We start from the raw sequence: 137,910 nt of genomic DNA on the forward strand, positions 1-137,910 counted from the left end.
ATACTCCCTTACCTTACTATTACTATGCCTTAATAACTTAGGGTATAATAGTACTACTTATAGTAATCCTTACTATTAAGTAAAGTATATATTTATAAGGTTAACGGTACTATAAGTATCTAAGTATATAGGGACTTTAGTAAGGTTTCGCCTTTATATTATTATAAGAGTTTTAAGTAACTATCTTATAAGTATTAAGTTTACTAAAGGAGAAGTATTTACCTTAATATTATACCTTTTCCTTATTTTATAGTATTAAGTTTAAGAGTCTTTACTAAGGTTTTTACTTTTAAAGAATTAGTATATTCTATAAATAGGTATCCTAGCTAATTATATTAGAAATATATAATTCTTAATTAAGTAAAAGATCCTTTTCCTTAATAACGTCCTTTAGTTTAGCCTTTAATAAGTATATTACTAGCTTATTAGTTATCGGTTAAATTAATAGTATTTTCTTAATAATTTAGCTTAGCCTATTAGCCTCTTTAATTCCTCCCCTTATATATACTACCTTAGGGTATAGTACTATTTCTATTCTTAGTTCTTTTAAAAGTAAAAGTAGTATTAGTACGTTGCTTCTTATAAATAATAGTATCTTAATATTATTAAGTAACTTATATAAGCTCTTCCTATTAATAGGTATAAATAAGTATTAAATAAAGGTTAATTTAGTCTTAAAGTTATAGCTCTAGCTTAGTAAAAAATATAAGAGTATATGCCTTTTTTAATAAGCGTTTAAAATACCTCTTTAAGGAGTTAAGGTATAAGCTAAACTCTAAGGGGGACTAGCCTTCTCGTTAGTAAGCCTCCTTTAATTATATCGCTAATAGTATCTCCTTATTTATAGTATTCTTAATTAAGATAAATATTTATTCTTTAAAATATACTTAATCTATATTATACTTAGTTTAGTTAATTAGCGTTTATTCTTTAAGGTATTAGCGCTATCTTACTTTATAGTTACTATATATATAATTTACTATATAAAGGATCTTTATTTTATTATAATAAAAACGTTTAAGCGCTACCTTAAAGGTATCCTTTAAATCGTAAGTTTAGTTTAGACGTTTCTATATATTAATAGGTTAAGATAATTAAGCGATATTTTTAATCTTAACCTTACTACTATAACTACTATCCGATTTAAGGGAGTAAGACTATTAATACTTTCTTAATTAGATAGCGATAATACTAGCGCGTTTAGTAATTTCCTCCTTTAATTATATAACGCGATTATATAGGCATTTTATCTCCTTTAGCTCTTTAATATACGCTTATAAAGCTAAGCGTTTCCTTATAAGACGGTTCTCTTTTACTTATAAGTAGCAATATCTTTAATATAGTTATAACACTATCTATAGTAAGGGTTTATTTTAAGGATATATCTTCCTATTCTTTATCTCTTAAGTAGATACTTAATATATATAATAAAGAGGCCTTAACTAGTTAACTACTATATCTCGCTATAAAAGCGTTATATAGTCTTCTTTAAGTAGCTATTTTTACTAGGTAATTAAAAAGAAAAGCTTTAGAAATTATAAGGGAATATATATTATAGTACGATTAGTTAAGTAGTAAAGATAGCTAGAGGTACTACGCTATATATATTATATTCTTCTTATTATAAGACTAAAGCTTATAAGAAGAGGGATTTCTCTTTTTTAATTAAAGTAGTAAGTAGTTTATAATATATAAGTAAGGTAAGTATAATTCCTTACTAATACCCTATTAATATATTAGTACTATATACCTAAGTACTTTATTAGCCTATACCTCTTAGTAACGCTCTTATATATCCTTTTTATTAACTTTCTTAAGCTTACTAAGAAGCTTAGGGTTATAACTTATAAGAGGAAGGAAGCTTAAATAAAAGCTAGCTTTAGCTTTAACTTCTTTTACGATCTTAATATATAGGCTATAAAAGTAAAAGGTATTAAACTATTTACTTTTATTAACTTATATAACGAAAAAGAGGTTAAAGGGGCCTTAGCTAGCTAAGGCTAGTAAGAGCCGCTTATAATAGAAAGGCTACTATTAATAGCCTAACTCTTATAGTAGCTCTTCTTTTTAATAAGGGACTTTAACTTATATTACCTTTATTAAAACCCTTTTATAAAACCCTTTAAGGCCTATAAAGTAAAAGCTCTTATTAGCTAGCTTAACCGCTATAAAGCTTCCTTACTAATAGACCTTAAAGTAGTTATAAAAGGTACTTATTAAAAGAAAGGCTTAAAAGGGGCCTTAGTTATAGACCTTACTTTTTATAGCCCTTTTAAATAGCTAACCTAAGCTAACTTTTACTTCTTAGATGCTATAGGCTTAGATTATAAGCTTATAGCCTTTAAAGCTAGCTTAAGCGGCCTTAATAAGCCCTTACTAGCTAAGCTTATATAAGAGCGCTACTAAGAAGTATAGGCTAATAAAGCACTTAGGTATATAGTACTAATATATTAGTAGGGTATTAGTAAGGTATTATACTTACCCTACTTATATATTATAGACTACTCGCTACTTTAATAAAAGAGAAGAAATTCCTCTTCTTATAAGCTTTAGTCTTATAATAAAGAGAATATAATATATATAGTATAGTACTTCTAGCTATCTCTACTACCTAACTAATCGTACCGTAATATATATTCCTTTATAGCTTACTACTTATAATTATAGTAAAGTAAACTAAAAAGTATCTTTAAAATACTTAGCTAAGAAGGAATAAAACCTCCTTATAGCTATAAAGAAGGCTATAAAAAGAGATAACTTAAAAGGGATAGCTTTTCTTTTAATAAGAACCTTTATAAAGGCCGCGAATATAGCGATACTAAAAAAGAGGCCTTATAAAAGATCTAAGCCTTAGTAGACTAACGAGCTAACCCGCTTTTAAAAAGCCCTAAGCTTAGCTTAATAGGTATATAAGCTAGCCTAGGATAAAAAGAGCTAAAAGAGCTTTATAAAGGCCTAAAATAGCTTAAGTATACTATTAAGGCTATTAAAAAGTAATACTAAGAGAGTTTCTTTATAAAAGTAATAAGAAAGAATATCTTTATAGCCTTTTCTTATACTAAGGCTAAAGCTAACCTTACCCTTCTTAGTATCTTATATATAAAAGAAAGGATAGAGGTAAAAGCTAATACCTTTATAGAAAAATATAAGGCCTTTATAATAACCCTTTTTTTAACTTTAGACCCTAGCCCTAGCCCTTCTTTTAGCCCCCCTTAGAGCTTAGAAAAAGAAGAGCCCCTAGGCTATATAAGTAGTAAAAGCATAGTTAAGTAAGACTAGCTAGAGCTAAAGAACCCTAAGATTAAAAGGGCTATTTTTAGCTTTTTTAATAAAAAAGCTCTTATCCTTAACTTCCTTAGCTTCCTCTTTATTTAATATATATATAAAGCTATCCTTATAGTTTTTAATAGGGCCTATAAAGCTTTATTTAACTAAGGATACTACCTTAAGGTAAAAAAGAAAGTTATAAGAATTATACTTCTTAAGTAAAATAAGCTAGACTATACTATCTTTAAGGCTTATAAGGTTATAAGTTTACTTAACTACTTAAAAAAGGTCCTTAAAAAGCTATATACTACCTAGCTAAGCTATTTAGCTAATATAGCTAGGCTTTTAAACCTTATATAGCTAAGTAAATAAAAATAATAGTTAGCTATAAATATAGCCTCCCTCCTTTTATACTATATCTAAAAAAAGTAGGAGTTTAATAAGAAGGCTATTACTAGTACCCTCTTATTAAATATAAAGGGTACCTTTAATTTTATATTAAAAGAATAGCTTTTTTTAATATTATTACTTATATATAGCTTTTAGGGCTATAGTAAGGCTAGTAAGGGCCTAGGCCCCTATTAGTAGTCCTATCTAGCTATAGAGCTTAGGGGCTTATAACTAATTAAGGAAAGGGTAGCTATAAAGGTAATAATAAAGGAAAGGTAAGTTTAGTTCCTTTTATATAGTAATTTTCCCTTTTAAGAGCCCTAGGGCCCTTAGGTTACTCCTTTTTAAGCTACTTAGCTATCCCTATCTTTATTTTAGCTAAGAAGGTTAAAAGGGCTTCCCTTTCTTCTTTAAAGCTATAGAGAATAAGTAAGTTAAGGGCCCTCTTCTATCTCTTAAAGGTCTAGTAAAGGACTTCTCTTTCCCTCTTATAGTTTAGGTACCTTAGGATAAGGTGCTTAGCTATATACCTTCCTTAGCTATAGCGGTAGTTATCTTAGTCTACCTTATTAGTCTTTTTTAAGAAGGAAAATAAGAAGCTAGCCTTAAAAAGGAGCTAGTAAAAGGCTAAGAGGGTCGGCTTAGGCCTCCTTATAAGGTCCTTTTTTAAGCTAAAGGCTAGGCGAGGGGTCTTTTAAATAAATATATAGTACTTACCTAAGCCCTTAGCCTTAAGGCCTTTAGCCGCCTTAGTAGCTTAAAGTCCCTTTTAATAGTCCTTAGTAGCTTACTAAACCTTTCTTTATAAATAGCTAATAAAAACTAAGAGGGTCCCTTAGGTAAGGGCCCTTAAGCCTTTTTTAGCTAGCTAGTTAGCTAGCTCGTTACTAAGGATCCTTAGGTAGTTAAGGTACTAGTATAGCTATATATTATAAAAGGCTTCTAAGCTAGATAGGAGCCTTTTAATATATATAGCTAGTTTAATAGGGGTATTTATACCCTTAGGAATATATAGCCCGCGTAGTAAAGTCTTTAGTAGGGTCCTTAGTAAGGTCCTTAGTAGGATCCTTAGTAGGATCCTTAGTAGAGTCTTTAGCTAGCCCTCTTTTTAATTAGATAATCCCTTAGCCCTTATTTATCTAGGAAAGAAGGAGGGAAAATTTAGTCTATAAAAAAGGTCTCTTTTCCTCCTTAGCTAATAGATAGTATTAGTATTATTATCTTCTTCTTTTATTATTAGCATCGATATCTTCTTCTATATCTTTTCTTTACTAATATACCTTTTTAGCCCTCTTTGCCTTTACCTTACCCTACCTAGTACTTTCTCGTTTTCCTTTATTCCCTTTAGACCCCCTCGTCCTTTAGTATCTAGCTACTACTATTACCGTTAGTATAGGTATATCTTTAGGTATATACTATAGCTACCGTTAAACTAGGTCTAAGAAACCTATAATTTTCCTTATAATAGCTTAGCTATTTATAAAGATATAGCTATTTGTAAGGGGGTTAAGGGGGCTATACTTTAAGGGCTAAGGCTTCTTAGCTAAGTACTTTAAGACCCTGAGTATTACGAATAGCTTTACGTTAGCTACTTTAATTAAGGGCCCTAGGTTCTTATAGTATACTTTAATAGGCCTATTTTATAAGCTTATTTTATAAAAGGAGTAAGCGTTAGTCTTTATAAGGGAGCCCTTAAGGCACCCTTTAAAGCTATTAGTATAAATAGCTAAGGGCTATAACCTAAAGTCTTTTAAGCTAGCTAAGCTAGCTAAGAAGCGTTAGTATTACTTCTTAGCTAAGGGCTTAAGGGCCTTTATTATTATAATAAAGGCCTTAAGCTTTAGGGCCTATAAGGGCTCTTAGCTAGCTTTTTTTCTTTTTAAGTTATAATTAGGTCTTATAAGAGCTACTAAGCCTTTAAGGAGGTAAAAGAGCTACTTATATAGCTTAATATAGCTTAAGGCCCTTAGGTTAAAGCTTAAGTTAGCGAGGTTATCTTATATAGCTAGGTTATAGGCTTACTTTATAAGGTAACTAAGTAAGAAGTATAGGGTTTAAAGGGTATAAGAAAAGCATACCCTTTTAAATTATACCTTTATTAGTAGTAGGGCTACTTTAGCTTTTAAAGCCTTAATAAAGTATCCTTTAAAGGCCCTTAAGACCTTTAAAAGAGCTTAGTTTTAAAGCCTTTAAAAAAGCTTTATAAGGCTCTTAAAGGTCTTAGGCCCTTTATACTAAAGCTAGGCCCTATAGTTTACTATAAAAGTTATATAAGCTTAGTAGAGCTATTTAAAGGCTTTAAATAATAAGCCTTTTTATATAAAGGTTAGGCGGGATAGTAGTTTAAAGGTAGCTTATATAAAAGCTACCTTCTTCTTAATATATTATTTAAATAAGAGCTTAAAATTAAAGAAGACCCTTAGCTACTATAATAAGGGCTTTACCTTAAATAATAAGCCTCCTATTATTATACCCTTTAAAATAGGCTGCTTTTACTTACTAAAGTAAATAAGTTCTATCTTTAAGGGGTTAAAGTAGACCCCTTAGTCCTTAGCTTATTTAAATAGGTTAATAGCTATTACTTTTAGCTACTAAACATTCTTCTTAGCTAAGGTTAACGTTATAAAGATACTAAAGTTATTTATATAAGATAGCTAGTATCTTTTAGCTATTAGTACCCCCCTTATATATAATAGGAATAAAATAAGGCTAATAAGGGACCTTTAAAGCACCCTTATTACTAAGTCTATAAGGGGCTAGACTTACCCCTTAAAAGCTAGCTAGATCTTTCTTTTAGTAAGGTAGTAATCTACTTAGCTTATAAGAGCCTTAGGGAGGTTTAATTCCCTTAGGACCTTTATAAGCTATTCTTTTAATATAAAATTAAAGGCGCTCTTTATATTTAATAAGAAGGTACTAGTAATAGCTTTCTTATTAAACTCCTACCTCTTTTAGATATAGTATAAAAGGAGGAAGGCTATATTTATAGCTAACTACTATTTTTATCCCCTTAGCTATATAAGGTTTAAAAGCTTAGCTATACTAGCTAAATAGCTTAGCTAGGTAGCGTATAGCTTTTTAAGGACCTTTTTTAAGTAGTTAAGTAGACTTATAACCTTATAGGCCTTAGGGCTAGTATAGTCTAGCTTATTTTACTTAGGAAGTATAATTCTTATAGCTTTTTTTATACCTTAAGGTAGTATCCTTAGTTAAATAAAGCTTTATAGGCCTTATTAAAGACTATAAAGATAGCTTTATATATATATTAGATAGGGAGGAAGCTAAGGGAGTCTAAGATAAGGGCTTTCTTATTAAAAGAGCTAAAAATAGCCCTCTTAATCTTAAGGTCCTTTAGCTTTAGCTAGTCCTACTTAACTATACTCTTACTACCTATATAGCCTAGAGGCTATTTCTTTTCTAGGCTTTAAGGGGGGGCTAAGGGGGGGCTAGGGCTAGGGTATAAGGTTAGAGAAAAGGTTATTAAGAAGGCCTATATTTTTCTATAAAGGTATTTATTAGAAGACGCGGTTATTAATTATATATATTAATTATAGCGTACCTATAGGAGCGGGTTTTACTTTTGCTTACGTAGCGAAATAGTCTTCGCGATAGTTATAAGCCTAGGAGGGGATAGTATACTACCCCTATAACTTCCGGTAACTACGCGCGGTGCGGGGTTTAATCCCTCGTAGACGACTACCTCTCTTAGATTTCCTTAGGTTATTAGCGTGGCGCTTAGTATTCGACTCCCGCGTCTTAGGCTATAAGGTCTAGGGCTCCCGGCGGAGCCGCGATCCCTAAGGGGGTATATCGGAAGACGCGGTTATTAGTTATATATATTAATTGCAGCGCACTTATAGGAGCGCGTTCTACTTTTACCTACGTAGCGAAATAGTCTTCGCGATAGTATTAGCTTTTACCTTTATCCCTTCTTTTATATATAAGATACTAAGAAGGGTAGGGTTAGCTCTAGCCTTAGTATAAAAAAAGGCTATAAAGATATCCTTTCTTATTACTTTTATTAAGAAACTCTCTTAGTATTACTTTTTAATAGCTTTAATAGTATACTTAAAGCTATTTTAGGCCTTTATAAAGCTCTTTTAGCTCTTTTTATCCTAGGCTAGCTTATAAGCCTATTAAGCTAAGCTTAAGGCTTTTTAAAAGTAGGTTAGCTTAGATCCCTTATAAGGCTTTTTTTTTAGTATTACTATATTTAAGGCCTTTATAAAGGTTCTTATTAAAAGGAAAGCTATCTCTTTTAAGTTATCTCTTTTTATAGCCCTCTTTATAGCTATAAAGAGGTCTTATTCTTTTTTAGCTAAGTATTCTAAAAATACTTTTTAGTTTACTTTCTTATAATTATAGCTAGTAAGCTTAGCTAGTAAGGGCCTATTAGCGCCCTTTAAGCTAGCTTTAAAGGCTATAAGCTTATAATCTAAGCCTATAGCTTTTATAAAGTAAAGGTTAGCTTAGGTTAGCTATTTAAAAAGGCTATAAAAAGTAAGGTCTATAACTAAAGCCCCTTTTAAGCCTTTCTTTTAATAGGTACTTTTTATAGCTACCTTAAGGTCTATTAGTAAGGAAGCCTTATAGCGGTTAAGCTAGCTAATAAAGGCTTCTACCTTATAGGCTTTAAAGGGTTTTATAAAAGGGTTTTAATAAAGATAGTATAATTTAAAGTCCCTTATTAATAAGAAGGGCTATTATAAGAATTAAGCTATTAATAGTAGCTTTTTTACTTTATAAGGCCCTTACTAGCCTTAGCTAGCTAAGGCCCCTTTAACCTCTTTTTTATTATATAAGTTAATAATAGTAAACGGTTTAATACTTTTTACCTTTATAGCTTATATATTAAGATTATAAAAGAGGTTAAAGCTAAGGCTAGCTTTTATTTAAGCTTCCTTCTTCTTATAAACTATAACCCTAGGCCTCTTAGTAAGCTTAAGAAAGTTAGTAAAAGGGATAAGGGTTATAATATTATAGGCCGGATACTATATAAGGATATAGCTATTATTAATCTTATAAAGGTAGGGCTCTTATAATAAAATAAGGTCCGCTTTTATTTTTAGGGCCTACTTTAAGATTAATAGGTTAGCTATTTCCTACCTATTAGTATTATACTATATAATATTAATAAGGTTATAGTTAAGCTTAAGGGGCCTAAAGGGCTTTAAGGGCCCTATAAGTATAAGGGGGCTAAGGCTATTAAGTATTAGTTATTCCCTTATAAACTCTATATTATACTTTATTAGTAGTAAGGTGCTCTCCCTTATAGTTATAGTATTAAACTTTAAAGTAAGAGTAGCCTTAGCTAGCTTTATAGCTAAAGTAGTTATAGTTCTTAGTTAGGTACTTTTAAAGATATAGCTTATAAGGGTCCTAAGGGACTTAAATCTCCCTAAGGCCCTTATAAGCTAGGTAAACTACTTTCTTACTAAAAGGAAGATCTAGTTAGCCTTTAAGGGGTAAGTCTAGCGCTTTATAAACCTAGTAATAGGGGTGCTTTAAGGGTCCTTTATTAGCTTTATTTTATTCCTCTTATATATAAGGGGGATACTAGCGGCTAAGGGATACTAGCTATTTTATATAAATAACTTTAGTATCTTTATAACGTTAACCTTAGTTAAGAAGAATATTTAATAGCTAGAAGTAATAGCTATTAAACTATTTAAATAAGCTAAGGACTAAGGGGTTTACTTTAACCCCTTAAAGATAGAACTTATTTACTTTAATAGGTAAAGGTAGCTTATTTTAAAGGGTATAATAGTAAGAGGCTTATTATTTAAAGTAAAGCCTTTAATATAATAGCTAAGGGTCTTCTTTAATTCTAGGCTCTTATTTAAATAATATATTAAAAAGAAGGTAGCCTTTATATAAGCTACTTTTAAAAGACTATCCCGCCTAACCTCTATATAAATAAGCTTATTATTTAAAGCCTTTAAATAGCTCTACTAAGCTTATATAATCTTTATAGTAAACTATAGGGCCTAGCTTTAATATAAAGGGCCTAAGACCCTTAAGACCCTTATAAAGCCTTTTTAAAGGCTCTAAAACTAAGCTCTTTTAAAGGTCTTAAGAGCCTTTAAAGGATCCCTTATTAAGGCTTTAAAAGCTAAAGCGGCCCTACTACTATTAAAGGTACGATTTAAAAAGGCATGCCTTTCTTATTATAAGGGCTTTTACCCTATATAGGCCTAGACTAAGGTCTAGGCTAAGTCTATATATAAGCGGCCTTAACGCTTATATAGGCTAGGCCTATACTTCTCTTTCCTTTCCCTTTTATAGATTATTAACCTTCTTTTAATAGACTATACCTAAGCTTATACCTTTACCTACTCTATAATAGTATAATCTACCCTTTATTTTACCTTCTTTATATCCCTATATATAAAATAGCTATTTTTAGCTACTTTTAAAGCTAATATTTAATTACTTAGTTTAGTTAAACCGCCCGCGCTAGTATATATATATATATAATATCTATACTTTTATAGTCGTAAAATTAAAGCGAATATAATACTTAGTTTACCTAGGTAATTAAGAGCCTCTTATAATAGTAGGGCTCTATACGACTAAGAGCGGTACTACTATACCTTAGTAAGTTTAATAGCTCCTTTATAGAGCTCGAGCTATAGCTACTTTATATAAAAGTAAAGCTCTATACTAATTATAGTAAACTTAATATAGCTAAGTTAGTAAGCTAAGAGCTTATAACGCTCTATTAAAAGTAAAGTAAAGCTATTCTAGCCTACCTTATATAGTTTAAAGAGGTACTTTATTAAGTAAATATATATAGCTAGCTTAATATAGTAAAGTATAATTACTTTATTATAAGCTTAAATATATATTAGTATACTTATTTAAGTAAAAGGTCTATACTACTAAATATATATATTAATCTAATCTACTTTCTTCGTAAGCTTAGTAGTAATAAGTTTCTTTTTTTATCTTATTTTATAATATAAGAAGAGGATAATACTAATAATACTATAAATATCTCTATCTCTACCTTAAGGACCGAGGATAGAAAGAGGTAGTAATAGGAGGGTCGCTATATAAGCTATAGTAGTAAATCCTATTAGTTTTTAAAGTGCCCGCGCTAAGAGGCGCGGGTAAACGTACTCTAAGTAATAGAAGGGCGTATACGCTAGGACGGAAAAGAGGTTAGGTTCGACGATAGCAACTCTAATAATAAGTAATCTTAGTAACGCCTCTATAGGCTTTAACGGCGTTCCCTCTTATATAGTAGTAGCTACTATATAGATAGGATATATACTTATAGCAACCGAAAGGGCGGCTAAGATATAAGAAGGCCGCTAATATAATATAACTATAGTAAAAGGTAGTACTTATATAGCCTTATATAAGAGGGAGCGGAGCCTTATATACTAAAGTACTATCCTTTATATTATAGTACTAAGAGTACTATTATACGCCGATATAAGGGGGGGGGGATACTATACGCTTACTAAAGCTAGCTATATACTATTTTATATACCTTTACTCCCTAGCTATAAGTACTAAAGCCTAAATCTTAGGGCGCGGCCCCTACTAATAATATAGTCTATCTAAGAAGCTTACTTAAGAGGGTATTATATATATATATTTTTTTTCTATAACTAAGTATATATAGTCTATATAAGGGTTCCGTCCCCTTAAGCGTAGTATTAGGTATTATTTAAAAACGCGCTTTTTTAAAAGCTAGGTAGGGGTATAATATAAGGGCTTTTACCCTATATAAGCTTAGACTAAGGTCTAGGCTAAGTCTATATATAAGCGGCCTCTACGCTTATATAGGCTAAGCTTATACTTTTCTTTTTTTTCCCTTTTATAGATTATTAACCTTCTTTTAACGGACTATACTTAAGCCTATACCTTTACCTACTTTATAATACTTATACTTTTTAGACCCTATACTTCTTACTTAGTTACTATAAGAGTCTTTAACTATTATAGGTTATAGGCTTAGGCTATAGCCTAAGCTATATAGTTATATATAGAAGGCTAGATCCTATATATATATATATAGGCTAGCCGCGTATAGGAGAGCTCTATATAGCTTATTAATATTATTCTACGGACGGTACCTACGCGTACGCCTCTACCTACTCCGTAATAGTATAAGCTATTAACTAATAGATCTAATAGATATCTCTCTAGAGAAGGCGCCTCCCCCTCGAGGAAGTACTCCGCCCCTCCCTAGATAGATAGGAAGTATCGTAGCTATCCTAGAAGCGATTAAAAGCGCGACGGCTAGCGAGAAGGACAAGGTTCTCGCTATACTAAGGGAGCCGTCTACGAGACTAGCTTTAACCCCTATAGCCTCTATAACGCCGGTTACGGCGGCGATACTACCGATAAGGAAGCCGCTCCCTTAGCCGACTTAGGATAGTAAGCTAGAGTCCTTTTACTTCTTCCTTAGCCGGCTATAGATAAAGTTTATAACCGATAAGAAATAGGGCCTAAATAGCTATCGCGATATAGCGTAGTATTCGCTCCTTTATATACTACCGGAGCCCTAGATACGGCGGATCTCTAGATTCTAGGATAAGGGCGGCCCTAGGGGCAGACGCGACCTATAAGACTTCTTCTAATACCTTATATATACGTTCGGCAACGTATAGGAGCGGGAGAAGGTATAAGATAAGCTACGGACCCTTAAGTAAAGAGACGGATAAACCTTTAGCGAATTCCTTCCCGATTTTAAAGAGACGCTCTTATAAGTAGCGGGGACTATAGTATAGGAAGATAGCGCGAAGCTTATATAGCTATAGAATTCGATTACGCCGGCCCTATAAGAGCTACTTATCCCTATAATTATACCTACTAACTATAGCGAGTATATAAGCTAGTTAATAAAGGTAGCTTAGGGCTATAAGTAGACGCTGCGTTTCTAGAAGCTCTATAAGCGCACGCCGTATAGCGGCGATAAGATTACCGCCCCTTTATAAGATAAATAACCGGCTATCGATATAGACGGGGATACCTTAATATCGGCTACCTATATAGACTAGGCTAGACGCGGTAAGAAGACGCCGTCGACTACCCCCTATACCGCCCCGTACTTTAAGTAGCGGGCGAAGTAGGTAACGAGCGAGGAAATCGGGAAGAGGAAGGCTAACGGCCGCTACCTATATTATAGAGTATCTATATACTTTATATTAAATTACCCCTTCCTTTTAGCTAAGTAGCCTATAGCGGTTTAAGTAGCGAAGATAGAACCGCTCCTCGCTTTAAACGATAAGGAGGACTCCGCCCCCCTAGGCCTAGAAGAAAAAGAGTAGCTCCGGAGTAAAAATAGGCTCTAGAGCCCTAATTACTAGTACTAGTAAAGGAGAAAGAAGAATTATCCGCCTATATAGAAAAAGAGCTTACTTTAATATAGGTTATAATTAATAACTCCTTGCCTATTACCGCCCTTATAAACGAGGGCTACTAGTACTACGCCGTAGTTAACGAGGCGCTTATATAAGAGATATAAGTACTAGTAGAAAAGATCGCCTTAAGGCGAGTAAAGGGCGCCTTAAGCGCAATAAAGGGTACGGTAATTAAGGGTATTACGTAGCTAGCTATAGAGGTCGATAGTTACTATAAGCTTATCATAGCCTATATAATCCCTTAACTAGAGTTTCCCTTAATCCTTAGGAAACCCTAGTTATTATATATAGAGTTATACTTAGTTCTATACTAAAGGAAGCTATAGTTTAAGCCTATATAACGGTAGGTCCGCTATAACGATAGTTCTATAAGCGTAGGACTAGGCGTACGAGCTTTATACTCGGTATAAGAAGTCCTTGCCTCTATCTTTATAGGAACTATATAATAAGTAGAGCGGGGGCAAGGCTAGGCAGCGGCTAACGTAGCGGTCTATATAGTTAGCTTAGCGGATATCGATAAGGCCCTCTAAATAAAAAAGCTAAAGTCGCCCTCTAAGCTATAATAATAGATACCGGAGCGTTTTTATAACCTCCTACCGCTATTTAAGGCCTAGGAAGCGGATAAGCTTAACCTATATAAGCCGGGGGTAGACTATAGGATCGTACTCTATACTAATAAGAAGGGGCAGGAACTACCTATACTATTTAGACCGCTATATAGTATATTATACGCGGAGCTACTAGTGCTAAAAAAGACGCTAAGGGACCTCTTAGATAAGGGTTTTATTTAAGTAAGTAGCTCTAAAGTAAGAGCGCCGGTCCTATTTATACGTAAACTAAGGGGCGGGATACGGTTCTATTATTACTATAGGGCTTTAAATATAATTATAAGGCTAGACCGCTACCCCTTACCCTTAATCTTAGATACGCTCTATAACCTTTTAAAGGCGAAGTAGTTTATAAAGCTAGATATAAAATAGGCGTTCTATAAGGTATAGATCTTAAAGGGTAATAAGTAGAAAACGGCGTTCTATATACGCTATAGCTTATTTAAGTAGCTTATAACGCCCTTTAGCCTTTTAAGAGCGCCCGCTACCTTTTAGCGTTATATTAATAATATACTTTAGGACTTCCTCGATAAGTTCGCCTCTATATATATAGATAATATCCTTATTTATATAAGCGGCTCTTATAAGGACTATATATAGAAAGTATAGAGGGTCCTAGAGCGCCTCTAACTTTATAGGCTCTACCTCGACCTAGATAAGTACGAATTTAAGGTTAAGAGGGTTAAGTACCTAGGCTTTATTATCTATATAGGCGTAGGTATATAGGCGGACCCTATAAAGATCTAGGCGATTTAAGACTAAGCTACCCTAACTATATAGATAGGCGTATAGAGCTTCCTTAGGTTCGCGAACTATTATAGGATATTTATTAGGGGCTTCTCCTATATTATAATGCCCCTAAATAAGATTACTAGGAAGTAGACCGCCTTTCGCTAGGGGCCCGTATAAGAAGGAGCGTTCCGTACGCTTAAGGACCTATTCTCTTAAGCCCTAGTACTACTTTAATAGGACTTCGACCGGTCTACGTTAGTTAAAGCGGACTATAGCGGCTAGGCACTTAAAAGAACGCTCTCTTAGGAGGTAAACGGGTAGAAGTAACTAGTAGCGTTCTACTCCTATAAGCTAACCCTAGTAGAGCGGAATTACGCTATTTATAATAAGGAGATACTAGTAATTATTAGCTACCTTAAGTAATAGTAAGCGGAGCTCTAGAGCTATAAGAGCTTTAAGGTCCTTATAGACTATAGGAACCTCGAGTACTTTATAACTCGCTAGCACCTCTTAGAGCGGTAAGCCCGCTAGGCGGAGTATCTTTTATACTTTAACTTCTCGATTAAGTACCGCCTTAGGCGGGACTCTATAGTCCTAGACGCGCTTTCCTAGAAGGATTAAGACCGGCTAATAAGAGCGGATATTAAGGCCTAGGATCTATAGCTTATCTTATAGGAAGTACTACGGACTTATATAAGAGCTTCCCTAGTAAAGGAAGACGCGGTGCTAGTAAATAAGCTTCCCCCCGCGCCCTTACCTCGGTCTAGTAAAGAGGGATAGACCGGCCTAGGGGCGCGCGCGGCGAGAGTATTTTAAGATAAGGCCCTTTAACGCTTATAGGATAGGATAGCAGCTCTAGACTATACCTACGAGGGCGTACGCCGCGCCGTTAAGTCCGGCGCTTAACGCTTAGATCTAAAGCTAAAGCTAAAGGTATAGGTAGCCGACTATTATATCGACCTATAAGGGCATCTACGCTAGCGGGGGAGACTATAGGTACCGGGCGCACTATATACTACGGAAGCTAAGGAGAAGGAGGGACCGCCGGAGCTAGACGAATAGAACGAGCTCTAAAGGAGGCTAGTCTAACTTATCTATAACTCTAGTATCGTAGGTTACCTAGGCAGATAGGGCATAGTAGTAGGCCTTATAAGGGACTTTTACTAGCCCCTCTTATAGTACTACGTTTATTGCTTCCTCTATAACTATAATATCTATAGCCGTATAAAGATCTAGAAAGCGTAGCTTAAGGGGCTGCTTAAGTAGCTTCCGGTACCCGACCGGTTTTATATATATATATAGATAGACTTTATAATAGACCTCCTACTTATAAAGGGCGGCAACCGCTATATATAAGTAATTAAGGACCGACTTAGTAAGTTTATAGTATTAAAGCTAATACTATTTATAGATATAAAGTCCTATATAAAGCGCTTCCTATAGTACTAGGCCTACTTATATAGCTAGCTAGCCTCTATTATAAGCGATAAGGGATCGAATTAAACTAGCTACTTTTAGTAGTACCTATACTAGCTACTTTAGATTATATAGCTACTTAGTATAGTATATTACTTATAGACTAATAGAGGGCCTAAGAGGGTTAACTAAGAGGTATAGGCTTACCTATAGGCTATTATAGCCTATAACTAAGTAGACTAAGACTAGTAGCTCCCCGCGGCCTAACTTACATTAAATAGTAAACTATATACCTTTATTAAGATAGCCCCTTTCTTTATAATATATAGCTTCGAACTACCCTTACTAGTTCCCTTTACTATAGATATAGTAGTAAAGTAGTATAGTAATTTATTACTAAAGGGCCGCGCCTCTATATTTATATAAAAGCTATAGGAGACTATAGATTATTACTAATCCGCGATAGCCGCTATAGCGTAAGATTAAGAGCGGCACGCTAATAAGACTAGGGCCCTATCTTAAGGTATATGAGCAAAAGCGGAATTTTGGGAAATCAAGGAATCACGTAAGACTACGTGATAGAGGGGAAGAAGGAGTATAAGGTAGGGTTTTCAACGGAATTTATTGGTAGTGTATTGGTGTGTGGAAGAGGTGTTGAAGTTAATGATTCTCTATCTATCTACCAGCGGACATGCTGTCTTATATAGACAATTGTAGCTGAACGGAAGAACCTTTCTGGACCAGATTTAGGCTGCCGTATAGCCCTGAGACTGAGGAATTCCGTGATACCTCGAGTGAATCTGGAAGTGTCTTGGTTCCACTGATATTCGTGTTTAAAGGAGGTTGGTCGTGCCGGTGTTCTTGAGAGGTCTTAGCTAGCATTCTAAGCTAGCTCTGTTCCTTCGATTCCCGATTGTACGATAACCGGCAACCCGTTTAATGCATAATGACATGCAAAATGACGAGCGATTCTTGCTCTATAAGATGAGATTTTGTCTATAATTAATATACTACTTATTGGCTTATATAATCGGGAGAGTATATTATAGCTGCTTTATTTATAGTAGGAACACCGTTCCTTACAGCCTCCCTTAAAGAGTAGATTTATATACTCTTTACTGATTTATTTATAGTAGTATATATATAGGTAAAACCTAATTTAGGAAAACCATTCTTATACCTTAATAGGATATATAAAACCTATTCTTTCTTAGGAAAAAATCCTTAGGTATATACTAATAGAAAACCTATAGTAGGAAAAATCTATAGTTATAATAATTATTTATAGGATAACCTTATATAAGGTAAAACCTATTATTGCTAGGAAAATCTTAATAGATAAAAACCTAGTAAATATTTCTCTAGGAAACCTAAAAGGAAAGACCTAGTAGGGAAAGATATAGAAAGCATAAGAAATATCTAAAACCCCTTTAATTGCTTAGGAACTTATATTAAGGATAGACCGTCTCTAAATTTATAGAGTAATTTAGGTCTTAATTCCTTCGTAAAAATATCAGCTATATTATCTTCTGATTTAATATAAAAAACTCTAATTTCCCCTTCTCTTATACTAGTTCTAGTATAGTAATAGGCTAATCTTATATACTTAGACCTTTTATGAAATTCCGGATTTTCTGCTAATTTAATAGCAGCAGTATTATCCGTTAAAATAGGAGGTATAGTATTAGGAATCTTAATAGATAGATCCTTAGTAATATTTTTAAAAAGCATATTTAAATAAACAGCTTCTTTATTTGCCTCCCTAAGGCCAATATACTCTGCTTCGTAGGTAGAAAGAAAGTTCCTAAACCTTCTTTATTAAATTCCCTTAATTTATTTAAGGTATAATTTTCTTGGGATATATATAGCTCTTTATTTTCTCGGTTTATTGTAATATTTAGACCTAAGAAGTCTTTTATATCTCCTAAGATAGTAAAATCTAGGAATTTAGATAATTCTTTAAATAATCTTTCTTCTATTATAGATTTAGAGGGCCCTACTATAAGAAAGTCGTCAACGTGAATTGCTAAGGCTATACTATAGTCCTTATTTATAAATACTCCTTCGTCTATTAAAAGAGGAAGAAATCCGAGATTATTTAGTATAATTTTTAAATGATTATACTAGAGCTTAGGACTTTGTTTTAGGCCATATAATGCTTTCTTTAGCTTTGCTTTAATTTGACCGGTTTTATATAGGTCTAGGAATTTAGTTAATTTAATTCCTTTAGCTCTATAAGCTGATCTATATTTTAAATAATATTCTTTAAGAGCGTATTCTTCGTAGCCTATAGGAAGATCGATATATACTTCGCTATCTATATCGGCATGTACGAATGCATTTGTTATATCTATTTGCAAAGCTTCGAATTCGTAGATAATAGCTAAAATAAGCAGAATTCTAATAGATTCGGGTCTAGCCGTAGTCGAGAAGGTATCTAGGAAATCTAAGCCATAGATCTGCTTAAATCCCTATATTACGAAACGGGCTTTATATTTTATTATATTATTTTGACTATCCTTCTTAATAGTATAGACCTAGCGGCCTCCTATAGCCTCCCTATCCCTAGGGAGGTAGGAAAATTCCCAAGTTTTATATTTAATTAGCTGGATAATCTCCTTAATCATAGCATCTTTCTAAAATGCTATTTCAGGGCTATTTATTGCCTGTTTATAGGTCTTTGGAATTTTTAGATCCTGATTTTCTATACTAACTAGAATTAACTCTATAAAATCGCAGTTTAGAAATAAATTAACGTTAGGGTATTCGATATAGTTAGAATCGAACCCTTCCGGCTTCTTAGGTAATTCTACTACTATTTTACTAGTAGTAGGAATAGGATCGTTATTTAGAGACTCTTCTTCTATAGAGGGCGAGGGACTTTTATCTCTAGGTTCTCTAGATCTTCCTCTATAGGGATATAGCTTTCTAGCTTATCTTTATTCGGAATAGAATTAAAATCAAAGGTATTATTACTACTAGAGATTTCTAGATTTTTATAAATTTATTTTCTAGTATAGTAATATCTCTAGAGATAGTAATCTTTCTCTTAGAAATTCCTAGATTTTATATGCATTTTCTAAATAGCCTACTATTATTCCCTTAAAAGCTCTATTATCTAGCTTATCTTTAGGGTCTTTATTCTTATAATATATAAGGCTTCCGAAGGTCTTAAATTTATTTAAGGTCTCGAAGGGTAGTATTATATTATCCCTCTTTTCTATAGGACTTTTAATCCTATCGCAGAATGCGGTGATCTATTATATAAATAGGTAGCTGTTAAAACAGCTTCTCCCATAGATATTTAGGAAGCCTAGCAGTAAATAAAAGAGCTCGTACTTTTCTTCTATAGTACGATTTATTCTTTCTATTCTACTGTAGATTCCATGTCCTAGGAGGACTAGAATTAAAGGTAATTCCTTCTTTTCGCAATAGAGCTTTATTTTATATATAAATTCTTTAGCATTATTAGAAAATGCTTCTCTAATCCTAGTATTTTTAGGGTTATTTTCACCCTATTTTTAAATTCTAGGAACCTATCTAGAGCTTCTCCCTTTTTTCGAAGAAGGTATATTTCTAGATATCGGGTTCCTACGTCTAGGAAAGAAATATAATAGTGATATTTATTATAAGTAGGCACTTTAATTGGCCCCTAAATATCTAATACTATTTTTTCTAAATAGGAATAAGACTTATACGAGGGTTGTTTATTAACCCTATTCGTTGCTTTAGCTCTAATATATATTTCGCACTGCCTTATTTTATTTTCCTCTTCTAGAGGCATTTTATATCCTTATTATATCTTTTAATATTTCTAAAATAGCCCTACTATTTATATGCCCTAAGCGTAAGTGCCAAGTATAAAAATCTATATCCTTTGCTTTTAAAGACGTAATAAGGATCGATTGGCTTTCTAATAAAGGTTCTATAGGAATATAATATAATTTATTTCTAAGAAATCCTTTAGTAAGGACCTTAGCCTTATTATCTAATAAAAGGACTTTATTTCCTCCTATTAAGGCATAGGTATTATTAAAATAAGATTGGGATAGTATATTTACCCCTAATTCGGGTATATAAAAGCAGTCTCGAAGGATATACCTTTTTCTACTATGCGGGAACTTAAATACTAAGTCCCCTTTTCTTTACTAATATAAAGGAAGCTTTTCCTAGCAAACTTTAGACTTAATTTCTTTATAGTTAATAAGGAAATTCTTATTAGATACTATATGCCTAGTAGCTCCGGTATTATATATAAAATCAAAGATCCTTTTATTCTTATAACTAGGAAATCCTCCTTCTCTTGCCTTTAAGACTAATTCCTTTATTCTAGGAATCGAGGCTTTTAGAGGTCCTAAAAGAGAGTCTTTATTAGCTTCTGCTATAGGGGTAATTATAGAGGTTAAAATTACCTCTAAATCCTTAGACGTATATATAGGGTCAGGGCCCTAGAGAGGTCTATAAGGTCGATATCTAGGTCTATATTTTCTTCTTGCGAAGCTATATTTAAGACCTTATTACTATCTTCCGAATCGGACTCTAGCTCGGTAATTCGAGCCTTCCTTCTTTTATTAGTAGTAGACATGCTACTAGAAGGGGATTTCTTCCTAGAAGAAGAAGAAGAAGAAGATTTTCTCTTCTTAGAAATTCGAGTCCTATCGTCCTTTTTTCCTTTATTTAATACCTAATAAGCGGGAGCCTTATTCGGGTGTAATTTATAGCAATTTGCTATAAAATGCCCTGGTTTTTTGCATTCCTTATAATAAGGAGTATCCGTAGAATTTCTATAGGATTTCCAAGGCTTCCTTCGTATTAGGAAGGCTTTCTCCGAAGATTCGTCTATATCCTCTATTCTTCTAGCTTCGTCTAAAAGACTAGCTGTAAGGGTTTCGAGGGTAAACGCCGCAGAATTATGCCTAAGGCTCTGCGTAATATTTGTAATATAGCTTCTAAATTCCTTATTAAGGCAATTAAGAATCCATGCTATTAGAACAACTTCTAGAATTTCTATATTACGGGATTTTAAATCCTCGTAGATTTCCTTTACCTTATAAAGGTATTTCTAAATTAGAGTCCGAGGGACTAAGATTAAAGAGCTGCTTAATAAGCAGATAATTCGACGAAAAGTTCGACGGATTATATAGCTTTTTAAGCTTATCCCACGCTTCTTTAGCATTTTTAGATGCCGAATTTACATTAAGGACCATCTTCGACTCGAAGGAATATTATAGATAAAGCCTCCGTAGTCTATATATGATTTGCTTGCTCTAGAGCAGCAATAAGCTTTTCTTTTATAAGGATAGCTTCCATCCTCGTAGTCTATAAGGTATAATTTGAATTTCCCTTAAGTCTAGTAAATTCGTATTCTTTCTGTCCACCTATTTTATATAAATTCGGTATTAGGCTTAAAAGGAGCAAGCCGGGCTCATAACCTCTTAAGGTATATGAGCAAAAGCGGAATTTTGGGAAATCAAGGAATCACGTAAGACTACGTGATAGAGGGGAAGAAGGAGTATAAGGTAGGGTTTTCAACGGAATTTATTGGTAGTGTATTAGTGTGTGGAAGAGGTGTTGAAGTTAATGATTCTCTATCTATCTACCAGCGGACATGCTGTCTTATATAGACAATTGTAGCTGAACGGAAGAACCTTTCGGGACCAGATTTAGGCTGCCGTATAGCCCTGAGACTAAGGAATTCCGTGATACCTCGAGTGAATCTGGAAGTGTCTTGGTTCCACTGATATTCGTGTTTAAAGGAGGTTGGTCGTGCCGGTGTTCTTGAGAGGTCTTAGCTAGCATTCCAAGCTAGCTCTGTTCCTTCGATTCCCGATTGTACGATAACCGGCAACCCGTTTAATGCATAATGACATGCAAAATGACGAGCGATTCTTGCTCTATAAGATGAGATTTTGTCTATAATTAATATACTACTTATTGGCTTATATAATCGGGAGAGTATATTATAGCTGCTTTATTTATAGTAGGAACACCGTTCCTTACACCCTAGTAAATAGATTTATAGTAAGAGATAAAGTATAGCTAGACCTCCGTAACTATAGGTCGGTATAACTAAAGAAGAAGCTTAACTAGCTATATATAAAGTTTATAGTATAAAGGGTTATTAGCCTATAGGTTATAGAGCTTAATAGTCTCTTAATAGGGGTCTATAATAAGATTAATATAGACCTCCTTTATAGAGCCTCCTTTAACCCGCTACTTAAATAAGAAGTAGCGGACGCTTAACCGCCTATAATTAAGGTAGAGGAAGAGGACGAGTTTAAGGTTAAAGAGATATAGGCCGCGCGCTAGAAAAAGGTCGGTAAGGGGAAACGCTAGAAGGTCCTTATTAAGTAGCGCGGGTATCTTAACCTTACGTAGGAACCTATACGTAAGTTTATAAGAACTATAGCCATCGATAAGTTTAAAGCTTTATTTAGAATAGTAAATAAGAACAATAGACTAATAAACTATTAATAGTAGCCCGGGCTAGGACTATAAAGTAAGTAAAGCGGAGTAGGTAGTTATAATAACGTAAGCGTAATTATATAAGTAAAGATAAAAATAGCGTTTATTTTAAGGCAGAGCCCTTAGACTACTTAGACCTACTCCTTATCCTTATTATCGTCCTTATCCTTATCCTTATCGTCCTCCTTTACCTTATTAGCGGCGGCGGCGCTCTCTAGGGCGCTTAGGCGGCCCTCTAGGCCCGCGAGCTAGTCGGCGGTAGCGGCGGCTCCGGGGGCTCCGGGGGCAAGGGGGGCCCGGCCGGTAGCAGCGGCAAGGGCGGCGGCGGGCACGGCTAAGGGGACCGCCGATAAGGCGACGGAGGTAGTATCCCTAGTGCCGGGAGAGTTAGTAGCGGAAGTAAAAGAGCTAGATAAGAGGAACTTACTTAGGGACGAGGCCCTAGCGCTCGAGGGCGCGGAGATTATAGTAGGCGGCGGCGGCGGCGGTAAGGCGCTTCTTAGTAGCCCCCTATACCTACCCGTACGCGCCGGCCTTCTAAGCCGACGCCGTAGCGAGTAGGACGGGAGGCGCCGCCTTATAAGCGCGGCCGGCACGCGCGTATTAGTAATAACTGCCGCTATAGCGGCGCCCGACTTAGTCGGCGTAGGGGAGCTCCTACGACGCGTACCGTATATAGGGGGCCACGTAGGCGGCTCCGGCCTATACTTAGCGTTTATACTTTAAGAAGTTAGCGGAAAATAGCTACTATGCTCGCTAGGTAGCGGACTTACGGGGGTAGTAGTAGCGGAGGCGGGGGTAGAGGGGCCGGGCGTTACGGCCGGCGGTAGGGACGGCGTCGTTACCCGGAAGGGCGACGTAAGGGCGGCTAGCGTAGTAGAGGTAGAGGCGGCGGCGGTAGGCGCGGTCGTAGGGGCGCGGGTAAGAGCAGCGGTAGCGGCGGAGCCGTCGTCGGCCGTGCTTAGTATAGCGTCGACGAACGACTCTATATACTCTAAGAAGGAGGAAGTAGGGGAGGGGGAGGTAGATATATCTATCGCGGAAGTTAGTATTATAGATTATAGCCTCCTACTCTATAGGGCGGAAAACTTATTAGTTAAAGTTATTATTATTAGGGCTATTATTACTACTATAGCTATTACTATAAGTATACGTTAATAAGGCGGCCTATATAGCTAGGAACGAACTAACGCCTTAGGTAGAGCGGAACTTACTTATTACTACTATTACTATAGTTAAAGAAGGAGGAGAAGGAAAGGAAGAAAGAAAAAGGGGATGCCGCCTTATATACCCTTAAGTAAAGGAGGCTGCCTAAGGCTAAGGGGATAGGCAACCTAAGGCTTACGTAGGTCTAGGCTAGCCGCCGGCTACCTAGGGGCGTATATAATAGGTTACGCCCCTATTTAAACGGCTAGCTAGCCGATAAGTATAGAGCCCGGTTCCGGCTACCTAGGCTAATAAGCGCGGGGATAATAGGGCTAGTAGGGCTAGTACGATTAACGGAAAAGGGTAGGGTAGAGCTAGCGGCACGGGCCCTATAGTATAGAAGCTATTAATAGGGCAACGCCGCGCCGCGCTTAAGGGAGGGCATTATATAAGAGTCTTTAACTATTATAGGTTATAGGCTTAGGCTATAGCCTAAGCCGTATAGTTATATATAGAGGGCTAGATCCTATATATATATATATAGGCTAGCCGCGTATAAGAGAGCTTTATATAGCTTATTAATATTATTCTATAGATAGTACCTATATATACGCCTCTACCTACTCTATAATAGTTACCTTATAAAGTAAGCCTATAACCTAGCTATATAGGATAACCTTACTAACTTAGGCTCTAACTTAAGGGCCTTAAGCTATATAAGGCTATATATATAGCTCTTCCGCTTTCTTAAAGGCTTAGTAGCTTTTATAAGACCTTATTATAACTTAGAATAAAGGAAAGCTAGCTAAGAGCCCTTATAGGCCTTAGAGCTAAAGGCCTCTATTATAATAATAAAGGTCCTTAAGCCCTTAGCTAAGAAGTAGTACTAATGCTTCTTAGCTAGCCTAGCTAGCCTAGAAGACTTTAAGTTACGGCCCTTAGCTTTTTATACTAATAGCTCTAAGGGGTGCTTTAAGGGGTCCCTTATAAAGACTAATGCTTACTCTTCTATAAAATAGGCCTAGAAAATAGGCCTATTAAGGTATACTATAAGAACCTAGGGCCCTTAATTAAAGTAGCTAATATAGAGCTATTCGCGATACTAAGGGTCCTAGAAGACCTAGCTAGGAGGCCTCGGCCCTTAAGGCTTAGCCCCCTTAACCCCTTTATAAATACCTATATCTTTATAGATAGCTAAGCCGTTATAAGGAAGGTTATAGGTTTCTTAGACCTAGCTATATATATTAAAAGGCTCTTATTTAGCTTAGAAGCCTTTTATAACGTATAGCTATACTAGTGCCCTAGCTACCTAAGGATCTTTAGTAATAAGCTAGCTAACTAGCTAGCTAAAAAAAGCTTAGGGGCCCCTACCTAAGGGACCCCCTTAGTCTTTATTAGCTACTTATAAAGAAAGGTCTAGTAAGCTACTAAGGATTATTAAAAGGGACTCTAGGCTACTAAGGCAGCTAAAGGCCCTAGGGCTAAGGGCCTAGGTAAGCACTATATATCTATTTAAAAGACCCCCCGCCTAGCCCTTAGCTTAGAAAAGGACCTTATAGGGAGGCATTAGCTAACCCTCTCGGCCTTTTACTAGCTCCTTTTTAGGGCTAGCCTCCTATTTTCCTTCTTAAAAAAGACTAATAAGGTAGACCGAGATAACTACCGCTACGGCTAAGGAAGGTATACGGCTAGGCACCTTATCCTAAGGTGCCCGAACTATAGGAGGGAAAGAGAGGTCTTTTACCGGACCTTTAAGAGATAGAAGGGGGCCCTTAGCCTACTTATTCTCTATAGCTCTAAGGAAGGAAGGGAAGCCCTTTTAACCTTCTTAGCTAAAATAGAGATATAGATAGCTACGTAGCTTAAAAAGGAATAACCTAGGGGCCCTAGGGCCCTTAAGGGAGAAATTTACCGCGTAGGAGGAACTAAACTAACCTTTCCTTTATTATTACCTTTATAGCTACCCTTTCCCTAATTAGTTATAAGCCTCTAGGCTCTATAGCTAGCTAGGACTACTAATAAGGGCCTAGGCCCTTACTAGCCTCGCTATAGCGCTAGAGGCTATATACGAGTAATAATATTAAAAAAAAGACTTAAGGGGAGAGGAAATAAAAAGCTTCTCTTTATATCTTCTCCCTTAGGCCCTAGCTTTTACCTTTTTATATACTATTCTTTTTACCTAGCCCTATAATAGCTATATCCCTAATAAGAGGGGTTAATAATAATAGCCTTTAACTACTAAGTTAAGCGGTAAGAGTAGGTTATATAACCTTAATTAACTAATATTTAAACCCTCCTAAGATAAGAGGGGGCGGCTAGTATAACGTACCTATATAATATAAAGTACTAGCCGCTAAATAAACTTCCCTTCTACTATATTTACCTTCCCTTTCTATAGGATATAATTAAGATCCTCCCTTATTTTAAGATATCCTCCTTAAATAAATAATAAAGCAGCTAAATTTAATATTAAAATAGCCTTATATTTATTAAACTAAACGCTCCTCTACCTATTACCCTACTATCTAAAAGCTAAGGTAGTAAGGGGGTATATTAAGGAGAGTAGGTATAAGAGGCTATAGTTATACTTAGTAGACCTAATAGTTATATATAAGGAAGCCTACCTAACTAATATAACTCCCTTAGCCTAAGGATATTATATAGGCTTAACTTAGGTATAGGAATATCTTAATGCCCTCTTTTAGCTAGCTATATATAGTCACTATACCTATATAAGCCCCTCCCTTATCCTAATAGATAGACTAAGATATATATTACTAAATTCACCTTTCTATGCCCCTATTTCTTCCACTATGCTCTCAAGCCCCTGCTTGAGAGTATCTGTCCTTGTTGCACCAACATGAACACTTTAGAGACCCCAGTCCATCGCGCTCGGTCCGTACGACTCCATGTCATAAAGATAGTAGATTTCATGCTTTGTTCTTAGATATAACAGTATTGAGCGTGGGCAAGCACGGCGATACAATTCACCAGAAAGGCAAATGCCGGCCAGACACAATATGAACATGCCCCACGCCGTAGAACACAAGGGCGGCGAATAACAACGCGAAGCTGATCGTACTAAAGCCCCATGCGAATGTCCTCGTCGCCCTTCTCCGGACCGTCAACTTCTTTGACCGACTCTTGGTTCAACGCGCCGTCAGGATCAGCATCATTTCCGACACTCGGCGGCAGGTCCTCCTGCGCAGTGCCCCAGATACTCTCCTTCCGGCCGAGGGTGAGCACAAGCTCCTTGCCTTCGGTGAAGAACGAGTGGTCAATCCAGTTCTTGGTATACAGCTTGCCGTTGAGTGTGGCGCTTTGAATGTAAATATTTTTGTACGTGGGATCAAAGTTCGCATTGCGTATTGTCGCCGTCTTGCCCGTCACAGGGCTGGTGATGCGGATGCTTTGAAAGAACGGCGGAGTGATAAGGTAGACATTCTGCCCGGGATTGGGGAACAATCCCAGCATAGAAAAGGCCAAAAAAGATCCCATGGCTCCGCTGTCATCGTTTCCGGGTAACCCAGGCGGCGTCGGGGCGAAGAACTTTGGGATGTAGAAATGGCTGCGCAGTGCTGAGAGTGCCGGGCGGCCAGCGTAGTGGTATTGGAAGACGGTAAGAAACGCAGGTTCGTTGCCTATATATGTAATTCCATTGTCGTGAATATAATTCAGTCGGCGGACGAATGCATCCGCTCCTCCGTAGAGACTGATCAACTCGGCTTGAGCGTGCGGTACGAAACTGTAGTCCAGCGGGGACGTGTCAGCCTGGCCAGATCGTCGGAAGGACCTCGACCCTCGTTCCCCATGCCAGCATAAATTCTGTACTCACAAGCCATACTCCCAGATGCTGCTTTCAAACGTCTCCCCCGCGGTCGCCTGTAGCGAACAAGCCTCGCCTTGCTCAATGTTGGAGCAAAGGAGGGGCCTCTGCGAGGCCCAAGTCTGATTGAGGTATTTTGGTTGGAAATATCCCGTGAAGCCAGTATCCGTACCGTTAAGGAAATAAGAAGGCTGGTCATTCTTGTACAGGTTTCTCCATTTGCCGCTGGAGGAGACGAATTTCTCATGGTCTCCCTGGTGGCCCAGGCCGGCAGCAAGCCGCGAGACGCAGAAATCGTTGTACGCGTACTCCAGTGTGCGACTGACACTTCGTGTCATGGTTCCGAAGCCCTTGTAGTCGAAGTCCTCGACGGGAATGTAGCCCAGCTCGTTCCAGGAGTCGAGTCCTCCGCGACCCTGGCAGCACCAGTCGTAGGGCTCGACCTCGGCGTCCTTCTTGACCGCCTCGTAGCCCTTTTTCCAGTCAACTTTTTCCTTGATACCCTTTTGATACACGTCTGCCAGAACGTTATCGGCATTCGACCCTCCCTGGGTGTATCCCTTGTTCAGACTCATGCGGCAGTCTGGCAGCCAGCCCTCATGCTCGTACGTCGAGATCAGCGAGCGCACCATTTGCGCCACGGCGTCGGGATCAATCACTGTCAGGAAAGGAATTGCGGACCTGAATAAGTCCCACATGCAGTAAAACGAGTCAAAGTACGGCTCGCCGTCGTGCCACAGGGGATTCTCGCCAGTGTAGTTTTGCGGGCTGATCATTGTCCGGTAAATGCCCGAGTAAAGGCTTCTCAGAAACGACTCGTCAACCCCTTTGGCGTCGACGACAACGGGCGAGAGCTTGTGGCGCCATGAATCTGTTGCAGCCTGGGTGTATCTGTCAAAATCGGCAAGGCCCGGCATCTCCGTTTCGGCGCTGGAGCAGGCCTGCTCACTGCTGATGAAGCTAACGCCGACTCTTGCATAAATGGGCTGCTCTCCGCTGGCAAACCGAACAAAGACGCCGCCGGGTAGGGGGTATCCGTTGATGGACCGCGAGATCTTGAGCTCTTTGACCTTTGAGCTTGCCCGGCTGTTGACAAAGATGCCGCTGTCGGCAACATCAGCGCCGGCAAAGTCTGTGCAAAAGTACAGCTGGTATTTTCCCTGCCCAAAGCTGGGAACAAACACAGAGTCACCTGTTATGCGACTGCCATCGACACGGATGGTGGCGTTGTCCTGGCGTGAGTCGGACAAGTCTGTCAAATCTTGGAGTATGAGCGGCTTGTCTTCGGGTGAAGTGTTCTGGAACGTGAAGCGGAACAAGGCAGCATGCGCCGACGTCGTCATCTCGACTCTCACCCCGCCGTCCAAGGTGATGTCGAAATATCCTGGTCGCGCGTGGACGCTGTCAGGGGCATACGATCCGAAGCGCGCGCGAGCCTTCTTGGGGAATACACATCGGTTGACATCATCCCCTGGGCACGAGTTGTACGCAAACAGGGGGAAGTTCCCCAGAGAAGGTGAACCTCCGGTGCCCGAATCGTGCATGACACTGAAGCCCGTCACTGGAGCGCCGTCGAGGGTAAAGCCACCCTGGTTACTGCCGCTGTTGGTGTCGGCCACGGCCTTGGCCATGCCGTAGGGTAGAGTTGCCCCAGCGAAGACATTGCCCCCATTTGCGGCGCCCACAAGAGGGTCAACATATTTCAGCGGATCAAACGCAGAGGGATCGCTTCCATTGTTATCGTCCTCCGCGGCAACGATGAACTTGACAAGGAGAAGCACTGGCAACCACCAGAAGGCCTTTGGCGATGGCGCCATGAAGGGTGAGGCAACTCCGCCAATTCCCGCGCAAAGCTGACCAGACTTGGAGAAGGCGCTCCGAAGCCAAAGGTACTGTACAAATCGCTCAAGAATGACGACTTTAGTATGGGGACGGGGCGTATCGAAGACTGTTGCTTGAATGGCCTCACGCGTTCAAGCGACTCATGCGACGAGTCGTTTTCTCATCTAGTATCATATAAATGAAGTGTCTGTCCATTATAAGGCCTACTGCACTTCTGTGGACTGGCCATATAGTAGTCCGGCCGCGGAGTCCAGCAGCTACACGCCAGCAGAAACGCTGCTTTTTTTTAATACTGCCGAGGTAGGGTGGCATACTACGGGACACCAGCTCGTTCCCGTGACGGCTGCTGTCCAATAGAGGAGGCCCATCAGTCCATCTGACATGTCTCACGAGTGGCAGTAACTGCCACCCAGCTAACCCAAAGGCGCAGGCAAGGCCTCGTGTGGCGAGCCACAAACATGGAGCGAGGACCAAAGTGTCCCCGCATGACCTCTCACTGCGGGCACCAAGGGCGAATCGCAGGGGCAACTAGACTTGAACTTCTCCTCGCGGGCAGTCGGATTTTGTCCTCGTCCATTGCAATGTCTGAGAACATTAGGCCGCGAATGAGCAGGCTTGATCACTATCTCTCTAGCCCCAAGGACTGGAGGTCGGTATCTGCAAACAAGTCATTTGTCCCGGAGATCAGCCCTTTCTTCATCCACGAACCGCTAGAGCAAGAGACAAGTGCACCAGGGCAGCTGGGCGGCAACCAGGATGGATGACCTTCGGGAAATCTCTGCCGATGGGTGCCAGCGACCTGGTCCACGCTAGGCACGAGCGGCAAGCCCAGTGCCACAAGAGCAATGTCCACGGAGTACAGCTGCCCATCGTTCATGAGACCCAGTTTTCGAGTTTGCCGTGCCAGGTGCTCTTGCGGATCTCTGGAACACGCAATCTGCGTGTCTGGGCCGGGTAGCGGAGTAATTGTCTCGGCCTGTGAAATGAGGCAGGAGAGTATCGTTCGATTCATGAAGGCATTTTGTTCACAGCTAGTCTCTTTTGAATGGATAAATATATTAATATGCGTTTCCATTCATCAGCACATTAAAATCCGGGCATGATCATAAAGTGAGCGTAACTATAAGCCTTTTTCTTCCTAAGCTTGACAGTCGGTCTCCAAGAATTCAATCTTTCATACCATGCACGTAAATATACGCACTTTTTATCTTCAGCGTTGTTCATATATTTAATATTCTCAATCTGGTGCCATTAATGGATATCCTTGCGAGTGGGTCATTTTTCTTCAGCTCATAACCATTATATCTATATAACTCCCCGTGAGCTCACGCCTTAATCTCTATTAATACCTCGATATCACACAGAAGCTTTCCAGCATTCATCTTCACTTCAATTTCTTGTCCTTCTCAACTGTATTTCGACGTTCAGAAACCTCAAGCTACACTGAGTTTCCCTCCTTCAACTACATGCGTCTGCTCTTCACCGCCGCCCTTCTATCTTCATCTCTAACACTGAAATATTATTCTTCGTCCTACAAAAACAACTAATTCATATATTTATTACATCTAACATAAACAAGAAGAAATCTAAATAACACGCACCGCCTTCCGAGGGCCAGCAGGAGGAGCTAGGCAGGCAGTACACTAATAAAATGAAAGACTGGAAGAGCCTGAAAGACTTTCCAATGCTTGGTGTCCTGCTAAAACCATTTAAATGGTAAAGGGGTGGCCCGTTGCAATAGAACAGCTTTCGGGTAAGAGAAAACTGACTGAAATGGGAAGACAGTACTATAGTAATGGTTTGGGCAAGTACTGCGCCAGAGCCTCGCGGCTCCGTGCCCACCTTCATTTGCCATAGGCCTGCGAGCAGCTTCAAGTCCCTACTTCATATTCGTTAAAGGGTGGGACAGCACTCCGACTCTCAAGCGCCTAAGCGACATTTCGTTTTAGAATATCGACAATCCGTTGAAAGCGGGAGGTAATCAATAAACTAAAGAGCATGATTCTGAGCGCTTCTTAAGTGACGCCCGTCTATAGTACCTGTATTGGTCCATTCAATTTCACGGGAAATCACGGCATCGTAACATACCCAACGATAGGAACGGCTAAGTGGCTCGAGAAGGAGTAACCTAGGGGCCCCTACCCAAGGGACCCCTTTAGTCTCTATTGGCTACTTATAAAGAAAGGTCCGGCAGGCTACTAAAGACTATTAGAAGGGCCTCTAGGCTACCGAGGCAGCTAAGGGCCCTAGGGCTAAGGGCCTAGGCAAGCACTATACGTCTATTCGAAAGACACCCCGCCTAGCCCTTAGCCCGGAAAAGGACCTTATAGGGAGGCCTAGGCCGACCCTCTCGGCCTTCTACTAGCTTCTCTTCGGGGCCGGCTTCCTATTTTCCTTCCTAAAAAGGACTAATAAGGTAGACCGAGACGACTGCCGCTGCGGCCAAGGAAGGCATACGGCTAGGCACCTTATCCTAAGGTGCCCGAACTATAGGAGGGAAAGAGAGGTCCTTTACCGGACCTCTAAGAGACGGAAGGGGGCCCTTAGCCTACCTCTTCTAAGGAAAGAAGGGGAGCCCTTCTAACCTTCTTAGCTAAGACAGAGATAGGGACAGCTAAGTAGCTCGAAAAGGAGTAACCTAAGGGCCCTAGGGCCCTTAGGCAGGGGAAACACCGCGCGGGAGGAACCAGACTAATCTTTCCTTTATCTTTGCCATTATAGCTACCCTTTCCCTAATTGGTTATAAGCCCCCGGGCTCTACAGCTAGCTAGGACTGCTAATAGGGGCCTAGGCCCCTATTAGCCTCGCCATGGCCCTAGAGGCTGCATGCGAGTAATGATATAAAAAAAAACATACCCAACAGATCATCGAGCCCTGTGACACCCAAAATGTTCACGTCGGTTCAACCAGCAACATCGCCCAACAGATATATCATCAGCCGTCTTCAATGTTTACTCGTCGAATTCGACGCATAGGTCAAGAGTGAGTGTCTTGGCTAAGGTAGAGCTAAGCTTCTGAGCTCCGCCTCTTAACGGGCATCTACGGGGTCAAGTCAGCACATCAAATTTCATGTTTCTATAGGGTGTTCGACCCTTCGGCAACAGTGACCCTCCTCAGCGACACGGGGCACGGGGGTAAAGGTTAAAACGGGCGGTTTACCTCAAGAACATCATACTTTCCATCACGGATCGATAAAACAAGCATCACATAGTTTGACAGGGCTAGGGCACAAACACAAGGCACACGCAGCACGCGGCCAGGAGCAAGAAAGTTCGTTATCCTCACGGCGGATGTTAATACCATATGATCAACGAGAAACCAAAATACCGGTATAAGTCTTGCGTCTCTCCGATGCCAGTGAAAATGGCGGTCTCGGTAGCCGCCGCTGACATGAAGTGAGTGATGCCCGGTATTCAGTGTTGCTCCGAATCGTATGACAAGACTGTTCGAGCCCGAGGCAATCCTGCTCTCGAGTTACGTACAACTTTCTGTATGCAACTACTTTTCGCGACTGCCCCCCGCGTGAGTTGGCGCCTGCAAATGCGTAAGGGAAACGCCACTCCCCGGCCTCGGCCTCGGCCCAGTCTCACCAATGAAGGGTGATGAGCCTGCAGACATTCTCCGGCGAGACACTAAATACTCACTTCGTAAGCCCTGCCATGATAAACTAGGGCTGCCCCTCCTTGCACGAGGGATGCTCGCTTCGGCACGTCGGCTCCGTCCGAGTCGCGATCCGCCGGCCCCGGAGGATGACAGCCATCTCCGCAACCACTCAAGGCCGAGTCAGGTGCCCGTATTTATAGCATCCAAAACATCCAATGGTGAGAAAGCAGCAACAGCCAAGGCCCCGGAAAACTGCGCGGGGGAGCCATAGTGGAGGGTCGGCATTTCGAGTGTGCGACATGCCGAGGGTCCTATCCCCTGCAAAGCCGGACCGCACCTCTCGCGGCTCCGACCGCCCTGCCGCCCCATCACGCTGATGGCCTCGAGACCATGTCGTCATATGCAAGCGACCCCGTCCCCCTAGCCCCGCCTTAGTGTTTCGTTGAGCCGGCCGTCATCGGTGCCGGTGCGCCGAATGCGCGGGACTTGCCCATCTAAATGCCACGGACTTAGCCCGCCTTCCTGTAAGCCAACGTCACATTGGAGTCACGGCTCACCACCATTTGCAGGTGAGATTCCGGGCATCCACGCTGTCTTTCCGCGGACTCGAACGTGCGTAGAGGGCTGTGCCGCGGACGTTTGGTGTTTATAAAGAGGTCCAAGGCTCTACGGGAGAGCCGAGGCCACCCCGTCTCATTCAAGCGTGATTCGTAAAGCCGTCTCAGCATCAGAATGAGCTTCTATCCCAGCGAGCATTCAACACACATGTACGGGTCCGTCATCGGCATCGCCCTCGGGCTGGTGTTCCTTCGGGTAAGGCATCCCCTCTGTCGGCACTCTGTAATCAAGGAGTAACCGCAGGCGGCAGACCGTGGCCAAGGTCCTCCGAGCGCCCACGTCGCGCGTCCCAGGGCCCTGGTATTCGAAATGGACAAGCCTCGTCCTCGACTTTTACTTCCTCACGGGCAAGCGAAGCTTCTACGTGCACGCGCTCCATCAGCAGTACGGTACGGTTCATCCCGGGTGCATATATCCAACATGGAGCTGTGGAATGGCAAATCTGACTCTTCGCAGGGCCCGTCGTCCGCATCGCGCCAAATGAGATAGACATCACCGACCTCGAGGCCGTCAAAACAATATACAGCACCAAGGAGACATTCCGCAAGTCCAACTTTTACCGCCGCATCGTCGCGCAGGACCAGCAGTCCATGTTCTCGACCGTCGACATCGACTTCCACCGCCGGCACCGCAGGCTCCTCGCCAGCCCCATGTCGGAATCGTCGTTGAAATCCATGACGGCGCGGGTCGACGCTCGAGCGCAGCTGGCCGTGGAGAAGATGGGCCAAGAAATGAAGTCCCGAGGCGCGACTGATGTCTTCAAATTCTGGTTGTTCATGGCCACCGATGTCATCGGCGAACTCACGTTTGGCGACTCCTTTCGCATGTTAGAGCTCGGCCACGCAAGTCTCCCTATACACACGTACTAGGAGCTCCTTTCCAGGCGTAGCGCGCTAATATCCGGCCAGAAGAATGAATACGTTGGTGAGCTGGAGCGAGTCGGCCGAATGGGCGCCCTCCGCGCCACTTTTCCCTCGCTGGTGGGTTTTAGCAGAATAATTCCGTTGCCTATTTTCAGACAAGCACAAGAGGCCAGTCAAAACCTGAGGCGCTACGCGAGCGAATCCCTAGACCGGTATCGAAGGCTTGTCGTGGCCAGCCCCGACCTAGTGCAGCAGACACTCTTCACCAAGCTCTTCAAGGCGGAAAAGGAGGACACGATGCCATTTAACGAGATACGAGACGAGGCGCTCTCATACCTGGTGGCAGGAAGCGACACGACGAGCAATACCTTGACGTTTCTGACCTGGTCTGTCTGTCGCAATCCTCGGCTTCGCGCTTCGTTGGTTGAGGAGTTGCAAAAGCTGCCCGCCGACTTCACCGAAGCGCAACTGCGAGACCTCCCACTCCTTAACCACATCATCGACGAGACGTTACGCCTATATTCGGCCGCTCCATCGGGCCTACCGCGTGTTGTGCCGCCAGGAGGAATAGAGCTGGCGGGATATTGGTTCGACGAGGGCACCGTCGTCTGCGCCCAGGCCTACAGCATGCATCGTGAGAGCACCATCTATCCCAACCCAGATGCATTTGTCCCCTCGCGATGGGCAGAGCCCACAAAGGCCATGAAGGAGGCATACATGCCATTTGGTCGTGGTCCTCGAGGTAAGGGCGTGATCTACGCGAGCGTCTTTGAAACCCCTGGCTCTCTGCCTGCACCAGAAACTCGCTGACGCCCCCTTTTTGCAGTCTGTATTGGCCAGCATCTCGCGCAAATCGAGCTCCGCCTGGCCACGGCTCGATTCTTCCTTGCTTTTCCCGAGGCTAAAATGTCGTCGCTGGAGGGTATGTCGGACCTCGACATGGAGCCCCGAATTCACTTTTTGCTGGCTCCATCTGGCAGCCGCTGCCTCGTGCAAGCCCAAGCCAGATAAAATTGGCGCGAATTGGAGGCGATGCGTTGCGACCTACAACAACGACTCAGTTATTATTACTTAATACTGTACTCTCGGAGGCGGCGCGCTCCTTCGCCGTATGACATCTCTTGTCCACCTGAAATCAAGGATGCAGACCCAACTTCACCACGCTGCTGCAACGCAGGAGCAGTCACGCGACACAAACTCAATCAGAAGCCGCCATCGCGCCCCACGTAATAGCTCTGTTCAGGTCGCGAGGGCCTCGTCGCTTTGTTCATGTAATTCTTGAATTAGTCTACCTGGTATAATGTCATGACGCTTCAATAAATCCGGATATCTATTGACAATGATGGTACAGAAAATGTGACGGGCTTGTTAGAGTAGTATGCTTCGGAACCAAAACTGAAATAGCCCAGGTAGTCTGCCTTTTTGGGGTAGTTTGGCTCGTTGGACTGGAGAATCTCCTCGATGAGGGGCGAAATATCACCGTGAAAGTCGTGGGCAGTCTCGGTTGCCTTCCAGGTCAGAACGTGCTGTTCCCGGCCGTTACGGCCATAGTACAGGTTGCTGGAAACGGAGGTCAGCTGGTGAACGGAACAGGCAGATGGGGGAAGCGTACAATTTCGTCCCGTCCAAAGTCTTTGTCGTGACGGTGCCGTTGCCCTGGCCAATGGCAAACGTGGCGGGGCCAATAGCGGCAAACCACACCATGACTTCGTACTTTGCCTTTTCGCTGTCTGCGGCCCTTGACTTGTCGCTGTCTAGGAACATGTCGATGGCGACGTTGGAGTTTACGTTGGCGGCCGTGAGCTCGTCGACGCTCGTCGACGCGCCCGTCTTGTTGTCCAGTCGCATGGTCCACGCCATGTCGATGCCAATACTACTGACACTTTGGAGCTTGGCGGGGAGCACGTCGCCGTCGACCTTGATGTTGGGGAAGGCATGGACGGGTTGGTCGGTCGCCTTTGCTTGGGGATACTCCCAGACGACATTAAACTGAGGCGCCGTGGTCCCGGTCGCATAAGTCTGGTTGTTATAGGTCGTGACCTGGACAGGAGTCAGCGCGAGCGTGACGGGGAGCCGGCAAGGGCTTGTACTCACGTTCATGCACAAGAAGCCTGGATCTCCCTTGTTCCACGCCCACTGGTTGGGATTGACTGCAGGACTGGCGGTTAGCAAGGACAAGGCGACGAAAGGCGAACCGGCTGAGAAGACTCACGGGTGTATTCTTGACCCTTTGTTTCCGGATGGATACCAGTCGACTTTTGGCAGTACGTCTTCTCAACCCACTTGTTGTCGAGGGGTGGGACGAACAAGGGCGTCTGTCCCGAAGCCTGTCGATGGGCCTGGAGGCCGAGCAGGATGCCCAGCGTGGCGGCTATGGGCAGAGCCAGGAAGGCGACATTGACAAGCCAGCGGAACATGGCTGGTGCCGGGCGGCGCGAGGGTGCGTGGCCGCGTTGGCGAAAGAGGGTGCAGCAGAATGGACGTGGCAAGCAGCAAAGACGGTCTCTGGTTGATGGACGGATCGAGGAGCAATGAGTGAGTGTTGGCGGCCGTGTGTTGCGTTACGTGTTGCGTGTCGAGCTGAAGCGCGCAGAGGAAAAGCGAGTGAGTGGGCGCGAGCATCGACGGTTGGCAATTGTTGTTCGGGGCGGTCGTGTAAAGTCGCGATGGGCTCTGCCAAGGGGGGAAGATTGGGAGGCAGGTACTGTCAGGAGGAAAGATGCTTACTTAGTACAAGGGACTGGGGTGGGAAACCTAACGCGGGAGCTGAGCAGAAGTTGAGCCGAGCCTGTAGGCGCCCGGTATCTACTTACAGGCACTACCCGGGAGTTCAGGGGGGCCGGGGGGGTAACTGAAGGCGCTAGTACCCTTGGAGTGACTGTAGTATAATTAACTGATGGATTCAACCATACCAGGTACCTATGTAAGTACGTATGGCTGAAAGCAGTCGTAGACGTAATACAGGACGTGGACGATGAAGTGTCCACCGAGAAAAACAACCATCTACGGATCTGCAAATGTCAAGAGGCCACTACCTTATCAAGCCTCTAGTCGCTCTCCTCTCGTAGTGGGTAGCGCTTGACGCGGTGTGCATTCTTCCGTCGTTGCAGCGCGATGGAGAAATCATTTCCGTGTTTGTTTTGTGCGGTTTTAGGGGACATGGGTGGTGGCGTGGAATCAGAAGCTTCTCATCCTCGGCAGCCGTCAGTTCGAAGTACGTGGTCTCCGTGTTATTGACTGTGACTTCGTACTGTGCACCCACGCCAAGATGCACCGAGGATCCCCCCCCGAAAACATTCCACCCCTCCCCCACGTGCCACTGCCAAGGGGCGGGAGTCTCTGTTCTGTAGTTCTGTAAATAGTGTACTGTATGTACTCTGTACACGTTGCCTCATCCGCACGAGTCGTGCTCCTCTGGGCCTGGGCATTACCAGCTGCCTCGATAGACCAGGGGGAAAGGTGGCGATTGCGCTGCTCGTTTTCGACGCACATCTTCAAAGTGCTGGGCAGAGACTGAAATGTACTTGTAGGCAGAGAGAACCCTCAATGGCGGCCGGCCCGAGAGAGGGGCGTAAACGCACTCCACACGTAATCCACCCTGTCAGGGCGGGGGCAGAAGCCTTGGAGCACACGTGCACGGGTCGCTCCGTGGGCTGGCATACTTTGAGTAATCGTCCAACCAATGGCGATGAAGGCTCCCCAAGGAAGTGATGGGCATCTGGCATCCGCAAACATTGACCTTGTGCATGCGATATCGACTGCGCCTCACCCGTCACCAGCACCACCAGGGACTGCTGGCTGGGCTGGTCGGCCATCTCTGCGGTACCACTCCATGCCGCAACGTTGCCAAAAAGCACCTTACCTACAGCCTCCTACAACAACCCAAGAAGCGTCCACCGCGTGCTGACTAGTAGTAGTGGTTTGTACAGTTGTGGTCGCTAAAAAGGGAGGCTGTTGGCATTTGGAGGCAATTTTGGCCCGAGCGGAGCCCCGGGGCGTAGTCGGGCGCTAAAACAGCCCGCAAGAAACAGTGGGGGACGAACGGTACAGAGTGCTTTGTACCCACGATCATTGTTGCCGAGGTCACTTACTCTAAGGTAGAGTACCGATGTACTGTACACACTGCCTCGCAAAGACCAACAACAGTCAATGATGGTTGCCTCATCGGCAATCGGAATTGCTCCAACCAACTGTAGGGCTAGTGGCTGCCGCGTTTGTAGTCGCCACTCTGCCGAGACACAATATGGTCTTTGTTGCTGTTTAAGTGCTTGGTGGCCAGATGGACGGGCAAAAACGGCTGGGCCGAGACAGGCTGCCTTATCACTCCTCTGTTAAACGAGCCGGCGACGGCATGACATGTGAATGTAGGCCATTTGTGCGTACACATGTGTGTTGTGCTTGAACCCGTAGCACAAACGCTGCACTGTCCGTTTTTGGCTCGTGCTTCGGCCTCCGGCTCCCTTTGCCGAAAAAGACTAGATTATGCAAGGCATTAACTGCAGGGATGGATAACGGGCGGCCCAAGGCAGTGGAGTTGCACGAACCAACGGGCCTCGTCCCGGGCAGGCGTGGATAACAGGTTGACGCTTCACCGAGCGCGTCTCAGACGTTAGCAGGAAAGGAACAGCTTAATTAGTACCGGCACTGTTTTCAGAGCCGGGGCTTACAGAGGTCGTCTGGTGGAGCGGTCGACAAGCAGCAGACGAGATGTGCAAAACCGCTCGCTTGCATTGCGTTGCTCCGTTGCGGGTAGTTTGAGGCAATGCTGCGACGGTTGCCCAGTCTTGACGTCTTGCAATAGTCCATGGGCAGGTGCGACTGGAGGAGAAAGGGAGGCAGCAGCATGCGCCCGGGCGCTTGCGGCGAGAGGAGCCAGGCCGATTACCCACCGTCAGCCTAGTGGCTCCTGGTTGGTGGGTCGGTCCGGCGAGCCAGCCAAGAGACAGGTTTATGGCTGGCGGGGCCCGGGGAATAAACTAAAAACAGACAGCGAGACCCACCGAATAAGGGGCCGAGTCGTCGCATCGTGGCTTTGCATTTTTCACAGTGCAAGATACAAGATGCCATCGACGTCAACACAAGCAAAAGGGGGGCAGAGCCAAGCCTCTCCGCCAAGAGCGGCAGCGGCCAACGGACCAGACCAACGTACCAGACCAACGTCTTTGCGGCGTGACGGTTTATCAGCAGTGGTTGATGGCTCTGGCTACAGCATTTTGCTTCCACGGCGTGTTTAGCGCCCGACATCAAGGGGTCCGGTTGCACAAATCTCTATTTTATGCGTCCATGACGGAAGGGGAGTACGACTCTCAGCTGCCTGGGGCACACCTTGTCTGGCGCACGGTGGCCAATCAAGACAAAATAAACAATCGCGCTCATGATAGCTCGCATGCACCCTCTGCCGAGTCACAGCACGGCCGTCTGTACAGTGCAATCTGTCTGGTCGCCGACAATCTCGAGGGTTCTTCGTATAAGCACAAGGGTCCAAGTCAGCAGCGGGTCGCTGGTCGGGCTGCGTTGTGCCTGCCAGTACCGCGGTCACAGCACTGGGCAGTTCTGCCTGTTTGACGAGATGCCACGACCACAGCGCCACGGCTCTTTACAGAAACAATCTCGCAAGCATGCCGAAAAGAAACACAATCGGCGCTGTTTGTGGGCGGTTTACTCAGGAATGCCGACTCCAGTGCTCCACCACGAGGTTTTTGGCAAGGGGGGCGTGGCTTTGGCTCGTGCGCAATGGGAGACCCTCTGATCTACACGCCTACCAGGGGGGTCCTTGTGCCTCCCGCCCCACCCTGGGGCCCGCCTAGCACAAACGCGCGCTACCGTGCGGGAGACCAGACGACCGTGGCTCTTGCCAGCGCCTAGGCTCGGCAGGCCTTGGAAGCACCTGGACGCTCAGGGGAACTCGAAGCTTGCTCCACGGGGCACTGCTCGCGTCGGATGCCTCGCCGCAAGCATGAGCCTTGCAAACCATCGCAAACACAGAGTCGTCCATGTAGGGCTGCCCGCTGATGGGCGTCGGATGCGGTCGGTAGCCGGACGCACGCAGCGAGCTGCCCGCCACCTCTGTTCGTGTTCGTCAGGTGACCTCGAGGCATGCAGGCTCGGGGGAGACTAGAGAGATACCTGCATTGGCCATGGCATGGCGCCGTAGTAATTGGTGTGCTGGGGTTCATTCTGCCATCAAAATAATGGCACGCGTGCCTGGAATTGCTCCCGACAAGGTACTCCGTACAGTACCTCCAGTATTGCATGACCGTCCCTATTGTTCCATGTATAGTACACCGCCCAATAATTACCCTTTTGCTTCTGTTGTCCCAGCTGCCTCTTTTCCTCTCCCCCCTGCCTCGGCCTGTGTGCCTCGATTTCTTTCTCTCTCCCCCAAATTCTCTCGCTTCCAACTCTACCTGCTGTGCTTCTCTCCTTGACATCCGTCCTCCCACACCGAGGCTACCCACGCCTGCACATCCAGCCCTAACCACCTTCACTCGTTTATCCGCCCTCGGCCAAACGCCTTGAATGACTGCACCTTCGGCTCGGCAGGTTCCCAGTCGTCCTTGCTCTCGACCCGTGCCGCTCGCTCACCACCCTTCGGACGACCGTCTCAACTCTCGGTGACCAAGGCTGAACAAGACGCTCGACAGTCCGCCCTTCCACCATGAAGAGCCATCCAGCAGAGGAGATGCTGGAGATCGGCACCTTCCAGCGCCGGAACCAATCCTCTCCGTCTCCAGACTATCACCAGTTCTCGCGACCGTTCCCCGCCAACCCGAGGCCCGTTTCTTTCCAGGCCTCCGACGACAACTCGTCGCCCGACTGGCCTCCCTCAGCCACGGCAAAGTCAGACTCCCAGACGCTGGTCGACAGCCCCCAAGAGTCCCGCGCCAGCTTCCGATCATGGAAAACGGGCCAGCAGACGCCCGTCGATATGAACGGCTCGACCAGGTTCCTGCCCTTTGCTGACTCGGGCCCGTCAACTCCCATGGTAAGCATGGCCAGCCCTGTGCTGCGTTGGAGCCCTACAACCGAGCTACCTCCTCCTGGATGAATTTGTCGACTGACCCGGCTCTCGCCTCAGAACCAAAGCAGCATCAGTCTCGCCGGCCTCCTTCAAAATGCCGCCTCGCAGCCTGGAAGCAAATCTTGGGCAGAGAGTGACGAGTCCATAGCCGTTCTGCATAAGCGCGATGACGCTGACATCTGGCGTGGCTGGAAGCGGCACCTATTTCGCTTCGTGCCCGTCCTCACCTTTCTCAACACCGGAATCTACCTGGCCTACCTCGCCCTGCGCATCCTGTGCGTCATCTGGGCCCAGCGAGTAAACCACACCGTCTACGCAGCCGCCTGGGTCTTCATCGGCGTCGAAATCGCCGTCGCCGTCCCCTCCCTTATGCACAACTCGTGGACCATGTGGTCTATGAAGAAGCGCACCCGCCAAAAGCTCAGGCTAAAGGGCTACGATGTCCCGACCGTCGACGTCTTTGTCACATGCTGCGGCGAGGACGACGAACTTGTCATGGACACGGTCCGCGCCGCCTGTGACCTCGACTACCCCTATGACCGATTCAGGGTCGTGGTGCTCGATGACGGGAAATCGGCCAGCCTCGAGACCGCCATCGCCCGGCTGGCCATGAGCTATCCCAACGTCTACTACATGGCTCGCGAGAAGATTCCCGGCAAGCCGCACCACTTCAAGGCCGGCAACCTTAACTACGGCCTCGAGCAGGTCAGCCTGCTACCTGGCGGAGCTGGCCAATTCATGGCCGCGCTGGATGCCGACATGGTTTGTCTCGCGCACCTTCTCGTCTGAGACCGCATCCATGCTAATCACTGGCATCACGCTAGATTCCTGAACGCGACTGGCTCCGAGCCGTCCTCCCTCATCTCTTGGCCGATCCCAAGATGGCGCTCGCTTGCCCGCCGCAACTGTTTTACAACACGCCACCTGCTGACCCACTCGCCCAAAGCCTCGACTTCTTCGTCCACGTGATTGAGCCCATCAAGGATGCGCTCGGCGTCGCCTGGTGCACCGGCTCTGGCTACGTCGTGCGTCGTGATGCGCTCGACGACATTGGCAACTTTCCCCTGGGCTCCCTGGCCGAGGATGTCGCGACGTCGACGCTCATGCTGGGCAAGGGCTGGAAGACGGCCTACGTCCACGAGCCTCTGCAGTTTGGCACTGTCCCTGAAGACTACGGCAGCCATCTCAAGCAGCGAACGCGCTGGGCCATCGGGACTGTCGACACGTCGTTCAAGCTCAACTTTTGCCTATGGGGAGACAAAGTTCGCCAGATGGGGTTTGCCCAGCGCTTCTCGGGCTGCCTCTACGCCACGCTCAGCTTGTATACCATTCTTCTCACGGTTTCGCTCTTTGCCATTCCCATCATCCTCGTCATGGGCAAGACGCTGGTTGCCTACGCCACCAACGACCAGCTCCGGTGGCTGATTCGACTCTGTTTCGCGGCCACCATTTCTAACCGTCTTTGCGAGTGGGTATTGTCCGTTCCCGCTGGCTACCACACGGGGCAGAGGAGTGCCCGGTACCAGTTGTGGATGTCGCCCTACATTGCTCTCTGCATCATCCGCTCCTTCATCCTCCCTCGCTGGCTCGGCGGCCAGGTCCAGGCCTTCAAGCCAACCGGGTCTCTGGCCTCGGCGCTGAACGAGCGCGACCCCCTGAGGAAGAAGAACATGATCCGCCGGTTGTGGGCCATTCTCATCAACTACATGGGCATTTTCCACCTTGCCTTTGTCTACCTCACCCTGGTTGGCGTGGTCATGACTTCTTTCCGCTGCTTCGTCGTCCAAAAGACGACCAAGGAAATCCTGCTCTGTTTGGTGACGCACGCCTTTTGGCCGCCGCTGACCTTTTTGTTCATCTGCAACTCTCTCTGGGTCCCCGTGGCCTACGCCATCGACCCACCGATGATGCCGGATCGAGAGCAGCTGCTGGATCGTGACCCCAAGACAGCCGTCGCCCATCCTACGGCGAAGAGCAAGAAGATTGCGTTTGGCGGCCAGGCGGCTTGGTTCGAGCTCGAGCTTACCACATCGACGCTGTACACAGCATTCATCTTCGTTCTCTCGTTCATCTTCTGAGGCGGCTCGTCTTGGGCACTCGACGCAGCACTCGCTGCTTGATTAACTTGAATACAACACAATGGAATCGACGCCAGCGAGTACGTAAAGTGGCCTCGATGCACCCTCGCACCTCGTCCTTGGTCATCTCGGATCATGCTCGCTGAGTTGGGTGACTGCACGGCCCAACGGCAACGGCTAGCTGCCATGGCGAGGGCGCGATGATGAACAGGCGCGCGTCACCACTCGTCTCGACCTGGTATCACGATGGCGATGAATGCGGGCCCCCTTAGGCGGGTCATGTTGAGGCTTCAAGAGCGGGCGTACACGGATCATCTTATTTGGACATGTGGGCAACATGCAAATGGGAGAGTCACGGGCGGTCAGAGACTCGGAGTATTGACGCATCGATAAACTAATCGGCCACGGGGGTTAGTTGCTGGTATTTCTCGGCTTGCATTTACGCCACGGAATTGGCCTGTAGCATTACTGTTAGATAATGACTGCGCTCATGTGTATAGACTTTTTCTTTATGTAAATAGTCTTATTCTTGAGTTGTGATGGATGCCTGTGTCTGGCAGGGTAATTGCGTATGCGTGCTTCATAGGGTTCGATGTCTTTGATTACAGTAACGTGAGCCAGAACGACCGTGAAGGGAGGTGACAATGGCTTGAAGAAGTTGATGCGATGCTGGATAAGGGCCGTGCGGGAATTGCTGTTCATGTCGAAACAGCACTACAACATACGGAGTACGTGTATGAGTAAGTCACGGTTGATATTTGGCGCCTGGTACTGGGCGACGAAAGGGAACGCGACTCCTTGGATATTTCTCGTAATAACTTAGCGGGGCAGTGGGATGGGCATTGAGGGCCAGCTGCCGTTGAGAAGGTATCACCTTTTCGTCTTACGTTTGTTTCGATACACTTTCCGTAAGTAGCCGTGGACAAATGCTTCCGAGGGGTTATAGACAGGTGAGTTGCTCTAAGCTCTCTCGAAAAGACCGGAAGAAATCGCAAGTATTTAAAGCTATATATGCATGGACATGCTTATTATTATTATTATTATTATTATTGTATTTTCCGTCCAGCGACCTTTAGGTCGCTCAGGTCCCCGAGACGGGGCACAGGACGTGCTGAGCTGCTGGAAGTCTACTATCGCGGAGTAGGCCCACAATACGCGAAACGAAACGAGTACCAATCCGCGTCTTCTGCCCCTTCCACAGAACGTAAACAATCCACCATTCAGCATTTCATCGGCTCAAAGGCGCTTCTTTGCTCAGCCTGCTGCCCGTCAGCGGGACGTTCAGGCGCGACAGCCATGTCTTTCGTTTTGGCCTCACAGGGCCGGTTCCGGAGCACCCTCCGCCCGGCCGAGTCGGGTAAGAGAAAATGGGTGTGTGTGCAAACAAAGGGAAGGAAGGAGGAAAGCGGTTGCTGCCGCCTAGTGGCGAGGGCAGATCGTTCCAAAGAACGAGCTTGCCTTCGCCACCTTGACGAACTGGTCGAAGTCTCTGCCTATTGCTCGGTTGACCGCCGCGCTCGGTGAGGTGCCAACCTCATCCGATGTCGCGGCGCGATCTTCCGGCAATAGAAGAGATGCTTTGGTTCTTTTCGTCGACCACATGAGCACGTCAGTCGCGCATCGTCGTGGTTCAACCTTTCGTGGTAATCAGCGAAGTCCCCGTGGTGGGTTCTTGCTGCGAGCAGATGGTGGAGCAGAGGTCGTGGAATGGTAAGTTCTGGCGGGCAGCCAGTCGTGGCATCGAGGTCGAGGACCCTGTACTGTTGGGGTGCAGAAACTTCCCACCAGGCTTTGAATGCGTCTTTTGGTCGCTGCCTAGCGACCTTGCGCAGATATGCCAGCGTCGGGAGAGCGTCTGCAGGCTCGGGTTGAGAGGTTCCTGCCTTTGCTAAGGCGTCTGCCTGCTCGTTACCTGGGATGTTGGTGTGGCCGGGGATCCAGCGGATCTCAGTGGCACCATGTTCTGCGGCCAAGGCCTGGAATTCCAGGAACTCCTTCTGGGAGAATCTGACGGCATGCCTTGAAGACACGTCGCGACCGCGAGGTTATCGAGGCATACGACAATCTGGTCTGCAGCCGGGAGGCTCAACGCAGCACGCAGACCCTCTAGGAGCCTCTCGCCTCGGCATCAAAGACCTCAGCAAGCCCAAGACGGCCGTTACCGCTGAGGACGGTGAGTCCATCCTGATGTACCGCATAGCCGTACCCGCGGCTCCTCCGGGAGAGGATCCGTCCGAGTAGACGATTGCTGTCCGTGGAGCAACTGATTGGAGCCACTCGCCGAAGTTTGCCGCCGATTCTTCTTTCGGCGCAGTTTGCAAGGTCCACGCTGGTCGCTGGCGAACCTACGTGCGAGAAGGTCTGGCCTGGCGCACCTTGGGAGCAGCTCGTCAGTGCGACGCAGTCTGGTCCGGAAGGTTGTCGTGGACGCTGGTATTTTAACTTAATGGCCCTGTTGATGACAGGGGCCCGGATCGCTTCGTTCGCACCGCAAGCGGTGCGCGCTTCGTCGAGGACTTGAGACGGGCTGCGAAGCGCGTTCGACACGCCTGGAGCAGGTGCGAAACTGGCGGTATGCCCGCCTCCCGGTGCCTGGCGCTGAGCGGCGTCGTCTTCAGACCGGGAGGATGGCTCGCATGGCCGTGTTGAGCGACTTGTCCATCCGCCGGATGAGGTGCCGTATTCTTGATGGCCCTTCCTTTGCCGGCTTATTCCATCGCGGGCAGGTCATGCCCGGGTACCACGCCTCTGCCCCAAAGAACAATTGCGGCTCGATGCAGGCGCGGACGGCTCTCCGGACCGCACCTGGTAGGGGGCTGCATGGACATGCGCCTCCAACTGGCCAGTCCTACAGGGTAGCGGCTCCAACGTCGAGCTGCTTCCGGCACCAAAAGATGATGCAGTCCGCAAACAGCGGCCGTCGCCGCACCGCGCAGTCATGCCAAACCTCCCACTATCTGTTGTCTTATTCGGATCGCGGCAAGGGCATCAGAATGTCTTGGGTTCCGTGCTCGAGGGCAGCGCGGCTGGCGGTCGCGCGTTGGCCACTCCTCCGATGGCCGAGTACTTTTTCCCATCACTCTTCGCGAGTGAGTGTCTGCTTGGGAGGAGCTGCTGCTGCTGCTGCCGCCCTGCGGTGATGCTGCTTGCCCTCTCCTGCGGCCGTCCACCGCCAAGAAGGGTTTCATTGGAATCCAAGACCTCTGGCCGTGGCTGCCGGCATTCACAACTGGTCGGGAGACGGCAGAATCACGCTTGCCATGATACACTTCGCTTCCTGGTATCAAAATCGATTTAAGGTCGAGCTCGGCGACATCAGGACGGAGCGAGGCATGAAATGGCGCTGGGGAGCTATCTCGATGGCGGATTTGGAAAACAGTCAGGATTTCGACTAGGACGCGTAAATGCAGCTTCAAGCTGGGCCTGGCCTTGCGGGCTTGTGTAAGTGTCTTTGTCTTGCAGGGTGCAGACAAGAGGGACTGTCGTCGCTAGCTCAGCATAACATGCCAGAGCCAGAGACCCAGAGCTCATGCAATCCAGAACCAGATCCTCTCGAGCACGTTTCTTGGTTTGATGACCCTCCAAGTCGGCTCGAGGCGGTCAATCTCGGCCTTGCCTGACCAAATGTCCATATTGGAGAGGCGCACAAACCTGGTTCCCTTGGCCAACTTGTAACCGAGGAAGAGGGAGAGGAAGATGAGAATGTTGACGTAGGGGGGCAGAAACGTCTTGGCGCCGAATTTGCCGGGGAAGAAGGCGTCGAAGCCGTTGAAGAGGGCAGCGGTGAGGCAGAAGACGAGAGAAAACCATGCCAAGAAGGGCTGCAGGGGCGCCGTGTAGGGAAGAGTGTCGCGCTGCACGCCGTGGTGGCGCAGGCCGCAGTAAAATTGCAGGTACGTCCAGCTAACACTCGCCCAGACGACGAGGATGCTGACGGCGCTAATTTGGCTGAACCAGAAGAAGACGTCGGCGGAGCGGTTGCTGAAACTGAGGTAGGCGAGGCAGCTGACAGCCGAGGTGGCGAGGACGCAGGCATAGGGCACCCCGAAGCGCTCCCGGCAGAGAACGGAGGGTGTCTTGCCGTCGAGGGCGGCCGAGTAGAGGATGCGCGTCGAGGCGTAGAAGAAGGAGTTGCCGGCGGACCAAGCCGAGGAGAGGATGACGGCGTTGATGACGGACGGGAGAGTGGCGATGCCGGCGGTGTTGATGGCAATGGCAAAGGGGCTCTGGGCGGCGCCGGAGGCAGAGCTGCTGATGGCATTGAGCAGATTGGGGTCGCGCGACGAGACGCACAGGCCGACGAGAAAGATGGACTGGACGTAAAAGACGGCGATGCGCCAGAAGACGCGGCGGACGGCCTTGGGGATGTTGCGGCGCGGGTTCTCGGTCTCGCCGGCAGCCACGACGACCATTTCGCTGCCGCCGTACGAGAAGGTGACCTGCGTAAAGACCTTTACAAAGGCGAGGAAGCGGCCGAGGGCGCCGGGGCGCAGATACTCGTTCATGGGGCCGGGTCTGCGCCGGGAGGCGATGCGCCGACGGCGATGAGGAGCATGAGGACGATGAGGCCGACGATGGTGGTGATTTTGACGGCGCCAAAGATGAACTCGGCCTCGCCGTAGAAGCGCACGGGCAGACAGTTGACGGCGACGACGGACGCGAGACCGATGGAGACAATGGCGGCGGGCGGCAGCCGGGCAGCCGGGTGCCAATAGTCGACGACGACGGCGCAGGCTGTCGGCTCGACCGAGACGCCCATGGCGAGCCGGTACCAGTAGTTCCAGGCGAGGGCGAATCCCAGGGCCGGGTCGACGTAGCGGGCGGCGAAGACGGGGACGGCGCCGGGCACGGGCAGCCACGCGGCCATCTCGCCGAGGCTGCCCATGACGCAGTACAGGTTGGAGCCCGTGACGGCGTAGGCGACCAAGGCCGACAGCGAGCCGGCCAGGGACAGCACCTGGTCGCTGCCGACGAACAGGCCAGTGCCTATGGCGCCCGAGAGTGCGATCAGCTGCACTTGGCGCGACTTGAGGCGCCGCTGGAGGGTGCCGAGGTGGTCCGGGGCCGGCGACTCGCCCGCTGCCTCGACCTTGTCTATGCCGTCGGCGCCCGCTCCGGGTCCGGATCCGGGTCCGGGGGGGCCCACCGACGCCTGGTCGTCATGACGGACCACGCCGTCGTTTCGGCCCCGTGCCCTTGTTGCCGAGCTGCGCCGCGCCTTGTGCCATGGCGGCGGCCGCGGGGTCGCCGATGTTGATTTGCGCGGAGAATGTCGGCGCTCTTCTCTTGGCTCCTTTTATTTGAGACGTGGTGTCGGTCTGCTGATGACGGCAGAGCATCTCGAAAAGGCCTCGACCCCGCCCCTGGAGGCATCCAAACACAACCATGGCCCAATGGAGGCTGTGGAATTATCGTCTTGGCGTCCGCCATGTCCCAGGTGCGTAACGTAGCACTCGACATGCTGCAGGCGCTCCCTCTCGCCGCTGCCCGGGACTCGGCAAGCGAACTTGGCGGATGATGCGGTGCTGGTTACACGCGACGACAACAGGTAACAGGCCTCGGTGCCATGTCAGTGTGTCCATCTCTGGGCGAGACTGCCATCAACCGACCCCCGTGTGCTCGTCTCGCCAAGACAAGGGGGCAGATCAGCCTTGGCCATGACATTTAAAGTACTTGTTGCAGGTAGAAACGAACTCCGGTACGTGCGGTGTTGACGTGGCGAAGCAGCCCAGCCTGCAAGAGACGACAGTTGTGTCTGGTCGGCCTTGGCTCTGTAATGTATTGGACAAGACATGAGATTGGTCTCGGCCATCGGTGTTGTATGCGCAAGAGGGCAAAATCTCCCCCCCTTTTCCATCGGCCCACGGAGATGCTGTAAACGCAGCGCGGTGCTTGAAACGCGAATCCAATCAATCCGTGACTTGGAATCGGGGCTTTTCTATGCGGATGATCTGGACGGTGAAGAGGCATTAAGCGGGAGATGCCGGGTGCGGAGCAAGCCGGAACGAGGGCTTGGGTGACTGCCGGATAAGCTCGAAACGGCGGGGCCGAGTGGGCTCTGAGCCTGGGGTGAGTCGGCCGGCCGCCAAGAGTCAGGGCGGTAAAAGGCAAGAGTCGGCATGAGAAATGGAGCCGATGTCGTTGCTTCTACGAAGTAGGTCTTGCAGATGATTGCTGGCTGGAGAGACTTGAGGCGGTGCAACGGGAGTAAAACCCGCATCTGATAAACCGAGAAACAAAGTCAAATTCTTGCCATCGTCTTGGCCACGTCACTTTGCGGGATGCCGCCGAGGGAGGCATCGTCAGGTCACAGGTGGTCCAAACGGGTGGGGGGGGCGGTTGGCTCCGGCCGGGACAGCCAGCAGCCTGAGGAAGATGAATGGATTTGTATTTGCACTATTCAGTGCCCAATGAGGCGCAACACTTCTGATTCAGGACACTCGGATTGGTGCGCTCCTGACGGACAATCCTTGCTTAATAGCCCAGTAGCCCAATCAGAGCGCTGGCAGATGAGCCCTTCCCTTCCCCTCGTCTGTCCTGGTGTCACGTCTTGGCGGCATGGAGAAGGAACAAGCACAAGACGGGTCACGTCCGGAAAGTTGTCCGGCTGCAGAGGCTCATGCACGCATGACGGACCCAAAAGCCTTCGGCAGGTGGGTTTATGCTTAAAGCAAACGAGGGCTGTCTGTGAGGCCAATTACTGATGACACGACCACACACGCTTACTTTGGACCTTGGATGGCAAACTCTCAGCCCTTGCCTGGCTTTGGCCCAAAGACACCAAGTCCATAACTCGAAGCTCAGCAGCCTCTGAGGGACCACTGGAGGACGTAGGGAGCGAGGAAGAGGGCCGAGGAAAAAGAAGGGGCCGTGGGCACTGCGATCCGGTTCTTCCCTTGCAAAGCCGCATGACACGAGCCCACTCGCCGCCCGCTTTTTGCCCTCGCTCGACTCTGTAAGAGCCCCGAGGAAATGCAGGTGCCAGAAATCGACTCAGCACGCCGTAATCGACAACGGAGAAGCGGCCGTTTCAAAACGCTGAGGCCTGCATCTCCGCTTCTCCGGATGGCGTCGCGTGGCACCATGAGTGGGTGCTGCACGACGCGTTTCTGTAACATGCTTTTACTCTGTCCTTGGACACAAGTATATAATACAAATACGTACGCCGGCCAAGGTCCGGTGGCTTGTCGGGTATGAATGCATGCGTCCTCGTGTAACCCTTTTGGCATCCTTCTTCGTTCACTCCTGTCGCGAGTGGCCGTGGCGATATAGTATTATTACGAGCCGTCGTCAGGCAGACCACTCCTTCACCCCCGTGTCCAGAGCCGTCACCATCGCCTTCCTGCCTTGTTGCCAATAAAAGAAAGCCGAACAAGAGTCCGGGAGGAAAAGAAAAGAAAAAGAAGAAGAAGGCGACGAGAAAACAGTCCACCAAAATGGCCCTGACCGCCGACCAAATCGCCCTTGTCAAGTCGACAGCCCCCGTCATCAAGGAGCACGGCAAGACAATCACCACCACCTTCTACCAGCGGCTGCTGAGCGCGCACCCGGAGCTCAAAAACTACTTTTCGCTGCGCAACCAGCAGTCGGGCGCGCAGCAGGCGGCCCTGGCCGACGCCGTCTTCGCCTACGCCGCCTTCATCGACGACCTGCCGCGGCTGGCCGGCGCCGTCGACCGCATCGCCCACAAGCACGCCTCGCTGTTTGTGCGGCCCGAGCACTACCCCGTGGTCGGCGAGTTCCTCGTCGCCGCCTTTGCCGAGGTGCTGGGCGACGCCCTGACGAGCGACGTGGCCGAGGCCTGGGTCGCCGCCTACGCGCAGCTGGCCGACGTCTTTGTCCGGCGCGAGAGGCAGCTCTACGACGAGACGGCCGAGTGGCAGGACTGGCGAGCCTTTGCCATTGTGCGCAAGGAGCACGAGGCCGACGACATCCTCAGCCTGTACCTGGAGCCCCGGGACGGCCGCCCGCTGCGGCGCTACCTGCCGGGCCAGTACGTGTCGGTGCGGATCCCCATCCCCGAGCTGGGCGGCCTGTTCCAGTGCCGGCAGTTTAGCCTCAGCACGGCGCCCGACGAGGGCATGCGGCAGTACCGCGTCTCGGTCAAGCGCGAGCAGACGGTCGACAACGCCTCGGTCCAGGACCTGGCCGACGGCAAGGTGCCCGGGCTCATCTCCAACAAGCTGCACCGCGAGTACGCCGAGGGCGCCGAGGTGGAGCTGAGCCCGCCCCGGGGCGAGTTCTTCTTCGACGTCGCCGCCGCCGGCCCCGCCGCCCCCGTCGTGCTGCTGTCCGTCGGCGTCGGCGCCACGCCGCTGCTGTCCATCCTCGAGTCCATCGTCGGCTCCGCCACCCAGGCCTTGCGCCCCGTCAGCTGGGTCCACGCCGCCCGCCGCCCGGGCGCCGTGTGCTTCGCCAAGCCCGTCGGCGAGATTGCGTCGCGGCACGCCAACGTCCGGTCCCTCGTCTTTGTCAAGCACGCCGACAAGCAGGCCCACCGGCCGGGGCGCGACTACGACTTGGAGGGCCGGCTGAGCATGGAAAAGGCCGAGGCCGAGGGCCTGCTGCACCTGCAAGACAGGTCGGCCGGCTACTACATCTGCGGGCCCGAGGAGTGGATGGTGCAGGCGAGGAAGTGGCTCCAGGACCGGGGGGTCGCCCGGGAGCGCGTCTTTGTCGAGCTGTTTAGCACCGGCGAGGTGCATTAGGCGGGATGATGGAAAGAAGCAAGGACGGACACATGTGTCCAGAGCAATGGGTAAAGAAGACAGGGGGCCATGGGAGGAACGGCCAAGAGACGTTGACCATGACGAGACTGGGTAGGTAGGTAGGTAGGTAGGTGGATTTTGACCCTGGCTGCTTCTTTGCGAGGTCCCTATGCGCCCTCATTATAAAATAACATGCTCTCTGCTTCGGCCTGGGGCGCTGAAAATTCAATTGCCAATCCCGCATAGAGCATGCTATCGTGCTGGACTTTGGTAGAGGGGGTCAATAGGGAGTCAGGCAGGTTTAGTCCTGCTGAGGACAGCCGAGCCCAGTGGGCCCAAGAGCCGGAAAAGGGGTCTGCCGGGCCAAGAGGACACTCCTAGCAGGGACGAGCGGGGGGCGTGACTTGTGTACGGGAACGTCTCAAATATCTTCTTTTGCCTAGTCATTTGAGGTATCTGTATCTCTGCAAGGCGCCTCCTCTTCCCGATAGATAGACCAAGACATGCACCACTAAATTATTTCCGACTCGGAGTGATGGCATCCTCAGCTAGAGGATCCTCAACTTCCATCCCCGTTGCTCCAGGCGCTTTTCCAGTTTCATCGCTTGTAGCCGTTGATTCGGAAAGCTGTGGCCCATTGAGCTCGGAGTTGAAAGTCGCATCAGCGGCAGGGCCCGGAGAATTTGTTCGCGCCGCTCCATCCGCCTTTCCAGCTTCCTCGCCTCCAGCCGATGCCTTGGCAGGCGTGGCAGCGTCCTCGTTGCTCGGAGCTGGTCTTCCTGCAAGCTGTGGCCCCCCGGGTTGGGTGTTGGTGCCGATGGTGCCTCCGACGCTGGTGCCGAGGGGTTTGCTGGTGCCGAGGGTTTTGCTGTTGCCGAAGACATCGGCGAGGACTTCTGCACTGGACATGTCTGCTCCCGTCGCTCCAGGCGCCTGTCCAGCTTCCTTGCTTGCTGCCGGTGCTTGAGCAGACTTAGCAGCGTCGCACTGTCCACCCTTCTTGACAGCACCAGCTTTGGCTGTGCCACTAGCCGTCTTCGGGTCCCCGGAGTTCAAAGGAAGAGGTCCTTGGGGGGAAGGAGAGACGCCGGCAAGGGATGCGCCGGCTTGCTCTGCCTTTCTATCCGTCGCCGTTGCAGCCATATCTTTTTTAGCTTCCTTACTTCCGTCCAATATCTTGTTAGCAATAGTAGGCTTGGCACCGCCACAGCTTCGATTCTTCTTGACAGTACCAGCCTTGGCTGTGCCATCAGCCGTCTTTTGGTCCCCGGCGGCATCAGAAAGGCCGGCGACGGCAGGAGAGCCCATTAATTCCTTGTTGCCACCCTGGCTAATAGGCATGAGATTGTGTTTGCCGTTGCCTGGAGAGGCGGCGGCAGGAGAGGCAGCGGCAGGAGAGCCCATAATACCGTCAGTGCCAACTGGGCTAAACTGAGGGTTGTGGACAGCAGAGGCGACGACAGGAGAGGCGGCGACAGGAGAGGCGGCGACAGGAGTGGAGGCGGCAGGAGAGGAGGCGGCAGGAGTTCCGGCGTCTTGCTCTGACGCTGCAGCCCCAATTACCGACATATTTTCCTCTCCCTCTGCATCCTCATTCACTCCAGAGTCGAGCTGTTCATCACTCTGCGCAGTTTCCGACACAGCTTCCACTCCCTGGACCTTGCCGCTGGCGCGCTCTGTTCCCATCGGGGGGGTCGAGGACACCTCAGCAGCCGGGTCTGCATCCTGCCGCTTATCAAAGCGCTCAAAGCCTGGGGGGGCCTGAGCCTGCTTGCTAGCTAGACCAGTTCGGGCCCGCAGGCCGAGCTCATCCCTGTGAATGGTCGGGGCGGCCTGGAGACCTTGAGCAGCCAAGGCGGCTAATAATTCTGGTTAGCGAGGGGGTAGCAACACAGATTTCAATACGACTTACCGGCCACGAGAGAGGCGAAGCGAACCATGTTGATTGAATGTATGAAAGGAGAATGCTTTGGTAGAGAGGAAAGTCGGTAGATGGACGTGGAAGTAAAATCCGAGTAGAGGAGGAATGACAGGAGTTAATAGCCTAGAAGACTGGTGTCTGGATACCGTAGAAGCTGGTGTTGGATGCTGAGCTTTCTGAGTTGATGCCAAAGACCGCTCGGGCCCCCTCTCTTATAGTTTTGGGCTAATCACATTTCATGGCCATCTTTCACGCTCTCTTGCAATATACGAGTCAATGACGAGCAGGCATCACAATGTAATCAGTCACTAATTACTACTTGCATGCGTTCCCGAACACTATAACACTCGCCTGTGTCTGAAACGCGCCGACGTTGGTAAGGCAGCCCTCTCTCCACTGCCCTGTGCCATCCGTATGTAAATCAGATGAAATAAGGACGGGATACTAGCCATGCACCGTACGCGTCATGCAATGCCAAGTGTTGAGCGATAGGGGCATCCTCCTTGTTGTTCTTGGGCCTCTCCTACCTCATGTTAATTCTGGGGCACTCTACCAATCAACAGCCACCAGGAATACGTTTGTGAAGAAGTTGGACGTAGCAAACTTTACCATCGCTGGAGAGAACATAGATTATGTCCTCGTAGCCTCTGCCTGGTTGTCCATCATCTTGTCCTGTTTTCTGAAATATAGTCGAGCTCGGGCTACGAGCTCGGAAAGGTAATAGACGAGACACGTGTGCGAATATCATCCATCGTTCGAGTAAATATCTTAGTTCTAGACTACAATAGGCAAAGCTTACAGATGGAGTAGTCGCCCTCGATGCTTGATTGTGGGGCTAGATCCGAATTGTATGCTTGAGTCTCCATAATCCGTCAAGTCAGTCGTGTATATTCATTATGTATTCCCATTTTCTATCGCACGCCTTCTACCAGGCTACAACTACTTCGCTCGATCCTAACATCCTAACATGCATATCACCTGTATCTCAGGTTGCCCAAGCAGCGCCTAAGCTGGCCAAGTCACTATAGTGCAAGGAGGTGGCTCAGTTCTATATTACAACATACCAATCCTTCTTGTACGTAACTACATTGACCACAGAAGCCTCACTCGGCATAATCTGCTCCCCTGATGCCAAGCGACGACGGTTTTATGGCCGCCTCTTTGAATAGCCACGTTTGAAATTACATGTTTTACTGGTCTCAGAATTCGCGTCACGTCCTGCTAATTTACAGACAGGTCCGCCCGATTTTGCGGGACCCTAATGGCACCTCGAACACATGTCCCCAACGGCTGGAAATGGCGAACATAAGCTCGAAAGCTCGGATAGATACGATATTGGGGAAGCCCGCGTTGATTGCGAAGCACGATTGCGGCGTATAAGCGAACCATGCCCTTTGAGTGGAATGGAATGCGCTGGACAGCTTGGAACGGTATACTCGATCTGCCAGGGGTTCGCTACTCGGCTTACTATTTCACCAGCTGCACTCGTCGTATAATCTCTCTGCTCTCTCGAGTTGTCGCGCATTGAAGCAGTTGAATTGGGCCCCCTCGGAATGGGCCAGTTCCACGCACGGGATCCATAGGAAAATCAAGGCGCATGGCGAGGATACGCTGGAGTCGTGACCACATGCTTTCGACCAATGGGAACGCAGACAAGGGATCCCGCAAGCCAGCCCGTGGGATAGATGGTGTTGCGCCCTCGACATGCCCCAAAAGGTGTGCCTGGTTCCCAGAAGAGCATAGGAAGTTCATTTCTTGCATGACAATCACGACGTTGCTTGCATGGCAATGTGCATCTCCGTAATGCTTCTCACGAATATCATTGAGACGTGTCATGTGCTGTACCAGGCGCTACTCATGACAGCTGTTGTGCTGACTGACGATCGCTAGGGTCTGCCTATCCTGACAGCCGTCCCGCCAAAGGCCTTTGTCCATCCGGTTCATCCGTGTGATCGTTGATGATCCGACCATCCTGATTCCACCCTGGGTTCTGTTTCAGCCAGAAGTTTAGAACTCCGAGAATCCGCCGCCAGAATGCGCCATCCTTGGTGCGGCATTATACGACTGCGGATGCGCAAGTTGCAGAGTGCCTATGCCCAAGGCTGTAGTTGGACCAAACTCGTGTGCGTGCAGACTCTGCCAAGTAATGACCCTGCAAGCGTCTACGCTCTCCTAGTAGTTTCGGTTAACAGGGACTTGTCCTGGTTCAACCGGCAAGCTTCAAGCATTGGATGCTTTGCTTATGGATCGTGAGGGAAGCGCAGCCCGCCAGTCGGCTGCTGCATAGTGGACTCTTACTAGTTCCCTCCTATTAGTCATGACGAATTGAAGACATAGTTTTGGACATGTCCCCATCTAGGACAGCATCATACGCGCCGCGTGCCGCGGAACCGGCCCGGGGCACCATGGTGGTCTATCGGACTTCACCCGCGGCCATTTATGGTGGAATGACAATGGGGCCGAACCCATGTCGCCAAGATGCAAATGCAAAGACATATTCCATCTGTAAGTTATTGCCCGACTCCTGGTCCATTGAGTCATGTCGTACAGCATGGCTCGAATCAGCGCCAAGGTATCTCACAGCAAGCGATAGTAGGAAAGATTGGCGCCAAGTCGTGGACAGTAAACATCACTATAATAGAAGTCCTAGCAAGTTGGGCCTATACAAATAGCTACGAGGCTGTCGCAACTGCTTATTGCAGACGTGGTCCGTACCTACGTTGTAGCAACGTACTATGGGGCCCGTGACTAGAGACCGGCGTTACGACAGCCAAAGGGCTAGAGTCCTGTGTCCATGAGGCCAGGTGGCCATTCGTCTACAAGGCACCCTGAGCAGACGCATCTCTGTAAAGAGAGGCAGGAGGATTCAGCCCCCAAAACGATTACTATGCAACTACAGCGCCCCTGAGCATGAAACCGTTGGATCCCTGTGGTAAAGGGATGGAGACGATTCGTGACAGTGGATTTCTAAAAAAAAAAAACTCCATCTAATCGGGGTCCCCTTTTCCGGGAAGGACAGCTTCGAGAATAGGGATGGATGTAGAGTAAGCTGGGCTCCCATCCTCGAGTCTGGCCTTAGCCAGCGCTCGTGATTATCCTGCTCGTAATAGGGCGTGCAACATTTTCAAGCTGGCGAAATTCATACAATTCAGTACACGTATTCTTGCTGCTCTGACTCTCTGAGACTGACCACACGGGCCAAACCATGCAGCTCATCGAAGACGCACGGCACACGTTTCATACCGAGAACTCGAAAAGCAACTTGCTCTGTGGCTGATGCTTTCTGAACGACATATACTCTGGGAATGAACGCACGCCATCCTCTGAATTGTGACGTGGATTCCTCCAACAACCGCGGCTTAATTATTTCGTCCTCCCGATTTTAACCAAAAGCTGTTCTGAGACTGATATGCGCCCGCACTACAGTTATACAGTACGTAATTATACGATTAATAATTAAACTCCCTCTCCAAGTAAGTAGCCAGCGGCAAAAACAAACTCCGTCGCCGCCAAAAAGAGGCTTGTTTGGTGCATTTCGGCCCGCCATGATGACGTCGTCGATGCATGCCAGCGCGTCTATTGTGCCGTGGCGCGGGTGCTCAGGGGACACGCCACGTCCCCCTCCCAGCCTGTGCTCCGTGCTTCTCGCCAGCCGAATAGACCGAACGGATTGCTGCCGAAAAGAGAGCGGGCAGATTGGTCGGGCTGGTTGCTGCGGGCCGTCACTGCAGGCCGTCACCAATCCAAGGGAGGGGGAAAAAGAAAATACGAACCTCGGAGTTTGCCGCCAGCCGAAAACCTCCATCAACGTCTGGTCATCCGTCATCCCGCCATTGTCACACGCTCGCCGACGCTCGAAGTATGCCGCGGCCGCCTCGGCGCGTCAACCTCTGCCGCTCCGCTCGCTGCCCGTCGTTGCTGCTGAAGTGCTGAAGGAGGACAAAGGCGCGCTCTGACGGCCGACACCGCAACTCAAACGACGACAAGAACCAGAAGCGCGAGTCACCGAGGGCACGAGGACCCAATGGCCCGGGCCAAGACGACGCCCGCCGAGGCCGAGGGCTCCGGCCGCCCGCCGCCCCGGGCCGCCGACCGCACCCTCTCCTCCGGTTCCTTCCACGCCGGCGCCCCGATCCCGACCCTCGCTTCGGCCCTGCGCCGCGCCCCGACACACCGCTACCAGACCTTCCCCACCAAGCCGCCCAAGGCGCCCGTCGACCGCCGCCGCCGCCGGTCCTCGGCCTCGACCTCGTCCGACTCCACCTCGTCGTCGTCGTCTTCGTCGGCATCTCCAGCCTCGCGTCACTCGTCCTCGGCCTCCTCGTCGACAGACTCGTCAGACTCGGCCTCGCAGCACGACCAGACGCCTCTCCCCGTGCGCCAGCTCCTCCTCCTCGCCCTCCTCTCCCTCTCGGAGCAAACCGCCCTCAACTCCATCTCCCCTTACCTCCCCGGGATGGTGTCGTCGATGCCCGGCGTGCCCCCGGGCCAGGGCGGCCTATACGTCGGCATCCTCGCCAGCGCCTTTGCCCTCGCCCAGCTCTCCACCAACCTGCTCTGGGGCTGGGCCTCGGACCTCGTCGGCCGCAAGCCCGTCCTGCTCGCCGGCACCGCCTCCCTCGCCGCCTGCTTCGCCGCCTTTGGCCTGTGCCGCCGCTACTGGCACGTCGTCGTCGTCCACGTCGCCATGGGCCTGCTCAACGGCAACGCCGCCTGCGTTCCTACGGTCCTTGGCGAGGTCACCGATCGCTCAAACCAGAGCAAGGCCTTCACCTATCTGCCCGTCATCTACTCCCTTGGCGGCATCACCGGCCCTGCTCTCGGCGGCCTCCTCGTCGGGCGCATCTTCGGACCCCAGTACCCATATCTCGCCCCCAATCTCTTCGCCGCCACCTTGCTGGCCCTCAGCGTCGTCGTCGTCGGCATCTGGTTCCGCGAGACCCTCGACCAGAGCGGCGTCGGGCCCTGGAAGCCCCTCTGGATCCGCCGACTCTCCTCCTGGCTCCGCCGCCCGGGCCGCCCCAAGCTCAACAGGAACTCGTGGAGTACGCGCTGGCCGCAGGGCCATGCGGACCACCGACGGCCCCTGCTCTCGCCTCCGTCCCCCTCCTCGTCTGCTGACAACGACGACGACGACGATCAAAACGACGTCGCCGCCGCCATCAATGTTGACGACGACGACGAGCTCGACAAATCCGGCTCCGGCGGCCACAAGCCCGTCTGGAGAGACCTCCTCAACCACACCACCATCACCTTGCTCGCCACCTACCTCGTCTTCCAGCTCTCCAACATCAGCTTCAACAGCTTGTACCCCATCTTCGCCGCCGCCCGGCCCCCCACGGGCCGCCAGCTCGGCCCCGGCAACATCGGCGTCAGCCTCAGCCTCGCCGGCCTCGCCACCATCATCTTCCAGGCCTTTCTGTACCAGCCCCTCCAGGCCAAGATGGGCAACCTTGGCACGTACCGGTTCGCGCTGCTCGGCATCGCCGTCAGCATGGTTCTGATGCCCTGGGTCGGCTATCTCGACGACGACCCGCCCCTCGGCATCGGGACTGGCCGGCTGTGGCTGTACGTGGAGCTTGGACTTGTCCTCATCCTCAAGAACATTTGCGCCGTTGGCGGCTTGTCGAGCGTGATGCTACTGGTAGGCCCCCCTCCACTCTCGCTACTAATGACACGGCCAGCTCCAACGCACTGCTGACATGCACCGGACAGATCACAAACTCAGCCCCCTCCCACGCCAGCCTCGGTACTCTCAACGGCGTGGCTCAGACCCTTTCCGCCCTGGGCCGTAGCTTTGGGCCCTTTGTCTCGGGCGGCCTCTTTACTCTGTCCATCAACGTCCGCCCCAAGGGTGAGGCCCTCGCCTGGAGCGTCTTTGGCGGCCTGGCCCTCGCCGGCTGGGTTGGCTCCATGTTCATCCGCGGCGTCGGCCTCGAGAGTGAGGACTGGGAGGGCGGCGACGAGGACTACGACCAGCCAGACCGCCGTAGTGGTTCCGTATAGGCAGCCGTTCTCCCGATCCCATGCCCGTCGTCTTTTGGGCATCGGGGAGCTTGTAATGCACGTAGACGAGGGAATGAGTCTAGATTTCAAAAAAAAAAAAGAAGGCGTGTTTAACGGGACATACATAGCAGACAGCCGGCGGTGAAAAGGGGGGGAGCTTTTTGCCTTGGTCAACTCCTCAGAGCTTGACCATTACTGGACTGGAGGTTCCAACACCAGTGGCAGCTTCGACATTCAAATAGTCAAAATGATTGCTACCAGAACCCTGACATCCCCTCGCGCAGAGCCAACTTGGCCAAGTACACGGCGAGGTGATACGACTCACTCCATTGCGGCCTGTAACCCGTCCAGTCCATCCACCATCAGTACCAAGTCGGCGCTCGCTGCCAATGCCGCAGCATCGTGTCAACGGCTGTATTCCACTCCTGCTCAAAGCAGGCCGCCAGCTTGGCCACATCGTCGACGCTCGGCCGCATAGGGCCCCACATCTCGGGCCGCGCCGCCTCTGCCGCCGCAAACGCGGTAATCAGCCCGTCGTCCTTGATCGTTCGGAGGCAGAGCCAGGCCAAATTCCAGCTGCGATTGCTGTTGGGGTCGCTTCTGACCCGACGGTAAGCCTCCCGTACGACGTCGCCGGAGAATGGGTAGCTCCTCGTGAGACCGCGCAACTCCGTCAGGAGCTGGTTGCTGTTGACGTAGTGAACCCAGGCTGCCGTCATGGGCTTCTGGAAGGCCTTTGCGTCGGCTTCATCCTCGCACGACGCGGCTATACGCTCGATGCGGCAGAGCTCTGTGAGCGTGTTCACTCGGTGTGTCGTGAGACAGTCGACCAGCTGCAGGATTGACGACTGGCGGGGAGAAGCCAGACAAAAGGATTAAACTCAGCATCGGGGTGAGAAGGGGGACGGTGGATATCAGATGACATTGCACTCACCTTGGGCCTGTTGGATTTGCTGCTGCCCTTGGAGCTGACACTGCCGCTGCGACTCGACGACATTGTAGTGGTGAGGTGTTATGGGCAGATATGGAATGAGGAGAAAGAGGGCTGCCGTGACTCGTCCTGGCAAGAAGACAAGATGGATGCGTTTGGAGTCGCTGGTTTCCAAGTGTCGAGAAGCTTTGAGTCGCCAAGTTGCAGCGGCTGGACGCTAGAGAGCTGCTGGGTTCCGAGGTTTAGAAGCCTCCTCCCTCTTATAGCGAGGAGTGTCTCGAGCACTTCTGGGCCTCTGCCAGCCCTGTGTTTTCAACTGTTATCAACCGTCCACGGGACTCGTGATGTGTCGGCTGAATGGGGAGTAACAACGAGACTCTGAGGCCGCACTGCATCAGCGGGCGAAAGGGAAGGCTGAAGGGGAGGGGTTCAGTTTGATACGCCACCATCATGAGGCTCTCCCCTTGCTCTTGCACGCAAAGCCGTGCCCGCCAGAAGTCCGCTCCCTTTTTACCGGCTAACTGCCTAGGGGGGCTGGGAGTGTGCTACATGACAGAAGGGGAACAAAGCGGCTTCGGCTTGTATTAAGTGCCGGCAGCCCCCCAGCAAGCCGGTCATGCTATGCGTTTTGGATCTGCTCGACGCTTTTCTCGGTGATCGGCTGCGTCAGCCGCGGCCCCAGAGTGACCAGCAGGACTCAAAGACCAGGCATGCCGGGCACCAGCCCCGTTGCGGGTGCGACAAGGAAGAGGGAAAGGAGGGGGTCCGGCTGAGAAGAAGATGACTGCCGCTGGTTGGGGGCGTTGACACACGTCGAGATGTCGCGCTTGCCGGGCTCGGCGCAGCAAAACGGGTCTTCAGAAACATCCTAAAAGGGGTAAGGGGACCGACGAGGTGGCGTCCCGAGCGAGGCAGGCCTGGGGTGCAGAGAGGACCAGACAGCCGTGGGGATGTCTAGTACGGTCTCCATGAGTGCCGGAGCAAGCGGCTGGTGCATCCTGACGTCCATGGGTTGGGTTCCGCAGTCCGTGCCCACGACATAGTTGAATTCCGCGGGGGAACGAGTCCCTGTCAACGGGTAGGAGGAGCAACAAGTTGACTGGTCAGCTTCAGCTAGGCTTCCCAGAAGAGGGGTGGGTGCATCGATGGCTGATTGAGCACCTTGACGCGCAAAGGATGAGGTTCCCTGCGAGCGTCCGATAGGCGCTGAGATGCGGTGCAGGTGAAGCCTTCTGTCGAGGCTTGTACCCTCATACGCCAGGCCCACGTGGGACGGGCAGATTCCGCCCAAGGCCGTCGTCAGCAGGCGCGGAAGCTTTGCTGATCACAGTCTGCGAAGCAACGGGGGGCGCGCTTCGCTTGCGCCGATGGCGCCGCCCGCGCTTGTGAGCGGTGCTGACGAGAGCGGGCCGACGCTGTGACAGCCACGCCAGGGGACCACCGGTGAGGTGAGACGAGCTGTCTTGTCCCCCTCTGGGATGCCTCCTGGACGTTGGTTGCTATTCTCAGCTCAGCCCTATGCTGCCCTGGCTGGCCTTGACGACGCTCGAGGAACAAGGACAGAGTTCGGCGGTCCGTCGTTTCAACAGGAGTGGCTTGGCGTCCAATATCCGTGCCGTCTGTCAGTTGGCAGTTGGCAAAAGCATGCCGCCATTGCCGCGTCTCTACGGAGTAGTGCGGCCCAAGCAAGAAGGGCCCGGGGGCTGTCGATCCTCGTCTGGCTTGGCGTGCTGAAACAATAGACAGGTTCCTGGGTCATTTCGGGTTTTGACGTGCTCCAGAAGAGTGTCGGCGACGAAGAGGAGGAAGAAGAAAGGAAAGACCAGGTCCTACCGTATTCCGTGGTGTGCAGCGAGCAAAGGTAGCCAGTACAGGCACTAGCCGCTCCAGCCTGGCACGGCAACTCCCGCTCGGCCGCGAATTCCGTGCTCCGCTCATGTACCGTGTACTCGACGCCCGCGGCGTGGCCGGATAAACACCGGTAATACTAGATCCTCCCCGATCCGAGGCTGCAATGCCAGCTCGTCGAATCCAACCAGGCCATTGACCACGACGTCGCCCAGCATGTCTATGTTTCGCGCCAAGAAGCTCGATCTGGGCTGCTTCATCAAGCCGCGGACGATCCGCGACCACACCAAGCGCAAGGTCTTTGAGGACTTCGAGACGCAAAGGTCCCCCCTCTCCTTGGTCCACGACAAGACACCCGTACTGACAGAGGCAAACGATCAGACAAGCGCTTCGCTACATTATCCGAAACACCACTCTTCCGCCCCGGGTGCGCGCCGAGGCTCAGCTGCAGCTTACCCAGACGCACGCCTACACGCGCCCGACGCAGATCCGGAATCGGTGCATCATGGGCGGCAAGGGTCGCGGCATCCTCAGCGACTTCAAGATGTCGAGGGTTAGTGCTGATGCCGGCTTGGGCTTGCCATGCACGACATCTAACCACGCGCAGTTCAACTTTCGACTAGAGGCTATGGCCGGCAATCTGCCCGGTGTCAAGAGGGCAAGCTGGTAAGGTGACACCGGCTCTATATTGAGAGGGGGATGGACGAGTCTGGACATGCCGTAGGATCGCAATGGCAGCGTTATACAATTGAACATGACGAAAACTACCGTGAGGACGGGATGCTTGTCAATGGCTTTCTGTGTTCCAGGCATCACAGACAGACACTTGATGTGTCGTTGTATGATTTGGCAAGGGTTCCGGATGCATGACAATTACCTTGTAAACCAAATATTTTCCATGACACGCCAGATTCACAGGCAAAAGGAAGAAAATAAAGTCTCGTCTACCGGGGGCAAGCATTGGCGACAAGTATTAATGGCTTTTTGCTGCCTAAAAGCGTGAGGTCATATGAGGCAAAAAGTGCACCAATGACTCTACTCTACGGTGCGATATTCACAGTGCGGACGCGGCAAACTCTCAACGCACTAGGTACCTCCATTCATTGTAGTCCCCCAGCCTCGCCACGCTCGCTCCGCAACTTCCTTCAACTTCGTCGCACACAAACGCACCAAGCTCCAACACTGCCATTTCCTCTTGCTCACGCAGCCTCGCCTCTATCCCTCTCCGACTTGAGACAAACTACAGACCACTTCCGCACATTGCACCACTGCCCTTTCCCCGAATAAAACCACACAACCGCCACCATGGGAGGCGGCGATCTCAATCTCAAAAAGTCGTTCCACCCGACGCTGAGACGTAACCAGGCGGCCGTCTACGATGAGGAACAAAAAGCCCTCGCCGAGCGCAAGCGAACCCAGCAGCGCATCAATGAGATCAAAGAGGAGCGAGCAAAGGAAGAGCTCCAGCGGCAACTCGAGGCTGCGGGCGGCAGGAAACGAGTCGACCGCGTCGACTGGATGTACCAGGGCCCAACCGATGGCCAGGCCGGCACCACCGAAGAGCAGGAGGCGTACCTGCTGGGGAGGCGCAGGATCGATACCCTGATCAAGGGCACAGAACACAAGAACCTGGAAAAAGCGGCCGGCCAAGAGAGCTTCATGGCCCTCCAAAACGCCAACAGTGCCCGCGACACGGCCGCCAAGATCCGAGACGACCCTCTGCTGGCCATCAAGCGTCAGGAGCAAGCAGCCTACGACGCCATGATGAACGACCCAACCAAGCGGCAACAGCTGCTCTCCTCGATGGGTATCGGAGGTCAAGAAAAGAGCCACAGGCCAAAGGAAAAAGATGGCAAGCACAGACGGAAACATGACGGGCATCGGAGTCGTGATGCGGACGAAGACGCTCATCGGTCCCGTCGCCGCCATCGCTCAATCTCACGCTCCCGCAGTCCCCGGCGCCACCGCGACGACTCTGAAAAGCACGAGCGCCACCGCAGGCACAGGCGGTCGCGGGATGGACCGGGGGGTTGCCAACTCGGAACTGGCCGTCGCAGAGATTGTGACGAGCACCCACCTGACTCTAGATCTGACCAAGAGCGCTCGCGCCTACGCAGCGCGTCTCCCAGTGGACGTTACGGACGCTGGAGTGACGACTCACGCGAACAAGCTCCAGAGCGTCAAAGACGGCGAGACCAAAGCCACCGGGGGAGCCACAGAGACGCTCCCAGGTACAGCAACGCTGGACCACGAGCCAGAAGGGAAGAAAAAGACGAACGTGACGTGGACTCTGAACGCGCGCGCAAGCTGGAAGCCATGCAATCGGCGGCATCGCAGCTGGACCAAGACCGCTCGGCCCGGCTCGCAGCACTAGAGGATCGCGAGCGTGCTGCACGAGAGGCCGACAACAAAGCACGGGAGCGTGCAGGGGAGCGGGGCTTCGTCAATGGGCTGCACAAACAGGCAGAGAAGCTCGATCTTGCGGAGAGGATGGGAAGGGGCCGGCAGGGCTACCAGAGAGACGACGACTGAGCAGCTGGCAGTGACATTTGCCTGAAGGCACTGGGTGCCTATTTCTTTCATGGATGGGACGCGGCATGGAAGCGATTTATTGCAGTTTGGGAATAGATTTTGCACTCGAACGGAAGCGATGTTGCATCCTTGTAAATAGCAATCAACATGACAGCTGCACAAACACATGTTGAAGATGATTTCCTTGTGCCAGCGCTGGAAACTGACCTCACGAGCAGCCAAAATGAACAGTAGCCAGTCGGAGGCCTCGGAGGCCACAGAGGCCACAATAGCTTAGACTTGAAAGAGTGCAAAGGTTGAGTAGCCATTTCCGGGCTTCATGTGCAGGCACAGAGAGGCAAGTATAGAAGAGAGATCGGGGGGTTAACAGATGGGCACCGAGATTTGTGAGTGCTTTGCTAGCGACAAAGATATAGTAGATCACGTGCGCAGGTCGAACAAGTGTCCCCTCTTTTGCTGTGCTTGTTGATGGCGAAGGATGTAATTTTCATGCATGCTTGGGATCGCAAATAGGCATAGGCAATCAACCTTGGCTGTCTGGTCAACAAGGCATTGATGAGGCTTGTTTTGTTGCCGCGGTCAACATCCACCTGGTCCTTGCTCCATCACTGCCGTCACCTGCTTGCAGCTTTACACTCAGGCTGCCTGTCAAACCCTCTCCACTCGCCGGTAACCTTGTTAAGTTTTTGCTTGCTTTTCTTGTCATGGGCACGACGAGGCGCCACCTTGGCTTCCAATCCCGCTGGTGGTGGACGGCCAAAGTGGTGACCTCGGCGGTACATGCGTCGAGGCTAATGGCTTGGCTTCGGCCCGCCCCTTGACGTCTCTTTTGAGGACGCAACTTCAAGTGTCAAGTAGCTGCCAAGTACCCGGTAGAGGGTACAACGGGGCCCATTCCCATATTACATGAGCTGGGTCCCTTTTCCCACTTCCTGACCTCATCATCCATCCATCCTCCATCTTCGCCTCCGTATCATCTTGTCTGCCTCTTGCGCTGCCACGCCTCCCTCTACGCCGAACCGATCCTCATCGCTTGCGCCCGCCTCGACGATTTCTGCTTGTCGCCCTCGATACTTTTGCATTCCGCGCCTCAACACGAATCCCCAACCTGGGCCAAACAATCAACGATTCTCGACGACTCTCGACGACTCCGATCCCATTCTGCCGACAAGAAAGAAGCACTTTTTGCCCCTGGCACTCGGCCAACCCAGTCTCCGTTGCCACCACATCGCCGAGTCGAGATGCCTGTTCTCTGCGGTGGATCCAAGACGGTCCAGCGCAAGCTGGTGCTGCTGTAGGTGCCGCCGGTTCCATGGGGGACTGCACGGGTGCTGATGCGATGAAAACAGGGGCGACGGTGCCTGCGGCAAGACTTCGCTGCTCAACGTCTTCACCAGAGGGTATGCTGTCCCACACCCGCGACCAGCATCAATCACCCCCCGCTGACGATCCGCCGCAGTTATTTCCCGACCGTATACGAGCCCACAGTGTTTGAAAACTACGTTCACGGTGCGAGACGATGCAAGAGACGACTGGTGACATGGACGCTAACCACAGCAACAGACATTTTCGTCGACAATGTACACATAGAGCTGTCTCTCTGGGACACGGCCGGCCAAGAAGAGTTTGATCGCCTGCGGTCTCTGTCGTACGGTATGGCACCTCCGCCCGCCCCCTCCCCGAGACTCGCCTGCTGACAGTGGTTGCCCCTCCCCAGACGATACCGACCTCATCATGCTATGCTACTCGGTCGACAGTAAAGATTCCCTCGAAAACGTCGAGTCCAAGTGGGTTGGGGAAATCGCAGACAACTGTCCGGGCGTCAAGCTGGTCCTGGTCGCGCTCAAGTGCGACCTCCGCGAACAGGGCGACGAGGAAGAGGCCGGCGGCGGTGGCGAGCAACGCGAAAAAGGTCCCCTCATCAACTACGACCACGGCCTCGAGGTGGCCCGGCGGATAGGGGCCACGCGATATCTCGAGTGCTCGGCCATGAGGAATCGAGGCGTCAACGAAGCCTTTACCGAAGCCGCCCGCGTGGCCCTGAGCGTCAAGAAGGAGCGCGACGAGAACAAGTGCACCGTCATGTGAAGGAGCGATTGCTTGATGCCCTCGCACAAACCACGCCCGTCCTCGCACGGGCTCGGCCTGTCGCATCCTGCCCGACTCACCTGATGTGCTCGCTTCTTCTTTTCTCTTGGCTTTCAGACGGGTGTATATATACGCGGCGGCGCATTTTCTGCTGGGCTTGTATGGCTTTCTAATGTTGCGGTTATTTATTCCTGGGTTTTGCTTGTTTGTCATCTTGGCGAGTGGGAGCCGAGGTCTGGCTGGGGAGCGGGTGCCATGAGGGGTTTTCATGTCTCGAGCCGGCTCGTTGGTTGTTTCCCTTTGCTTGTTTTGCTTGAAGGATTCATGGGTTTGGCTCAACCGTTGCCTGCGATTACCATTTTACTCCATAGCTGAAATGTTCAGTCACTATGACGGATCGTTGATGTCTATGAAGGTGCTTGGTGCCTGTCCGACTCGAGGCGGCTACGTGCAAGGCCAACCCACACTGGCGTAGGCGCGCCCTCTGACGGCGCATCCCAAGCCCTGACCCTGTTTCCTAGAAGAGCTCAACTGGGCTGTCGGCCTCGTGGTAATGCCGGGACGATAGACGTAGACGTGAGCTCTTCTATTCGAGTCGGTCCCCGCCCGCCGCCAGCATGTGCCTGGCCTTTCCGTCGATCTCTGGGTCTGGTTGGAGGATGCGAGGCTCCGTCCCGCGCTCAGCTCTGTTTGTACATTGGAGATATTTTCTCTTGACATGATATGCCTGCGGACAAGACCTAGAGATATGGTGACATGGCCACGTTCGGGGACGTGGTGCTGTGCCGTGGAAACAGATGCTGGTGGGCCGGAGGCTTGTTGTACGGCGGAACAGGCTTCGTACTGCAAAAAGCGAGGAGAGATGGATGGCTGCCATTATTTACTTTTCCAAGCTCATGTCGATACCCTCGACAGGTCCTGACGCTCCAAGCCAACGGTAATTTAGTAGGCAGCCATGCCTCTTGACTGTATCGAACCCAGCCTTGACTGACCGGACAGTCAACAACTCAACATACGGCTACCTGCCGTTCTCGTCATCTTCTCCACATCCACGGCAGTTTTGTTGTGGAGAAGGGTGACGAGTACAGTATCCAGCATGTGAAGACGGCGGCGCCCGTCTGTCCGCACCCGAGAGTCCGGGGCCGGGCCGGGCCAGGGCTCCACCTCCCGGTCGGCGCACGGATGCAGCGCTCTCTGCCTGCGTCGAGTTCTGTCGAGCGAGTTATGTAGTCTTTTGCGAAGCTGGCTAACCTAGGGATTGATGGGAATGCGTGGGAGACTGGTGCAAGGCGATGGATGCAAGCTGTTTGTCATGTGCTACGGAAGGGCTGGGCCGTGACCAAGTACGGCGGCGGGTTGCTGCAGGCTGCATGCAAGATGAAGTGCGGAGTTGGACGTATCAAGCCTCGTTCTCCATGACACCGTCGACCGTGGCATTTGCCTCGGGCCGTACGTGCAAGGGCTGCTGCTGCCTTGGACCATGCAGCTGATCTGCATGATACTCTGTGCTGTAGACAAATGCCTCGGAGCACGGAGACAGGGCCGGGGATAAGACCGACCAGCCGGCATCCAATACTTGCCTGCACAAATACGGCAGAGGGTCCCGCTGCTAATGCAATGCCGGCAGCAGGCGAGAGTAGAGAGCGGGCAATGTTGGTTCGCCCGTGGGGACTGAACCCAGCAGCAACAAAGCAATAATACCGCAGAACCGTTCCTACAGTGCGAGCACATCGCAGCTATCGTTCATCAGTCACCGGCAAAGGATGTACTGTCCTGTAGATGACGATGACGAGCGAGAAGGCGGGCAAACTACAAGAGTGCTGGCTCCAGCAATAGGCCGCGGGCCATCGTGCTATAACGCCTTTCCTCATCGCCACTCCTCGGACGCCCCCCCCTTTTGGCTGGCGCCGACAAGGGGCACGGCGCGGCAGCCCGTTGAGGCATTGAGCCAGTATTGCCCCGAGCGGGCCCCCTTGTTGGCCAAGCCTCATCCAGCATCTGGGTCCAATTTGCAAAGCAAATGAAAGCGACTCTGCTCGTCGTCGTCGTCCCCTTCGTCTTGGCAGCCTGGCTAATGCAGTGGCGGAGTAACGAATACGGCTTCCTTGTTTTACTTTGCCCACGGAACCAAATATAGGCACCAGCTCGTTGGAGCGTGGAGAAGAGGCGTTCGTCCTCCCATGCCCCCCCCCACCGACAGATACGTCGATCTGCTGTCCCATTATGTACGGAGCACGAGGAAGAGTTCCTTTTTTTTTTTTGGCTCCGACGCGTTGGTTGGCGAATGCCTGGATGTGGCTCCCCGGGGCCTCTTACAGTACCGTCCACGGCACACCGGATTATTATATGTTGGAGACAACCCGGTACGAAAAGGGACGCGCAAGCTTGGAGCCTTCCTTTTTACCAATGGCTCCGTTCTTGGCAGCAGGAGGCAAACATGCGCGCTCCCTCGCTCTCCTGATCACGTAGGTAGGTGGCGGGACTGGGACTCAAGGGACTCAAGGGAGGCAGGCCAGGGAGAGTAAGAGAGTGAGAGAGTGAGAGAGAGATCAGAGATCGGCTCTCTGCATGCTGCAGGTCCCGGCCCGCCGTGATTGCATCGGCATCGTGCACAAGATGCGAGCCCCTGCATACTCTGCGGCAAACCGTGCATATATGCCTGCATCTCCCTCCCCCCTGTCGACAAATCCCCGCATGCCATCATCCCATCCCCATTACAAACACACGCATTCTCCCCTGAAATTTGCCATGAAGCAACAGTGCGCACGCAGCCAACTCTCATGGCGAGGCGACGACAGCTACCCGCCGACTCATGGGGGCCTCGGACTCAGACTCCTTCGCGCCAGCTGCAGAACCCTCCCTGGCCCGGGGGCTGCAGACTCCCAAACAGACATGTCCCCCCCCCTAGACAAGGGTTCGCCGCTCAGAAGCAAAACAAAGAAGAATCCGCATGTAGGTCGTCGACCGGTACAGGGGGGGGTGGAGGGGAGGAGGAGGAGGAGACAATGTCCGGGGGTGAGCTCGCCGCGGCTTCACATCCGAGAGACACCGACTGGCCGTGGTAGTTGGTCGGTGCTGTATCCGTAGGACGTCAGGTATTAGAACGCAGTACTCGCGAGACCCTGGCGGTATGCACCAGGGGATATCTGCCATCTACTGCCTCCGTTAGTGCTTCGGACATATCTCGTCCGTCTCCCTCTCTCGTTCTCCCCCCTCCTTTCTTCCGCTCGCCCCCTTGTCGCGCAACGCGTTTGCGTCCTTTTCTATCCCGTCGCTCGCCCATTCACCCGTCGCTCTTTTGCCTGACGGCTTGGTTCCAACTTCCTTTCCGTCTTCCTCGCTTGTCCGACCAGAGTCACTCCTTGGCCTCCGAAGGGCCGAGTCCACCGCCGGGGCACGCTTTTGACCTCGCCTCGCGCGTCAGGCTTCCGTCTCGTGTGTACGCCTCTCGACCGAGGGGATCCATTCACGCACCGCATCTCTCTCGTCGACCATCGCTCGGCTGCCGCGCCCCCGACCTGAACTCGCTGCTCCAGTTCCCCACCCTGCACGACAGCTCTACCGAGTGTCATTGCTTGCAAACAGTGTCTTTGCCTTTCGCAAGGCTTGCTCGACTCGTCCTCCCCCCATCCTCGCCCCTGCTGGTAGGAGGACAGGCAGACGGGAGCTCCGTCTGTCACACAGAGGCCCCTTGTGCTCACACGCTTGATTGCTCCCCAAGGGATATCCAACGCCGCTCCCATCCCGGGCCATTGTTCTCTTCCCCGGAGCCGACAGGATCCATAACGGCCTCACTCACTCACACCAGCACCGCCCATAATGCTGCTGAGACAACTCCTGGCCTCGGCCCTGCCCCTCGGGCTGGCCGCCGCCCAGGTCCAGACCAAGTGCAACCCGCTCGAGCGCGACGGCTGCCCAGCCGACCCGGCCTTGGGCGCCGACCACCTCTGGACCTTTGACCACGCGCCGCCGAGCGAGCTGTGGGAGACGACGGCGGGCGTCGTCAAGTACGACGCCCAGGACGGCGCCGCCTTCACCATCCGCAAGCAGGGCGACTCGCCCACGCTCCGCACAAAATTCTACTTCTTCTTCGGCCGCACCGAGATCTGGCTCCGCGCCGCCTCGGGCCGCGGTATCGTCAGCTCCATGATGTGGCTCAGCGACGACCTCGACGAGGTCGACTGGGAGTTCCTCGGCTCCAACACGACGCACGCGACGACAAACTTCTTCGGCAAGGGCCGCCAGGACTTCCACAACGGCGGCGCCCACCCGATGACGGGCATCCAGGACGACTACCACAACTACACGACCGTCTGGACGCGGGAGCAGATCGACTGGTACATCGACGGCGGCCACGTCCGCACCCTCAGGGCCGTCGACGCCAACAACACGGCCAACTACCCCCAGACGCCCATGCGCATGAGCATCGGCATCTGGGCCGGCGGCGATCCGTCGCTCCCCGAGGGCACTCGCGTCTGGGCCGGCGGCGACACCGACTACGCCGGCGGGCCGTACACCATGTATCTGAAAAAGGCAAAGGTCACCGATTTCAGCACCGGAAGCGAGTACACGTACGGAGACCGGTCCGGCAGCTGGCAGAGCGTCAAGATCGAAGGGTGAGTTGAGCTCTCTTCCCCCCTCGCTCTTGTCTCCCTTTCCCCATGTCGAAGACGGCGTGGAGAGGCATGTGTGAAAGGTCGACAAGAAGAAGAAGGCAAACGAGCCCGTCACTAACAATCCTAGCGGCAACTCGACCGCCGCCACGTTCCTCAACGAGGAGCCCGAGAAATCCACCCGCGAAAGGTGGCACGGCCTGTCGCGCACCACCAAGATCGCCGTCGGCACGGCCGTCGGCACAGTCGGCGCCCTCGCCATCGCCGGCCTGCTCCTGTACTTCCTGCGCCAGCGCCGCATCGGCGCCAAGGAGTCGCGCCTCGCCGACCAGCGCGCAGAGGCCGAGCGCGTCGAGATGGAGCAGTTTGAGCACAAGGGCTTCGACCCGGATGGCTACTCTGCGCACCGCGGCGGCGGGATGCAGCAGCAGCAGCAGCAGCAGCAGCAGCAGTATAGTGACGACGATGGCGACAATGACCGTGGCTCGCATAGGGGCGGCGGCGCCGACCACAGCAACGACGCAGACTCGTACCACGTCCCCGAGACGACGACCGCCAGCCCCCTCGGAGCCGGCTCCTGGAGCGGCTCCGTCGCCGGCAGCGCCGCGTCGAGGACCTCGGGCGCTACCCTCCAGAGCCCGCGCGTCGGCAGCCCAGCCCCGTCGTCCCACTACCGCGACAGCAACAACGCGCTGGGCTTCGACTTTGGCGTCCCGCCCCTGAGCCCCGTCCAGCAGCAGCCGTCGCGCTCCGGCAGCCCCATGGCCGGCGCCGGCGGCGTCACCCGCGCCTCCACCCCGCTGTCCCGCTCCCAGAGCCCCGGCCTGCCGCCCCCGGGCCCCTTACCGTCGCCGCGGAGCCAGATGCGCATGGATCCGGTATCGCGAATGGGCTCGCCGGCGCTCGGGATGCATAGTCCCCCGGGCCCCGCCAGTCCCGGGCGGAGCATCTCGGAGGGCCGGCAAGGACCCCAGGGCGGGCACCAATGAACAAATCGTCAGAGAATGAGACAAATAAAACCAGAATGATGACAGAAGAAAAAAACAGGAAGCGTTCTGCAGAGAAGCTGTCATGCACGGTCTGGCGTGGCAAAGCGTGTGCTTTTGATACCAAAGCTGCTGGCGTCGAGAGGGAGGGAGGGAGGAGGCAAGTTTGTGCAGTACCGTGACGGCCTCGGCTTCTATTTTTTTTTTAATCTCGGCCCCCATCTCGGGCTCAGCAGGGGACGGCGCTCGTTGTCATAACGCCACGAGGTGCCGTCTTTTTTTTCTCTTAGCCGTATTAGAAAATTATAAGGATATCTGGCTAGTGGCAAACCTGGTCTTGACGTGAATGCTGTCTGGCATGGGGCACGTGGGCAGACACGGCGTCGGAGAGGAGAAGCAAGTCTATTCCCAAGCCGCTAACAAAGGTATTACATACAAGCAAGGTTGAACCACGCTTACCCTACACCGCAGAGTAAGACACAGCTTACCGGCCCTCGACCTGCTTGAGGAGGCCGGCGAGGTTGATGCTCTTGGGCCGCTCAATGGGCAGGCCTAGGGCGCGGTCCCAGACGAGCTGAGCGAGTGGCCCGAGGCCGCGCGAAACTCCAAAGGTGGCCGTGTAGTAGAGGGTCTCAGTAAAGCCGTAGTGGTGGAAGAGAACGCCCGATGAGGAGTCGACGTTGGGGTAGGGGTTCTTTGTCTTGCCGTGCTTCTTGAGCACCTCGGGCGCGATGCGGCTGTTCTTCTCGACGAGCTGGAAGACGGGGTCGTTGGCAATCTCGGGCCGGGCGGCGGCGTAGTCCATGAGGGCCTCGAAGCGCGGGTCGGGCTTGCGCAGGACGGCGTGGCCGTAGCCGGGGACGACGCGGCCCGAGTTGAGCGTCGACCACAGGTAGTCGTGGATGTCCTGCTCGGTGTACTTGTCGGGGATATTTTCCTTCATCTGGATGATCCAGCGGAGGACCTCTTGGGCGGCGAGGCTGCGAGGGGAGGGGCCGGGTCAGTCAAGGACGCCTCTTGGTCAGGGATGGTGTTCACAAGGGGATTTACCCGTGCAGCGGCCCGGCGAGACCCTGAAGGCCGGCGCTGTAGGAGAGGAAAGGGTCGCTCAGGGCGCTGCCGACGAGGTGAGTGGCGTGTGCAGAGACGTTGCCGCCCTCGTGGTCGCCATGGAGGGCGAGGTAGAGGCGGAGGAGGTCCTGGAAGTTTTCGTTTTCGCGGCCGCCTTTGCCGAGCATGGCGGCGAAGTTGTAGGACCAGTCCTGGGCGGGATCGACCTCGGCAGGCAGGGCGCCGCCGCCGCGGTAAGCGTTTTGGTAAATCTTTGCGGCAATGGTGGGCAGCTTGGCAAGGAGGGAGATGCAGTCGTCAAAGGTGGGCTCCCAGTAGTCGGCCTTGTTGAGGCCGCGCTCGTAGGCACGCGCAAACTTGGACTCGTAGCTCAGGGCCGAGACGGCCATGGCAAACTGCGTCATGGGGTGCAGGTCGCGGGGGAAGTCGTCGAGCATCTTTGCGACAAAGGGCGGAATGGCGGCCTTTTCGGCCAACTCGCGCGACAGCCCGCGGACCTGGGAGACGGAGGGGACGCGGCCGGTGAGCAGGAGCCAGAACATGGCCTCGGGCAGCATCTCCGTGCCCGAGGTGCCCTTTGGCAGCTCGCGCTGGCAGTCCTTGATGGTGCGGCCGTGGAAGCGGATGCCCTCGTTTGCGTCGAGGACAGAGCCCTCCCAGACCATGGCCTTGAGGCCGCGCATGCCGCCGAGCGTGTTTTCGACCTTGACCTCGCCGATTGTCTTGTCGGCGTGGGCCTTGACCCTTTTCAACAGCTCGCGCTTGGCCGGGATGACGTCGCGGAGCGTTGCCTTGAGATCCGGCTCGGCCGTCGAGTAGCTGCTGCGGCCGGTGCCGAGGGGGCTGTTGGCGGCGACGAGCGGCTGGCTACGTTAGAGGGGCCCGTTGTAGATGTCGAGAGAGACAGACGGCGCACCTTGATGGAGCTCAAGGCCCGGCGGCCAGAGCATCTCAGACGGAGGGCCATGGTTTTGCGGATTGGTGACGCTGGATGGGCCGGAGAGGAGGGAGGAGAATTGCGTGGGTAAATCGAGGGGGAGACGTTGGGGAAAGGAAGGGAAATCCGGGGTCAGCCTTTTTCCTTTTCCCGCCAGCCAATTCGTAACTTATGCGTACCTCGGCTTGACTCACCGGGTCAGAGCAAGGAGTTAGAATTGACTGGCTGCTCGAGACGGAAGAGGGGGGGAAGAGACAGCCGAGGGAACCCGTCGTGGGCCGGACTAGCGGATCGCCACGGCAGCTCGTGGTTGGCTGCGAGGATGCAGGGGCCTAATGCGAGACTGCCGACGCCTGCATGTTCAACCATGTCTTGGCTTGGCTTGGGCAGAGAGAAGGCTGTAACCCTTTCATTTAGAAGTCTGGCTATTTCATAAAGCAAATTATAGCTTCTGCTTCTAAATCGAAGCCGGCCTTTCGCATCTCCAGACTCGTCGCTTAGGTAGACATAGTCGACTTGATGCTGTCCAGCTCGATGAGCTTGCCACTGCTTTTCCTCGAGCTTATCCCCTGTTCCTCCTCCTCGCCCAACGCCGCCCTTGTCGTCATCGTGGGAACGTCATCCTCATCAGTGGTGCTGGCCGCAGTGCTGGCCCTCGCCGACGATGACTGCCGGTTGTGAGGCGGGTCGTTGGTGGCGGGCACATATCTAGCCACCGCCAACTCCTCGCTGTGTGACTGAGGCGACAGCTTGCAGTAGCCATTGCCGCCGCGATGCTTGCAGTCCCCGTTCTGGCACACGTGGCCACAAGTGCACGCCGCGTTTCGGCACGCGCCGCGCTTGCCACATGGCATGGACCGCGCCAGCGACTCGAGTGCCTGCTTGAAGCCCTCCTCGAGCGGACCGTGGTCGTAGCCACAGTGGTCGCCCGCCTCGCAGAAGCCGTTGAGGTGAAAGTTGTTGCATACCCGCTGCCTGCTGATGTGTGCCTTGAGTCGGCTGAGGATCTCGAGGCCAGACGGTGGTATGTAAGGATCAAGACGGAAGCCGTTCTTGTTGACTGCCACCTGGCCTTCGGGTATGTTACCTTTTTTGGGCAACGCGAGAACGTCGAGCCCGGCCAGGAGCGAAGTCGCATGCGCACTATATCCGTTCATAAAGTCAGTGGCCACATCTGAACGCATGTTGAACAGTGGCGGAGTTCTGCGTCTGGGCTCCTGTAGGGAGCCACCGGCGGCCGACTGGGGGTCATTAGTCGTTGACCTCCATGTTGCTTTTGAATTCGTCGCATCTTCGATGTGAAGATTCTTGCAGGCCTTGCCGTACTTGCACCGTCCAGACGAGTGAAATCGGCAAACGGCCTTTTGCCCGTCTGTTCTGGTAGGGGCTTGGTCTCCCAGCGACCATGTAGGGGCCCCTCCGGAGGCAGCCCTGGCGGATGAGAATACAGGTGGCGGAGCCCGATGCAGGGCAGTCCCGTCCAGTGGGGTCGACCGGAAGACGCCAGGCAGCTCCTCGATGCCTAGGTCGAGCTTGGTGAATTCGTCGTGGAACTTGACGCCAGGGGTGTTGATTAGAGTGAAGCGCCCATAATTCCCCATGTAAGGCACAAGGTCGGAAATGTATCCGACGTCATGGCAAGCGGCAAAGTAAATGTGCTTGCACTGGGTGTTTTCGGCCCACAGGTTCATCATGGCGCGCAGCTTGAAGTCGGCATTCTCCTTCAAGTCGCCCGCGTCGACAAACTCGGCGAGGCCGTAGGAGCGGTTGAAGCTGGCGACAAAGGGAGCAAGAGAGCGCCTCTCGGTCCCCGCTAAACCAACCTTGTGGAGCGTCTTGGACAGGCCAGCGAGGTTTGCGTAGATGCGCACCATGACCTGGCAATGCTCGAGGCCCTTGAGCTGAAGACTGGCCTTGATGGACTCGTGGAGCAGCTGTGCAGCATGGCTGCCGCCATCAGCGCCCTTGGACAAGAGGCTCTCGTGGAAGACGTAGCCGTCGCCGTCGACGAGGACGAGGACAAACGGGTTCCGCTCCTGGCCCCGGGCCATCTGCTTGTACTTTTCCCGCGCATCTCGCTCCTCCTCGTAGTCGCTCTTGAGGCGCCTGTAGCCCTCGAGCAGGGCCGAGTACTTGTCGAGGATGTCTGGCAGGGCATTGTTGGTGCGGTAGTCGGCGAGCTGACTCGCGGCTCGTTCGATGTCGGGGTCGCTGAGCATCGTGGCGCGAACTGTGGATCCAACGAGTGGATGCGAGCTTTCCAAGCCAGCGTCAGCTTATTAGCTGCAGCATCAAGACGGAGCCACAATGCTACCCTGCTGGCCAGGTCTTACTGTGTCTCCGGACGCCGTCCTGTAGGGACCAATGGCTCGGTCGGTGAGGTTGAGAGGCCGACGGGAATGATGCGACGACGAAGAGTGGGCAGCAAAAGGCCCAAGGCCCGAGCTTGCTACACAATCATGAAAAGATCGTACGAGTCGGGTGCCTTAGCTAAGCATCGAAGCCGTTGTGCCTGGTGCCCCTGGTGCCCCATTCTCTCCGCCACATGACTAAGACACATGGCTGAGACATGCAGAAAAGGGTGCCCACCCCGAGGGTGCCTTTATTATTAGCATGTCTCCACTCTCCAACAATGGGAATCGGCGATAAAGATGTCACCAAGAGAGGCAAGAAGTCTGCAACTCTACCGCAAGGTACCCCAGTCTATTGATGCCCAATCACAACTCGCTCCAACTCGTATTAGCTTATTGGCCTCTTTTCCTCTTCTCGGCAGCAAAGGGACGACCGCTCCTTGGTCCTCTACGCTTTGTCCTTGTCATTGCGCTCTGCTTCATAACCTGCTCCATAACTTGAACCCATGGTGGTATCAATACTGCCCTGCTACTGTAATGCCATCCGACGACATGCGCCTACGGCTAGTGACTCGCTTGCCGAGGAATACTGACTCATTCGCCGCACAATAGCAATCAATGTCTTGATGCGGGGAGTTGGTCGCTGGTTGCCACGACTCAAAGAAGCTCACTCGGCTCTTCCTGGCTGGCCAGAAGCTCGCCGACTGATTCCCCGAAGCATTGACGCTTTGACTCGCCCAAATAATGTCGACAACGCCATGGAACAAGCCAATCCTCGCTCGACAGCGCTCCTCTTCCAACTTCATCGTAACCACAGTCTCGGTCGCCGTCTTCACTGTATATCCTGACCTCACTCCCATCACCGTTGCACGCTCTGACCGCCAGCCAGGACATCTTCCTCTATGCCGTCATTATTCCCGTCCTGCCATTTGCCCTGACCGACCGAATTGGCATCCCAAAGGATGACGTGCAGCACTGGGTTTCCGTATCGCTCGCAGTCTTTGCCGCCGCCGTGCTTTGCTCGTCACGTTGGTCGTCCTCATCACCTACCAAGAACTCACAGCTGATGAAAAAGTAGCCACCTTTGGCTATGTCGCCGACTGCACCCAGAGCCGCCGAATCCCCATGCTCCTTGGCCTCGTCCTGCTGCTCGGCACCTCCCTCCTTCTCTGCTTCAGCACCAACATTGCCATGCTGCTCATTGGCAGAGTCCTCCAGGGCATGTCTGCAGCCATGGTATGGAGTGTCGGGCTGGCACTCGTCGTCGACGCTGTTGACGGCCAGAAGCTCGGCGAGGCAATGGGATGGGTCGGCTCGGCCACTAGTTTCGGAACCCTGGTTGCGCCGTTGCTGGGCGGTCTCGTCTACTCAGGCGCGGGATACTATTCCGTGTTCGCAATGTGCTTTGCCCTAATTGCCCTCGACGTCGTGTTACGGCTGTGCATCATTGAGCCCAAAGACGCAAAGCGTTGGCTCAAGGCCCAGGAACCAGAACGAGAGCCCCTCATTGCTGAAGCAGACGGCATCGGCACGCGCGAAAGACGGGATCAGCCAAATACAGGGTCATCTGCCGAGACCAATGCGACCGAACGGCCTACAAGCCCGTCACTAAAGAAGCTGGCGCATCTGTTGAGCAAGCCCCGCCTCCTCGCTGCTCTTTTCGGCACAGTCATCGAGTCTGGCGTCCAAACGTGCTTTGACAGCACGCTACCCTTGTTTGTCTCGTCCACGTTTGGCTGGGAGGCCACCGGCGCCGGACTGGTATTCCTAGCCCTCATTCTGCCGACGTTCCTTGGTCCCTTTGCGGGAGCCTTGAGCGATCGATACGGTCCGAAATGGCCGGCCACGATTGGGTTACTGGCGGCGGCACCGCTTTTGGTGTGCCTGCGGTTTGTGACCGAGAATACCATCGGCCACCAAGTCCTGCTATGTGCGCTGTTGGCGGGCATTGGACTATCTTTGACTTTTGTCTTTGGCCCTCTCATGGCAGAGATTACCTGGGCTATCCAGGAAGGCAGTGACGACCCCACCGTGGAGCCCTACGCACTGGTCTATGGCCTGCACACCATGTCTTTTTCCGTTGGCGGGATACTGGGTCCCGTGCTGGGCGGTCTGATCCGTGACAGGCTCGGATGGCCGACCATGGGGTTGGTGTTTGGCGTGGCCAACGTTGTGGCGTCCGTCGTGCAGATTATTTGGACTGGGGGCCCTTTGAGGTTAAGTGCAGGCCAATCAGCGTAGATGTGGTTTGTTGCTACTCAAATGTTGCCGCTGGACTGCTGGTGCTGTGCTTTCTACTTCTAAAAGGGCGTGGTCTCGGTGGCACGCCTGACAAGGTTGCATTTGCTACTCGAGGCTGGACCTGCTTGCCCGCCTGAGGCCCTCTATGATTGCAAGACGGAAAGGCGACAGGTGCTACGAAGAGTGTTGCATAATCTAAGGTTTAATTCAATACTTGAAAGTGGGAATGAAGCTGCACGGAGCGGCCATGATAAGGAGACGAGACTGGCAGGTAGCACGGGGCAGCCTGTACTCCTCGTCCCTCTTGCACTCCCCGGGCCTCCATCTATTTAGTGCAACTGTGCATTCCATTTACCGGTGTCTAGAGGTGCGATGTGAGACCATGGGCATATAAACCATAAAGTAGCGAATGTCCTCAACAACAAGCAAGCCCCGATAGCTCAGCGGTAGAGCGTTTCAACTGCAAAGTTGTAGAAAACGGCAAGTGCCTTGGAAAGGTCGCCAGTTCAACTCTGGCTTGGGGCAATTCCTTTTTTTTACTGTTCAATTCTCTTGCTGCTCATCTCTTCGACTGCGCAAACGGCGCAACTGGTTGCCGGGGTGATGTCCTGTTAGAGTGCCGCATAATCGTCGGTACTTGATTTACTTGCAAAAGCCCATCTTAGTACAAGTACCGGCATCATATTTTGACTGGACGGGCTTCTTTCACGCAACGAAAGCCTTCGAAGGCGTTCGACGTGGAAACACCCTGTGTCTGGACTGTCTGCTGGCCTGGGCTTATGTTTAGGATAAGACGAGGTGGGTAGCCCACGGTAAAAATGGAGGACAGAAGGCACGGCTCAGAAACAATAAAAGGGGGGGAGGAAGGAGTGCAGTTGTACGGTGAAGAGAATTTACCTAGGTTGATGGGGACTGGTAGGAGGGAATCGGGATAAACAGCAGGCGTACAAGACAGTTGGCGACACTTTGGTAAGTTTCTCACCGCTTGTTGCCCTTTCCACATGTAAGAAAATATATGAAAACCATAAAATAAATCGCCTATTTAAATACTTTCTCGACAATAAACAGCCCATATGAATCAGGGCCGCCTGCAAACGTTAAGGTTGTCGAATGTCGTCACGCACGCTTGATGGCCCCACTATGGCTTACACGCTGTCGATTCCCACCAAGCGCCGTTCCGAGGTCCGTCGGCTGCTGAGTAATATGTCCTCGCTCCGAGCCTAGCCGTCGCAGCCCCGCTCGCAGCCGACGCCGTTGCGCCGAAACCAACCCTCGACGTCAGCCTCTCCCTCGTCTCCCGCCACAGCTGACGGCCGGCTCAACCTCCTTCCTAACGGAATCGACGCAAAGCCGGCCTCACGCAATCCTCTTCTCTGCTGCCCCCTCACCATGATGCGGAGACTGGCAACACGAGCCCCCGGGCGAGTCCTCTCATCCACGGCCGCCTCACGAGCCCCGGCCTGCATCGCCTCCTCCGCATCAGCCCCCTCCCCGACCTTTGGCAGCTTGCGCAGCAATCTCACATCCGCCCGCACCGTGTCGTCGTCCGCCGCCATGGCCGCGCCTAACAACCCCTTCTACCACGCCACCCCGCCCGCCGACTCCTTCCAGCTGCTGCCCGAGTCGCAAAAGGCCGGCGAGGCAGAGGACGCCCTGTACGAGGCTCAGATCAAGGAGGTCGAGGCTTGGTGGTCGTCGCCCCGGTTCGCCGGCATCAAGCGGCCCTACAGCGCGGCCGATGTCGTCTCCAAGCGCGGCACCCAGAACATCTCGTATCCGAGCTCAGTCATGGCCACCAAGCTCTTCAACCTGATCCGCGAGCGCCAGTCCAGGGGCGAGCCCATCCACACCCGTGAGTTCATCCACCCGGCTTCCCCCTTCTTTCTGGCTCTAACCCCACCAGTCGGCGCCATCGACCCCGTCCAAATGACACAGCAGGCCCCCCATCAGGAAGTCCTCTACATCTCCGGCTGGGCATGCTCCTCGCTCCTCACCTCCACCAACGAGGTCTCGCCCGACTTTGGCGACTACCCCTATAACACGGTCCCCAACCAGGTCCAGCGCCTGGCCAAGGCACAGTCGATGCACGACCGCAAGCAGTGGGACGCGCGCCGCAAGCTCTCGGCCGACGAGCGTGCAAAGACACCCTACGTCGACTATCTGCGTCCCATCGTTGCCGACGGCGACACGGGCCACGGCGGCCTCTCGGCCGTGCTCAAGCTGGCCAAGCTGTTTGCGGAGAACGGCGCGGCGGCCGTCCACTTCGAGGACCAACTGCACGGCGGCAAAAAGTGCGGCCACCTCGCGGGCAAGGTGCTGGTGCCGACGGGCGAGCACATCAACCGCCTCAACGCCGCGCGCTTCCAGTGGGACGTCATGGGCTGCGAGAACCTCGTCATTGCCCGCACCGACTCCGAGTCGGGCAAGCTGCTATCCTCGGCCATTGACGTGCGCGACCACGAATTCATCCTCGGCGTCGCTGATCCGGCTATCGAGCCCCTTGCCGAGGCCATGCAGGCCATGGAGGCCCGCGGTGCGTCGGGCGCCGACATTGACGCCTTTGAGGCCAAGTGGGTTGCCGGCACCCGGCTCATCACCTTTGACGAGGCCGCCGAGGCGCACATGCGCAGCCAGGGCGTCGGCCAGGACAAAGTCGAAGAGTACCGCGCCGCCACGGCCGCCGACCGCGACATGGGCATCACGCGGCGCCGCGCGCTGGCCGCCCACTACGCCGGGTCGCCAGTCTACTTCAATTGGGACGTGCCGCGCACGCGCGAGGGTTACTACCACTTCCGCGCGGGCATGGCGGCCGCCACCAAGCGCGCGCTCGCCTTTGCGCCCTACGCTGACCTGCTCTGGGTCGAGACGGGCGACCCATCGGTCGATGTGGCCACACGCCTGGGCCGCGCCGTGCGCGACGCTCACCCGGCCAAGGGCCTCGTGTACAACCTGTCACCGTCGTTCAACTGGATGGCACACGGCTTCACGCCCGAGACGCTGCGCAGCTTCGTCTGGGACATTGCGCGCGAGGGCTTCGTGCTGCAGCTCGTCTCGCTCGCGGGGCTGCACTCGACGGCCGCCGCGTCGACGGAGCTGGCGCGCGCGTTCCGTGCCGACGGCATGAAGGCCTACGTCGACCTGGTGCAGCGCCGCGAGAAGGACCTCGGCTGCGAAGTGCTGACGCACCAGAAGTGGAGCGGCGCGAGCTACATTGACGGCATACTCGGGGCCATTCAGAGCGGCAGCTCGAGTAGTAAGAGCATGGGCAAGGGCAACACCGAGGGCCAGTTTGACTAGGGGCATTTTCGGTGCTCGGCGAATTTTGAATCGTAATTCCATATGCGCTATAGCATTCGGGCGGAGTTGACGGATTTTCTTGGTATTATTATGTCTCGGCTTGGTGAGTTTTTTACGTCTCCCAGCCAAGCAGCTGATGTAGTAGTATAAATCGCACGCATGGAGACAGTCCAGCGCATAGGAAACACAAGATCCTCGGCATCGTGCACTTGTTGCCAAGCACGCCGCAGCCACTCGTGTCCCTGAATCAGACGGACCCAAAGTCATGTTGCTGGTGATGGTTGTCTTCATTTCCCTCCTCTTGATCCTTGGACTGCGCCTTCTACTCGAGCGAGCTCTTGGGGGCGTTGTTCTGGGGCGCTGGCGCGGGGGGCCCCTCGGGGGTGACGTAGGCCTTGCTCAGGCCGCCGTCGACGACAAAATCGTGTCCGTTGACGAAGCTCGACTCGTCGCTGGCGAGGAAGACGACGGCGTGGGCCTGCTCGACGGCCTCTCCGAAGCGGCCGGTGGGAAAGTGCACCTCGCGGCGGTGACGCTTGGCGGCATCGTCGCCGAGCCAATCCTGGAGGAGCGGAGTGTTGAGGGGCGCAGGGCAGAGCGAGTTAAAGCGGAAACCCTCGCGGGCGTGGACCATGGCCAGCTCGCGGGTGAGGGCGAGGACGGCGCCCTTGGAGGCGGTGTAGGCGAGCTGCGGGGTGGCGGCACCCATGAGGGCGACAAACGAGGCCGTGTTGATGACGGAGCCGCGGCGCTTGGCGTGGCGGCGCAGAGCGAGGACGGCGTGCTTGCAGCCGAACCAGACGCCCTTGACGTTGATGCTCTGCGTCAGGTCCCAGATGGCCTCGGGGGTGTTGACGGCGTCGTCGTCCTTGGCATGCATGATGCCGGCGTTGTTAAACATGACGTCGAGGCCGCCCCAGGCGTCGACGCTCTCGACGAGGGCCTGGACCTCGCTTTCCTTGGAGACGTCGCACTTCTAGACGGCGGCGATGCGGCGTCAGTGACGGCCAAGAGGAAAGCGAGGACGGCTTGGGGATGGCGGCGCACCTTAATCTCAACCATGGCAGCCGAGGGGACGAGCTGCTTGACCTTTGCCTGGGCCTTCTCGAGGGCCTCGAGGGAAATGTCGGACATGAGGACGTTGGCGCCCTCCTTGGCGAAGAGGATGGACGTCTCGAGGCCGATGCCGCTGGCTGTGCGTCAGCAGGGGGATTCTCAAGGGCAGGCACGCCGCGATGGGCAGTTGGTCGGGTGCGATGGGAGAGCTTCGACTCACCCGGCGGCGCCCGTGATGACGGCGTTTTTGCCAGCGAGGCGGCCGGAGGAGGAGGGAGTCGAGGCCATTGCGGGAGAGGGAGGGTGAATCGCCGTGGAAGCCGGTGGGAGTGTCTGGGAGGTTTGCGTCTGAAGGAAGTTGGTAGAGACTTGGGACAAGGAGAGGATTGAGGCGATTGGAGCTTGGTCGAAGATGGAGGCCGATGGCAGGGAGGGGAGCTGGGAGGAGGGGCAGCAAGACGAGGAGGAGGGGTCAATGTCTTGGCGAGTCAGTCTGATGCCCAATGCATTCGGTACAGCGCGGAGACCTGTCGGTACGTACATGCGGCGCAAAGATAAGATGCTCCGATAATCTCAGCACAGGACAGGGCCAGGATGAAGAGGTACTGTGCTGTACCTGACGACGGCGGCAATTACGTGTGAGAAACACGTCCGGTACCCCAAAGTCCTTTTCTCCCTCCCATGCACCTCGGAGCAGCGATGTCTCTTACAGCTAGCCGGGGACGTTGGGCACAAGCACAAGGGAAAGGGAGGATTCCGGGAGGTTACAAACAGACCAGTCGTCGAACCAGACCCTCTGTCTCGGGATTACTTCTTGTAACGTATTCCCGGGGCCATTTCGAAACATCAACCATGGACAGGACTGTACGCCGGGTAATAGGCACGGGACTCGGGCGGCGGTTGGACGGGGCGGTCTCGGTGCGCGCCTGTCGGCCGCCAAGGCCCGCTTTCTCCACTCCGACCGCAATGCCTTGTTTCCCCGCCTTGGTTGCTTTTTGCCGAGTATTTGCACGGTACAATTGTCTACCGGTAACTAGGGCTCGTCTCTTGCCGTGTTGTGTTGGGTAGGTTGGGTAAGCCGGTGCAAGAGACATGCCGCGGCCGCCACCGTCATCGGCTCAGACTCGACGATGCCGGCCCCATGCCTCATTCGGACGGGCGGCTGCCGAGCATGTCCGCATCGGGCAATGCAACCCCATCTGTGCGATCCTTGTCGAGTCGAGGGGCCTCATTGGCAAAGCTGTTTTGCGCGCGGCCCAACTGCACTGCGGTAGCATCGGAGACGTGCATTGAGCCCAGGCTTGTTGAGGCATGCTCGAGAATGCATATCCGGAACGTGCAGACACCTTATATATACGCTTCATTGCCCTTGCAGATGGCCTTGGCTCGGGCCGGGGACTCATATGCGTAAGTCATGATTCAAGGTTATCACGGCAATATTCTGCCTACCTACCTTCAGTGTATACACAAACCCATCAGGGTCCTCGATATTCCCTCCGTGCATCAATGGTTCTGTCAGCGAGGGAATAGCCGCCGCCGCCGGCTCCGAGCCGAGCCAATTGGCTGCCCATTCCTGACAAGCATGGTCGAGCTTGTGCCTCCTGGTGCCCTTCTTGGCATTGCCGTTGAATGACGACCGTGCTTATGCCCAAAAGAGTACTCCGAAGTACCCCTGACCCCGGGGCCGCTTTGTGCGCCTAGCGTGTAGTACATTCGAGGTACCATACAGAGCAGGACAATCTCAGTTTTTCCCTTCCTTTTTGGCGTGTATATCTAGGCGTGCTGGAGACTTGAATGTACCAGCCCGTGACGCGCCCCCTCCATCCGCACCGCCATTTCGCCTCGGTGTCAACTTCACTCCAACTTCAACCTCATCCACCCCCTCCTCGACCCTCCGTCTTTGGCTTCACGTCCCCTCCCCCTCACTTCTCTCAACGGCCCCGCCAGTCTCCCACCATGGCGCCGCCCGCCGAAGACATCACCGTCGACGCCCTCCCCCGCCTCCTCGAGCACGACTCGCGCGTCAAGCTCGCCGGCATCGACGTCGACGGCATCCTGCGCGGCAAAATCGTGTCCAAGAAAAAGTTCCTCTCCGTCGCCCAGGCCGGCTTCGGCTTCTGCTCCGTCATCTTTGGCTGGGACATGCACGACCAGACCTACATGCGCGAGCTCAACGTGTCCAACGCCGCCAACGGCTACCGCGACATGCTCGCCATCCCGGACCTCGCCACCTTTCGTCGCATCCCCTGGGAGGCAAACGTGCCCTTTTTCCTCGTCAGCTTCTTCGACCCCGTCTCCCGCGAGCCCATTGCCGCCTGCCCCCGCGGCCTGCTCAAGTCCCAGACCGACCGCTTACAGGCCAGCGGCTTTCGCGCCATGGCCGGAGGTTTGTCTCTCTCTCTCTCTCTGTCCCATGCTGTCCGCTAATGCCCTGCAGCCGAGTACGAGTTCTACACCTTCCGCACCCCAGACTCCTCCTCGTCGTCCTCCTCCGACTCTCCAGCCGCCTTCCTCCAGCAGAACCCGCCCCATCTGCTCCCCTCGCTGACCGAGGGCATGTTTGGCTACTCGCTCACCCGCCCCGTCCATAACAAGGACTGGTACTACGACGTCTACGACACATGCTCCAGCTTCGCTTGCGATATCGAGGGCTGGCACACCGAGTCGGGTCCCGGCGTCTTCGAGGCCGCCCTCGAGTTCAACGAGGTAGCCGCCATGGCCGACCGCGCCAGTCTCTTCAAGTACGTCGTCAAGAGCGTCGGCGCCACCCACGGCGTCACCCCCTGTTTCATGGCAAAGCCCAAGGAAGGCCTGCCTGGCAACAGCGGCCACATGCACATCTCCATTGTCGACAAGGACGGCAACAACTTGCTGGCCCGCGACGGACTCGACGCCGACGCGCAGTACAAGGACATCGCCGGCCTGTCGGACCTCGGCCGCCATTTCCTCGCCGGCCTGCTCGAGGGCCTGCCCGACATCATGCCCATCCTCGCGCCCACAATCAACTCGTACAAGCGCCTCGTCGAAAACTTCTGGGCCCCCGTCACCGTCTCGTGGGGCTTTGAGCACCGCGCCGCCTCGATCCGCATCATCTCCCCGCCCACGTCAAAGGTGAGCGCCACGCGCCTCGAGGTCCGCGTCCCCGGCGCAGACTCCAACCCGCACTTTGTCCTCGCCGCCATCCTCGGCTGCGGCTGGCGCGGCGTCGAGAAGAAGCTCGCCATCCCCTGCCCGCCCCTCGCCATGGGCCAAGACGTCGGCGGCGACGCCGACCGCGGCGAGCGCCTCGCAAAGTCCCTCAAGGAGGCCACTGAGCGCTTCATACGCAAGGGAAGCATCGCCCGCGAGGTCTTTGGCGACGACTTTGTCGAACACTTTGGCGGGACGCGCGAGAATGAAGTGAGGCTGTTTGACGAGGCCGTGACAGACTGGTACGTTGCATATGCTCGACGAGCTTCTCCATGCTCGCTTCTCCGAACCCCACAAGACAGCTCTCCTGCCTTGTTGCTGTCAAGGTTCCCCATGCTTGCTTCCCAACCCCCGTATAATACCCCCCCGACCGGCACGGGTCAGACTCGACGCAACATGGGGCTGACGCTGCTTATCAGGGAGATGAAACGCTACATCGAGACCGTTTGAGCCGGAATGGCAGAGTATGGGGGAAGAGGAGGGAAAGGCATGCACGCATGTACAATGTACAGGCCAAGCGCACGCGCGCGCCAGCCTCAGACGTCCAAAGGATACCCACAATGTTGAACGCGTATTGATGCCATGGCGTCGCCCGCTTGAGGGGGTGTTTATAAACTGTCCATGGTCTGCGCTTGCAGTCCGCCCGCCCTCTCCCGTGTGGCCTGCATATCGACGCTCATCCCAGCCTCTGAGCCGCCTCATGAGGATCGGGGCGGCTCAGAAGGCAAACATGGTCAGAGGGACTTTGAATGCATAGACTAAGAAGTATAGATGCGCGTTGCATGTATGCGCTGGAGGTAGGGCCCTCTCTCCTTGCGCGGTCCAGCAATCTTCAACACACACCTGTGTGTGATGGCGCGCGTTCGTCACCAGATCCCGGCCGTCCCCCTGTCCCGCCGAGCTGATTGAATCAATGCCTGAGGTAGCCCTGCCACCGAGGGCCCGGGCCAGCGAGAGGAACCCGCACAGCCGTCGGAGCTGGACTCCCTTCGATATCCAACTCACACCCCTTACCTTTTTATCTATTTTCCCTCAGCATCCCCCCCCCCCTTTCTTCTGTTCCTATTTATTGTGGCAAAGGCGAATTTCACCCCTCCAGGGGACTGAGGACAGGCCTACATTGGGCTTCAGGTATGTACGCGCATACAGAGAATGTACAGTACGTGCTACCCGTAGGCCGATCTTCCTAGAGAGCAGACTAGGCGCCGCTTCTGAGGGACAAGCCTACGGGAATGTGCATCGCAAGCATGTAAGTTTGTATTCGTGCCGTGGCAGCAGCTACTTAGCCTAACCTGCGTCTTATACACATCTCCGGCCTCGACTCCAGCCCCGGATAGAACGCGCGTGCACCAACCCCCAATGCCGAGGCCCTGATCCATGTACCAGGCCCTAAGCCTTCATCGTACCAATGAGGCGGAACCCCAGGGGTCCATGCGGAGGGCTCACCTTGCCGGTGGCGGCGTCCGGAGCCGGGGCCGGGATGGGCTTCTTCCGCTCAAAGGCCGCCTCGCGAGAGCCGCCGCCCGGGACACTACCGTTGGCGCCCCCGTCAGGTGGGGAGTCCAAAAGGAACTTGCCCGTCCAGCCCACGGCCGCGCCGTTCTTGTCCATGAACTCGACGGCCCACTGCTCCAGCGTCTTTTCCTTGTACTTGGCCAGGCTGGCCTTGGTGCCGGCAAGGCGCGGCTCTCCGTGGCTGGCGCTCAAGCTGTCAAAGGTCGAGTTGTACTCGTCGTTGATGACCCACGCATGCATGTACTCGGGGAACTCTGCCTGGAACGCCTCTACATTTTTGAACCTTTGGATCTCATCGCGGTCAAACCCGCGGCCGGTTATATTTTTCAGCATGGGCATCCAAGCCTCAATCTGGTCCCAACGCACGCCTCCCAGGGCGGCGAACTCGTTCTCGGTCGCGTACTTCAAGACAACTCCAGACGCGTCGAGGTCGATCATGTTGGGCGTGGGGCGCACGCGGTAGACGTAGGCGCGCTTGCCCGAGCCTACAGCGTATCCAAGGGCGACGCTGAACCAGCTCGTGGTGGAGACGTAGGCATCGGCGAACTTTGCCTTGCCCTCGTGATGCGCCTGCAGGCTGTACGACCGGTTGCCGTGGCGCGCGCCGTGCTTCTTGGGCGCGATGCCGCCCCGGCGTCGGAACTCTTCGGGCGGCCTCGGGTCGCCGCGGTAGACGATCGTGGGGAGAGGCGGCTGCGCCCGGGCCGCCAGGCACTCCTTGGCGTCCTGGTACGGATATGTGCCCTTTGGATACCACCAGTTCACCCAGGTTGTGCAGAATAGCTTGGTGCCGCAGGCCTGCTCGGTCACGGCGATCTCGCATGTGTGCCACGACAGGCCGGGCTCGATCCAGGCGAGGAGGGTTGCCTCCGGCGAGGCGGCGGACATCGGCGCCGTCCTGTTAGGGATCGGCGCCGTCTTGTTAGGAGACGGGACTTGCACGGAATCATTTCGCCTTTCCAGGGCCGTGGCAAGCGCAAGGCCCGCGAATACGGCAAAGGCCATCGAGCCTATCATGGCTGCTTACTGGACGCGAACAAGGAGGAATGACGATGTGCTTTGGGATTTTGACCAGCACGGGACGGCATGTATTAGAGAGTAGTGACTGGCATGGATCGTTTGGCTCAAGACCGCCGGGACATCACTCGAGTCATATACCGAGCTCTGCTCGTGTTACTTTGGCACCGTGATTTGAGTCTTGACTGTCGTTGTCATGCTTGGGCACAGCGGTGGAGCGCGATGCATATTTCCATATATGGGCAGTTTACCCGCTTTTGATTTAGCTGACGTGACGGCATGTTCGTCGACGTTGGCCTGTTTCATAGTTTGGATGCCGAAAGCCAACATTTCGCTTGTGAATACAAGGCACGCACCCGCTTCATGACATGTAAAGGCGAAGCTTGGGGCTGCAATAGTTATCCTTGAATCCAAGGCTACTTTCCTCGAGGTAAGGTAATGGGTTAACTAGGCGGACAACCGCCTTAGCGGCCTTACACTCAAGCACTGCATGTCTGCCCGAATTCACATCACGGCCAAGCCATGCAGAAAACAGGCATCCAGCCCCCTAATAAAGCCGGGTCGAGAATCTCCACGCTCCGGTGGTGCCTGGGGACCTTAAAGGCGCGACTGCGGGGAATCGGAGCATACCGTGTGTCCATAGGCTGATGGACGAGGGGGTTATCGAGTAGTTGATATTGCACAGCTAATTACAGATGCCCTTAGACGGGCTATGCCGTCCAATGGTTGGACCGTCGAATGCGGTCCGCGGTGGTCGAAAGTCGAGACAGATGGTTCCGCTGGTGCTCACTCGAGTGTTTTCTCCAGCCATGGACCCACGGACATTCGGACATGGTCTTGACAAGACACTTAATCATCACCATTATGTTTCTTTGCCGGCGTCTGGAAGTATCCGCCTGTTTCGCCTGATGCCAAATACAGACGATAATGGCTGTATACGATGCCGGTCTTCGACTACCCTCTCACGCAGCCGGGTCAAGGGCATATCTGCACGAGGCCTTGTCCCATTCCAGGGACGATGCGGATCATTCGGGCTCATCTCCGTAGACGGGCGTGACTTGCCCGCCACAGCAAACCTTTGCGCGGCACTGTTACGAGACGGACTCAATGACCCAGTCATGTGGGCAGCTGCCACCTGTATCAACCAAGAAGACGTAATGAAAAGGGAAACCGGGTTCGGTACATGACCGAGATATATACATCAAGGCAAGCCGTATCATTATCGGGCCCGGAAAGGCGGAAAACGACGGCAGCCGAGCGCTCGAAGAGATACGCCTTGCCGCGGCCAGCATGTCGGCCGGATCCTTGGCACTGCCCTCAGCGATCGTGGTTTGAGCGCATCTGGGTACGGGAGCACGCACTCGACAGCACCGGTTTCGTCAGCGACGCGGCTGAACCAGGTGCTTCAAGAGGTTGCCGCTCGTCCCTACATCGCGATCAATCGCGGAGCTGCCGAGAGCGATGGCCACGCATTCCACACGGCTCTGACCTCGAACCCTCTCGGTATCCTTTACGCAGCTTGTCCAGACTTGCAGAGCCCGGGGCGGCCGGCAATCTCCCTCATCGGTGGAGCAGCATTGCGGCCGGAGACTGTTCCGAACGCGCCCGGCGGCTTATCCTTGCGCATCCGTCCCCTGGGAGAGCTGGCTGCCAGGCACTACACCCACACGGCCAGCAAGCGCCACGGCAGGGTGTCTCCCCTGGTGAGCACGAGCTCCGATGATCCGATGGCGGGCGGCATATCGCCCAACTATTAACTCCTTTAGGGAGATTCCTAGGGATCTTTGCCCGGTTTCTAGGTGTCTGTAAGGACCTGGGACAGGGTGAGGATGACGGCAATCGAAGGCCAGGGATACGTTCTTGGAAGGTCTCCTCAGTGAGAGGTGCTCATCGGAGCGACAGGCAAGAAGCCGTCGTCATTTCTAAGCATGCGTTGGGATACTCAGGACTTGAGAAGAAATGTATTCCCCCACGCTTGACAGAATGCGTCCAAGAGGTGACGCTGCTGCTTGTTACACGGGGCTTCAAAGCCTACCATTGTCAGACCGCACAAGGATTACTTTGTTCATCATTGCTGTCACCACTTCTCTGCAGCTAGAGCAGGCGGTAAACTGCTTCCCGTATGACTTGCTCCTCATCTGAAACCAAGACAGTTCCTAACAAAGCTCCAAGGCCAAACAGAGCTAGAAACGCCACGAAAGCTCAAGTAGCCGAGCTTGCGGGTGGCCAGCCAGGACGTCAGTCAGGCAAAGTGACGAGATTGTACAGCGTAGCGCAGGTATTAGAAAACGCCCAAGTCGGCGACAAGGCACGGGAAAGGCCTAGAGAAGTCCTCGAGGCCTAGTACAGTTAAGAAAGCTGCTTGAGCAGCCCGAGGGCGCCGACAATCTCGGCGGATTGCAGTTGTCCCATGTCCCCAGGCGTAACAAATGGGTGGTCGGGCTTCTATTCGATCAGCGAAGTTTGTCGCCCCTGCCATCTCACCCCTTTGTCCCCCCTTTGTCCTCACGCTCTTCTTTCAGTGCGAGCTCACACGATGGTGGGTGGAAACAGGAGCCACCCAGTTAGGCTCCGGCTTCTACGTCAACATTGCCGACGCCAAAAGTACGTTTACCCTAACGGCCAGCCGCACCCTCGAGGATCCACACGAAAGGAGAGATATTGCGGACCCTAGGAATTCTCCAACCACGCACAATGAAACGACTCCCACCGGGCTGAGCGAGCTTGAAACCGTCATCTCGGCCGCTCATGAAGAGGACCCCGAGCTACAGCAACGCGGACAATGACTATGGATCGATCCCGGTTCCCAATGAGGTCAACGCCTGCCCTCCTCGCGGGTTTAGGTTCGCTCTAAAGCTCGCGCACGATGACCTTCGTGCAAAGACTAACATGTCAGCGGCTACGGGGAGCGCTCCGGGCCAAGCAGCTGATGGCGAGCATAAGACGGTGCGTCTGTTGCGTGGAAAGCAAACTGGATATGACGTGGTCACGGGCTCGGGCCTGAGCGGGTCGCCCGTGTTTATGACATACAGAGGCCACGAAACGGTCGTTTCCATCCAGTGGGACCTCATCGTCGTATTGTGGCCTTCGAACCCGAGTCCTGACAGTGGCTCTCAGGAAAAAGTCCTCGAAATAGCTGCCACTAGCACCAAAGCGAACAGACAGAACAGTCAAGGAAGCGGGTGCGTTTCAGGTAGTCTGCAGTTCATCGACTTCCGGGGCTCATAAGGTGAGCTCGTACAGAGCTCCGGCTCCGAGGGGATGGGTCGGACCACGGGAAAATCCCGTTTTAGGCTGCTCACGGGGGTTTCATTGGCGGCTGACAAGATGGTTTAGTTTCAAGACTTTTGCTTCCAAAGAGTCAACGTCAGATGGGGAGTTGGTCCAGGAACGTCCAGCTGAAATGATGCTCATTGCGCTGGCTAACATGAACTGTGTCTCTAATGTAAACGGCCAACGCAAAGACGGCGAGCCGATCTCACCCCTGTCCTACGCAAGATCGTGTTCCGTGCTGGTGGTGTGCCAGGTGTGGAAAACACGTATGTACGAGGCAGCCCAATCGAGCGCCATCTCGTGTATGTATCACATCTGTCTCCCGTCCATCCATCCCGACGCATCTACATGGTGATGCCTTCGATTGGCTCGAGAGTGCGTGTGTGTGCTTACGCGTGCGTACGTCCCCGTATGCACAGCACGCCACGAGACGCCCACTTCCCTTCTTCGTCATCCCCGCCTCTTTTCCACAACTGAAACCCTTCCTCCACGGTGGTGAACTTGCAACTGTAGAAGAAAATATGAAGCCTGTGCTGTGCACTGCATCTCGCATCACGCGCCGAGATACGCAAGCACAGAAGGTATGTCTCGCCTCCTCCCTTTCACTCTCTTCACCTGACCTCCACCCCTCCCCCTCCCCCCGCCTCTCCCATCCTTCATCTGCCCCAGCTGACGACTCGCTTCCAGGGTGCGCGGCGTGTGCGGGTGATGGGCGATGGGTGGTTGAAAAGGGGATGGGACGGCCAAAGAGGACCATGGATGGGCCTTGTCCCACAGGCTGAGAGTCCGGGATCCGCAAACCCTGCGACGGCTGGCTGTACTTACGCGGCGCAGTCAATCAATGTGCGGCCTAGCAGCTCAAGACCAAGGTTCTGACGACGGCGCGCGGATAAGGAACATGTACTGAAGGGGGCGGCCGAGGTCGCGCAGCTGTTAACGTGGACACAAGCCCTCCCCTCCCCTTGGCCTTTCAAGGCCTGCGGGTGATCGACCGACTAGCTGCTCTAGCGCCCCGGTCTGGATCTCAACATCGCTGTGCCCGGCTCTAGTTGCTTGCCTGCCGAAGTGAAAATGCCTCGCACGAACCCCTCTCGACCGGTCTGCTGGGATGCCCGAGGCCACGCCGTTTCCCAGATATCCCAAGAGTCGCCGTGTGCTGCCCTCATTGCTTCTTGGGTAACCATGGAAGAAAAACCCTAGCTTTGTGTAGCTCCGTTAATAGTCGGCGCCTGCGTGACGCTTCCCTCCTTTTGTTCAGATTTGCTGCTCCTTGCCATGGCCTTCACTTGAAATCAGTGGTGCCCAAGAGCCAGGATGGATTGATGAGAAACAACGACGACGATCGTGGTCGCCAGCCGATGCCTAAACGCCGATGCTGTAGGGTAATCATCCTCCGTCCCTCCATACATGCGCTCATGACGTCTTGTGTTTTCTTTCCTTTTCCCGTTGACAACATTGATAACACCCCGTCCATGAATCCGACCCATCAACGCGCGCCAATGCCGCAAGAGAATAAAAATGACACGGAAAAAAGGAAGTTTTTGCCCCAATCTTCATCCGGGCCACATGCCATCGGCCCTGTGTTGAGATGCCTCCGTCTGCTGAGAAAGCATCGTCATTGGATGCAACCTGTCGCAAGCCAGGGCCGCTCAACAACTAAAAGTCTCGCTCCTTCTTTCCCCTTTTCTTCCCCGCGGCTCGCCCGTCCACGTTTTCTTCCTCGGGACTCCATTCCTCGGGGTGGAAATCTGGGTTCCCGTAGTGTGCCCTGTTCCAGACGCTATTCTTGAATGTGGTAGTCTTGACTTGAAAGGTCGATTCCCGAAAGGCGTTTTTGGATTCGTCATAATCCAGCTGCACCGGACTGAATCTGATGGGGTATCCGGCCGTCGATACCCCTCCGGCCGTCTGAACAAGAGGGGACCGCTTTGGCCCATCCATGCCTAAGCCACTGGCCGTCAAGGACGACGACATGGGGCCCAACGAGCCAGAGGGCGTCGGAGACTGGGCCGGTGCCGCGACTGACGTCTGCCGTGAGTGCGTTTGTTCTGTTGGTGTTCCCACGTCGTCGGCAAACGCAGGAGGCCACGAGCTCTGCTGCGTCGGCGAAAACGGCTCGCCCCCGATAGTGCGGGCGGCCGTCGGTGGTAGGGACAGCGACGATATGCTCGAGACGCCGGTGAGACCGGGAATCATGGGTAGGGCCTCGTAATCCATGGTCGAGTAGGCACCTAAGGTGGAGCTGGTGCCCGCAATGCGCACGTTGTGGGATAGGCTCGAGAGGCGCTGGACCAGCAGATCGGGGGATACCGGTGTGCGGTAGAGGATGTCGTAATGATCTGGACGATAGAGCAGGTAGATGGTGGGACCGGCGAGGGACGTTTCTTTGGCACCTGTTTCGTCGGTAAAGCGGTGATGGTTGACCTGGCTGCCGGGGCTGCGGTCGAGGTAGGCGATCTCGAGGACAAAGTCGACTGGGGTGAGCAGGACGTTGACGAGGGCGACGATGCCGAGATGCTCGATCTCGCGGTTGGGCAACTCGATGGTCTGGCTGCAGTAGGAGAGGATGTTCTGACCATCGGGCACAAAAGGATCGTAGGTCGAGGCGTTGGCCTTGAGGTAGGTGGCGGCCAGCAAGCGCAGGTAGTAGATGAGACCACCCTCGACCGAGGCATCGTTCCAGCGCTGCAGCAGCAAGGTGTAGGCCACGTCGGGGGTTTCGAGGTTGAGGGCCAGCTCGCGCAGAAGGCCAGTCATTTCGTCGGCCCAATCCTCAAAGTAGGTGTAACCGCCGACAGTGGAAAGCCGGTGGTTGAGGCTCATGATGCGCGCCACCTCGCCCTCGATTTTGCCCTGGTCGCCCGAGTCGATGAGCTTCTCAAAGTACGAGAAGCCAATGGCTGCGGCGACTGGTCAATATGCGTGTACTTGGAAAGGCCGGAGGCGCGGCGCCCATTGGCCGGCGCAGGAACCGCCTTGGGCAGGCATTTGGGGGAGATGGGTTAAGTTTTGCGACGCGGGCCAAAGGGAAAGAATCGACGCACCTCGCCAGCCGCAGTTGCCATCGCCCTGGATTGGCCGGTAGTGCGAGTAAGTCCGGGGAAGGGCCTGAGAGGAGCAAGGGTCAGCAGCGTCGCAATGAACGTCAGCACCTCCTCTGTGCCGGGTCCGGCATCTCATCATGGTGGCGTTCTGCAGGCCGACTTTGCCAACCAAGTCCAATGAGAGGGGTCGAGAGAGAGGCACGTACCACGGTCTTCTCGACGTAGACTTGGTCGGCTTTGGCATACTCGCGGGCGATGTTGCTGCTGGGCGTCTTGTCGCCGACCAGAGGGCCCTGGACGGGTCAGCGTGGGCAGAGATGAATGTGGCGAGGGGGAGGAGGCTTACCTCGAGGACGGGCTGGTAGTCCTTGGCGGCCTCTTGCTGGGCGGCCATGTCGTGCTGGTCGTCCATGGCGGCTGCGACTGCGGCGGCGGCGGCGGCGGCGGCGGCGGCGGAGCTGTAGGAGTGCTGCTGCTGCTGCTGCTGCTGCTGCTGCTGCTGCTGCCGCGGCCGATGCGGATGCGGATGCGGATGCGGGTGTTGGGGGTGGAAGTGGAGGTGGTGAGGCTGCTGGGGATGATGATGCGCGGTGAGGTGTTGCGGGTGCGATTGAGCCGGCGTCGACGGGATGGAGTTGCTGCTGTTGCCACTGCCATACAGGTAGCGCACGCTGCTCAGGTCGCTGGCGGCGGGCCTGGGAGCCGCTATGGCTTCGCTTCTAGTGGGACTGGCTCTGGCTGGCGGCGGTATGCCAAAGCCTAGCGCGAGACCGACGCCATTGGGAGGCACGAAGCACGGCGAGGACGCAAAAGGCGTGGGATGAGGATGAAACATGCCTCGCGCGTGCTCCTCGGTGAATTGTCGACGCCCGTCGTTTGGCTGGAACTGCGCTGCCAGAGGCGGAGAAAGAGTGTGTCTTGCGTGAGAGGGAGGGAGAGGGGGTTTTGGGTGGGAAACAGCAACCCCCGGCAGGCACCTTCTGTGTCCCGCTGCTGCCAAGGTTACTCTTGCCTGCTTGCGTTGCTGGATAGTGCAGATGGCAGCTGCGGTCGGGTAGCTCTTGCTCTTTAGCTTGGCCTGGGTGTAAAAAAGAAATGGCGGAAGGTGGTGCGACTCGGCAGCCTATAACAGAAGGAAGCAGGCTGTTTGGCTCTTCCCCAAAGTCCCCAAGGTGGATGAAAAGACCGGACAGGGTAGGTAGCGCTTGCAGTTCCTCATCAGCTATCTTTGCGGCTGCTCTCTCTCGCTCCCTCTCTCTCTCTGCAACTTCAACACAGGCCGGGCGACCTCGTCCTTTTCTGTCGCCGCTCGACCCTTTTCCCTCGTCTTCGCTGTTCCCCGCTCCCCCTTCTCGTGTTCTCTCACCTTGCAAGGTTACTTTGTACACTTTGTTGTGCCGATATAGGTGGAATCCCAGGGCCAAGCCGTCAGATTAGCGAGCTTGGGCAGAAATAATAAGGAGCATATGCAAAGCAATATCTGAAGAATGCGGGAAAAGAGCGTCCAGGGGAATGGATGGGATAAAAAGCAACATGAAAAGAGTCGCATTGGCTGGCGAGCCGAAGTCAGCGCCGGAGACGTGGCCAGCGCCGGAGCTGAGATGGAGCTGATGGAGCTGGAGGCACCCGCTCATAGTCGACAGCAACGATTGATCCACTATCGAACCTGGGGCATCATGCGAGGGCACTCGCCGGGCGGCTGCCAGGGCAGGGGGCCGTTGATGAGCCGGGGCCTGGGTTTGTAAGCCTGCAATATGTGGCAAGTCAAGATCTCTGATGCTTGCGGCTGGCTGGCTGCCCCCCCTCCCCCCTTGATGCATGTGTCGATTTGACAAGCGAGCCTTGATGACAAGCAGACCGATCGGCAGTGTACAGGAGGGGGGAGCACCAGGCCCTTGGGCAAGGAAGGGCCCTTTGCTCCCCGTTTTCTCGAATCCGAGACCCAAGACGTGGCGTTCCTCTGCGTGGCGTCATGTACATATGACTGTCCTCCCAGGACCCCGGCACGGCACGGGACAGGGCGGGACAGGCCAGAGCAACTCGGTTCAGGGACCGCAAGTGGCCTTCACTTCCCTGGCTCGCAGTGACGGGCGAGCGGGGCCCGAAGATACGCGGACATGACGGGCTCGGAAGGACACAAGGAAAGAGAAAGAGCGCGAGAGAAAGAGGGGGGGAGACAAGGGGAAAGAGAAAGATAGTCTGTGTTACGGTAAGAAACAAGCAGGGCCTGGAGCGAGGGTACGGATGGAGTCTCCCTCCCCATAAAAACGCACGACAGACACATGAGCGGCAAAGTATTGGCCCAATTTCGGATGGAGTCGAGAGGCAGAGAGCGAGAGCACGCTGCATACTATTACTCATGGGCACATGCATACATCCGGCATCCGGGCTGTCCTCTCAACTGTAACAGCGAATACTATCGAGCGCTCCTCGATCCCGGAGCGCCGCGTGCCTCGAGCGCACTGCATGTGCGGGCGCACCTGGAAAGACATGGCACCTTTTACAGACGACATGTATGTATGTGTGAGCCCGGAGAGCACACATCATCAAGCCAATATGTGCCCCGTCTTGGCCGTTGCAAGCTACACATGTAAGTCGTCCCGGTGGAGATGGGGTGGGTATGATGCGTGCAAGTACACCTGATGTGGCCTTCGTCAACGCTCCGTCTACCGCTTGCCCGGCCGGCACGTCCCGTTCATTTCCCCCTCCTCCCTCCCCCTTCCCCTGACGTGCTTGAAGTCGTCGGCTCCCGCCACGAGACCAAGACGATGCGGACGGCCGGAAAGACGGACACTCGACCGGCCAACGGCATCAAGGTGGAATTAACCATCCGCCGCGGTGCTTATTGCATGCAATACATATCATACATGTAGCAAGGGCAATGACGCACGAGCAGCTTGCTGCCATGGCCGGCTCACACCCACCCCTTGGGAACGGTATGCACGAACCCGAGCCGCCCTCAGCCGTGTGCGCCCTTGTGCTTGTGCGTGCGTGCGTGTCTTCGGCAGCGAAGAGGTTGAGGAACAACCGCCTACCCCGCCCCATCAATACATGTAGGCAGACTACTCTGTGTGTGATGGATACGTGGGAGCATGTGCCTACATGCGGGTTCCTCACTCACTGTGACTTGATCTACCATGCCCATGCCCGGTTCAAAGACGAAGAGGAGGCGGGGAGGCTAAAGAGAACTAAATCTTGGAGAAACGAGAATGAAGGGGGACAGATGAGTTGGGTATCTAGGTTGCAACTTGCCGGGATACGTGCAGTTGATGACCAGGAACATCAAGCAAGCTGGAATCCCCGGACAAGGATGGTTGGGCTTGGTAGAGCCGACTCTTGGCTCCGTCAGCCTCCGATTGATTCATTGTTTGCTGGTCCAGTCAGCAGCAGCAGTAGCGGTCCGCCGGAGCGGTGCGCAACGGCCCTCGCCCTCGCCCTCCCCCCTCCTTTCTCCCCCTCCCCCCTGGTCGAAGACTGGGCGTCCTCTCATAACACAAGACGGATGCATCGACAGCGTCGCGCCGGACCGGACTTGCCAGCTGCGGCCGTTGCTGGCTAGCTTCCCGGACAAGTCACGAGTCTCGGGTCACACACCCGCGCAAACAAGGCAAGACATGTGTATAGCAGCCGGTGGTGTTGGCCAGTTACCACCGAGCCTTCACTGCTAACCCAGCCAGGGGGCCCTTTAGGGTAGATGGCATGCAGCTGAGATACACGACACTAAACATACACGAATAGATCTTGGCCTTCTAGCCGAGACATGGCAAAAGGCATGCACTCTATTTCAGTGCCAGGGACTTTTACATGTCCGGAGCCCTTCGACACATTCATCCATTCGGGTTTGTATGAAACAGGCCTATGAAAAGCGGCCAACTGATTCACGCTGAATGTTCATCCTTGTCTTTGGAGTGTTGCCACAGAACAACAAGCAACATCGCAGCAGGCCAGATATCCTGTTCTGAACCGTTGCCATACAAGAAACACCCCAAACGTCCATCACTCCGTTTAAGTTGTTGCTATCCGTCTCGGTGCTTTGCGTTTATTGCAACGAGTCTATTGCCATGTCGCCGAGGTGCCCAAGCATCTCCCTCCTCGCTAGCATCACCACGCTGTCCTCGCGATCCAGTAAAACCTTCGCGTTGCGACCCTGGTCTCAACTCCGTCGTCCGCTGCCACCAGTTACTCGCCCCGACGCCGACAAGTTAGTCGAGCCCCTTCGAGCCCAGACTCAAGCCCAGTGCATCATCGCCAAAGCAAGCATACATGCTAAGGCCCCAGACCGCCAGCTACCTTCATCCGGACTAGGGCGGTTGATGCCGATCCGGAGAGCATCCATCAGCCGCTCCTGCACGATGGAGAGATCCTTGTCGCGCGACAGGTGATCAGGGCAGGGTGCGAGTGGTTTCGACGTCGATCACAGAGCATGGGAGATTTGGCTTGTGGCGGCACTGAGTCTTGGGTCGGGTTCTCGGCTTCATGGTTGTGCATGTCCGGCATAGACGGCCGTCGAGCTTCCCCAGCAGCTGATGAGGAAGAAGTCTAGACTATCATCCCAGGCTTCCTCCTGCAGATTCCGAGATTCTCGGATCTCGGGGCTAGCCTCCTCGTCGTATTGAAAGCACCGGCAGCATAAGCGTGTCGTCATTTGCCATCGTGTTGGCTCTACTTTGGCCAACTACATTCGTCTTCGGCCCTTATTTTTCAGCATCTTCTCCTTGAAATGAACGGATTCATGGAGAAAGCAGGTCTCGAGGGCCACGCAGCGATGGCGATGGCGCAAGCTGCACCTCTCGCCTCACGTCCGCCAGACCTGCAACGTTGCGCCCATGGCTTTAGGACTCGGGCTCCAAACAAAGTTCTGATCCGCGGACGAGTTGCCGGCAGAGCGGCGACGATCCTTCCGCCATGCTGTGCGCCATGCATGTGGCGAAATGCTTCAGCCATCTTCAGTTCTGGGCCGGCAACAGGCGGTGCTGCACATGTGCGCTGGCTTGATGTATCCCTGCCGGTGATACTCAGCCAAAGTCTCCGTCTTTCTTCAAGCGCCCTTATGTCAGCTCCAGTCGACTTTGTAGACTTTCGGTTGCGAAGAGGGTATTGGTGAATTGTTGGAATGTCACGGTTTCCTTGGGTTGAGATCGGGACGGAGTTTTTGATCATGGCAGCCCAATGTCGACGCCACGAACACAGATGGCTTGCATCGTTTCGGCAAGGAAACTCGTGTTGGGAGAACGCAAGATGCTTTGACATGTGCCCAACGCCGAGGGAGTCGATTGCCGTCAGACTGGTGACCAAGAGGCTGGCGACCCCAAGCTCACCTCATATGGGAGGAACTTGATGGGAGAAAGTTCTCATCCATGTGACAAAGTAAGCACCACAGTAATCCATTACGCCGGCTTTGGCCTTGAAGAGTCCAGCAGACGATCTTACTGGGGCTATGACCCCTGAAGCCTAGCCAGCCGGCCAAAAGCTTGACTTGCATCAACAAACTTGGCCCACGAGATTCAGAAGCCCTCATTCTCGAAGAGGCATGCTATTGAATTCTGGGGCCTATGATACAGAAACACAACGTCGCAGTCGGAACTTACCGGCTTCGCTAGTAACGCCGCCCCAGACAATCTAAGTCGGGAAAATTCATATTCCTTGACAGGCAGTTTACGTGTCCGGCTGGCAGCACGCGTCCCATGTTCGAGTGTGACTCTGCGTCGCCTTACGGGACGTGTTGGACATGCATCAACCTTAGACGCTATAACAGTGCGCCCGCATTTAGCTACAGCAGTATCTGACAAGCATCTATTTGTTGATAGAACAGTCACGAATGTGAAGCTTCCCCCGTCTTACGCCTTCCATGCTTACAAGGGACTGGACAGTTACGGCGTGCTTATATGCAGTACTTGCTCTATGAAGTTATGAACTAAGTATCGGGATTTGAATTTCGTAAGGCGATCGAGAAGCCGGCTTTGGCATCATTTCATGGGGGACATGCAGCCCTCTCACGACAGGCACATGATTCTTATCGGGCTCTCTCGGCCACTGGCGGTCGCCCATTCTTCTCCGCTCATGTTGTTGATTTTGAGCGGGGCTGTATCCATCTACATCTCTTTCTCCTCGTACCTCGTTTCGACGCTGTGGGATTCATTGCCAAGAAGCACACCATCGCTACAGCCCCAAACATTCTTGTCTGCGTATCGATACTTGCCTGGACCTACAAGCTTCCCTAGGACTGAACCGAGGGGCAGCCCAGTGACACTCACCAAGAGATTCGACATTTCCCGTCATGCCTGACACGGACGCACAAACGCCCGAGGACATGGAGATTGAGAGGATGGAGAGGGCGATTGATGAATCAATCGTCTGGATCAACGAAAAGGAGTCGGTGATGCAAGAACTCGTAGCATACATCGAATCGCTCCCGGAGGACGCGAGGGAGCGCATATCGAGCAGCGCTTCTAGCTCGAAAAAGCGAAGGGGCATACGGGAGGATTCTAGGCGAATCGGGAATTGTCATTGTACAACAGGAGATTGGTCGAGATGAGAGAGGCCATCAGATTGCAATGGCTGAAGCTGGATGACTTGAAGGAGCAGAAACGAAGGTTACAGCAACAACAAGTCGCTAGTTCGACCTAGTTAGACCTAGTTTCCGTTCCAATTCGCGTCCCTTAGCTAACCACTCTCTAAGCTTTTGGGATTCCTCATCTTCGACGAACAAGCCGTTGTCTTTCAAGTACTGAGTATAGCGTTTAGAAATATCTATGCGCCGTTGTACTTCAATGGCGAGAGCCCCGTTTTCGTCATCTTTGAAAAACTTAGCAACCACCTTGTCACGGGGTTCCAGGAATAGTCCCGGATAGATGAAAGTGTAGAAGACATGAAGAAGACTAGAGGGATGACGAAGAATCTGGGCCATGGGCAAAGTAAGTTTCTGGTCAAAGTCCCAGTCGTGCAGCAGCTGCTCGTAGTCGCGAGAGGTTCCGCCCTTTGCGTGTAGAACGTCGCGGAATTCGGAAAACATGTCGAGCGAAATTCCGTGGATTGGTTCAAGAGCGTGGCCCGTGATCCACAACGGCGGTGTGAAGAACTGTCGGGGGACTGTGCTTGCCCACTCCCAGTCGATGACACCTCGGATACGGAAGTCGTCATCAATGATGATGTTGGCGCATCTCAGATCCGTGTGAGTCAGGACAAAGGGCCCATCATCCCACCGGGCGTCGACGACATTGGGGACCTGCTTCTCTAGGCTGTCGAGTGCGAATATTTCGAGCTCGGCCGTCTGACGAGATAGCTCCTCGGTGGGCAACCGGTATGTTTCTGACAGTACATTGCAGTTCTGATGAACAAGCTGTGTTGCAGAATTGAAGGTCGCTCGGGGAGCCCCTTTCCCCTGAATCTGGAGCTCGTTGATGGTTACGGAAAGGAAGTTGCCTACGACAGGCTCCGACCCGCCTTTGAAATTTGGCATCAACGAGCCCGCCACAGGAAACTCTAGCCTCCGTAGCTGCGCGAGGACGTCGATGAGGTCTGAATAGAAGTGATTTCGACGCTCCCGGGTGGCCTTGACAAGACTCTTCATATCTAGTGACCGGCCAGAGACCCAGTCAATAATGAGGAATGCCTGCGTCGCAGAGCCGCAGTTGATCATTCGGCTCCGTCCGTACGCATGGATACGGGGGACGGGAATTTTAGTATGACTCTCTATATACCTAGAAACCGAGCCAAGTCAGTCAATACGAGGAAACCAGGATACAGGAGCCACGTACCGCATTGTGGCAACCTCGCTCTGGAGCTTCTCCCAGACATTGTAGATCGCTGGCTCAATGGGAATCCTCACGACCCATTTGGTGCCAGTGGTGTAAAAATGGACAAAGAAACAAACGTTGAAGCTGCCCCGGGCCGAGTTGATGATGCGGCAGGGCTTTTGGTGGTTATAGCGAGACGCCAGGGCACAGACGGCGTCCCGGTCTATCGAGCTGATGAATTCCTCTTCCCTGGTCTTAAGTTGCTCTGAGGTGAGAGGAGGGGGAGGGTCTGCGACAAGGCGCAGGATTGCCCTCCATGCACGAGAAGCGCGGGCGATACATGACACCCAATGCCTCCGAATAAAGTGGAATACCACGAGTAGCATTCCCGGTCCGGCCGTGCTTGGTTTAACAGGGGCGTGCTGGGGGGAAACAGGACGCACGGAGGCTGATGGCGATGCAAAGGACAGCGGAATACGGTTTCGGATAAATATTGGCTAGGCCTGATCAGCCGACTAGTCACGTGAGTAGACTGCATACAATCTCACTAGTAGAACAAAGCTATGCCGGGGATACAGTTCTAGTTTATTCGTCTTGGATAGGACTAGACTTAAAAATACCTATAGGTATTTACTTATTATCGCGAAGCGTGGCCTGATTTCGCATTCTCGGAGATATCCCTTAGTAAGAGGGACCTAGGAAGCTAAAAACACCGGTATAGAAGAAGGAAGAAGGAGCTAAGAGGAGGAGCTAAAAGGAGCTATAGAGAGGAGGGTAGGGGTAAGAGGGGAAGTAGAAGTAGCGATAGCTTCCTATAGAGGTAGCGAGAGATAAGACGGATATACTAGCAACGGCTAGAATAAAGGGGAAAAAACCGGTAAAAAGCTCGGTAGTTAAAAGGATATTAATAGCTTCTTTAAGTAAGATCTTTTTTATTAATTAAGATACTAAACGGATATAAAAAGGGGCGTTAAATAAAAGAAAGAAGGATAATTAAGGTAATATAATAATTATTCCCTTACTATAATTACTACCTTTATATTAAGGGCTAGCGTATACTTAGCGTAGTAGTATAAAGCTAAATAATTATTTATTTAAAGCTAAGGAGAAGGAAGGAAAACTCTAACTAAGTCGTGCTAGTTATCTATCTTCCTTAGTCCCTAGCTTAACTTATATTTAAGTGCTATTTAGTATAAGTTTAGGTTAAGCTCTACTTATATATAGGTTTACTTTAGCCTAACTTTAGTATAGTCGCTATAGTATAGCCTTAGCTCTTTATAAGTATAGCTTATAATGCTACCCTTACCTTCCCTTTTTTATTAGTAGTACTCTTATTCCTCCTTTACTACCTTTCTATTATTACCCTCTCTTATTTCTTAGGTATACGCGGTTGCTTCCTTTTACCTTACGCTTACTTTATCCCTTTATATACCGCCCTTTTATATACCTATTCCGCCCTATTCCTCTCTCTTCCGCGTATATACCCTTATACTTTACTAACTATATATATGCCTTACCGCGTATAAAAACCCCTCTTCTTTCCCCTTTCCCTCTTCTTTTTTTCCCCTCCTTTTAGCTTTATTTCCTTTATACGCGCGCCCTTATTTTACCTAATTTCTATCTCCGCGCCGCGCTATATTATAATTACTATAGGCCCTTATACGCCCGCTAGCTTCTTTACTTCGCGTAGTAGCACCCCGCCTCTTAGTACGCTAAGCGACTATACTCTACCGCCCTTATACTAGTTAACGCGTCTATTAATATCTCTTAGTAAGTATAGCGCGACCTATAGTACTATTATACGGCGGCTACCTTATCTCGCCTATATAAGCTAAATAATACCGCTAAATATTAAGATATAGTATAGTACTTATTAAAACTAAGTATTATTACTTACTTATAATTACTTTACTTATACTTATACTAGATTATATTACCTCCCTATTAATTACTTTCTTTTAACTTTATTAAATAAGACGCTAATATAATAATAGTATACTAAAGATATAATTATTACTATTAATACCTTTTAAGACTATATATCTTAAAGGACGTTTAATAATTATTAAAGCGACTTTTATATATATACTTTATTTCCCTTTTAACTTTATCCTACTACTTATCTTTAACTATTATTTTAGTATACTAAGCTTACTTATATTATTATATTTATATACTAGGCCTAGATATAACTTAATATCTTAAAGTAATCGGGCGGTAGTTAAGGGGCGTTTATTTTTATAAAGAGAGATATAAAAAGTATATATAAAATATAAAAAGGTAAAATTAAAAGTAAGGGGTTAGATAGGTAGGGCAAAGATATTTAACTCTTATAAGGGTAGTAATTATAGTAAGGGAGTAATTATTATATTTCCTTAATTCTCTTTCTTTCCTCTATCTTATACCCTTCTTTATACCTATTTAGTATCTTAATTAATAAAGAAGATCCTACTTAAAGAAGCTATTAATATCCTCTTAACTACTATGCTTTTTTACTAGTTTTCCCCTTTTTTTCTAGCCGTTACCGGTATATCTATCTTATCTCTTACTACTTTTATAGGAAGCTATCGCTACTTTTACTTCCCCTTATACCCCTACCCTCTTCTATATACCTTCTTTTAGCTCCTTCTTTCTTTTTCTTTACTAGGTGTTTTTAGCTTCCTTAGTCCCTCTTACTAAGGGATATCTCTAAGAACTATAAAATTAAGCTATACTTCGCGATATACCCCCTTAGCTATAGCCTGCCCTTTTAGAAAGGGTAAAGCTAAATAATTAAGCTAGTAAGCGTATAAAGGAGGTCTTAGTCTATACTTATCCCTTACTTAAGAAATCCGGGTTTTAGCCTTAGGCTCTTTTAAACCTACTTTAGGAAAAGGGGCCTAAGGAGGAAATTAAGTCTTATAAGAAAGGGGGGCTTTTCTAAGGATAAGTCCTTAAAAAAGGGGCCTTTAAGAAGAATAAGTCTTAATTAAGCTAGGGACCCTCCTTTAAGATAAGTCCTAGTTCCTTTCTTTAGCTATAAACGTCTCCTTCCTTATATATACTATTAGCTCCTCTTATAGACTCTTAAGGCAGGCCTTTAAGGATAGCTTCTTATAGATATCTTCTAGCTTAATTTACTATAAAAAGATAGCTAGCTTTTACTTTAGTAAGGGCTTTATAAAAGCGTTTACTTTTATCGATACTATTAAAACTTAGTAGACCGAAATAAGTCCCTTTTAAACCTCTTAGCGTAACTAATACTAATAGATATCGATATACTATAGCTAGGTTAATAGCTTACTATTTTCCTTTATAAGAATCTATATAGTCTATATATTATCGTATTTTATAAATAGCGGGGTCGTAATTTATAGTTATAAAAATATAAGTAGCTAGCTTAGGAAAATCGCTTCTTTTAATACTTTTAAAAGAGCTAGTAGCTTTACTTCTATACTTAAAGTTATAATAGTAGCTTACTTTAAAACTCTTTAAGTAATAGTTCCTTTAAAAAGAGATATAGTATACCCCTATAAGCTCTTTCTATCTAAGGAATTATTTATAAAGGACGAATCGCAAAAATAAAGGAAGATTTTAGTAGCTAGTTTCCTTCCTTACCCTTTTAAGCGTAGACTATATAATCTTATTAAATAAAGATAAAGGATAGCTTAGTTTACTACTTCTTAGTGCTTAAGGCTAGGATTCTAGTTATACTTAGCTAGCTAGGAGACCGTAAAAGAGATATCTAGTTTAGTAGAAATAGCTAAAAAAAGTAGGGAGCCTACCTTTTATTAATATCGGTATTTCTCTTACTCCTTAGCTTAAAAGGACGAATTAAGTAAAAGCTCTTTATCTAATATAAGTATAAAGGGAAGCTTCTTATCGAGGGAATTAAGGAAGAATTTATAAGCGACCGTATTAATATAGGCGTCTTAGGTAAGCTAGATAGTCTATTAAGACTTATTTTAAAGGATTTAAATCCCTAGGAACTACTTTCGCTCCCTTAGCTTAGTTATCTTATACCTTTATTATAGGCCCTATATAGCCTCCCTAGTAATAGCTTCTTCCTCTTTTAAGTAAGCTTAGATAATATTATTAACGTAGAAGATAACTATAATTTTACTCTTTTATATTATATATAGTTCCTAAGGGACTTTCTTATAGTTAAAGGCTTTAAAGGAACCTATTAAATACTATTACTAAAGAAGGGGTAATCTTTATAGTTTATATAAAGCTTTCCTAAGCTATAGAACCTTTTCTAGCTATTAAAAGCTTAGTAGAAAGCGTATATAAATAACTTCTTCTTCCTTAAGTAAGTAGTTAATAAAGGCGTTAACGGTATTTATTTAATTAAGTTTAAGGTTAAATTCTAGTACTATAGCTATAAGGGTCTAAAAAGATATCCTTACTAAGGTAGTTACTTTAGTAAGTAAATCCCCTTTTCTATATTAATTCCTATAGATAACTAGCTAGGCCTTATACTTTTAAAGGAAGCTATATTTATTAGTCTTATAAATAAAGACCTACTTTAACGGGGACGAGGGTATATACCTAAAGCACGTATAGTATATAGCTAAGGATTAATAAAGTAATTAACTATATAATTATCTAATTATCGGTCCTATATATAGCTCTAAGGGTCTTAGGTTATTAATATAAGTCTTAGAGATTTCTTTACTCTATACCTCTTTATCTTTACTAGAGTTTATCTTTACTAAAGTTATATAGCTAGCGGCCTCTACTTTAAAGGGGAAAATTAAAAATTTAAATAAACTATAATTAAAGAAGGTACTTAATTAAATAATTTAAGCCTTTATAAAGCCTTTAAGTATACTTAAAAGGAAGTTAGATAGGGAGCGCTAAGGGTCTTATCCCTTTAACGGGCTAATATTTATAGGGGTATAATCTTACTTATTAAACTCTTTCTTAGCGACTTTCCGACCTAAGATACTAATAGAAAAAGCGCGATAATAATAGGTAAGGCTTTCTTCTTAAGTATATAAGTAAGTTAATAAACTATTAATAGAACTTTTCTCCTTTACTATAATCCCTTCCCTTTACGTTATTTATTCCTCCCTTTACCTATAAGCTACTTATTTAGCTCTTTCTTATCTTTACTTATATACTTCCTTCTTTAAATAATTATCTACTACCCCTTATATATACTCTTAAGTATTCGCGCTTATTATTCTTAAAAGCGTTAAGGAAATAAAGTAGTTAGTATCTTTACTAGTCTATAGCTTTAAGTATAGCCAGATTAAATAAGCTATAAAGTCTTATAGACTAATTATTATTATATTACTAGTAGTCTTATATAAATATATAGAATTATAGTCGTTAATATCTTAGTAGTAGTTTTAATATATTCTTAGGTTTTTAACTCCTTTAACCTAAGAGGGTTTAAAGCCTAGTATAAACCTTATAGGGACTATAGCTAGAGAGGCTATTACTATACTTTATTTCTAGGGAGTAATAAGGCGCGCTATAGGCGTTACTAAAGTCTTTAGCCTTAGGGTAATTAACTAAGCGCTTAGTAATTTTAGAGTCCTAAGTTAATAGCCTTACTATTTACCTTTATTCCTTACTAGCTTCTTATTAGGTTATTAGTAGGGGTATAGTTATAAGTCTTTTACTCCTCTATATATTTAAAGGAGTCGTTAATAGTAAGTAAAGGGTAGGCTTAATTAGCTATATATTTAAGGGAGAGAATAAAAGCGTTATTTCTATATAAATAAAGGGACTAGTAAGGGCGCTTAGCTCTCTCCTTTATAGACTTAAAGGTAGGGATACTATCTTAAGGTTACTTAAGGAAAGGCTACTTAGTTTAAATAAAGAGCTTAATTTAATTAATACTTAAGGTAATAAAGGTCTAAGCTTATTCTTAATTTCTATTAGCCTAATTAGATAGTTAAGGGTCTTTTTAAGGAAGAGTTTTATAAAGAAACCGCGTATAGCCTAAGCGATTAGGTTAGGTTACTTTATAAGGGTAGCTAGCTTAAATAGCTCTTTTCTCGCTCTCTTTACTATATAAGCTAGTTCTATATCTCTTTAAAGCGGTAGTTTCTATTTACTAGGCCTATCTAAGAGGTTAACTACCTTTAAGACTTCTTAAAAGTCTTATTCTTCTTAATCTTCTAAGATAATATAGTTATATTAGTAAATCTATTTACTCTTAAGAATCCTTATAAGAAAGACTTTACTAAAAGTTATTAAACCTTAATTAAATAGTATCCTTTATAGTCGTTTAACCCCGCTATTAAACTACTAGGAAACTCCGCTACCTTATAATATTACTTATATATAATTAAGTTTATTTACTATAATAGCTTAGATTCTATATATTAACCTATTAATATAGCCTTTTATACTTATCCTCTTATCTAGCTTAAAGAAATACTAGTCTTAGTATAAGATTTTATTTACTTATAAGACTTTTTATATTACCCTATACCTTTACTTTAGAATTACTTTAACCTTTAAGTATCGCTACTTAATTATCTTAAGGTATAGCTTAACTATACCTTTAACTTAGTATTAGATTATTATTAAGGCTACGTAGCTATATTCTTACCTTTCCTATTAAGCGGTATAAGCGACTAATATATAGGTAAAGTTATAAGGAACTTAGAAGATATAAAGAAACTACCGCTATACTTATAAGAATATATAGAGTTTAGTATACTATCCTTCTTTCTAAGTATTAAAAACGACTAAGTTTCCTTCCTTATAGGCTTAAAAGAACGCTCCTTAATAAAGTCCCTTTTTATTTAGTCCTACTAAAAAGTTAATAACTTTAGTTATATACCTTTATTTATATATAAAGCGACTAAGGTTAAAGGTAAGAGTAGTAAACTTAATTAAATATTCCTTATTATTTAAGTATTTATAGTACTTCTTATATCTATCTTTTATATCTTTAATAAGTTCCTCTTAATAGTTAGTATAAACTAATAGTAGGTAAGGTAAAGGGTATACTATATTCTTAATACCTTTTATTATAATCTTAATTATTGCGCTAAAGCTAAAGCTTATAGCTTATTATTTATTAATAGCTTTATAGAGAAAGTTATATATATCGACGATATACTCTTCTTAATAGGCCTTATTCTTAGTAAATCCGTTTATCTTTTTAACGCCCTTATATATTATCTAAGCGTCTTTAAAGGTAATATCTTACCGTTTAATAGGGCCTATTAATATTAAGTACTAACGATCGCTATAGATATACTAAGGAGGATACTTTTACCTATAAACGCCTTATTAGTCTTAGTCTTTAAACCTTTCCTTATCTTTAATATAAAAGCGCCTTTTACTTCCTTTTACTTTAACTTTACTATAATAAGTAGGTAAAATAAAGCTCTTACTCTTAAATAGTAATACGCTAAAGAAAATAGTAGTATTCTTAGGAAGGTCTATAGCTAGGCCTAAGATACTATTTAAGTTCGCCGCTATATCTTAAGAAAGGGTAAAGTAAGTAAAAGAAAGAAAGAAGTTAAGATTAAATAGTTAGGGTAAGTAGTTTTAAGTTATAACGCTAAGAGGCTAAGAAGGTTATATATATATATATAAGAGTTATATTAGTAAAGGGGATCGTTATAAGTAAGGAAGCGTATAAAGTATATATATATATATATATAGAAGGAAGAAGAAAGAAGGAAGAAGGAGGGTATAGTAAGAGGAATAAATAGTCGTTAAAGTATATAGTTATTAGTTACTTTAGCCGGCCTTTATAGCGGTAAGGTTTTAAGCGTATTTAAGGGTTATACTTAAATAGCTTCTTTTACTAGTTATTAATTAAGGGGCTATTTAATCTTTACTTCCCTTTTTACTCTTTCTATTCCTTTTCTTCCTCTTCTCTTCTCTATCTTCTTTATTTCTCTAGACCGCTACTTTTTATCTTCTCTTTTTATAACTACCTCTTCTTCTTTATTATATCTTATAAGACCGTTAAACTTAAAACTAAAGAGCTACTAAATATCGTTAACCTCTCTTTAACTACTTTTTTATAACCTTCCCTTATTACTACTACTCTTCTTACTTAAAATTATTATACTAAGGTCTTTCTTTTTTATATAAAGTACTTTTAAGTAACGACTATTTAAATTATTTAATCTCGCTTAGCTTATTTTAATCGTCTCCCTTATAGATCTATAGTTACTTTAAGACCTAGGTTTATAATAGAAATAATATCGGTTACTAAGGGTTTTTAATTTATATAGAAATTACCTTTTAGTTATAGGCTTTATTAAAAGCTCTTAATATTATTAAGATTAAAGTACGCGGTTACTCTCCTTTTTTTTACTTTCTTAAGAGCACGTTAAGTTAGTATAATTAAATCGTCTTTTATACCCTTTATTATAAACGTTAGCTAGTAACTTATATCCTTATAGAAATTACTTATTTATATAAATACTTCTTTTCTTAGCTTAGTTTAAGGTAGTAAGAATACTCTTAAGTAGTCTTAATTACTTTATATAGAACTTATAACCCTTACCTTTATTAAGGGTATATTTAAACTTATTAAACGATTATAACTTCCGCTTATAAGTATATTATATTTCCTTTTTATAAGTATATCTCTCTTTTAAGTACTATTAGCGGCTCTTATACTAACTATATCTAGGATTTAACTAAGGTACCTATTTATAAATAGCGGTACTTTCCTAGATACTATAAGGCTACTTACGACCTTAATAGATTTACTAACTATATATATAGTTATAATTTCTATACTAACCTTAAGATTAATAAATTTTATAATAAGTATATTAGTAATAAAACCGCCCTTTATCTTCTTTATAATATCCTTAATCCCTTTAGTCCTACTAAGGATTTAAAGGAAGGGGAGGAAATTAACCTTATACTTATTTTACTTAAAAAGAGATTATATAGGTTTAATAAGCTCTTTCTTAAGTAATAATTAAATAGTCTTTAAGTTTACTTTATAGTAGTCTATAATAAGTTTACTAAGAGTAAGTAGTATTATTTAGTCGCTATCTTTAATAGTAAAAGTTTTTCTCTTAAGGTTATATATATTTAATTTAATAAGTCGAAAATATATTAAAATTTATCTTATAAGCGCGTTTATTTTTACTAGAGTAGGTCTCCCCTTTTATAATAAAAAATAGATATCCCTATCTATAAAGTAAAAAACCTTATTCTTAAAAGAGGTAGGTAGTAAGAATATTTATTTTTTTACTTTAATATTTAATTATATCTTTATTTATCTTCTTTAAGGTAGTAAAGGGTAGGTTATTATTAAGGAAAGGTAGGAAATATTATCTTTATTTACTTAGGGAACTTTAAGTAGAAAATTTAAAAAGATAAGATAGTAGGTAAAGCGCTTATAAATATCTTAGCTATTATAGTTATCCTTTAATTAAATAGTTAGATAGTACCTTAGTTACTAGTTAGGTTTTAATATACTTCTTATAATAGTTATTAATTTTTATCTTTACTACTTTTTCCTCCTTAGCTCCTTTTTACCTTCTCTTTTTTTTATTAAATTAGCGTCTTTAGGGCTCTTATATAAAGATCCTTTTTTACTTTACTAAGTTATAGTAGCTAAACCTTAATTATATACCTTAGGCCTTTCTTAGGTATTTATAGTCGCTCTTCTTTCTTTTCTTAGCTTTAATCTTTCTAAGGTTTATTAAGAAGTTATTATAACTATAGTACTATTTAATCTAAGGCTTCTTTACTTAGTAAGAGTAGTAAATTATTTACTTTATTTATTATTTCTTCCTTCCTCTTTTTATTAAGAGTAATCTTATCCTAAAGTAACTAATTATCCTTAGTAAAGTACTATTAACCTTCCTTATCCTTTTTTAACTTCTTTAGATACTCTCCTAAGATTATTTTATTAAGTATAATTTTATTTAAAGTCTTAATCTTAAACGCCTTAGACTACTCTAAGTATAATATTACTTAAAAGAGACCGTTCTACCTTATTTAATACTTAGCTTAAGTTAGCCTACTTAAAGTCTAGTATACCCTAATACCGGCACTCTCTATAATACTATTATATCGTTAAATATATTATATTATAACTGCGTTTTCTTATATATCTCTTGCCCTATAATTATAAAATAAATACTATTTATATTAATAATACCTTAGCTTTCTAAGTATACCGAAAACCAGCTCTAAGAAGTACTTAAAGCTATTAAAAATAAGATACCTTAGCTTTATACTAATTAAAAGTAAGGTATTCTAAAAGGGACCCTTTATATATATCTTAAAGGGGCTCTACTTATTAAGGAGGTAAAAGAGGTATATTAAAGGCTTAGCTAAGAGTAGGAAAAACACCTTACTAACTAGGTTCTTACCTAAGCCGCCCTTAGGCTGCCTCTAACGTATTATTAGGTTAAGGAATTTACCGGCTATATCGTTAAGGCCGGCGGCGATACCTATCCGCTTAAGAAGTAGTAGATTTTAGGCTTTTTAGCTTAGAACCTAGAGATTAGTACTATTAAAGGTAGATCTCTCGATTCTACTTACGTTAATAGCGCCTTTATAGCCTATATCGAGGAATAGTTCTAATTACTTAAGCTACTAGCTATATAAGCAATCTTACTAGAGTCCTACTTTAATATAAACGAAACGGGTATCCTTAAGGGCCTTAGCTTTAATAGTTTAGTACTAAGGAGCTTAGAGAAGCGAGAGACTCTTAAAAAGCGGCTAGGATCGCGTTATTAGACTATAATAGTCGAATACGTCTTTACTATAGGCTAGGCCTTAACTCCCCTTATAATTTTTAAGGGTTAAGACCTTTAATACTAATAGTTCCCTAATAAACTTAATTTTCTATAAGATTAGGACTTTATTACCTCCTTAAAGGGCTAGATAAGTAATACTATTACTATTTAGTAGCTAAAGTAGGTTTTTATCCCTTAAATAAAGCACTATAAGTAAGGCAATACTCTTATTATTATTAATAGCTATAGGAGTTATTAGACTAATAATTTTATATATAAATACTTCTAGAATAGTATATATCTCCTTTTCCTATTATTATACTCCTTATATATCCTTTAATTACTTAATATCTTAGTTTTCTTACCTATTAAGGCCGTATACTAACGTTAACTTACGAAAATCGTATCTTTTAATAATATAGCGCTAATTAGTAAGGCTACCTTCCTTTATATCTACTACGAAGCTTAGTAGGCTAGCTTAACTAAAAGGAATATTAAGGGAGGTTAGCGCGGGTCTAGTTTATAGCTAATTAATATAGTAAAGCCCTTATTAAGCTACTTTATCTTACTATAGCTATTAACGCCGTTAACGCTATTAAAAAGGAAGAATATTAGCTCCTTAACTAATAATAATGCCCTTAAAACGCTTAAACGATTATAAGAAGTTCGCTGCCTCGTTATAGGGCTAGAAAATCGCGGTTAAGTTAACTATATAATCTAACTACTCTTTAGTAAAGTTAGCCGCGCCCTTAATAATTAAAATTAGTAGCTTATAGCTACCTAGCTTCGAATATAATAGCTTATTTATTAATTATATTATCTATAGCCTCGAAAATAAAAAAAGGCTCTATAGGATCCTAATAGCTAGTTTATATAGATTAATTAAGTTATTAAGATAAGGTAGCGGCTTAAGCGTATCCTTAAGCTAGCTACTATTACTATAGCTAATTAAGATATAGATTTTAAAGCTCTATATAGTAGCTAATAGCTTAAATAGCTAGAAAATACTATAATTAACTATTATAATATTAAAATATAGCTTTAATTACTATTAAAATATACCTACCTTAGTATTATAAAGAGTACTAGTATTAAAGTATACTAGACTTTAGGTAGGCTAACTTACCTCCTTAGATTATTTAATTATTTTATATTAAATAGTAAGATAAGGTCTTTAGGTTATAGGCTTTCTTTCTTTCTTATATACTTATTAGCTTTATTTATCTTCTTTACTAATCGATTTTAATATCTTATTACTCTTTTCTTAGCTTCTTTTATATCTTTTTCTTTCCTTTCTAAAACTTATATATATACTTTAAATAATTCTTCTCTTATCTTTACTTTATCTTAGTTAATTAGTCGCTAAGTTAGGTATTCTACCTTAAGAGGTAGTACCGGTTCCTATTTATATAGTAGGTAGAAAGCTAATATTCTATAAGACTCTTTAACTACTATTTAATCTATAAAGATTACTTAGTTAAGGTATTTAATTTACTTACCTTTTTTCTCTACTATTTTTATAAGTACTATTATTAACCTTTAATACCCTTATTTTACTACTACGTTTACCTTTAAATTATATACTAAAGTTTAAATAACTTTAACGCTTATATCCTCTAAGATATACTTAAAGTCTTTCTTTAATTCGGGCCCTCTATTAATTATAGCGTATAGTATTATACTATACCTATATATAATAAAGAGTATAAATTTAGTTATAGCTCTTATAGTAATTTCTTTAACTAGGGTTACTTTTACCTATTTAGTAAGGTTATCTTATACTTTTATAAGGTATAAATACCTATAATTAAATAGTATATACTAGCTATTAATATCGCGAAGCGTAGCCTGATTTCGTAGTTCTCGGAGATATCCCTTAGTAAGAGGGACTAAGGAAGCTAAAAAAACACCCGGTATAGAAAAAGGAAGAAGGAGCTAAAAAGAGGTATAGAAAGGAGGGTAGGGGCATAAGTAGCGATAGCTTCCTATAGAGGTAGCGAGAGATAAGACGGATGTGCCGGAAACGGCTAGAAAGGAGGGGAAAAACCGGCAAAAAGCTCGGTAGTTAAAGGGATATTAGTAGCTTCTTTAAGCAGGATCTTCTTTATTAATTAAGATGCTAGACGGGTATAAAGAGGGGCGTTAGATAGAGGAAAGAAGGAGAATTAAGGCAATATAATAATTACTCCCTTACCGTAATTACTGCTCCCGTAAGAATTATATCTCTCTGCCCTGCCTATCCGACCCCTTACTTCTAATTTTACCTTCGTGCATTTTTATATACTTCTTATATCTCTCTTTACGAGAATTAAAGTAAATTTTACTTATAGGGTAGCTAGGTATAGTCGTAGTTATAACTTCCTAGGGTCTCTTAGTTATAAAGTATTAGTATTCTTTATAAGAAGAGATTATATTATAAATATTATTTTAAAGGCTAGCCTACTAATAACTATTCTTTATAAATATATATATAACTTATCGTCCTTTATATCCTATTTACGCGTAGTACTTTATAATAATCCTTTTTTATTCTTTTAGGTCGTCTATAATTAGTATAGGTCCCTTTCTTTCCTTTTTAAGGAGTCGCTAAAGCTTTTAATCTTTAACGTAGAAATTTAAACTCTTTAAGTATAGCTTCCTATAGTTTTATTTAAAAAGGCCCTCCGGCCGTTTTAATATCGCGTACTCTATATACGTTAATTAACGCTATCGCTTATATTTAATAGGCGGCTATATCTTTTTCGTAATAGTTATAAGCTTAGGTAGAGGGGTTACCCTTCTAGGAACTTCTTAGTAACTTTATACGTACTTCTTCTAGCTAGCCTAGCGCGTACTACCTAAAAGGCCTAAGGTTTAAGTCCTACTAAAGTAATTACGCGGTATTAGTATAGAGCCTACCTATATAAAAATTCCCTCTATAGTCTAGGATATCTAGGTATCCTAAGACGAATTAACCTAGCCTCCTTAAGAGGGTATATCGCGTACTCTATATACGTTAATTAACGCTATCGCTTATATTTAATAAGCGGCTATATCTTTTTTATAATATTTAACGTTTAAAGAAAGTTTATAATTATCCTTAATTCTATTAAGTAGTCCCTTTATAGCTTAGTCCCTTATACTATATTTAATTAAAAGTCTATAAACTTTTTAATATTGCCTTTTATTTCCTTATTTAATATATTAAAAGGTCCTTTAAGCTTTCTTAAGAGTATATTAGCTATATTATTCTTCTTACCTTCGACGTATTATATATAAATAAAGACTTACTTATAGCTAAGGACTTATTTTCCTCTTACTTTTTTCTTAAGGACCTCTTTAAAAGACCCTATCTCCTTATATAATACTAAGTAGTCTTTCTAGTCTTAGAGAAACTAGTCTCTAAAAGGGTGTTTTTCTAGCTACTTTTAGTTTACTAGTAAGTCTAAGAGGTCTCTTTTATATACCTTCCTTACTAATATTAGCTTAAAAAGCCGGCCTATTATAAACGCTCTATAAGAACCGTCTTCTATTAGTATTAGATAGAAGTTAGAAAAACGATCGAAATAAAGGAGAGGTTAGTCTTCTTTAGTAACTATATTAGGCCCTATACCTTCCTTTACTTTTTAAAGTAGGGATAAAAAGGCAGCTAGGTAATCCTTTAAAAGAGGTGCCTTTCCTACCCCCTTAAGGGTTAAGATAAAAAGACTAATAGAGAAAACTACTTTTAGATCTTCTTCTTATATAAGAGGAGGCATAGGGAGGTAGACGTATTCTAGCTCTACTACTTTCCTATAGTCTCCTTCTTTATCTAGATTATTTAATTTAATAGCTTCCTCTTTTTCGAAGTTAGCGTTATCCTTAACTACTTCGACGTTAGTTTCTTCTTTTATTTCCTTATCTAGGACCTCTTCTTAAGACTATTAAGAAGGGGGGATTTTAATCTTTTAAATTAGCTAATATTATAAGAGTAAGAGGGGCTATTAATCCCTCTTTCTATTAAAGAAGCTAGATTTATTAAAAGTTATATCCTTAGTTAAAATAGCTTTCTATAAAAGAGGAATGTAGATCTAAAAGATATTTATAGAATTATAGCTAATAAAGTAACTAATAAAGGCTCTAAGATTAAGCTTTCTTTTCTTTTTCCTTTTTAGCTATATATTTATAGTTATTATATATACCTTATAGCTATAGGTATAAAGGTAGGCTAGCGAGGCCCTCTTTTTTATAAAGAGCTTAAGGGGGGATTTTTAGTTTATTCCTTAGTTTAGTTCCCTAGGGTCCTTAAGGTCCCTAGGGGTTTAGTTCTAAAGGTAATAAGCGGTCTTAATAACTTCCCTTTAAAGTTTATAAGGAAGCTTTATAGTAAGTCTTACTATATAGGCCCTTTTAATTATAGCACCCCTTAATCTTTCTACCCCTCCGTTCTAGGCCTAGGTATTTAATGCTAATAGGAGGGGTAAAATACCCCTTTTTTAAAGCTAATTTATAATATCCTTTATAAATAGCTCTTTATTAAACTATATCTTCTTTACCTTATAGCTAAAGTAGGATTTTATCTAGTTAACGAAGTCTTAGAGGGTAGACTAATTATATTTACTTAAGTAGGTCTATAAGAAATAAGGGAAAACTATCCCCAAAAAAGCATCTATAAAAAGTATTACCCTAACGAAGCTTTCCTAATCCTTAGAGATATCGGTTTAGTCGACCTAAATTTCCTTATATAGCTAGTCCGGCTATAAAGGGGTTTATCTAGAAATTCGTTTCTTAGTCTTTCCTTAGCTATAGTATTTATATTTAACGGTCTTTAGGCCCCTTATTTATACGCCCTATTATAGGCCTAGCTTATATAAAGCTAGGGGGCCTAGGTAACTAAGTTATATATACTAAAGAAGACCGTCTCCTTAGGCTATTAAAAGAGGGTCCTTTAAACCTACCCTCCTTTAAGTAGGGAAAGCTAACGTCTTAAGAGATTCCTTCTTAAGGATAGGTCGGAATTTAAGAATAAATTAACTAAATTTTTCCTTAATAAGCTTAGTAGTTTAATTCTTCTAAACTAGCTTTATAGGCTTTAACGTTATATCTTAGAAGATTCCTTCCTCTTAAAGAAAGCGGAAAGAAATTAAGCTCGTTAAAAATTTAAGGTAAAAAGCTACCTTTTTTCGTCGAAGAATTTATATAGACTTATTACGTAATTTTATTATAAAATTCACCCTTCTATATCCCTCTATCTATATAGTAAATTCCCTAGCAATAAGGTATTCCCTCTATACCTTCTTAAAGGACTAGAATTATAAGAGTATATTATAGATATTAAGGGAAGTACTAGAGTTAAGGACAGCTGATTTTTATAGGGGATAATTAAAGGGTCTTAATAGGTAGTCTTATTAATCTATAGGAAAGATAAATACTAGATTTACTATACTAATAAATTTTCCTTAAATTTATAGCTTAAATAAGGGCAGCGGCGTTAGTTACTATTTCTTAGTAACCTAAATCTCGTCTATCGTCTTCTATAATAAGGGGTCCTCCTTAAAAGACTATTATATCGTTTCTTATAGCCTCTTTAAAGGGTTAAATCCTTTAGGTCGGTTTTCCTTAAAGACTTATTAGTATTATAATAACCGATAGCCTAGGGATTTATAGGCTAGGCAGCTGTTTTATTATCTAGTCTTTTACTTCTTTAAGGAATCCTCGTCCTAATCTAAAAGGTCTACTTAAAAACCCCCCTCTCTTTACTCCTTATTACTAATATTAACGAGGTTCGATTTTAACTAGTTCCTTAATTTTTAACTAATAGACTAAAAGGTCTATTAAGGGACTAGTCGGGCCGGTCTAACTAATAAGACCGGGCCTAGAGTAGAAGGCGGAGCTAGGGCCGGGACTAGGGCAGCCGTTAAAGATAAGGTTAAGGCTCTTAAGGGAGGAGGAGCTAAAGAAGCAATAGTAGTAGTAGCGGGGGCTATAGTAATAGGGGTAGTAGGTTAAGCTATCTAGGTCGAGTGCTAGCTATAAAGGAATAAGACTACTTACTATTATACTCTAGTAGCCTCTTTATTTAGTTCCTAGCTAGCCTCTTAAAAGATAGTCGAGTAACTATTACTAATAAGCTTTATTAATAGAGATATATCCTATAGCTACTTACCGGAAAGAGCTTTTATTAAGAAGTATTAGTTAGCTTCCTCGAGGATTTCTTCTTACTTAGCTAGCTATAAAGAAGCTAGTAAGTTCCTAGTAGAAAAGGCTCCTAGGTATACTATATAGGTCTTCTTAATATCGTTAGTTATATAGCCCCTTAAGGGAGCTATTAAGGTCTCGAGCTTTAAAAGCTACTACCTAAGAGTCTCTTTCTCTTAAAGAGAGATTAGCTTCGCGGTACTAATAGATTCTATTATTACTATATAAGTAGTAGTTAATAGCTTCGTCTTATAAAGGTATTCCTTATAGTAACTCTTATAGTTACCTAAGGTAGTAGAAAAAGCTCTTTATTATATAGAGGTTAGCTTAGAAAAGAGGGAAGCTCCTTTTATAAATTCTATTACCCTAAGATAAAGAGGTGGCTTAAGAGGGTCCTACTTATTAAAGAAGACTAAATTATAGATAGTTCTATCTATGCGAGCTTATAGCTCCTTTACCTACTTATCCTAATCTTAGGGCTTTATAAGAATCGTCCTATAGACCGTAGGGGTAGTAAAGGAGTCGTTTTTCGTTATTATTATAGGGAAGGGGGGGGGGCAGAAAAGTCGGTTAAAAATCGGCTTTTCTAGTAAGAGGGGTAAAAGGGAGCTATAAGGGATATAAGAAAAGTGCCTTTTATACTATTCCTCCTAGGCTTATAACTCTTATAAAGTAAGATATAAGAAGTATATATAAAACGTATAAAGGTAAAATTAAAAGTAAGGGGTTAGATAGGTAGGGCTAAGCTATTTAATTCTTATAAGGGCAGTAATTAAAGTAAGGGAGTAATTATTATATTGCTTTAATTATCCTTTTTTCCTTTATCTAACGCCCTTCTTTATACCTATTTAGTATTTTAATTAATAAAGAAGATCCTACTTAAAGAAGCTACTAATATCCTTTTAATTACTAAGCTTTTTACTAGTTTTCCCCTCCTTTTTAGCCGTTGCCGGTATATCTATCTTATCTCTTACTACCTCTATAGGAAGCTATCGCTACTTATACTTTCCCTTATACCCTTACCCTCTTTTCTATACTTCTTTTTAGCTCCTTCTTCCTTCGTTTATACTAGGTATTTTTAGCTTCCTTAGTCCTTCTTACTAAGGGATATCTCTAAGAACTATAAAATTAAGCTATGCTTTATAATAATAATATTAAAGGAGTCTTTTTTTTACTTCTTTTTAAGTAAGTTTATCTATAAGAATTTTAATAGTAAGGGCTTATATAAAAAAGATATAGACTATAAGCTAGTTTATTTTATCCTTATTATAGATACGGTTAATATATATCTCTTATTTAAACTTCTTAAGGAATTTAATTATATTTTTACTATTAAATTTACTAATAAGTAGGAGTTATAGTTAATAAAGTCTTTTTATAAGGTTATCTTAGCTTTTAATAAGTATATCTTTAAGTTTATTAGTAATCTTATTAATATCTACCTTAATTTCTTTAGTATTACTAGTAGTAGGATTAAATAATCTATCTTAATAGCTAGCGTTTCTAAATATAGTATACTTATAAATTATAAGGTTATAAAATTTAAAGTTAAAGCTTTTAAAGTTAAAGGATATCTTATTATAACTATCTTATTACTAACTTTCTTATCTATTAAAAGGAGGTAAGTATAAGGAATAGTATTCCTATTATAAATAAAGTAGCTATAATATACTCTCCCGATTATTCTCGCGTAGAGAGATATAAGAAGTATATATAAAATGCACGAAGGTAAAATTAAAAGTAAGGGGTCGGATAGGCAGGGCAGAGAGATTTAATTCTTACGGGGGCAGCAATAAAGGTAGGGGAGTAATTATTATATTGCCTTAATTATCCTTCTTTCCTCTATCTAACGCCCCTCTTTATACCCGTCTAGCATCTTAATTAATAAAGAAGATCCTACTTAAAGAAGCTACTAATATCCCTTTAACTACCGAGCTTTTTACCGGTTTTTCCCCTCCTTTCTAGCCGTTGCCGGCTTATCCGTCTTATCTCTCGCCACCTCTATAGGAAGCCATCGCTACTTCTACTTCCCTTTATACCCCTACCCTCCGCTCTGCACCTCTTTTTAGCTCCTTCTTTAAAACCTATTTTTTAGCTTCCTAGGTCCCTCTTACTAAGGGATATCTCCGAGAACTACGAAATCAGGCTACGCTTCGCGATACACCCCCTTAGCTATAGCCTGCCCTTATAGAAAGGGTAAAGCTAAATACCTAGGCCGGTAAGCGTATAGAGGAGGTCTTAGTCTATACTTCTCCCCTACTCGAGAAATCCGGGTTTTAGCCCCGGGCTCTTTTAGACCTACTTTAAGAAAAGGGGCCTAAGGAGGAAATTAAGTCCTATAAGAAAGGGGGTCTTCTAAGGATAAGTCCCTAAAGGGGGCCTTTAAGAAGAACAAGTCCTATTAAGCTAGGCCCTCCTTTAGGACAAGTCCTAATTCCTCTCTTCGGCTATAGACGTCTCCTTCCTCCTACGTGCTATTAGCTCCTCTCGTAGACTCTTAAGGCGGGCCTTTAAGGATAGCTTCTCTCGAACGTCTTCTAGCCTAATTTACTATAAAAAGACAGCTAGCTTCTGCTTCGGTAAGGGCTTCGTAAGACCGTCGGCTTTTATCGATGCCGTTAGAACTTAACGGACGGAAATAAGTCCCCTTTAGACCTCTTAGCGTAACTAATACTAGTAAATATCGATATACTATAGCCGGGTCGATAGTTTGCTATTTTCTATAAGAATTCGTATAGTCTATATATTATCGCATTCTATAGCTAACGGGGACGGAATTTGCAGTCGTAACGATATTAGTAGCCGGCTAAGGAAAATCGCTTCTTTTAACGCTTCTAAAAGAGCTAGTAGCTCTGCCTCCGTGCTTAATATAGTAACGGTAGCTTGCTTCGAAGCTCTCTAAGCAATAGTTCCTCTAAAAAGGGATATAATATACCCCTATAAGCTCTTTCTATTTAATAAATTGTCCGTAAAGGACGAATCGCTTAAATAAAGGAAGATTTCGGTAGCTTATTTCCTTCCCTACCCTCCTAGGCGTAGACTATATAATCTCGTTAAATAGAGATAAAGGATAGCTCTATCTACTGCTTCTTAATGCCTAGGGCTAGGATTCTAGTTATGCCTAGCTAGCCGGGAGACCGTAAAAGAGATATCCGGTCTAGTAGAAATAGCTAAAAAAAGCAGGGAGCCTACCTTCTATTAATATTAGTGTTTCTCTTACTCCCTAGCTTAAAAGGACGGATTAGGTAAAAGCTCTTTATCTAATATAGGCGTAGAGGGAAGCTTCTTATCGAGGGAATTAAGGAGGAATTTATAAGCGACCTTATCGATATAGGCGTCTTAGGTAAGCTAGATAGTCCGTTAGGACCTATTCCGAAGGATTCGTATCCCTAGGAACTACTTTAGCTCCCCTAGCCGGGTTATCTTATACCTTTATTATAGGCTACGTATAGCCTCCCTTATAGTAGCTTCTTCCTCTATCGGGTATACCTAGATAATATTATCGACGTAGAAGAAGGCCGTGATTTTACCCTTCTATATTATACACGGTTCCTAAGGGACTTTCTTAAAGCCTAGGGCTTCGAGGGAACCTATTAAATGCTATTGCTAAAGAAGGGGTAATCTTCGTAATCCGTATAGAGCTTTCCTAAGCTATAGAACCTTTCCTAGTTATTAGAAGCCTAGTAGAAGGCGTATATAGATAACTTCTTCTTCCTCGAGTAGGCAGTTAATAAAGGCATTAACTATATCTATCTAATCGAGCTCGAGGTCGAATTCTGCTACTATAGCTATAAGGGTCCGAAAGGATATCCCTACTAGGGTAGTTGCCCTAGTAGGAAGATCCCCTTTTTCCTACTAGTTTCTATAGATAACTAGCCGGGTTTTATACTTTTAAAGGAAGCCGTGTTTATTAGTCTTATAGATAAAGACCTACTTATAGCTAAGGACCTATTTTCCTCTTGCTTTTTCCTTAAGGACCTCTTCGAAAGACGCTATCTCTTCGTATAAGGCTAGGTAGTCTTTCTAGGCCTAGAAAAACTAGTCTTTAAAGGGGTGTTTTTCTAGCTGCTTCTAGTTTGCTGGTAGGTCCGGGAGGTCTCTTTTATATACCTTCCTTGCTAATAGCTATAGCTTAAAGAGCCGGCCTGCTATAAATGCTCCGTGGAAACCGTCTTCTATTAGCGTTAGATAGAAGTCGGAAAAACGATCGAAATAAGGGAGAAACTAGTCTTCTTTCGTATCGGGCCCTATACCTTCCTTTGCTTCTCGAAGTAGGGATAAAAAGGCAGCCGGGTAATCCTTTAAGAGAGGTGCCTTTCCTACCCCCTTAGGGGTCGAGACGGGAAGACTAACTAAGAAAGCTGCTTCTAGATCTTCTTCTTCCGTAAGAGGAGGCGTAGGTAGGCAGGCGTATTCTAGCTCTACCGCTTTCCTATAGTCTCCTTCTTCGTCTAGATTATCTAATCTAGCAGCTTCCTTTTCTTCTTCTTCCTTAAAGTCGGCGTTATCCTCGACTACTTCGACGTCGGTTTCTTCTTCCGTTTCCTCGTCTAGGACCTCTTCTTAAGACTATTAAGAAGGGGGGATTTAGATCTTCTAAATTAGCTAACGTTATAAGAGTAAGAGGGGCTATTAATCCCTCTTTCCGTCGAAGAAGCTAGATTCGTCGAAAATTATATCCCTAGTCGAAATAACCTTCTATAGAAGAGGAATCTAGATCCGGAAGATATTCGTAGAATTATAGCCGACGAGGTAACTAATAAAGGCTCTCGGATTAAGCTTTCTTTTCTTCTTCCTTTTTAGCTATATATCGGCAGTTATTACGTATGCCTTATAGCTATAGGTATAAAGGTAGGCTAGCGAGGCCCTCTTCTTTATAAAGAGCTCGAGGGGGGATTTCTAGTCTATTCCTTAGTTTAGTCCCCTAGGGTCCTTAGGGTCCCTTAGGGTCCGGTTCCAAAGGTAATAGGCGGTCTTAACGACTTCCCTCTAAAGGTTGTATAGAAGCCTTATAGTAAGTCTTATCGTACGGGCCCTTTCTATTATAGCACCCCTTAATCTTTCTGCCCCTCCGTTCTAGGCCTAGGTATTCGGTGCTAACGGGGGGTAAAATGCCCCTTTTTCGAAGCTACTTTAAGATATCTTTCGTAAATAGCTCTCCGTTAGACCGTATCTTCTTTACCTCGTAGCTAAAGTAGGATTTTATCTAGTTAACGAAGTCCCGGAGGGCAGACTAGTTATACTTACTTAGGTAGGTCCGTAAGAAATAGGGGAAAACCATCCCTAAAAAAGCGTCTATAAAAAACATTACCCTAACGAAGCTTTCCTAATCCCTAGAGACGTCGGTCTAATCGACCTAAATTTCCTTATATGGCTAGTCCGGCTATATTAGGGTCCGTCTAGAAATTCGTCTCCTAGTCTTCCCTTAGCCGTAGTATTCGCATTCGACGGTCTTTAGGCCCCTTATTCGTATACCTTATTATTAACCTAGTTTATATAAAGCTAGGGGACCTAGGTAACCTAGTCGTACGTGCTAAAGAAGACCGTTTCCTTAGGCTGCCGGAAGAGGGTCTTTTATAGTAGACCTATTCCTCCTAGCAGGGAAAGCTAACTTCTCGAGAGATTCCTTCCTAAGGATAGGTCGGAATTCGAGAATAAATTAACCGAATTTTTCCTCGATAAGCCTAATAGTCTAATTCTTCTAGACTAGCCTCGTAGGCTTAGACGTCGTGTCCTAGAAGATTCCTTCCTCTCGAAGAAGGCGGAAGGAAATCAGGCTCGTTAAAAATCGAGGGCAAAAAGCTACCCTTTTTCGTCGAAGAATTCATATAGATCTATTAGGTAATTTTATCGTGAAATTTACCCTTCCGTATCCCTCTATCCGTACGGTTAATTCCCCGGCAATAAGGTATTCCCTCCGTGCCTTCTTAAAGGACCGGAATCGTAAGAGTGTATTATAGATATCGAGGGAAGCACTAGAGTCAAGGATAGCTGATTTTCGTAGGGGATAATCGGAGGGCTCTAACGGTTGGTCTTAGCCTTATTAATCCGTAGGGAAGACGAAGGCCGGATTTGCTATACTAACGATTTTTCCTCGAATTTGCGGCTCGAATAAGGGCAGCGGCGTTATTAGTTGCTATTTCTTAGCAACCTAAATCTCGTCTATTTTCTTCTACAACGAGGGGTCCTCCTTAAGAGACTATTATATCGTTTCTTATAGCCTCTTTAAAGGGTTAAATCCTTTAGGTCGGTTTTCCTCGAAGACCTACTAGCATTGTGATAATCGATGACCTAGGGATTTATAGGCTAGGCAGCCGTTTCGTCGTCTGGTCTTCTATTTCTTCGAGGAATCCTCGTCCCGATCCGGAAGGTCTGCTTAAAAACCTCCCCTTTTTACCCCTTATTGCTGATTTTGACGAAGAGGTTCGATTTCGACTAGTTCCCTGATTTTTCGACTAACGGACTGAAAGGTCTATTAGGGGACTAGTCGGGCCGGTCTAACTAACGGGACCGGGGCCGGGCCTAGAGCAAGATGCTTAGCCGGGGCCGGGGCCGCAGCTGTAGTTAACGACGGCGTTGAGGCTCTCGAGGGAGGAGGAGCCGAAGGGGCAACAGCCGCAGCAGCAGGGGCTGCAGCAGCTGTAGGGGCAGCAGGTCGAGCCGTCTAGGTCGAGTGCTAGCTACGAAGGAATAAGACTGCTTGCTATTATACTCTAGCACCTTCTTCGTCTAGTTCCCGGCTAGCCTCTCGAAAGATAGTCGAGTAACCGTCACTAATAGGCTTTATTAGTAGAGATATATCCTATAGCTACTAGCCGGAAAGAGCTTCTATAAGGAAGTATTAGTTAGCTTCCTCGAGGATTTCTTCCTACTTAGCTAGCTACGAAGAAGCTAGTAGGTTCCTAGTAGAAAAGGCTCCTAGGTGGGCCGTATAGGTCTTCCTAATACGGTTAGTTATATAACCTCTTAAGGGAGCTATCGAGGTCTCGAGCTTTAAAAGCCACTGCCTTAGAGTCTCTTCCTCTTAAAGAGAGATTAGCTTTACGGCACTAACGGATTCCGTTATCGCCGTACGAGCAGCCGTTAGTAGCTTCGTCTCGTAAAGGTATTCCTTACGGTGACTCTCGTAGTCGCCTAAGGTAGTAGAAAAAGCTCTCTATTATATAGAGGTTAGCTCGGAGAAGAGGGAAGCTCCCTCTATAAAGTCCGTTGCCCTAGGATAAAGAGGGGGCTTAAGAGGGTCCTACTTATTAAAGAAGACTAAATTATAGATAGTTCTATCTATACGAGCCCGTAGCTCCTTTACCTACTTATCCTAATCTTAGGGCTCTATAAGAATCGTCCTACGGACCGTAGGGACGTTAGAGGAGTCGGTTTTCGTTATCGTTGCGGGGAAGGGTAGAAAAGTCGGTTAAAAATCGGCTTTTCTAGTAAGAGGGGTAAAAGGAAGCTACGAGGGATGCAAGAAAGATAGCTTTTGCAGCAGCCGGAAGGTATAGGAATTCTATTCCTCCCGGGCTTATAACTCTCGCGTAGAGAGATATAAGAAGTGCATATAAAATGCACGAAGGTAAAATTAGAAGTAAGGGGTCGGATAGGCAGGGCAGAGAGATTTAATTCTTACGGGGGCAGTAATAAAGGTAGGGGAGTGATTATTATATTGCCTTAATTGTCCTTCTTTCCTCTATCTAACGCCCCTCTTTATACCCGTCTAGCATCTTAATTAATAAAGAAGATCCTACTTAAAGAAGCTACTAATATCCCTTTAACTACTAAGCTTTTTGCCGGTTTTTCCCCTCCTTTCTAGCCGTTGCCGGCTTATCCGTCTTATCTCTCGCTACCTCTATAGGAAGCTATCGCTACTTCTGCTTCCCCTTATGCCCCTACCCTCCTCTCTATACCTCTTTTTAGCTCCTTCTTTAAAACCTATTTTTTAGCTTCCTAGGTCCCTCTTACTAAGGGATATCTCCGAGAACTACGAAATTAGGCCACGCTTCGCGATAATTATATAAGCTAATAAGTAGTATATTAATTATAGATAAAATCCTATATTATAGAGTAAGAATCGCTTATTATTATATATATTATTATATATTAAACGGGTTACCGGTTATTATATAATTAGGAATTAAAGAAATAGAGCTTGCTTAAAATACTAGCTAAGACCTCTTAAGAATACTAGCACGACTAACCTCCTTTAAATATAAATATTAGTAGAACTAAGATACTTCTTAATATACTCGAGGTATTATAGAATTCCTTATTCTTAGGGCTATATAGCAGCTTAAATCTAGTCCTAAAAGGTTCTTTTATTTAGCTATAATTATCTATATAAGATAGTATATCCGCTAGTAAATAAAGTAAGAATTATTAACTTTAATACCTCTTCTATATACTAATATACTACTAATAAATTCTATAAAAAATCCTACCTTATACTTCTTCCTCCCCTCTATTATATAGTCTAACGTAACTCCTTAATTTCTTAAAATTCCGCTTTTACTTATATACCTTAAGAGTAAGCGTTCTTTATAAGCTACTATATAAAAGAAAGGTAAGGTTAAGGTTATTAAGGTATCCCTTATTAATACCTATATTAGTATTATTAGTATATATATAAGTAAGAGGTCTTAGTAAGGTTTTAAAACGATTTAAATTATACTATTATTATTATTTATATCTTTTAAAGTATTATATAAGGATTATAGTTTCTTAACTAAGTCGCTAGTATTAAGGGTTATAGGGCTAATAATAAGAGCTTAGGGCTTTTTAGTATTAGCTTATTACTTTTCCTTTACTATTAATAAAGGCATTATTTAATTATTTATTTCTTACTAAGCCTATCGCCTTATTAAGTCCTTAACTTTAGCTCTTAAAGTAGTTATTACTTTAATTATTAAATCCTTAGATTTTATTTTTTCTAAATAGTACTATTATCTTCTAAGTATTCTTAGCTTTATAAAGCTACTTATCGATATATAAATAAAAGGGAATAACGAGTTTATACTTTATAGACTAATTTTAATAAAGATAAGGGTATATACTTAAAATATATATAGTATATAGCTAAGGATTAATAAAGTAATTAACTATATAATTATCTAATTATAGGTCTTATATATAGCTCTAAGGGTCTTAGGTTATTAATATAAGTCTTAAAAGTTTTTTACTTTATACCTCTTTATCTCTATTAAAGTTATATAGCTAGCGGCCTTTACTTTAAAAGGGAAAAATAAAAATTCGAATTAACTATAATTAAGGAAGGTGCTTAATTAAATAATTTAAGCTTTTATAAAGCCTTTAAGTATACTTAAAAGGAAGTTAAATAAGGAGCGCTAAGGGTCTTATATCTTTAACTAGCTAATATTTATAAGGGTGCTATCTTACTTATTAAACTACTTATAGCTAAGGACCTATTTTCCTCTTACGTTTTCTTTAAGAACTTATTTAAAAGACCCTATCTTTTTATATAAGGCTAGGTAGTCTTTCTAGGCCTAGAAAAACTAGTCTTTAAAGGGGTGTTTTTCTAGCTACTTTTAGTTTACTAGTAAGTCTAGGAGGTCTCTTTTATATACCTTCCTTATTAATTAAGGCTTAAAAGGTCAGCCTACTATAAATACTTTATAAGAGCTATCTTTTATAAGCGTTAAATAAAAGTCGGAAAAATAATTAATATAAAGGAAAAGTTAGTCTTCTTTTATATTAGGCTCTATACCTTCCTTTACTTCTTAAAGTAAGGATAAAAAGGTAGCTAGGTAATCTTTTAAGAGAGATACCTTTCTTACCCTTTTAAAGGTTAAAATAAAAAGACTAATAAAAAAGCTACTTTTAGATCTTCTTCTTATATAAAAGGAGGCATAGGGAGGTAAGCGTATTTTAGCTCTACCGCTTTCCTATAGTTTCTTCCTTTATTTAAATTATTTAATTTAGTAGCTTCTTTTTTTTCTTTAAAGTTAGCGTTATCCTTAACTACTTTAACGTTAGTTTCTTCTTTTATTTCCTTATTTAAGACCTCTTCCTAAGACTATTAAAAAGGGGGGATTAAGATCTTTTAAATTAGCTAACGTTAAGAAAGTAAGAAGGGCTATTAATCCCTCTTTCTATTAAAGAAACTAGATTTATTAAAAATTATATTCCTAGTTAAAATAACCTTTTATAAAAGAAGAATCTAGATCTAAAAGATATTTATAGAATTATAACTAATAAGGTAACTAATAAAAGCTCTAGGATTAAGCTTTCTTTTCTTCTTCCTTTTTAGCTATATATTAGTAGTTATAGTATATACCTTATAGCTATAGGTATAAAGGTAGGCTAGCGAGGCCCTTTTCTTTATAAAGAGCTTAAAAGGGGATTTTTAGTTTATTCTTTAAGTAGTCCTTCTAAGGTCCTTAGGGTTCTTAAGGGTCCGGTTCTAAAGGTAATAAGTAGTCTTAACGACTTCCCTTTAAAGGTTATAGGGAAGCCTTATAGTAAGTTTAATTATATAGGCCCTTTTTATTATAATACCCCTTAATCCTTTTACCCCTTTATTTTAGGCCTAGGTATTTAGTATTAATAGGATAGGTAAAATACCCCCTTTTTAAAGCGAATTTAAGATATCGTTTATAAATAGCTCTCTATTAAACTATATCTTCTTTACCTTATAGCTAAAGTAGGATTTTATCTAGTTAATAAAGTCTTAAAAGGTAAACTAGTTATACTTACTTAAGTAGGTCTATAAGAAATAAAGGAAAATTATCCTTAAAAAGGCGTTTATAAAAAATAATACCTTAATAAAGCTTTATTAGTCTTTAAAAATATTAGTTTAGTCGACTTAAATTTCCTTATATAGCTAGTCTAGCTATAAAAGGGTTCGTTTAGAAATTTATCTCTTTATTTTTCCTTAGCTATAGTATTTATATTTTATAGTCTTTAAGCTTTTTATTTATATACTTTATTATTAGCTTAGCTTATATAAAGCTAAGGGGCTTAGGTAACTAAGTTATATATATTAAAGAAAGCTATCTCTTTAAGCTATTAAAAGAGGGTCCTTTATAATAAACTTATTCCTTTTAATAAGAAAAGCTAACTTTTAAGAGATTCCTTCCTAAGGATAGGTTAGAATTTAAGAATAAATTAACTAAATTTCTCCTTAATAAGCTTAATTATTTAATTCTTTTAGACTAGCTTTATAAGCTTAAATATTATATCTTAAAAGATTCCTTTTTTTAAAGAAGGTAGAAAAGAATTAAGCTTATAAAAATTTAAGGGTAAAATACTACCCTTTTTTTACTATAGAATCTATATAGTTTTATTAAGTAGTTTTATTATAAGATTTACCCTTTTATACCCCTTTATCTATATAGTTAATTTACTAGTAATAAGGTATTCCCTTTATACTTTCTTAAAGGACTAAAATCGTAAAAGTATATTATAAATATTAAGGGAAGTATTAAAGTTAAGGATAGCTAATTTTCGTAAAAGATAATTTAAGGGCTTAAATAGTTAGTCTTAGCTTTATTAATTTATAAGGAAGATAAAGGCTAGATTTACTATACTAATAATTTTTCCTTAAATTTATAGCTTAAATAAGGGTAGTAGTATTAGTTATTATTTCTTAGTAACCTAAATCTTATTTATTCTCTTTTATAATATAAGGTCCTTGTAACGGTCTCAACTGAGTGTGTTGACAACTAGCTGAGCGACTGCGACGAGTATCCTAAAGCTAAGGAGAAAAGAAGAAGAAAAGAAAAGAAAGGAAAGCTCTCGAAGATGGCACGAGCTTATAAGCGGAGCTCCGGTGGGTCTTGTCGAGAGCGGAGCCGAGACCTCACGGCTCAGCCCGTTACAATAACCCCTCCTTCCTCCCCGTTTCGATCGTTTCGATTGGGGTGGTTTCGATCCAACTTTCCCATGAACTTCTTCATACCTAGCCAGTGCTATTGTGTCTGCGACGTACTTGACTGGCTCCCACGTCGGACCTATCCATCCGACCCATTTCACCAACACTTTCCACTCTCTCCCGACTTTCTTCCTGTCCAGAATCTCTTCCACTTCCCACAGCTCGCCATCGTCCGTCAAAATGGCCGGTGGGCGGTAGTCATCCGACGTCTGTGACGGTAGCGGATCGTCCGCTGCTAAGCGTAAGAGCGACACGTGGAACACGTTGTGTATTCCCGGAGGCGTGTCCAGCCTGCACGCGTGTGACCCAATGGTCTCCAGGACGGTGTACTTGGCCGACAGCCAATCGAGCTTCTTGGATGGCCGATTGGATCGGATGTTGCGAAGTCGCAGCCATACCTTGTCTCCAGGCTTGAACTGGTCTGACGGCTGTCTTCGCGAATTGGCGTTCTTCTCTTGCTGCTCTTGCGCTGACGCAATTGCCGCCTGGGCCCATTCCGTTGCCTCTCGAAATCGTTGCACAATGCTTTCAGCCCTGGCCACTGGGGACCTTCCGTCCGTCCGTAACTTCTCCTTGACTTGTATCGGGTCAACATGATACCCATGCGTGATAAAGAACGGGCTCAGGCCTGTCGACGTCGAGTTGTGATTGTTGATGGCCATCATGGCCGCTGGCAACAGCTCTTCCCAGTTATCCTGAGCATAAGCAGCAAAGATCCTCAGATATCTCTCGACTTCCTGATTCGCCCTTTCTGTTGCACCGTCAGTCTCGGGATGCCACGCCGTAGACAATCTTTGCTTCACGCGTAGCAGCTCGCAGAGCCTCTGCCATAGTCTACTGGTGAATTGCGTGCCACGGTCAGTGACGATCGCGCGCGGCACGCCATGGTGTTGCACCACGTTCCGTAGCAATGCTCTGGCCGTCGTCTCGGCCGTGATGTCCTTCAATGACTCAAGAACGACACTTTTGGACAGTCTGTCCGTCACGACCATAAGGTTGGTCGAACCGTTCGACTTGGTTGGTGGCAGGTCTGTCACAAAGTCAATTGACAGCTCCGACCAGATCCTGTCTGGAATAGGTAGCGGCTTCAATAAACCGCGACGCTTCTCTCGCCAAATGTTGCTTCGGCCACACACATCACAATTTCTCACAAATTGACGCACGTCTGAATCGAGGCCTGGCCAATAAAACTTGCGGCTCAACAAGGACTTCAGCATGTCCCGTCCGGGGTGTCCTGCAAGCGTTGAGTCATGCGTCTCCTGCATAAGCCGCGTGCGCAGGGTTCGTGGTTCGGCACCCAAATTCGCTCGCCAGCAGAGCCGCTGTCCATCGTCAATCGAGCATTCCGAGAGCATCACGGGCAGTCCCCAATGCGACGGCAGACGCCTCTCGCCTTGCTGTACGGCCTTTCGGATGAGCCAATAACGATTGTGCTTGACACCTTCGTCCCATAACTTCTGCAGTTCCGGGTCCGAGAAAGGGTTTTCGATTGAGTCGTCTTGGTCAGTTGTTGCGTCATCGGGTTGATCCGTGTCGCCCTTGGTGACATAACCGCTCTTGACTTTTGTCACCAGGCCACCCTTGTTACGTTGCAGCAGCTGAACACGTCGTCCTTGCAACCGATCATCTTCGGCGCTGTGCGGCATGTCCTGTTCTCGTCGCGACAGCGTGTCCGGTACGACGGCTTCTTTGCCCGGTCGATGCTTGATGGTGAAGCTGTACCGCGATAGCGTCTCAGCCCATCGCGCCTGACGTTCACTCAGTTGCTGCTTCTTGGTGAAGTAACGGAGGTTGAGATGATCCGTCAAAACGGTAAAGGACTTCACACTCTCAATTCGGCGTCCCAATGCTCAAGGCAGCGAATGATCGCCAGCAGCTCTTTATCGTGGATTGGGTAGTTGCACTCCGCCGGTGCGTTTTTCTTTGAGAAGAAGGCCACAGGCCGCATGATGCCGTCATCGCCCTTTTGCGAGAGCGCCCCTCCTGTGACATAACCGGATGAATCCGTCTCCACAATCGTCTCTCTATCCGGATCCCATTGCGCAAGGACCGGCGCACTGGTCAGAAGAGCCTTCAACTCCTCGAAGGCCTTGTCGCACTCCTTCGACCACGCAAACACCGCATCCTTCTTTGTTAACGCCGTTAGAGGCGCGGCGATGTTGGAGAATCTGGGAATGAATTGCCGGTAATAGTTGGCAAACCCCAGAAAACTTCTGACGCCTTTGACAGAACGGGGTCGCTGCCACTGCTGAATTGCCTGCACCTTCTCCGGGTCCACGCGGATACCTTTCCCGGCTTCGACGATGAAGCCCAGGTACTTGACACTCTTTGCCTCAAAGTCACACTTGTCGATATCAATCTGCAGGCCTGCATCTCGCAGTCGAGCAAGGACCTGCCTGACTTTGTTGCGATGATCTGCGAGCGAACCGCTCGAGTAGATCAAGATGTCGTCAATGTAAGCGGAACAGAACTCGTCGAGGAAATCTCGCAACGTGTGGTTTATGTAACGCTGAAACGTTGCGGGAGCACCCGTCAACCCGAACGGCGTGACAAGCCATTCGTAGAGTCCGTAACGTGTTCTGAATGCTGTCTTCCACTCGTCTCCCTCCTCGACGCGAATCTTGTGAAATGCTGCGATAACGTCAAGTTTGGTGAGCCACTTGGCTTGACAGCGACCGCAAAGTTTCCTCGATCAACGGCAAGGGATATCGGTCTTTCTTGGTGATCGCATTCAATCCTCGATAGTCCACGCAAAAGCGCAGACCACCACCGGGCTTCCTCACGAACAAAACTGGTGCTGACGCTGGAGAACTACTTGCTCGAATGAAACCCTTGTCGAGTAGCTCAGTGAGAGTCTTTCGCAGAACAATGAGCTCTTCTCGTGACATGCCGTACAATGGTCCCCACGGCGGTTCTTTCTCCTTGTCATCAGGACCTCTCTAACTGAATCTTGTGATCACACCCGGACGACGCGGTGGGAGTTGGTCCGCTTGGTCGCGGTCGAAGACGGATAGGTACTCGTGGTAGTGACGGGGCAGCTTCTCTCGGGTCTGACTTCTTCCTCGGAGTCAATGCCTTCTCAATGTCTTTCAGGCTTGCGGCGAAGATCCGCACTCCATCGTCTCGATGCTTGAACTTTCTTGCTCGGCGAACCATTCCGGCGAACACGAACGCCGCCTGTCCTCGTATGTTGCACCGTTCCTCCTCCTTCGGGTCTCGGCCTTTCACCCAATGGTCGTGCGTCCCGATATGCAAGAGGTTCTGCGATAATCGCAAGGTGACATCCTCCTGGTTCAACCACTTCTTGCCCAGAATCACAGGGTCGGTCTGGTCTCGCACAACGTAGAAAAAGCTCTTTCTTCTGGTACCCGTCGATATCGAAGTCGAAGTAGGTCACGGCACAGATGGCCTCGGGTGAGAATGTGTTGACCTGCTCCAACGTTCGAGGTTTAATCGGAATACGCGGCAGGTGAAGCTTGCGGGCAAGGCGCTCACTGATGGTCCCATAACACAGGCAACCACAGTCAACGAAGGCCGTGATGAAATACTCGATTGATACCGAAATTTACGTAGAGGCCTTCACAGTCCATCTCGTCCTTCTGAGTTGCCCATTCCGCCTCAGCCTTTGCGCGCTCCTGACGGCGATTTTCGTCAGGAGCTACTCGTTTTCCGAATGGTCATCGGAGGTATCCCGCTAGAACTCTCCGCGGGCTCTTGGTGCTTTGCTCGAGCTTCTTGTCTTCTCTTCGACACGGACCTTGACTCTGCTGCCGCCGATCTTCCCGGGACACTTGGCCGCAAGATGGCCAAGCTTCCCGCACTCGTAACATTTGCGCTCCTCCAACGGAACAAATTGCTTTTCCTCCGGGGCCCTCCTGCCGTTTATCAACCGATTTGCTTTCACGGGTTCCCAATCCATCTGATCATCGGACGGGGGGGACGACGTGGTTGGCGATCCGGGTGACGGGGGCTTTTGTCGGGACTCGAGCGGTTCGGATAAACGACCATACTCCTTTCTTGACCTCTGCTCGCGGCCTTGTTGTCGTTGGTGGAAATTGAGGCTATCTAGGCGCGAGCCAATCGTCAAGAGTAGCTCGGCGTAGCTGTTGAAATCCTTCGGGAGACTGACGGCACTGACGAGACTCGACTTGAGCCTATTATTAATTGCTCCTTCCAAGTAATTGATTTGCACCACGTCGGCCCACTCGCCACCGCCACTATCGGCAAGCTCTTTCTCGAACTTTGGGAAGAAACTGGCGAAACTCTCATCAGGCTTCTGCTTCAACGATCGAAGTCGATCCAGTGCTCGTGCCTTTGCGTTCGGGTCCCCGTACCGACGGTTCAAGTAGTCGAGAAACAGATCTGGGAGCGAGCACCATCGATACCGCCCTGTTCGTAATAAGCAGCGGCCATGTTCTGGGCTGTTCCCGCCAACCGGGAGTACACATAGGCGAAGAGTGCTTCTTTATTGTCGAATGCCTGTCGGTCCACAGCCAATTTCGCTTTCATCTCTAAGAACCAGGGACGGAAGTTTTTCCTGGTTCCATCGAATTTCGGCGGATCAGGCAAGGTTGGTTTTACCCTCTTTGATGGGATTCTTTCGGATGTCTCGATCGATTGAGGCGTGTTGTCGGACATCGGTTCGATAGGAGCGACTGGTTCATTTGCCGGAGTCGGAGTTGAGACGGCTGTTTGGAGGATTCGGATCTGCGATCGCATCTCTTCGCGTTCGGCCTCTTGGCTTGCACACACACTTTCTAGTTTGTCCATCACTGCAGCCAGGGCTTGCATCATCGATTGAGGCTCAAAAGAACCTTGCTGGGAATCGATTGCCTCCATGACTGAAGATTTTCTCCTCGTCTCTCAGGACTGAGGGCGACTTGATCACACAGCAAGTCTGATACGGAAGGGATATCTCGACAACGGTCGAACGCTATCAACGCCTCGAAGGCTCCTTCCTACACGGCTGGACGTTCTGCACAGGGCTTCTAGTCCAGCTGCTGCCGTCCACACTGGGAGCCAAGCAGCAATCACGTACTTCTCGCTCAACCGCACGCCGTACGGAGAGCAGATTGACGCTCCACGTCCTTTGCTCGGGAGATGAGAGCTACGCGACGCGAGCCAAGCTGGCTTTGGCGCCGTACACACACGCACTTTCGTCGCGGGCGTTCCACACAGGATTGCCCAAGCTACTGCCACTCCGCGTACCCACAAAGGGAACTGAACAGCGCTGCCAATTGATTGTGATCAAAGGCTTTAACGATGAAAGGGAGCTTTAGGATAATGTAACGGTCTCAACTGAGTGTGTTGACAACTAGCTGAGCGACTGCGACGAGTATCCTAAAGCTAAGGAGAAAAGAAGAAGAAAAGAAAAGAAAGGAAAGCTCTCGAAGATGGCACGAGCTTATAAGCGGAGCTCCGGTGGGTCTTGTCGAGAGCGGAGCCGAGACCCTCACGGGCTCAGCCCGTTACAGTCCTCCTTAAGAGACTTTTAAATAATATCTTTTAGTCCTTTAAGAAGCGTAATTTTAAAAGGACGACTTTCCTTAAAAACTTATTAGTAGTCCTTTAGCTAATAGGGCCTT

At 48.4% G+C, this 137,910-nt stretch overlaps 26 protein-coding genes and 1 non-coding gene across 27 annotated transcripts; 13 read left to right on the forward strand and 14 right to left on the reverse strand.

Annotated features, from left to right (window-relative positions):
* Nucleotides 1–26,482: 26,482 nt before the first annotated feature.
* Nucleotides 26,483–29,044, reverse strand: HRG_06782 (glycosyl hydrolase family 92 protein; the record flags this gene model as incomplete). Its single annotated transcript, XM_044865253.1, has 4 exons — nt 26,483–27,146; nt 27,237–27,787; nt 27,857–28,175; nt 28,233–29,044. The coding sequence occupies 4 exons, from the start codon at nt 29,042–29,044 to the stop codon at nt 26,483–26,485; spliced, it is 2,346 nt and encodes a 781-aa protein (XP_044719215.1).
* Nucleotides 29,045–33,404: 4,360 nt separating this feature from the next.
* HRG_06783 (cytochrome p450 domain-containing protein) lies at nt 33,405–35,164 on the forward strand (the record flags this gene model as incomplete). The annotated part of the gene is made up of 5 exons (XM_044865254.1): nt 33,405–33,485; nt 33,541–33,679; nt 33,747–34,132; nt 34,199–34,895; nt 34,980–35,164. 5 exons carry the CDS (start codon nt 33,405–33,407, stop codon nt 35,162–35,164), a joined length of 1,488 nt encoding a protein of 495 aa, XP_044719216.1.
* A 302-nt stretch (nt 35,165–35,466) lies between these two features.
* On the reverse strand, nt 35,467–36,570 carry HRG_06784 (glycosyl hydrolase family 12 protein; the record flags this gene model as incomplete). The annotated part of the gene is made up of 4 exons (XM_044865255.1): nt 35,467–35,713; nt 35,766–36,193; nt 36,248–36,303; nt 36,366–36,570. 4 exons carry the CDS (start codon nt 36,568–36,570, stop codon nt 35,467–35,469), a joined length of 936 nt encoding a protein of 311 aa, XP_044719217.1.
* Nucleotides 36,571–40,811: 4,241 nt separating this feature from the next.
* Nucleotides 40,812–43,252, forward strand: HRG_06785 (glycosyltransferase like family 2 domain-containing protein; the record flags this gene model as incomplete). The annotated part of the gene is made up of 3 exons (XM_044865256.1): nt 40,812–41,138; nt 41,232–41,936; nt 41,999–43,252. 3 exons carry the CDS (start codon nt 40,812–40,814, stop codon nt 43,250–43,252), a joined length of 2,286 nt encoding a protein of 761 aa, XP_044719218.1.
* Nucleotides 43,253–44,671: 1,419 nt separating this feature from the next.
* On the reverse strand, nt 44,672–45,983 carry HRG_06786 (RNase H domain-containing protein; the record flags this gene model as incomplete). Its single annotated transcript, XM_044865257.1, has 5 exons — nt 44,672–44,837; nt 44,888–45,249; nt 45,291–45,373; nt 45,415–45,850; nt 45,873–45,983. 5 exons carry the CDS (start codon nt 45,981–45,983, stop codon nt 44,672–44,674), a joined length of 1,158 nt encoding a protein of 385 aa, XP_044719219.1.
* A 796-nt stretch (nt 45,984–46,779) lies between these two features.
* On the reverse strand, nt 46,780–48,480 carry HRG_06787 (amino acid permease domain-containing protein; the record flags this gene model as incomplete). The annotated part of the gene is made up of 3 exons (XM_044865258.1): nt 46,780–47,748; nt 47,793–48,346; nt 48,423–48,480. 3 exons carry the CDS (start codon nt 48,478–48,480, stop codon nt 46,780–46,782), a joined length of 1,581 nt encoding a protein of 526 aa, XP_044719220.1.
* Nucleotides 48,481–50,688: 2,208 nt separating this feature from the next.
* On the forward strand, nt 50,689–51,960 carry HRG_06788 (globin domain-containing protein; the record flags this gene model as incomplete). Its single annotated transcript, XM_044865259.1, has 1 exon — nt 50,689–51,960. One exon carries the CDS (start codon nt 50,689–50,691, stop codon nt 51,958–51,960), a length of 1,272 nt encoding a protein of 423 aa, XP_044719221.1.
* A 516-nt stretch (nt 51,961–52,476) lies between these two features.
* HRG_06789 (uncharacterized protein) lies at nt 52,477–53,900 on the reverse strand (the record flags this gene model as incomplete). The annotated part of the gene is made up of 3 exons (XM_044865260.1): nt 52,477–52,979; nt 53,124–53,819; nt 53,873–53,900. 3 exons carry the CDS (start codon nt 53,898–53,900, stop codon nt 52,477–52,479), a joined length of 1,227 nt encoding a protein of 408 aa, XP_044719222.1.
* A 4,005-nt stretch (nt 53,901–57,905) lies between these two features.
* On the forward strand, nt 57,906–59,887 carry HRG_06790 (major facilitator superfamily domain-containing protein; the record flags this gene model as incomplete). The annotated part of the gene is made up of 3 exons (XM_044865261.1): nt 57,906–58,166; nt 58,236–59,525; nt 59,597–59,887. 3 exons carry the CDS (start codon nt 57,906–57,908, stop codon nt 59,885–59,887), a joined length of 1,842 nt encoding a protein of 613 aa, XP_044719223.1.
* A 362-nt stretch (nt 59,888–60,249) lies between these two features.
* HRG_06791 (uncharacterized protein) lies at nt 60,250–60,884 on the reverse strand (the record flags this gene model as incomplete). The annotated part of the gene is made up of 2 exons (XM_044865262.1): nt 60,250–60,735; nt 60,822–60,884. The coding sequence occupies 2 exons, from the start codon at nt 60,882–60,884 to the stop codon at nt 60,250–60,252; spliced, it is 549 nt and encodes a 182-aa protein (XP_044719224.1).
* Nucleotides 60,885–62,882: 1,998 nt separating this feature from the next.
* HRG_06792 (ribosomal protein s14p/S29e domain-containing protein) lies at nt 62,883–63,336 on the forward strand (the record flags this gene model as incomplete). The annotated part of the gene is made up of 3 exons (XM_044865263.1): nt 62,883–62,989; nt 63,048–63,219; nt 63,274–63,336. The coding sequence occupies 3 exons, from the start codon at nt 62,883–62,885 to the stop codon at nt 63,334–63,336; spliced, it is 342 nt and encodes a 113-aa protein (XP_044719225.1).
* A 635-nt stretch (nt 63,337–63,971) lies between these two features.
* On the forward strand, nt 63,972–65,040 carry HRG_06793 (pre-mRNA splicing factor domain-containing protein; the record flags this gene model as incomplete). The annotated part of the gene is made up of 4 exons (XM_044865264.1): nt 63,972–64,473; nt 64,529–64,675; nt 64,754–64,949; nt 65,004–65,040. The coding sequence occupies 4 exons, from the start codon at nt 63,972–63,974 to the stop codon at nt 65,038–65,040; spliced, it is 882 nt and encodes a 293-aa protein (XP_044719226.1).
* A 1,399-nt stretch (nt 65,041–66,439) lies between these two features.
* HRG_06794 (ras family domain-containing protein) lies at nt 66,440–67,286 on the forward strand (the record flags this gene model as incomplete). Its single annotated transcript, XM_044865265.1, has 5 exons — nt 66,440–66,492; nt 66,548–66,598; nt 66,658–66,707; nt 66,762–66,851; nt 66,916–67,286. The coding sequence occupies 5 exons, from the start codon at nt 66,440–66,442 to the stop codon at nt 67,284–67,286; spliced, it is 615 nt and encodes a 204-aa protein (XP_044719227.1).
* Nucleotides 67,287–71,105: 3,819 nt separating this feature from the next.
* Nucleotides 71,106–72,888, forward strand: HRG_06795 (glycosyl hydrolases family 16 domain-containing protein; the record flags this gene model as incomplete). Its single annotated transcript, XM_044865266.1, has 2 exons — nt 71,106–71,902; nt 72,030–72,888. 2 exons carry the CDS (start codon nt 71,106–71,108, stop codon nt 72,886–72,888), a joined length of 1,656 nt encoding a protein of 551 aa, XP_044719228.1.
* Nucleotides 72,889–73,369: 481 nt separating this feature from the next.
* On the reverse strand, nt 73,370–74,923 carry HRG_06796 (citrate synthase, peroxisomal; the record flags this gene model as incomplete). Its single annotated transcript, XM_044865267.1, has 3 exons — nt 73,370–73,865; nt 73,936–74,819; nt 74,873–74,923. 3 exons carry the CDS (start codon nt 74,921–74,923, stop codon nt 73,370–73,372), a joined length of 1,431 nt encoding a protein of 476 aa, XP_044719229.1.
* A 467-nt stretch (nt 74,924–75,390) lies between these two features.
* HRG_06797 (putative ccch zinc finger dna binding protein) lies at nt 75,391–77,112 on the reverse strand (the record flags this gene model as incomplete). Its single annotated transcript, XM_044865268.1, has 2 exons — nt 75,391–76,324; nt 76,388–77,112. 2 exons carry the CDS (start codon nt 77,110–77,112, stop codon nt 75,391–75,393), a joined length of 1,659 nt encoding a protein of 552 aa, XP_044719230.1.
* Nucleotides 77,113–77,988: 876 nt separating this feature from the next.
* Nucleotides 77,989–79,485, forward strand: HRG_06798 (major facilitator superfamily domain-containing protein; the record flags this gene model as incomplete). The annotated part of the gene is made up of 3 exons (XM_044865269.1): nt 77,989–78,081; nt 78,134–78,272; nt 78,323–79,485. The coding sequence occupies 3 exons, from the start codon at nt 77,989–77,991 to the stop codon at nt 79,483–79,485; spliced, it is 1,395 nt and encodes a 464-aa protein (XP_044719231.1).
* A 429-nt stretch (nt 79,486–79,914) lies between these two features.
* On the forward strand, nt 79,915–80,010 carry HRG_12110. The gene has a single exon. It is a non-coding gene; the product is annotated as a tRNA-Ala (tRNA).
* A 1,029-nt stretch (nt 80,011–81,039) lies between these two features.
* Nucleotides 81,040–82,782, forward strand: HRG_06799 (isocitrate lyase family domain-containing protein; the record flags this gene model as incomplete). The annotated part of the gene is made up of 2 exons (XM_044865270.1): nt 81,040–81,337; nt 81,389–82,782. 2 exons carry the CDS (start codon nt 81,040–81,042, stop codon nt 82,780–82,782), a joined length of 1,692 nt encoding a protein of 563 aa, XP_044719232.1.
* A 322-nt stretch (nt 82,783–83,104) lies between these two features.
* HRG_06800 (enoyl-(Acyl carrier protein) reductase domain-containing protein) lies at nt 83,105–84,126 on the reverse strand (the record flags this gene model as incomplete). The annotated part of the gene is made up of 3 exons (XM_044865271.1): nt 83,105–83,758; nt 83,830–83,971; nt 84,059–84,126. The coding sequence occupies 3 exons, from the start codon at nt 84,124–84,126 to the stop codon at nt 83,105–83,107; spliced, it is 864 nt and encodes a 287-aa protein (XP_044719233.1).
* Nucleotides 84,127–85,794: 1,668 nt separating this feature from the next.
* HRG_06801 (glutamine synthetase, catalytic domain-containing protein) lies at nt 85,795–87,477 on the forward strand (the record flags this gene model as incomplete). Its single annotated transcript, XM_044865272.1, has 3 exons — nt 85,795–86,224; nt 86,276–87,269; nt 87,447–87,477. 3 exons carry the CDS (start codon nt 85,795–85,797, stop codon nt 87,475–87,477), a joined length of 1,455 nt encoding a protein of 484 aa, XP_044719234.1.
* Nucleotides 87,478–88,416: 939 nt separating this feature from the next.
* On the reverse strand, nt 88,417–89,559 carry HRG_06802 (heat-labile enterotoxin alpha chain domain-containing protein; the record flags this gene model as incomplete). Its single annotated transcript, XM_044865273.1, has 1 exon — nt 88,417–89,559. One exon carries the CDS (start codon nt 89,557–89,559, stop codon nt 88,417–88,419), a length of 1,143 nt encoding a protein of 380 aa, XP_044719235.1.
* Nucleotides 89,560–91,988: 2,429 nt separating this feature from the next.
* Nucleotides 91,989–92,787, forward strand: HRG_06803 (uncharacterized protein; the record flags this gene model as incomplete). The annotated part of the gene is made up of 2 exons (XM_044865274.1): nt 91,989–92,163; nt 92,279–92,787. 2 exons carry the CDS (start codon nt 91,989–91,991, stop codon nt 92,785–92,787), a joined length of 684 nt encoding a protein of 227 aa, XP_044719236.1.
* A 1,701-nt stretch (nt 92,788–94,488) lies between these two features.
* HRG_06804 (peptidase c65 otubain domain-containing protein) lies at nt 94,489–96,711 on the reverse strand (the record flags this gene model as incomplete). Its single annotated transcript, XM_044865275.1, has 5 exons — nt 94,489–94,740; nt 94,789–95,732; nt 95,877–95,940; nt 96,083–96,169; nt 96,223–96,711. 5 exons carry the CDS (start codon nt 96,709–96,711, stop codon nt 94,489–94,491), a joined length of 1,836 nt encoding a protein of 611 aa, XP_044719237.1.
* A 5,778-nt stretch (nt 96,712–102,489) lies between these two features.
* Nucleotides 102,490–103,998, reverse strand: HRG_06805 (phosphotransferase enzyme family domain-containing protein; the record flags this gene model as incomplete). Its single annotated transcript, XM_044865276.1, has 3 exons — nt 102,490–103,257; nt 103,303–103,576; nt 103,634–103,998. 3 exons carry the CDS (start codon nt 103,996–103,998, stop codon nt 102,490–102,492), a joined length of 1,407 nt encoding a protein of 468 aa, XP_044719238.1.
* A 28,262-nt stretch (nt 103,999–132,260) lies between these two features.
* HRG_06806 (reverse transcriptase (RNA-dependent DNA polymerase) domain-containing protein) lies at nt 132,261–135,213 on the reverse strand (the record flags this gene model as incomplete). Its single annotated transcript, XM_044865277.1, has 10 exons — nt 132,261–132,362; nt 132,418–132,534; nt 132,580–133,020; nt 133,192–133,410; nt 133,489–133,584; nt 133,684–134,097; nt 134,196–134,493; nt 134,587–134,698; nt 134,753–134,956; nt 135,141–135,213. The coding sequence occupies 10 exons, from the start codon at nt 135,211–135,213 to the stop codon at nt 132,261–132,263; spliced, it is 2,076 nt and encodes a 691-aa protein (XP_044719239.1).
* Nucleotides 135,214–136,019: 806 nt separating this feature from the next.
* Nucleotides 136,020–137,164, reverse strand: HRG_06807 (uncharacterized protein; the record flags this gene model as incomplete). Its single annotated transcript, XM_044865278.1, has 2 exons — nt 136,020–136,714; nt 137,080–137,164. 2 exons carry the CDS (start codon nt 137,162–137,164, stop codon nt 136,020–136,022), a joined length of 780 nt encoding a protein of 259 aa, XP_044719240.1.
* Nucleotides 137,165–137,910: the final 746 nt, after the last annotated feature.

Source organism: Hirsutella rhossiliensis (genome assembly GCF_020360975.1).
Source record: "Hirsutella rhossiliensis strain HR02 chromosome Unknown scaffold00007, whole genome shotgun sequence".
NCBI lineage: Eukaryota > Fungi > Ascomycota > Sordariomycetes > Hypocreales > Ophiocordycipitaceae > Hirsutella > Hirsutella rhossiliensis.